This window comes from Sus scrofa, chromosome 1 (genome assembly GCF_054392235.1).
Source record: "Sus scrofa isolate SSC_HxYL_T2T_F1_AM1 chromosome 1, Sscrofa_HxYL_maternal_Yorkshire_Landrace_v2.0, whole genome shotgun sequence".
In the NCBI taxonomy this organism is placed as follows: Eukaryota; Metazoa; Chordata; class Mammalia; order Artiodactyla; family Suidae; genus Sus; species Sus scrofa.
In genome coordinates, this window is record NC_139383.1 from 172,680,111 (window position 1) to 172,824,289 (window position 144,179).

General features: G+C 43.8%; 2 long non-coding RNA genes across 51 annotated transcripts; one reads left to right on the forward strand and one right to left on the reverse strand.

Annotated features, from left to right (window-relative positions):
• Positions 1 to 4,010: 4,010 nt before the first annotated feature.
• LOC102167001 (zinc finger protein 532) lies at positions 4,011 to 111,064 on the reverse strand. 50 transcript variants are annotated; one of them, XR_014816142.1, is made up of 12 exons: positions 110,821 to 111,064; positions 108,411 to 108,491; positions 108,217 to 108,326; positions 85,467 to 85,577; positions 62,780 to 65,142; positions 50,402 to 50,583; positions 46,177 to 46,353; positions 40,072 to 40,234; positions 35,705 to 35,986; positions 10,354 to 10,466; positions 7,984 to 8,131; positions 4,011 to 6,068 (listed from the first exon to the last, which is right to left on the reverse strand). It is a non-coding gene; the product is annotated as a zinc finger protein 532 (long non-coding RNA). The 50 variants fall into 50 exon arrangements; XR_014816216.1 differs by having other exon boundaries at positions 10,368 to 10,466; positions 110,666 to 110,867; XR_014816143.1 differs by lacking the exon at positions 110,821 to 111,064 and adding an exon at positions 110,106 to 110,319.
• On the forward strand, positions 50,582 to 56,255 carry LOC146406849 (uncharacterized). The gene is made up of 2 exons (XR_014816480.1): positions 50,582 to 52,707; positions 55,481 to 56,255. It is a non-coding gene; the product is annotated as an uncharacterized LOC146406849 (long non-coding RNA).
• Positions 111,065 to 144,179: the final 33,115 nt, after the last annotated feature.

A 144,179-nucleotide genomic window follows, 5' to 3' on the forward strand; every position in this document is an offset into this window, starting at 1 on the left:
GGCAGGAAATCATTGCGTGTTAAGCAGCAACTTCCCTGTAATTTCCCTCCCACCCTCTTTGTTTCTATGTGGCTCTGGCTCCCAGCTCTCCCCAGAGGTCCCTGCTTCCCAACTCCAGCCCCACATCTCCAGCCCACCTCTGCTGGGCTCCCTGCCCTTGCTAAGTCCCTTCGACCCTCAACATCTTTTGTTCCAGCCCACAGCTGGGTTCATAGCCTCTTCCTTAATGTTTTGTTTTGTTTTGTTTTAGGGCCACATCCATGGCATGTGGAGGTTCCCAGGCTAGGGGTCCAATCCGAGCTACAGCTTGCAGCAACACTGTATTTTTTAACCCACTGAGTGAGGCTAGGGATGGAACCCGCAGCCTCACGGTTACTAGTCAGGATTCGTTTCCGCTGCACCACGATGAACTCCAAGATTGCACTGTTTTATAGGGAAGACCAGTAGGAGCCATGTATCAAATTCAGCCTTACACCCAAACCATGTACACAGAGACTGGGCTGTTGAGAATCAGTGGTTTGGGAGCAATGGTGAAAACAGAACTACAACTGTTTAGTCCAGAAGTTTCTAGCAGCAGGGAAGAGAGGCTCTTTGCAGAGACATAAGTTCACATTGTCATATCCCAAAGGTTTATGATGAACTCTGTAGGGATGTGAGGTTCCTCACTGCAAAAAGAAACTCAAACAGGAAGATTCAAGGATCCATTTAAGCAAAGACTAAATTGTGCACAAGTAGAAGCCAGGTTTTGTAGGTAACTAACTCTAGGTTTCTTACCTAGAAGATGTATGCTTGAAAGTAGGAGCTACCATCTGGGATCCTCACAGCATCTGATTTGCAGTGTGTGTGTGAGAGATTAAATGGCATGAATAGCCTCCGGCATACCACTTTTAATTTTCAGACCATTCTTTGGTTTAGATGAATGGTTCCTTTAAGTCATATTTTATTTTATGAAATTCTTTAAATATATATTTCTTTCTCCCCTTCCAGATAGGCATTAAAAACATTAAATAGCAGTGCTCACAGCATGATGAATATATTGTGAAATAATATATTAACCTTGGCAAAAGTTTTCACCAGGAAATTTCCATTGGTCAAAGATTCTGGGTTGGGAGTTCTCTTCATGGCTCAGCAGTTAACAAATCTGACTAGGATCCATGAGGATGTGGGTTTGATCCCTGGCCTTGCTCAGTGGGTTAAGGATCTGGCGCTGCTATGAGCTGTGGTGTAGGTTGCAGACATGGCTTGTTGGATCCTGCATTGCTGTGGCTACAGCTGTGGATGGCAGCTGTAGCTTCAATTTGACGCCTAGCCTGGGAACTTCCATATGCTGTGGGTAGGGCCCTAAAAAGCAAAAAAAAAAAAAGGATTCTGGGTTGGAACTCATTTACTCACTGACCCTGAGGAGAAGCATCCATAGGAGCTTTGGGGTGGAACAGTTGTTCTTTGGAATATATACTGGATTAGGAGTCAGGAATTTGCAGAAAATGTGTTTGGGTGGGAGCAGTGGTCTATGCTATAGATTCTAAGCTTACATTTCCCTTTTCCTCATTTTACATTCTACCCCCTAGTTGGGATTCTTCTTTATGCATTACTGTCACTCAGTTATTGGTAAAATTAAATCACCCAACTATGCACATTCTAAAACTAATCTTGAAGTTATAGCTAAAGTTCAAGTTCCTCTTTCCCATTAACAGCTCTTATTTTGACTGTCATATTTCTATTTAAGGAACCTAAACTTTAAAAAAAAAAAAAAATCTGTTCAAGAGATTGTCTAGGATTGAACTTTCAGACCAGACTTCTCTGTATCCCACAGTACACAATTTCCCTTGATACTCCTTTTGAAGCACCACCTACAACTGCAGCCTCTAAGTCTTCTTCCTCTACTCTAAGCAGAGTCTTCATGCCATAGGTGCAGGCACCATAGCTACATAGATTTAAACTTTATTCCTGTGATGGCCATTTATGTTGTTAAAATATACTCAGCCTTCTGCCTTATGGGCACATGGTAGGATCACGTTTCCCAGGCTCTTTGTGATTAGGTGGGTCCATGTGACTGGTTTTGGCCTGTGAGTTGTGAAAAGTGACATCTGTCATTTCTGGGCCAAAGCATTTAATTGCACTTTCTCTCTGCCACAATAACCGGCAACTTTTGTTGACACTGGGGTAAGGGGACAAGAAGATTTGGAGCATTGTTCCCAGTTCAAACAAGAAAGAAGTCTTATTCTTATAGGCCATTAACATGTAGGGTTATGTTACTATACAGCTGAAACTAACACAACATTGTAAGTCACCTATACTCCAGGAAAATTTATTAAAAAAAAAAAAATTTAGGGTTGTAACCATAGCATAACCTTACGCTGATTGATATTCTCTTCCACCATCCACCCTAAGCACAGTCACCTATTAATCTAGTTGTTACTGCCCTGTCCAAATAACTCATCTCTACCAGAGTACAAATCCCTTAGATGTCTTTCAAAGCTTTTGTAAAAAGTTGTAAACTTGGGGCATTCCTGCTGTGCTGCAGCGAGTTAAGATCTGGCATTGCCATGGCAGTGGCTCGCATTGACTCCCTGACCCATGAAGCACCATATACCTCAGGAGCGGCAAAAAAAAAAAAAAAAAAAAAAAAATGTGTGAACTTGGACCCAGCCTACTCTGGCAGCTTTAGCATATCCTTCCCCACTAATAGAAAAAATGGGATTCCTAGGAATCCATGGAACATGCTCCAGTTTTCTGCCTTTGGTTGATGTCTCATATGCCCACATTGACAACCACACTGAGCATCTACAACCAATGAAAAGTGGGTAGAATTCATGAGTCCTAATGTGGATTTTTGCTCAGCATTCATGTTAACTCAAGTGTTCATGTCTTCTGCTAATAGCTGAGAATTTTCCACACTGGCTCTTCTCAATTTTATCTTTTCCCTCTGTGGAACTCCTATTAAACTTGTTAGAGCTGTTTATTTTGTCCTTCTGGCCTCCTAACCTTGTTCATGTATTATTTCATCTCCTTATCTCAGTGCTGCATTCTAGGGAATTTCTTCACAATCCATCTTCCAGTTGATCAATTCTCTCTTCAGCTGAACCATTCATGTTTCCCCCCAGGAAGACAGCATCAGGTGCTGTTTTACTACACTGGGTTTCAGTTTCTTCCTCATTTTGGACCTCTGGGCATTTTAAAAAACTTTCCTGGATACTCAACTAGGCATTTAAAAGATGTTAATTTCAGGGGTTCTCCTGTCAGACAGTGGGTTAAGGATCTGGTATTGTCACTGTAGCGGCTTGGGTTACTGCCATGGCTCAGATTTGATCCTTGGCTTGGGAACAACTTGCATATGCTGAGGGCGTGTCCTCCCCCCTCCCACCACACAAGAAATGAAAGATGCCAATTTCATATTACCAAGCATGTCTAGGTATTTATGAATAGAGAGACTCCTAGGTTATCTTATAAAAGCCATAGTGCCACAAACAAAAATTCTAGTATTGTGTTTTGCACATACTTTTTATTTGTTGAGTGAGTATTTGTCAATATGTACATAAACACAGAGAGCGAGCACTAGATTGAGAGCAAGAATATCTGGATTCTAATACGCGAAGCCACTTACCAGCTATGAGGGCTTAGGCCAAGAACTTAATCTGAGTTCAGCTTCCTCAACTGTAAAACTAGGCTATTAGGACCTGTGTGGCCCACCACACAGGTTTATTGCAAGGTTCAAATGCAAAAACACAAAAAAAGTGCTATGAATACAACTTAAGAGCAATACAAATATAAATATAACAAGTAACAGCAATTGAATTTCAAGTTGAGGAGTATTTAATCACGCCCTTGGGTTATACCAATGGAGTCAACACAAAAGTGACAAAGTAGCTGATTTGCTAACGAGAGTGAATATATGGCTCTTCTGAGTGAGAAGAAATCTGCAATATCCCATAGCCCATCCCTGCAATGAATCACTCCCTAAACTTCACGAAGATGTCAGAGACCCACCATCAATAACTCTCTCACAGAAGCACGAGGGCCAAATGTCCCACTTTTATTTACATATGAAATGTGTTTAATACAGTTATGATGGATGTGGTTAGTGCATGACACCTGACAGCAGCAAGACCTTTGGAGGAACCGAACATCGACTACAGTATATCATGCAAGTATATCTATATATACACAAAAGGATTTCTTTTCTTTAAAAAAAAAAAAAAAAGTACAAAACATGTTTAGGGATAAATACAAGATATAAAATGCAAAAGAAAACACGAAACAAAAACCAAAAAATAGAACTCTCCCGGACAACTATAAACGTTTGGAAGGGACAGAAGAAGTACCTTGGCTGCACTAAGAAAGCGGAACTACCGGTATTACAGATACTTATTGAAATGACTGAACTAAACCCAGGTGGCTCAGTGTGGAATCGAACAGCCAATTGTGCCACACCAGTGCTGCATTGATAAGTGGGTGGCAGAAGTTGTGCATCCCAACTCTAAGTACCAGGATGTTTGGCAGTAGCACCCAGAACAGGAAACGCCAACTCTTTATAGACAGCAAAGGGTTAAGTCAACTGTGATTTTTTTTTTTTTTTCTGTCAAGAGCCAGAGAAATACTTCATACTTTTAGTTGTGTTTTTGTAATAGTTAATAAATTACATGACAAAAACGTGACTATATAAATCTATTGGTCTAACTATGTATTTGTAACTTTTACAGTAGTCCAGCCCTTTCTTCACTTTATCTCCTTGTGCTCTTTTAGAAGCCAGCCTTGCAAATCTGCCCAGAAAACCACTGGTCCCTGCTTTTTTCCCTTTAAGATACCCTTCTTCCCCGGTCTGAGATGGAATGAAGGAAATCCGTGTGCCTTACTGGATTTCTGACCCAAGTTTTCATCCCCCACTGGGAAAGAAGCGATCTGCAAGGCTGCTGTCAACACCGTTTGGCATGGCCTGGAGAAAACGCCACACGCCGGGAATGCGTTCCTGGCGGGGCCGGGCATCCCTGGCGGAGCAGGCACATTGAGGATAGTGCTAAGACACTTAAAAGTCCCTAGTGTTTTTGAGACCTACAGTCACCTACAGTTTATGTAGTGAACTCTAAAAATTAAAAACACTAAAAAAGGCATTATTGTAGCCTGTAATTAGTTAACCCATTCAAATCTGTGACATACAAAATGGTTTATTTGATTCAGTAACTGCCCCTGTTACTAAGAACTCTGATTTAAAGAAACAGTACAAAAAGAAAAAAACCTAACCCAAATTAAAAAAAAAAAAAAAAAAAAAACTAAAAAGAAAAAAAAAACAGAAACACTTCAAAACATTTTCCACTAAATACTGATACAAACATGTAACAAAGAGTATAAAAAGTTATTCATTTAAATATATACAAACTCTTTTAAACTCAAATACTGTTTTAATACTTATCGAGGAGGAGGATATACAGGCGGAGGTGGAGAAGGGACTTGGAGAGAGGATATATTGCAACAGCCTAGACAGTACTGTTAACTCTATGATACTGCAAACTTTCTGTAACAAAAATGTCTTTTTTCTTCCAATGTGGAGAGGGATTCTCCTTGTGGAGGGTGCCTGGCTATTTCTCAGCCGAGCTCACTCTTTTGGATTTGATGAAGGCCATGCCGTGAGTCCGCATGTGAGCGTTTAAGGCAGCGTCCGTCTCGAACGTCTTTGCACACACTTTGCATGTTCGGTCTGACGCAGGGCCGTCGGCTGGCTCATCCTCGGGGCCCGGTTTGTTCTCCTGCTGGTTCTCCTCGCCGGCCCCGTTCTGCTTGGCCGCCGGCTGCGGCTCCTTCAGTTTGTGGACGATGAAGAGGTGCCGGGACAGGGAGACGTGCGACGTGTAGCAGAGGCCACACTCTCGGCACTGGTGGGACGAGCCGTCCGACTTGTGCTGCGGGATGTGCTCGTGGAACTGCAGCAGGTTCTCGGTGGTGAAGCCGCACACGGCGCATTTGTGCACCTTGAAGACATTGATCTTGAGCTTCTTCAGGGGCTGAGTGATGGCTCCTCGGGGAGGCCTGAACTCTAAAACAGGCTCTTCCAACTTCCGCTTGGGGCTGGGAACCTTGGAGAGGAAAACAGAACAAATGATGCACTGAAAACCACTCTCTGCAGGTGACAAATGGTCAGTTCTCTCAGTCTCCAGGGCTACGGGGAGTGCGGCCCAGGGGGCTGCAGGACCTGGGTTTTCTTACAGCTGCGTGATTCTGTCCTCCTTAGGGGGTCACTCCTTCCACATGGACTCAGCTGGGCAGCCCTTGTCAGTGGGCTCGGCGGCGGGGCGGGGGGGCAAACAGCAATGAAGGAACCAACATGCAGTGTCACAGGAACGGCCTGGGCCTCAAGGCCGCACAGGGAAACAGCCCAGCTGGGAGCTGGCTTGGGTGCTTAGGGGACAGGATGAAGGCCAGGGGGGCTACAGCAGCATAACCTGGTGAGTGTAAAGCTGGGACCAGGGAGAAGCAGGGGGCGGGCAGACTGCAAAGTACCCCGTGGGAGAGACAATGTCGGCACCAGTGCTCTTCCTGAGATGACAGCCACTGAACACTAGTGAGTGCCCTTTCCTGCCCTCACCGCTCCCCGCCATTCTCCTTTCCCCGCTGGCTACATCAAATCCCCTCCCTTCCAGCTCTCCAAAAGTCTAAGCCAAAGAGGCACCCTTTCCTCCCAGCTCCATGGCCATCCAGCTTCTCTGCCCTTAACCTGAGGCTGCCCCATGTACATACATTCTTTTTGTTTTTTGCTTCTTTAGGGCTGCACCTGCGGGATATGGAGGTTCCCAGGCTAGGGGTCTAATTGAAGCTGTAGCTGCCGGCCTATGTCACAGCCGCAGCAATGCCAGAACTGAGCCGCGTCTTTGACCTATACCACAGCTCAGGGCAACACCAGATCCTTAACCCACTGAGCGAGGCCAGGGATTGAACCCGCAACCTCATGGTTCCTAGGTGGATTTGTTTTCACTGTGCCACGATGGGAACTCCCCACATACATCCTTTAATTCCACCCCCACCTCCCCATCACTTGAGGGAAAGAATTACAATTTAATGCGACACTAGTCTGACTTATCTTCTGATTTCAATGATTAACTCCTTGAAAGTACAAACAGGCTTTCACCCAAGAACATTCCAGACACAGCATGGTGCCAAAGATGGCTGGGTCTCTGAAATGTCTGCTGAACTATTTCTTCACTCCAATGGCACTTGGTACCCACACACCTTGTACACAGGTTAATATATGTGTGTGTGCGTCCAATTCAAGTTCACTATCCACTGATAAGGCATGATTTTTGATCTTAATCTTTTAACATTACAAAGAGAAACTAAACAGAATTAATTTTATTGAGTACCTCTCACAATGAACATACTGCCAATGAAAAAGAGTCTAGGAGTTCCCGTCGTGGCTCAGTGGCTAGCGAATCCGACTAGAAACCATTAGGCTGCGGGTTCGATCCCTGGCCTCACTCAGTGGGTTAAGGATCCAGTGTTGCCCTGAGTGGTGGTGTAGGTTGCAGACACGGCTTGCATCTGGCATTGCTGTGGCTCTGGTGTAGGCCGGCGGCTACAGCTCCGATTCAACCCCTAGCCAGGGAGCCTTCATATGCTGCAAGTGTGGCCGCCAGTGCAGCCAGCCCTGGAAAAGACACACACACACACAAAAAAAGAAAAGGAGTCTACCTTTATACAAATTTCTGGCTAAGAGACAACTTCTTTGAGTAGACATAAAATTTTTAAAATTTTATATGTGAGCATATCACTCCCTAAAGCTGTGTCCGGAAGTATATAACTTCATAAAGGACTTAATAAAGGTTACCTTTTAGGAGCAAGATGAAAGGTCAGAATGAGTACAGTGGGAGAGTCCCTATTATTTTATAGCTTTATGCATAGTCTGAATTTTAAAAACTGTGTTACCACAGAAAAACTTAAGTGCAAAAAGCAAGTCAACACCACTTTACTGTAAAGAGAACACATATAATGTCTGACCTTGGTGTCTTCTTTTATTTCTGCTTCCTCCTCATTGGTGGCTTCTGTCATTTCTTTCAAGTCAGGATCCTTAATTCCGTGCATGAGCTGGATATGTTTCTCCAGCATCAACCGTTTTGTGAAGGTGCGCCTGGAGTCTGGGCAGTGCCTGTGGGGCGAAAGACAAGGAAATAACCTACTTGCTTTAAAGTAACTCACTGAAGAACACACTGCTGAAAGCCCTCAACTGGCTAACAGCTCACCCAGAGGGGCCGGGGGGGTCTGTGTGAACATCAACGGTCCAAAGCAAAAGAGCAATGTTGCTATGAATCGTATTTCCCAATTTGTGAAAAAAACTGTTGCAGCCTTTTTTTTTTTTTTTTTTTTTTAAGATTTACAATGTTGTGCCAATTTCTGCTGTACAGGAAAGTGACCAAGTCATACATATACTACATTCTTTTTCTCATACTATCTTCCATTATGTTCTATCCCAAGAGATTGGATATAGTTCCCAGTGCTATACAGCAGCTTTTGTTAAAAGTTTTCTATCAGTTTTTGTGTCCTTATAGGACAGGCCTAATTTGGTTCACTGGAGTATTTATTTTCTGACTTTGGTTAAAGTATTACTTAATTTCTAATTCTGGACGGCCATAATTTTGACACAGAGGACATTACATTTCGAGAGTTTTCTTTCCAGTGACTCAGAGTGTCCCCTCAAAATTTACATCATGAGATACCTTAATAGAAAGAAAAGTCTCTGCCTGAATCCTTCACATTGGTGTTAAGGATTCCTGTCCACTCTGCCATAACAGTGACAAGACCCAGTGTCCACCCTGTCAAATTCCTCATCGGGGCACCAATGCAACATCATCACGGAGCCCAATACATGTGTTTCGTCAGCTGATTAAAATGTAGAAAACTGTGAACAGACGTCCAAAACACGTCAATTATTTAAGTTTCTGTTTCAGCTTGTGCAACACCCCCACCACTCCCAGAAATTATGATTACAGTTTTTCTTTAGAAGATATGAATTAATCATTTTCTTAATCAAACAAGCCAAAAAGAGGTAAGTAGAAGTTAATGATCCTGGTGATTATGGATGCTCTAAGCCAGATGTCAAGAATACCCCTGCAGGAGTCCCCATGGTGGCACAGTGGAAACGAATCCGCCTAGTATCCATGAGGATGAAGATTTGATCCCTGGCCTTGCTCAGTGGGTTGGGCATCCAGCGTTGCTGTGGCTGTGGTGTATACTGGCAGCAGTAACTCTGATTCAACCCCTAGCCTGGGAACTTCCATACGCCGTGTGTGCAGTCCTAAAAAGCAAAACAAAACAAAACAAAAAACCCTGCAGCCAATGCAGATGGAAAGTTCCTCATGGCTTATACAGCACCAAATTTGCTGTCTTCTGCGAGGCCCCAAACTCTGATGATTTGAGGTCAGAGACCCTCTACAGGTTAGGGTGGAAGCCCACACCAGAAGCCAGCACCCACAGAGAGGAACAAATCAACTGGACGATCCAGGCATTTTACTGCCTTACAGAGACTTCATGTGGAAATGAACAAACCTGTCAGAGGAAAGACTGCGCCATCCCTGCCAGCCCTCCACTTTCTCAGCCCCAGTCTGATTCTTCCAAAGCAGTCTCAACATACAGACTTATTTACAAAATGTTCTCATCTCACCAAAATCCCTCCCAGCTTCATTCCCCAGAAGGAGGGTCTAGGTCCCTGTTTCCCTAGCCTAGGACTGACTCTGGGCCCGCTCTGCACCATGGAGTACATCAACCAGCACAACCCACTTGCCAATACTGGCAACTTAGTGCAGGAAGGAGGCCGAAAAGCTTTTCCTTCAACCATGTGCTCACTTCTCCTCGTAATAAAATACACATCTCTGAACAACAGCTAAGGACACAGGTAATGGATAAGAATATACAAAGGGTGAGCAAGGACTGGTTCTTTTTTTCTTTTTAGGGCCTCACCTGTGGCATGTGGAGGTTCCCAGGCTAAGGGTCTAATACGGAGCTACAGCTGCTGGCCTGTACCACAGCCACAGCAACGCCAGATCCGAGCTATGTCTGTGACCTACACTACAGCTCACGGCAATGCCTGATCCTTAACCCACTGAGCGAGGCCAGGGATCGAACCTGCAACCTCATGGTTCTTAGATTTACTTCCACTGCGCCATGACGGGAACTCCTATTTTAAGATTTTTACGTGTTACAAACCAAGCAAGAATGGTCTGTAAAAACAAAATATAATTAAGAAATGAAATCCATACACTGTGGAGCAGATGGTTGGGGAAATGGAAAGTTAACGGTGAAAAACGAAAAACCTTTGAGCGGCTCCAGCCTAATCCTTTCACTGTGCTTCCTACGTTAGAAATTACGACTTACGAGCAGGTATAAACTTTCCTGATGCCTTTGTGCTTGATCCGGTTGTGACGGCACAGGCTGTGGGATGAGCTGAAAGATTTGTCACACTGGCGGCAGGGGTGTTTTTTCATTTGCTTCATCAGGAGAAAAGAGAAAGACAGTCACTCAAGAGAACAAAAACAGAAACACTTTACACATTAAGAACTCTTTTGTACTAATCTAAAAAATCGCTATTGTTTAGCAATACAGTAACAAAACTAGAAGCTTCTTTCAAAGATGTAACAAGAGGAGCAGCAGGGCTGCAGTAATCATGAAGAGGCTCATTTCTAGAGAATGCGATACTCTTTTGCCTAAGAGTAAAAAGTTGTATATTTTTCTCAAAAACATTTGTTTTTGATTCAACACAAACACCCAGATATCTGAAAAGAAAACATTACATAATTTTTTGTGTAAGAGATGTTATTTTTTAAAACCAGCTAACCTAAAAAAACATAATTCTTCAGTAAATACCAAATAAAGCCATTAGTTATTTTGTAATATCCAGAAAGAACATGTTTCTTTCGCCAATGTGCCATTTTACCTCTCTGGCTAATTTTAATCATTTTAGCTTTTTCCCCCAATAACTAACGATTCCTTACATAAGGAGCTTTCCAAGAAGTCCTTTTGTTTTAAATGATACTATTTAGTCATCTGAAGAACAGAAGTTTGAGAAAACCTACTGTACAGCACAGGAAAATCTACTCAATAGTTTGTAATAACCTACATGGGAAAAAAGAATGGATATATTTATACGTATGGCTGATTCACTTTGCTGTACACCTGAAACTAATACAACATTATAAAAAAGAGAGAGAACACCAAGTTTGAAACCACTCTGCAGAGGTTGCCTGTTGGTATATGCAGAATGGGTGTGTGTGTGTGTGTGTTGAGGGGGGACAGATAAGAGAGCAAAAGAGCTATCAAGAGATATATAAAAATCAAAGTGAAAAGTTTCCCACTCTGGCTAAGACATAATTATGTTAATTCAGATTCCCATGTGGAAGCTTTGAAGTAAAATTAGTGGCTTAACTTGCTTGATATGCACCCATTACAGTCTGGAATTAATGTCATATCGCAAGGAAATGAAATCAAGAAAGAAGGGTCAGCCTCATGAATGAAACAAAATTTGGCTCAGCACTCATTAAAAATAAGGATGAAGTAGGATAAATACCCACGTGGAATGATGTTACTATCTTTGGCAATAAGAAGAGAGAAGCAAACAACTGCAAGCTAAATGGTAAAGAAGTGGTAAGTTCTCTTCTTAAAATTATTTTTACATGAATCACTTGACAAACATGTCCTAGTCAAGCTGTAAAGCTAATCCATTTAGGCAGCTGAGAGGCTGGCTCTGAAGTCCCAGAGATGGACTGGTACCTTTTCTCCAGCACACACCGCGAGGGATGTGATGAGGGAAAGTGTCCCAGCCTCCATGAACTCCCCTTCCCCAGGGTCAGGAGGGAGTCACAGCAGTGCCCTCCTCAGAGAGGGTGTGGGAGGAAGGGTTAACACAGGGCTTGGGAGATGGAAAACTCAATACGTGGTCTTTTATTAGTATAGTTAAGGGACATATTTAAGTGTCATTTTAAAAAGAGTAGAAAATAATATATTTATTTCTTTATTATTAATTTTTTTGTCTTTTTGCCTTTTCTAGGGCCGCTCCCGCAGCATATGGAGGTTCCCAGGCTAGGGGTCCAATCTGTAGCTGCCAGCCTGCACCACAGCCACAGCAACTCAGGATCCGAGCTGCGTCTGCGACCTACACCACAGCTCATGGCAACGCCAGATCCTTAACCCACTGAGCAAAGCCAGGGATCGAACCCGCAACCTCATGGTTCCTAGTTGGATTAGTTAACCACTGCACCATGACGGGAACTCCTAGAAAATACTATCTTTTAAATAAAACAAATCAGTCCGGCAGATGGTGGGAAAAAAAAGAGAACAAAGTAACCAACCAGTGCGGGAGACATCCTGTCCCTTCTCCCCACCGTGCCCCTTCAGAAAAATTTCTGATCACATTTCAGAGAACATACCTAGACCATATGCAGCCAGAGAATGGATAAGAGGTTTCTTTTAGAATAAAACTTTAAGTCAGGAACAGTCAGTCATGAATGGTTCTATGATGTTTTTGTTTTTGTTTTTTTGTCTCTTGTTGTTGTTGTTGCTATTTCTTGGGCCACTCCTGCGGCATATGGAGGTTCCCAGGCTAGGGGTTTAATCGGAGCTGTAGCCACCGGCCTACGCCAGAGCCACAGCAACGCGGGATCCGAGCCACGTCTGCAACCTACACCACAGCTCACGGCAACACCGGATCGTTAACCCACTGAGCAAGGGCAGGGACCGAACCCGCAACCTCACAGTTCCTAGTCGGATTCGTTAACCACTGCGCCACGACGGGAACTCCGGTTCTATGATGTTTTAATACAGGTTTTGAACATCTAATAATATCTAACTCCTGCTGAATCTTGTACATATAAGATGGACAACATTAAGATCACTTGGGAGAGTCAAAACACAAGACATCTTCACTTCTTTTCTTAGGGCTGCATCCACGGCATATGGATGTTCCCAGGCTAGGTGTCCAATTGGAGCTATAGCCGCTGGCCACAGCCACAGCAACGCCAGATCCTTAACCCACTGAGCGAGGCCAGGGATCAAACCTGCGTCCTCTTGATGCTAGTCAGAATCATTTCTGCTAAGCCCAACGGGAACTCCAAGACAGCTTTCTAAAGGCAAGAAAATTATAGCAAATAATCATAAAGGAGGGAGGCATCTCAAGTATATTGTTCCAAACATGCAACAGGGCAGAGGCCTCGGAGAAATGCAAACTGGATATTCTATTATGGTGAAGATTTTAATATTCTACTTCTTGTTATGCTGGAGTTATAGTAACATATCAAATCAAAATTGTAGTAGAGAAAAATATTGATAAAGAGATCCTCAGATGATAATAAATGAAGAGCACCTCAGCTGAATCAATAACTACTATTTTCAAAAAGAGTTGACAGTGTGTGAGATATTCTTCTTTTTCAACACCTTTATGAAAAGAAATACAGAAATGAACAGAGCAATCCCAAAACAAATAGGGTAAGGCTTCAAGAATCACTGGTAACAAAAAATAAATAAATTTTAAAAAAAATCACTGGTGACAAGAAAAATTACAGGTTTGAACTCGTTTTCAGCTCAAACCTGCCATGTGCACATTACCAAACAATACAAATGACTTTCTTCTTTATTAATTTTAAATCCTAACTTATTTAAAGGTGCTTTGCCAAAGTTATTTTCATAACTTGTATCGTCAATACTGTAATTGTTTATACTGCTACTTTATGACACAGAAAGTAATTTTTAAATCAAGGTGGGAAAAAAACACACACTCCAATAAAATGTAAGAGTCTATCATCATTTGGGTTTAAAACTTTTTTTTTTTCTTTTTATGGCCACACCTGTGGCATATGGAAGATCTCAGACTAGGGGTTCAATCAGGGCTACATCTGAAGCCTATAGCCCTGGCAACGCTGGATCCGGATTCAGACACTATGTCATGTTCTTTACCTGCTGATCCACAATAGGAACTCCTGTTTTCAAGACTTTTAAGGTCATTTACTTTTTCCTGCCTCCAGTTTGAATAAGCGGATACTGACAGAACCAGGGCCTGAAATAGGCTTTTTATAGTTAACTAAAATCAGAAAAGAAATTACGAATTATAAAGTATTTTGTTTTCGAATAGAGCTCTTCAAAAAAAAAATAGTGAACTAATAAGCTGGCAGGGTCTGAAAATTTTGGTAAAACTTTATAGAGTAAAACATCAAATAAAACAAATACTTGGGTACACTTCTTAAACTTTCTCGCTAATCTCCAATTTCTGACTCTTTTGTCCTCATGTCCTTTAGGAAAGAAAGCGTTATCATTCTCCCCTCTTACTACATCCCTGTGCTCTGAAAGCCCTGGCCTTGGGCTCAAGGTCTAAGCTCTAGAATTTCAGGTGCCTCTGAAAGCCACTCGTTTCGATTGAGGGCACTCTCGCAATCAGACATTTCCCATCCTGAATAACCAGCCCCTTCTCTCTCTTGGCTTAAAGGCCTCTTTCTCTTTCAGATTACTTTGAAGAAGTCAGGGGGAGAAAAGAAACAACTTCGCACACTCATCTGGCCAGACATCAACTTTTCTCTGCCTCTTCCTGAGATTCCTACCTCCATGAGAAATCTGTCTCACACCAACATGCAAAGAGACCATCACACAGGCACAAACAGCCATAAAATTTTGGTTAAAGGGGAGGAGAATTATTCCCAAAGCATGCTGGTGACATACGCCTTTCAGCTCTATCCTCTTTGTTTTTTTGTTTTTGGCTGCACTGTGGCATATGGGGTTCGCAGGCCAAGGGTCAGATCTGAGCCACAGTTGCAACTTAAACTCACAGTTGTGACAATGCGGGATCCTTAACACACTGTGCCGGGCCAGGGACTGAACCTGCATTCCAGCACTCCAGAGATGCAGCCAATCTTGTTGCACCAGGAAAAGGAAAAACCAAACCAACTGTATAACGTAAGCATATCACAGCAGCAATCCCTCAGAATTTTTAACTCCTAAAACTCTGGATCCTTCTGCTTGGGAATCTATTCTATAAATATATCTGCACACAGGACAGTCAGTCCTATTATTAACACAACATACACATAACACATGTTTTAAATCACTGAATCATGCAAATTAAAAAAAAAATAGGACTCCCAGCAACAATGACATTAGGGGCATAACACTCAAAAACTGCCAGTGACTCATTTAATAAAAACAGTAGCATGGTTTCACACGTTAAATGGTTAAGAAATCTAAGGATACCGCAAAAAAAAAAAAAAAAATATGGCAGTTTACTTAGAAAAAGACAGGCAGTTTGCTTGTGGAAGTGAGCATCAGCGGGCTTGTTAGTTTTTGCGAAGTGAGGGAAGGAGGGTTATCTGAAATCGGAGGGAAGCTGGAACACCAGGTGTGGACCTTTGCGATTCAACCGTCGGGGAGACAAAGTTGCTGGTGGAGGTCTGACTGTGCTCGAGCGTGTCGGGTGCGTTCCTACACAACTCCATCCCAGTTTTCTATGCTCACCTAATGCTTCTCAGGGATGGAATCACACATGAGCAAACTCGGAATTCACCTTATGCTTCAATTATTCCCTGACATCTCAGCTGCACTAGAACAAATGTTTTCAGCACAAGCATTATAGCAGAACTGATTGTATGTGCAAGGTTATTCCCTGCAGCACTGTGTATAACTGGGAAAGATGGGGGAAAAAGCTGGGTCTATCAAAGCAGGACTGGCTAAATGATAGGCACCCATATGACAACATTCTTGTCGTGCAGCTATAGAAATGAACGGAAGATCTCCACGCATGGTTATGAAAAGAACTGTAACATAAGTTATGCGAAGATGGAACTGATGCAGAAAATCCTATTAATAAGCTATTTTCTGTGTTAGAAAGAGGTAAAAATGAGAACACAGATGCATATAGGATGATGTTTGCATAGAGAAACTTCAAGATACATAAGAAACATTATAGAAAGCAAGGGTAGAATGAGGCTTTTAACTGTATTCCTTCATATTTTTGGATTTTTGGACCATGTAAATTATAGCTCATGTACAAGAAAAATTTTTTCCTGTTGTCTTAAAAAAAATTTTTAGGGAGTTCCCGTCGTGGCGCAGTGGTTAACAAATCCGACTAGGAACCATGAGGTTGCAGGTTCGGTCCCTGCCCTTGCTCAGTGGGTTAACGATACGGCGTTGCCGTGAGCTGTGGTGTAGGTTGCAGACGCGGCTTGGATCTGCGTTGCTGTGGCTCTGGCGTAGGCCAGTGGCTGCGGCCCGATTCGATCCCTAGCCTGGGAACCTCCATGTGCCATAGGAGCGGCCCAAAGAAATAGCAAAAAGACCAAAAAAAAAAAAAAAAAAAAAAAAAAATTTAGGTCAGGTTCATTGAGGTATTAATTTACAAAATGTAAAACTCTTTTAAGTGAGTTTTTAAATATGGATTCAGTTAGGGAGTTCCCTGGTGGTCTAGTGGTTAAGATTTGGCCCTCTCACTGCTATAGCCCAGCTTCAATCCTGGTCTGGGAATTGAGATCCCGCATCAAGCCGCTGCACACCACAACCAGAGGGGCGGGGGAGGGAGGGGGGAAGGATTCAGCTGAGTAACTACCACTACAATCAAAATATAGAAGCACTCCATCACCCTCCAAATTCTTCTATGTCCCTTTAGAGTCGACCCCTTCTTCCTACACCCAGATCTTAAAAACCACTGATCTGTTTTCCATCCTATACTTTTGCTTTCTCTGTCACGGAAATGAAACCACATGGTATAACGTGTGGTTTTGCGAAGCTGGCATCATACACCAGCAGTTCTAATAGTATGCCAGGAGTCCGTTCTCACTGTGGAGTGTTCCACGGTACAGATATACCTGTTTGTTTATCCATTTACCAGGCGAAGGACTTCTAGGTTATTTCCAGTTTGGGGAAATTATATTTTTGGCGGGGCTTTTTTTAGGGCCGCACCTGTGGCACACAGAAGTTCCCAGGCCAGGGGTCAAATCGGAGGTACAGCTGCCAGCCTACACCACAGTCACAGCAACACCAGATCCTTAACCCACTGAGTGAGGCCAAGGATCAAATCTGCATCCTCATGGAACCTAGTCAGGTTTGTTAGCCACTGAACTATGAAGGGAACTCCCAAGTTCGGGGAAATACTTACTAATTAAGATATAAAGTATAAATCAAACAATGAACATTCATGGACAGGTTTTGTTGTGATCATATGATCTTACTTCTCTTATGTAGATATCAGGAAGAGGATTATTGGGTCATATGGTAAATTATGTTGAGAAACTATCAAGCTGTTTTCCAGATGGCTGTGCTTTCCCATAAGCAATGGATGAGAGGACTCCAGTGGGTCTGCAGCCTTTCCAGCATTTGATGTTGCCATTTTATTTCACTGCAGCCATTATAAAGAGTGGCTACTAGTATTTCCTTGTGTTGTTTTTTTGGGGGTTTTTTTGTCTTTTGGCCTTTCAGGGCCACACCTGCGGCATATGGAGGTTCGCTAGGGGTCTAATTGGAGCTGTTGCTGCCGGCCTAACACCAGAGCCACAGCAACGTGGGATCCGGATCCGAGCCACGTCTGCGACCTACACCACAGTTCATGGAAATGCCAGATCCTTTAACCCACTAAGTGAGGCCCATGGAAATGCCAGATCCTTTAACCCACTAAGTGAGGCCGGGGATCGAACCCACAACCTCATGGTTCCTAGTCGGATTCGTTTCCGCTGCGCCACTATGGGAATTCCTCCTTGTGGTTTTAATTTGCAGTTCTCTCAGTAATGACTGAGAGTATTAAGGTAAAAATTTTCAATTAACAAATAAAACCATCTACTTATATGGTGCATCTCTTCCTCCCAAGAAAAGCCCCAAACTCTATAAGTTCTTGGCTTTTTCTTTTTATTTCAGGAGGAGTTTCACTCTTCCATAAGCTCCTTGAAAATAGAAACTATGGATCATTCATCTCTATAACTCTGGCATTCAGCATACAGAAAATACTCAGTAAATATTCACTGTGTCAATGAATAAAGGGAAAAATAACTGAATATACAATTATCTCCTAGAAAAATGTGAGCATGTTCTACAAAGTAATCCCAGAGTAACAAATTTAGGATCAAGTACTGGACAGAGAGGAAGCATTGCTTGTTTCTAGAAGAGGACTGAGACACGGGGATGCTTAAATCCTGATGAAAGCCTCTAAAAATAGAGACACTGAGGACCGAGGTGATGGTGGGGAATTTCACAGGGAAGGAAGAACACATCTTCCTGTGTGACTGCTGATAAGGCTCCATCTGTGAACAGGTGCAATGCAGTCACAGTGAGTGGTGGGCGAGTGAGGCAGGGACTGGGGAATCAAGGGAACTCCAGCTTGGCGGCTTCCATATCACAGTGAAGTACATACACCTAGATGCTGCAGATTTCATGTTCTTTCTCTTATTGTTTCTGATTATAAAAATAACAAATACTTGGAGCTCCCGTCGTGGCACAGTGGTTAACAAATCCGACTAGGAACCATGAGCTATGGGTTCAATCCCTGGCCTTGCTCAGTGGGTTAAGGATCCGGCATTGCCATGAGCTGTGGTGTAGGTTGCAGATGCGGCTCAGATCCAGGGTTGCTGTGGCTCTGGCGTAGGCCGGTGGCTACAGCTCCCCGATTCGACCCCTAGCCTGGGAACCTCCATACGCCGCAGGAAGCAGCCCTAGAATAGGAAACAAACAAACAAACAAACAAACAAAACAAATGCTTATTGCAAAATCAAAGAGAAATTGCTTTTAATCTCACCAATCAAGGTAACCATGATCAATTTCTAGCCGTATGTCCTTCCCATTTCTTTTCTGGATGCACTTATTCATGTGTATTTATAAGAATGTGTCTGTGTTATAATACTGATTTGTAACCCATTTTTTTTCACTTGTAAAGCATATACAACTACACACATTTTGATGATTTTACTTTTTTTTTTTCTTTTCTTTTCTAGGGCCGCTTCCGCAGCATATGGAGGTTCCCAGGCTAGAGGTTCAATTGGAGCTGTAGCTGCTGGCCTACGCCAGAGCCACAGCAACCCTGGATCCGAGCCGCATCTGCAACCCACACCACAGCTCACGGCAATGCCGGATCCTTAACCCACTGAGCAAGGTCAGGGATTGAACCCATAGCTCATGGTTCCTAGTCGGATTTGTTAACCACTGTGCCACGACGGGAACTCCAATGATTTTACGTTCTTAATCCAGCATAGTATTCTATTGTATAAATGGACTGTAATTCATTTATCCATCTTCTATTAATGATTTAGGTTGTCTCAATTTTTCAGTAATTACAGATAAAAATTTCTATAGTCAATCAATTACTTCCTTTAGATAATTTTTTTTCTTACTCATTTTAAGGCCACACCTACAGCATAAGGCCACACCTGCCGTGTACGTAAATTACAGAGTAGGGGTCAAATCAGCACTACAGCTGCTGGCCTACACCACAGCCACAGCAACACTGGAACCCAGCTGCATCTGCAACCTACACTGCAGCTTGTGGAAACACTGGATCTCCAACCCACTGACTGAGGCCAGGGACCGAACTTCTGTCCTTATGGGTGCTAGTCAGGTTCATTAACTGCTGAGCCACAACGGGAACCCCTCAAACCCACATCTTCATGGATACTAGCTGGGTTTTTAGCCTGCTGAGCCACAATGGGAACTCTCCTTTAGATAAATTTCTGAAAACAGACTTCCAAGTTTAGAAGATGTAAAAAATGTTACGGCTCTTCTTGCTGAACTGTCCTTGAAAAGGACCCCATCAATGTTAATCAGTGACCATTCATCAAGAGTCTTTAACACCAGGTCACATTCTTCAGCTCTGCCAAAGCAATGGGGAGAAATCTCACTGCACTTTACTTTGTTTCTCCTCAATGCCTGGTGCTGTTGGGTATCTAGGCACACACTCCTGGGCCATTTGAACATTCCTTGGGGTGCTCAGAGCACAGACTGCAGGGCCTTGTGTGCCACGGCGAGGACTCTGGATTGTCCACTAGTGTGATGAGAGGACATGGAAGGGTCTGAGCAGACGACTAACACGATCAACACAATTTAGATGCGTCACTACAGCTGCCACGTGTGGAAGCAGGGAGCTAGAGCAGAGGCTCCAGGGAGAGCTTACCTGGGCTTGGAAAGACAGGTGATGATAAGCAGTTGGATTTGGTATATTCCTCAAGGGTGGATTTGATTTGTGGATAGGCTGAATGTGGGTGACAAAGGAGAGAAAAAGAGGGGTGAAGTATCGCTCCAAATTCTTCGACCGGAGCACAGTGGAACAGAGTTACCAGTTTCTAGTTGAGAAAAGAGGGGTTTAGGGAAGGAGAGAAATTAAAAGTTATGTTTTGGATCCATTAAGTGTGAGAGGCCCACTGGAGAGCTAAGCAGAGATATTAAATGGTGGTTAGAGTCAAGTCTGGAACTTGGGGAAGAGGTCTGGCCAGGGACACAGACCTGTGAGTCATGAGGACATAGATGCCATTCAAGATCATGGGCCTGGATGAGAACTGTTTGAGAGTGAAAGGACACATCAACATTCACAGATGAAAGAGACTGAGAAGAGCTATAAAAAGGCAGGTTGAGAACCTAGAGAAGACAATGTTCTAGAGGCCTGACAAAGAAAGCATCTCAAGGAGGACGGAGCAGATAAGTACCTCAGGCAGGTCAACAGAGATGCCGACAGAGAAAGCCAAGCCCCTGTGCTTGGTGACAAAGAAGCCCTGTAGAGCTCAACAAGAGTGGGTTGGGCAGCGCAGTGGGACAAAAATCTAAATGGAGAAGTGGTGAGCAGAAGGGCAGAAAACAATTTCAGGGAGACCAGCTGTAAAGAAAAGCAGAGAAGAAATGGCAGACAGTAGGGTAGAGGGGTGGGGAAGGCTACTGTGTTGGATTAGGGCTACCAGAGCAGGTTTGATGATGCTCAGAAAGATGCAGGAGAGTGTGGCTGAGATACCCTGGAGTGGTCAACAGGGGTCTGGGCAGATGGATCACCCTTTGTGATGGGAGAGGAGAGAGTATTCATGATCAGATGCAGGAAGGCTTTCGCTATACCACCTTCTCCTTGTGTGTAAGGCCAAATCCAAACTTCTTGGCTTTTGACACGGTCCACAACCTAATCCTCAACCCATCACATCTCCCAGGGCTTGATAAACCTTTCAAAGCCCCTGAGGTTCACATCTTCTGAAGACTGTGACGCATTCCACCCTTGCCCTTCTGTGACAGCCATCCCGCTCCTAATGCCCATTCAAACCCCTCTGCCTCCAGCCAACTCAGCTCTCAGCTCCGTGGTGGGCCTTCCAATCTCTCCAGCCTCCTGCCTCCCCTTCTCTCGCCCACATGCCACACAGCTATGAGCGAACCATTGGAAACACACCACAATATGTCCCTTCTCCCCCTGAAACCCATCTGGTGTTCTCTCCGGGAGTGAGGCGGAGGGACTTGCCTACCTCACCCATCCCAGCCTCCTGTCACCCCTTCCTAGAACATCACGCTCCAAAACTACTTGCTGGCAGTCCCTTAGCATGCCACACTGGTTTATACCACATCCACCCCCTTCCTACTCCTCTGTACACAGGGAAGATTCCTCTTGGGCATCCTCCAAACCCCTCTTTGAATAGTATTTCTTCTGTGAAGCCTCCCCTGGCATTTCCAACCCCTGCTGATTCCCCAGGAAACAGCGATGCTTTTCCTGTACAAATCTGCTTCCTTGTACCTTAGATTTAAGTCCAATTCTTCCCCTCCATGTATCACACCCTGTTTTAATTTTTAGGTTCGCTCTATTCTCCTCTGACTATATTTTATTGCTCACTCTATTCAAAGAGCCTCAATAGGTACTGAGTTGAAATCTGAACTGAAAGAAACTTGCACTTAGCACTTACTTATGTACCACCTTGTGAGGCTTCTAAGACTCTTGTTTTAGACTCAACTCATACTAGCGTTAGCTTTAAAAATATTTATGCTTTTATTTTCTACCCAAATGTAAGCATCTCCAGGGCAAGAATTATATTTCACACTTTGTGCTCCCTCGTAATAAAAGACACCTATGGAAGTACAAACATGGTTTAAAGCTAAACATTCCCAAAATATCAATGAATGGCCTGTTCTAAATAGTTCCAGAATTGTACATTAGTCCTATAATATGCAAGTACTCAGACTTAAGTCTTTAACTACAGACTTAAAAAAAGGAACAGGAGTTCCCGTCGTGGCTCAGTGGTTAATGAATCCGACTAGGAACCATGAGGTTGCAGGTTCAATCCCTGGCCTTGCTCAGTGGGTTAAGGATCTGGCGTTGCCGTGAGCTGTGGTGTGAGTCACAAACGCGTCTCCTAACTGGCGTTGCTGTGGCTGTGGTGTAGGCTGGCAGCTACAGCTCCGATTTGACCCCTGGCCTGGGAACCTCCATATGCCGCGGGTGCAGCCCTAGAAAAACAAAACAAAACAAAAAGGAACAGAATAGACTGATATCCTGAACAAGCTAAAAATCTATAAATGCCTGCTTTAAAATAAATTAGCTTTTCTACAGAGTAGAAATGTATTAAGATTATACATAAATGATAACTCAACAAAGTAGATTATTAGAAAAAAATTCACTAAAGAAATACCTAAGAGTTCCCTTCATGGCTCAGCAGTTAACGGAACCCAACTAGGATCCATGAGGATTTGGGTTTGATTCCTGGCCTCAGTGGGTTAAGGATCCAGAGTTGCCGTGAGCTGTGGTGTAGGTCTCAGATGTGCCTCGGATCCCTTGTTGCTGTGGCTGTGGTGTAGGCTGGGAGCCATAGCTCCAATTCCACCCCTAGTCTGGGAACCTCCATGTGATGCGGATATAGCCCTAAAACAGCTTAAAAAAAAAAAAAGAAAGAAAGAAAGAAAGAAAAGAAAAAAAGAGAAAAAAAGAAAGAAATACATAACATTATTGGCATATGTATTAAATAAATAAGAGGTCTAATTTTCACTGTGAGAATTCTTGAAACTTTTCACCAGGATAAAATAAAAATTAATGGTTCGTAGGTATTTAATCCATTGATTCATATTAGATCCATATATAGTCACTATGTGCCCCTAAAACAGAAAGCTTTCATTCCCTTTATATAAACATTACCTACAGTTATGGACGGTAAAACATGAGGAATAATCCTGCTTCCCCAAATCGCCCTGCTCTCTTAGAAAACATCCTTGCACACAGGCAAGGAGCCTTCCCCTGAAATCTGGAATACTGTGGATCATAAATTCTAAAGTCCTTACTGAGAGAATTTAGTATCTAGGATACTAGTGAGATATCCAAGAATAGACAAATAAATAGGTATTTAGATGAACACAGGACAGGAAACTCACATGTGGGAAAGCATTAAGGAAAGTAATTTTTGAGTATTAAACCATCCAAGTTTCTGCAAATTCTAACTGAGTGACCTAGGGGAAATATTTACATAGAGAGAATAAATTTAGACCAGAAGTTAGCAGACATTTTCTGTAAAGGGCCAGAGGGTAAATATTTTAGGCTTTGCAGGCCATAAAGTCTCTGTGGCAACTACTCAACTCTGCCTTGTCGTTCAAAAGCAGCCACAAACAATGACAAATAAATGACTGGGTGTGGCTGTGTTTCAATAAATTATCTACAAAAACAGATGGCTGGGCTGTGAACTAGAGTTTGCTAATCCCTACTCGTATTCCATAGAAAACAGAGACAAGTCTCAATTGTTCAGAACCAAATCTGTTTAACAAAGTAAGTAGTCAGTCTAGGTTAAAAGAGAAAAAAAGTCACAACCATAAAGTGAGGAGAATGGTTTCCTCCTCACAGGACATGCTTGGGACATGTCCTGAGTACCACCAGGATCTAGATTATTGAGGTGGCAACTCTGAAATGAACAATGTTTATGCTTGCTGTTCCACTTGTTTAAAACAACACACAGGGAGTACCCTTCATGGCTCAGAGGTTAATGAACCCAACTAGGATCCATGAGGACGTGGGTCCAATCCCTGTCCTCACTCAGTGGTTAAGGATCTGGAGTTGCCACGAGTCGAGGTGTAGGTTGCAGATGGGGCTCAGATCCCAAGTTGCTGTGGCTGTAGTGTAGGCCAGGGGCTACAGCTCTGATTCAACCCCTAGCCTGGGAACTTCCACATGCCACAGGTGTGGCCCTAAAAATAAATAAATAAAAACAAAACAACACACAAAATGAGTCTCCTATCTGGTTATAAGACTCTCTGGTTTGCTGATGACACTGAGTAACTGAAAAAGTCAGACAGAGAACTGGACTAGATGGGAATAACGCAAGGCCAAGCCCAGAGCAAATGGGAAAGCAACATGTTCCACCACTGTTTCCGTGCTCAGAACATTAGACACACAGGGGATAGAAAAACAAAAGTGCTGAACGAAAGACAGATGTTCCAACAAAGGTGCCAGAATTATGGCAAGGAAACTCAGAAATGCCTGCCAGGGCATCACAGGGCTCACCCTGTACACAGGTCTTCCTGTGGCCACATGTACCCTGCTGACCAGCAGGGACACACACCACAGCTTCAGGGGTTATAGACCCTAACAGGCCTGGGTCACCATTCTCCTGATCCAGCTTCATCAGGGGCCCTTAACCAGTAAACCTCACTCATCATCATTCTCTCTCCCTTACATTTCACAATGTGAATTAAAGGAACTGACAGGTGCCCTGGGCTGTGTGCTGCTGTTTCACTGACTCTAAGACAATCAGGAATAGAAGACCATAGAAGTATAACAAAAAAAAAAAAAAAGAAGAAGAAATCTGTGCTGCCCACTTCTTCCAGGTCTGGATCAGCTTCACTCCCCTTCTACTTATAAGGGCCTGCCCTATCTTCTGAGCTGCTTTGGTTCCTAAAATGCAGGCCTCTTGATGGGAGACACGTTCTCCCTGGATTACCTCTGTTCTTCAAGAATCTGGTCCTCAAGGAGGGACCACTGGAAGGAACCTACACAGAATGTTCTCCTTCTAATGTAATTTCAATTCAATCTTTTTGCTCTTTTTAATTAAAAGGCAGACTGAACAGAAGAGTTCCCTGGTGGCCTAGCAGCTAAGGATTCATCATTGTCACTGCTGCGGCATGAGTTCGATCCCTGGCCCAGGAACTTTCACATGCCTCAAGCATGGCCAAAACAAAACAAAATAACCCCCCTCAATAGAAAAAGCAATCCAAATAGAAAAAAGGTCATTGTGATTTTTTCCCCCTACAATCACTGTTTTATAAAAGAAACAAATATTACTATAGAATAAAAAACTAAAATGGTCTCTGAAGGCCCAAGTACAATCTAAAACTATTTCTACAAATCAAAAGACAAAAAAAACCTAGTCGTTGGTCGTTTCTTTTAAAGATAATCACTGTTTTTATCAGATGATCTGTAAGAAATGTATAACTTTAAAAAGTAAACAACGGAGTTCCTTGGTGGCGCAGCTTGCTGGGGATCTAACATTGTCACTGCAGTGGCTCAGATTCAATCTCTGGCCTAAGAATCTTTACATGTTCTGGCGCACTCCAAAAAAAAAAAAAAAAAAAAAAAAAAGAAGAAGTAAATAAGCCCAAATATCAAAACCGCTGACATTCAAACTGGCCAATGATGGTGGCTTGCTTCTCATTCCCAGTCCTTCATCTTGAATTAATTTTTCCAGCCATCTTACCAGCCATATTAAGGAAGAACACTGACAGATGCACTCAGCTCTCAAATCTGAAAGTGTGAGAGCACCCATGACCCCTTGGAGAGGCCCCAGGAAGATGCATCGTGTGTGACATTGCATGGTGTGGGGACAAACTGTCAGCTGTCACAAGCCCTCTTGTGTTTGTCTTGTTGGTGTTGGTTCCAGTTTTCCAATTACTCAAGTTTACACGGATATGAAACCATGACTCCTTCCTTCCTCCAACGTCCCTTCCAATTCTACCTACAGCTCGTGGGGAGCTCACACTGGGCTACCCCGGGCTCCAGGTTCCCTCCCTGCCCCAGGAGTGCGTTCTCACTCACAACTTGGGGTGATACCTCAAACCCACACCCTGACCTTGAGGCAAAGGGGAGGACTCCTAGGTTCTGAAGCAGCCCTTGGCACAAAGGTTAAATTCTGAAAAATGTCCTGCATCCTTCTGGGCCTGAAGTTTTCCCATCTTTAAACTAAACAGAGTAGGAATCCGTGACCTCTAAGTCCCCTTCTAGAGCCGTCTATTTTACATTCTTACCAAGTCAACTATGGCCTGGATGGCCTCGTATTTGCTTTGACGCCCCTACCTTGCGGTGTAAAATTATTTTCTGGTTGTTTTGCATTTCAAGGTAGTATCCGCTTACAGAATCAGGTGCTAAATTTTTAAAATGTAAAAATCTGGTCTGCCAGTTGGACTTAAGAGCATATTTTCCTAAAGAAATTACAAACGGATGGTGCATTCCTGGGCAAGCACATAAAAGCCTTGTCACACCACACCACAGTGATGAACCAATACTCTAAGGCCTCACTACCATTTTCAGCTCTGGTTCAGTGAAGACAGCTGATCCCAGAGCCCACCGGGGCACTTGAGGTCATAAAGGAAACCAGTCTCCTCCCTCTCCACCCAGGCCCCCTGGATCCACAGCTACATCTGCCTGCCAGGAATGCCAGAGGCAGGGAGGGAACCTGGGCACAGCGAGGGGCAGAGGTTTGACAGAGAATGGGGAGGGGCTTTGGGGACATCAGTCTGGGGCTTGGCCATGAGGAAGAAGGCTGATCAAGGTGGCAGCGAGGAAAGTCAGTCCCTGGCTACAGGTGCTTTTTCTTTTTAGGGCTACACATGTGGCATATGGAAGTTCCCAGGATAGGGGTCGAATCAGAGCTATAGTCGCTGGCCTATGCCACAGCCACAGCAACGCCAGATCCGAGCCTTGTCTGGAACCTACACCACAGCTCACAGCGACGCTAGGTCCTTAACCCACTGAGGAAGGCCGAGGACCAAACCCAAGTCCTCATGGTACTAGTCAGATTTGTTTCTGCTGAGCCATGACAGGAACTCCCCAAGCAATGTTTTTAATACGAAATGTTCCTAAGCCAGCAAGTCTCAATACATTCCCCAGAGAGAGACAAAGTTGTCCCAGGTCTCAGATCTCTCCTGTCTGGTAATAGCACCAGTCCAGTGTCCAGGGAGCCTCCACCTCCTGAACCTCAAGAGATAAACAGGAATGGCTCTGGAAGGAAGAGTCTTCCTCAGCCTCTAAAATCCCGGCAGCCAGGGCGGGCTGTCCACCGCAGGCACCATCTACCAATGGGCACCTCAGCCCCTCAGGGTGGGAGGCAGCCTGCTCTTGCCAGGTGCCTTGGGCATTTTTGTGGGAAGATAACCACACTCCCTGTACCTTCAGCTGCAAAGATACAGCTTGGTGTCCACAGTACGAATGCTTTAAGTGACTTTCTAACACCTGTTCATGGAGCCCACAAGGACCCACCCCCTTTTGGCCAGTAATTCTGGCCAAAGGCTTGCATCTGCCAGGTACCATCTGTGCTTACAAAAAGGAGTGAAAGTAACCAGCCACAGCCTGAGCCCGGCCACAATGAAGGCCCTGCAGCCTGGCTTCTCAGCACAGCATGGGGGCTCAGGGCACACTGATTTATCCCACAATGTTAACTGAGTCCCACTTTCAATCAGAGAGATCTCTCTGTTCTCCGTGCCCTACAGTGGGACAATGGCAGTTTGCTGAAGAAGATGGAAAAAATAGAGAGGATGCCTGCACGATGGGTGTTATGACTGTGGTGATCACGGGCACATGAAAGAACACAGAAGGCCCAGCAGTGAGAGGGCACTGCTCTGGCCACGACCAGCTGAATCTACATGGGAGTGAACCAGGCAATGAGGCAAAGGAAGGGGTTTCCAGGCAAAGGGAACTCATGTGGCAAAGACAAGGAACAACACGGTGTACGTGAAGGGATGATAGGTAAATCTTTTTGCTGGAATCACAGGAAAAGGCCTGGAGGAGTGGGTGTAGGAAGACCCGGACGAGCCAGCTGAGGGCTCTGGGACTCCACTGTAAACACACCCATGAGGGTCGAGACAGACAGCTTTCCCAAGAGATGCTCTGGCAGCTGCGGGGGGCTCTCCCACAAAGCCGTGTTACCTGCTGCTGGGTCTGATCTTCTGAATTCTGATCACAGGGCTACTGGCTCTGTCAGGGACCCTCTACGGGGACCACCAGCAGCTCTCACTCTGGCCCCACCAGCCCCTAAATCCTACAAGACTTTCCGAGGCAGTCTACCCACCTACGGACTGGGCTGTAACACGTTTGCCTACTACTCTATGTTATTACACACATTGTGCATCCTTCAATTTGGGTTTTATACTTACTATCCAGTGGAATGTGCAGGAACACGCCCTGTCCTACAGTGAATCAGAAAACGTGAACTAAAGGAGCTCACAGAGAAAGTCGTGTCTTTTTCTTTAGACCATATATCTGGGGATATACAAACATATATTTAAAGCTCTTCAACTTTGTTTGCAGAGACCTGTGGTGAGCTTACAGAAAAATGTCTTCTAGAATAGCTGCAATGGACATCTGAGCAGATATAAATATTTTATATCTAAGAACAAATCTTCCAAAGAATCTTTAAAAAAAATCTCTTCTGGCTATAAACAAAATTTGGAATAATATTTTATAGTCTTATTTGAGTCACGTTTTCAAAAGAATCTTATTAATCTTTCTTGAAGGTTTTAGTTTTCTTCATTTTCTGTCCCTCATGAGACAGTCGGTAAATTTCAAGAGTGAAAATAGGTCACTCAACTTGCCCTTTTGTCTTCTTTGAATTCAGTGCCAAATCTCACAGCTCCTTCTCTGCATTTGTAACTGTATTTGGGTTCAGTGAAACAAGGTAGAATTGGCTTATACTGGGAAGGCCAGGGCTTGCCAAGTTCTTGGGTAGGGTTCAAAGAAAAAAAGGTCTGCTAAAATAGTTTAACTGAAATAAATTATAAACCAACATCAAAGAAGTAATTATTAAACTTTTTAAATGGAAGGTGATGCCCAAGATAAAAGACCTGCTTTCTACTATTTACAAAAACGTATTAACTCCTAAACTGAAGTTATTCTCCAGGCTCATCTTTCTGTTAGTCAGCTCTCACAAACTCTCAGCAGTAAGAGCTGAACACCCTAAACAACTCAACTCGCAGCAGTCAACTAATTTAATTCCTTTAGAGCAGAACTTCAAGGGAAAAATCAAGGGGAGGAGCGTGAGCGAGTGCAATGGTGTCAATTATGCTATTTCCCCTTGTCAGTGGTACAGTGTGGCAGGTTTAAACACAGCCTCCATCCCAGCCAGGTCCTACCCACCTCTCCACTCCCCAACCCCCCACAACAATGCTTGTTTGTTTGTTTTGCTTTTTAGGGTCACACTCATGGCATATGGAAGTTCCCAGGCTAGGGGTTGAATCGGAGCTATAGAAACACAGGATCCGAGCCTTATCTTCGACCTACACCACAGCTCATAGCAACGCCAGATCCCTGACTCACTGAGCGAGGTTAGGGAATCGAACCCCACTCCTCAATACTAGTTAGATTCGTTCCTGCTGCGCCGCAATAGGAACTCCCAATCATGCTCATTTAATGACGGCAAAACCAACTTTAACCAAGATTAAACACCTCAATAAAAAGTAATGATGGATGGAAAGTCACATATTTGCTGACTTTTCCATACTGATACTTAAGGATACAATGAAACTAAAATTAAGCACTTCTTGAAATATCAAGGTTTTCTGCTCTGCACAGAGTAGCTGCTTGGTATTACACTGAGGAGTCCAGACTGGAATCCTGCCTCTGCTGCTTCAAAGAAGCTATGATCTTAAAAAAAATACCTAAAGCCTGTCCATCACAAAAAAGCAACACAACTTTAGAAAGTGATCAATTTTTACTGGTTTCTCTGTATGGAATTTCTGCAACAATTGCTAGTTTATAAGTATGGCTACTTTAACTATGTTTCTTTTTTAAATGGCTAAAGTTAGGATTCCACAAATTGTTTTTAAATGATTATAACTTCAATCAATTTTTCTTGACTCTCTGCCCATAATTTTTTTAACTATTTGACTTAGTATCAGATTACAATAAATTACTGAAAAGAATTACAACCACTGAAAGTGAATACTGGAATCATATTACTAAAAAAAAAATATGGGTTAGACAGATATTTACTGAGTAACTTGCATTGCTGGAACAGTTTTTGAATCTTGAAGAATACCAACTGAATACCTCCAACATGGAACACTACACAAAATATTTCTCTTAGTAAAGACTTTTTTTGGATGGGAACTAAGGCAGAATAAGTTCAGAAACAATTATTAAAAGCAAAAAAGGCCACCTAAGAGAAGTAGCAGGAATTATCTTGACATGATGGGGTTTTTTTGGCCACACTCGCAGCATGTAGAAGTTCCTGGGCCAGGGATCCAACTTCAACTATGACAGCAACTCAAGCCGCTGCAGTGACAATGCCAGATCCTTAACCCACTGTACCACAAGAGAACTCCTATCTCGACATAAATTTTTTTTTTTTTTTTTTTGGTCTTTTTGCCTTTTCTAGGGCCACTCCTGCAGCATATGGAGGTTCCCAGGCTAGGGGTCTAATCAGAGCTATAGCCACCAGACCTACACCAGAGCCATAGCAATGCAGGATCTGAGATGCGACTGTGACCTACACCATAGCTCACGGCATCGCCAGATCCTTAACCCACTGAGCAAGGCCAGGGATCAAACCCGCAACCTCATGGTTCCCAGTCAGATTCGTTAACCACTGAGCCATGACGGGAACTCCAGACATAAATTTTTAATTTATGCCAATTGGGTTTACTCCTACCTTAAAATCTTCTCTCCAAAATAATAATCATACTAACAGCAATAACACTAAAGTAATTGCTATAATGCGGTTGGCAGTTCTGCATTAAAATTATTCTAAAATTATTCTATACACGTTTTTATTTCTAAAGGCATGATTATGGCACTGAAATTAAGTATACCTTCACAGTTCAGTGCTTCAGAATATTTACATACATCATAATGCACAGTGATATCTCACTGGGTAATCTAGTAAAATCAGATCTTTCCAATAACTTCTAGCCTGGTGGCAATTTAAAAAAAAAAATTATGCTCTCCTGAAACATTTGGCCAAATAAACTCTTCAAATCCCTTTTATGTATTTAATAAGCACCTTTCGTGTTTATATCTCATCATAAACCCAAAAGGACTGAAGGCTGATCACCATTTCACATACAGGTCACTCCAGGTACTTACAACACAGGACACTAAAGCTATATTATTCCTGTTTAAAGACAGCTGTATATTTATTGAAATTTTTGGTGCACATTTGTATTGCCCCCCCCCCCTTTTTTTGGTCTTTTTTGCTATTTCTTGGGCCACTCCCTCGGCATATGGAGGTTCCCAGGCTAGGGGTCGAATCGGAGCTATAGTCGCTGGCTTACACCAGAGCCACAGCAATGCGGGATCCGAGCCGCGTCTGCGACCTACACCACAGCTCACGGCAATGCCGGATCGTTAATCCACTGAGCAAGGGCAGGGATCGAACCTGCAACCTCATGGTTCCTAGTTGGATTCGTTAACCACTGCCACGACAGGAACTCCTGCCCCCATTTTTAAAGAAGAGGAAGTTAAGTCTAAGAGGGGTTAGACATCTTCCAAACCAGCACTCATTCTTGATCCATTAATTCAAGCAATATTTATGGATTTACTATGAGCTAGAGAGAGAAGCCCCCAAAGACTCTACGGATAAGAATTAAAGACAGGAAGAAGGCATACGGTGTCCAACGGGAGGAAAAAACATAAAAGGTAGGCTTCACGTGGTGTTGAGTTAGGATGAAGGAAAGTACATGCTGTCATGGAAACATGCAGGAAGAGCACCAGAAAGAAGGGCTTTCCGGAGGAGGTGATGTCTAAGCTGAGATGTAAAACACTAGGTGACAGTGGACACCAGAAGGTGTCGCCTCTCAGGTTAATGGAACATCACCTGAAGAGCCGCAGGTGTGATGAGCACTTTGGGTGGCAGAGTTTGTCTGGAGTGCACCAGAGGTGAGCTGGCTAGAGAAAGGGGTAGCTCAGAGGAGACTCACAAGTCGCTGGACCACTGAGGGCAACGGAGCTGTAACACTGGGCACAATCATAGCTGCATTTCAGGAATCTCTCTCTGGCTTCACTGAGAAGAACAATTCAGGCAAGAACTGAAAGTTGCCTGAAGGAAGATAAAGGGTAGATAAAAGCTATTAAGTGGATGCCTGAGGGAAGGGCTGGGCAGAAGGATGGAATCACCAAGTCAAGGTGGACAAGGCTTTTGCATGCAGAGGCTGGAGAGGGGATAGTTTAGGTTGAACAGGCTTACAGCTTCAGGAAATTCTCCCAGAAGCTGAAACACTCGCTAAGTGGCTGGGTTTTGGGGATTGGGATGCAGGTAAGAAACCGCTCAACTGTAGACAGAGAGTTGGAAGTTATCTGAACGTATATATATAGGAGAAGTGATGCTGAGAGAGTAACTGAAATTTCCCAGAGAGAGAGTTCAGTGTTTCCAGGACAGAAACCTGATGGGTGCTCCGGCAACCTTGAGAAAATCCAGGAGGGAGTGTATTGCCTCACACTTAAGAGTAGAAAATGCTCTTACGAAGAACTGCTAATCGGGTGAAAGACTGCAGTGGGGTCAGGGAGGTAAAGATGGAACAAGGAGCGAGGCAGGTCGGCTGTGAAGCAGAGCGGGTGGAAAACTGTGTGGTGGGGGAGCCTGCTGGGCTGTCTGAAGTGGGGAGAGAGGAGAGTCAAGGTTCAAGGACAGGAGGGAAGAAGGAAAGAGTGGGAACATATACAAAGACTCTGTAGGTTGGATGTAGTCCAGTCTGACTCAGCACGAAGGACTCACGCTTTGGTTTCTGACTCAAGTTTTTCCTTTCAGCAGCTTATAAAGACATGTCTCTCCTTCCCTCCCCCATCTCCCTTGAGTTCTTTCAGGAGGCCCGAGTGAACAGAATTGAAACTGTAATCTAATCTGATGTGCCTCATTCCAAAAGGCAGAGTCTCAACTTCTTCAAAGCTAATCCTAAAATCCTGCTAAGCCAAACATCTCCTCTGTGATGAATGGTGGAACCTGAGAGCACATGCTGGGTGCAGCACGCATGCGCCAAGGCCTCACGGACAGAGGGGCTCTGTGGTCCCAAAGCAAATGGTTTAAGTTACATCCCACCAACTCTTCCTCGGAGCCAGCTCTTCATCTTATGTTCTAGATCCAATAATTGTCAGATGTGCACAATAAAAACAATTTTTAAAAATAAGAGTAATTCTGAAATGTTCCCAGTTGGTCTGAGAAATCTCAAATGTCCAAGAAACGAAGTGTTTGGACTACCAGATAATTATTGAGGTCTGCTCTTGTTTTAACATTTGTGAAATCCAGTTTGGGTCCCAGGAAAAGATGACTTTTCCTAGAAACATTACATCGGGCTCTGATGTAGGGTAGTGCAGTGTAGCAGTTATATCAAGTACTGCTCCTTAAGAAACCACCCAGTGTTTACCAGAGATATTCTAAAATGCTGTGGCCCATTAGGGAAGCCTAAGGTTGAGACAATTAAATAGATAATGTGCCACTAAAGCCATTTATATTCTATAAGTTTTTTTTTTTTTGTCTTTTTTTTTGTTGTTGTTGCTATTTCTCGGGCCGCTCCCGTGGCATATGGAGGTTCCCAGGCCAGGGGTTGAATCGGAGCTGTAGCCACCGGCCTACGCCAGAGCCACAGCAACACGGGATCCGAGCCGCGTCTGCAACCTATACCACAGCTCACGGCAACGCCAGATCGTTAACCCACTGAGCAAGGGCAGGGATCGAACCCGCAACCTCATGGTTCCTAGTCGGATTTGTTAACCACTGCGCCACGACGGGAACTCCTATATTCTATAAGTTTTATATGAGGAGATACTGATTGTGTAGTTAGGCCAAATATAATAAGAACATCTTTTTGCCATTGGTGATCACTGTGATCAATACTCAAAGGCAAGTTTACACTGTTGGATGGCAGTAAGGTCAAACAGGCTAGCTTCATGAGTACCTCAAATAAAGAGCATAAATGAGGAGTTCCTGTCGTGGCGCAGGGGTTAACGAATCCAACTAGGAACCATGAGGTTGAGGGTTCGATCCCTGCCCTTGCTCAGTGGGTTAAGGATTCGGTGTTGCCATGGGCTGTGGTATAGGTGGCAGACGTAGCTCGGATCCGCATTGCTATGGCTCTGGTGTAGGCCTGGTGGCTACAGCTCCCGATTAGACCCTTAGCCTGGGAATGTCCATATGCCTCGGGAGCAGCCCTAGGGAAGACAAATAAATAAATAAAGAACATAAATGAGACTACAAGGTAATGCTTTGAATTAATTTGTAAATGCTATAGAAACAAACTTTTCAAGGATCTAGTATACTAATTACAAACCACTTTTTAGGCACTTCCTACACAGGTTCCCAAAGAATAACTATTTGGTTTTATTAGCTTAAATTAAAGCAGTAAGATGTTTCTTTAAAAGCATAGTGTTTGAACTAAAAGTGGGACAAGCTGGTATTAGGTGGCTTGGGATATGAAACAAAAATACAGCACCTGTGATGTAGTTTCATCTAAAAATTCAACCTGAATCCAATCCAATTTCTAGGAATTATGGGATAAGGGAAACAAATTAAACAATGTCAAAAGGAAGCAATTACCCAAATCCAGAAATGCAGGGGACAATCTACAGGATACACAACCCAATTTTTCCAACAAATCAATAGCATATTAAAAAATTAAATAAAATGGAAGGAGGGCTGCTGGAAAATAAGAGATTTAAGTTTTATGACAACCAAATGCAAAGCAGATTTTTTTTTTTAGGGCCACACCTGTGGTGTATGGAAGTCCCCAAGGTAGGGGTCAAATGGGAACTGCAGCTGCCAGCCTATGCCACAGCCACAGCCCGATCTGAGCCACGACTCATCTGTGACCTATACCTCAGCTCACAGTAACCCATTGAGTGGGGTCCTTAACCCACTGAATAGGGTCAGGGATCGAATCCACATCTTCATAGATACTAGTTGGGTTCTTAACCCTCTGAGCCACAATGAAAACTCCCAAAGCAGACTCTTTGGATCCCAAATGGAACAAGTCAACTTTGAGACAACCAGAATAATGTTTAAAAACATTTTTGCTAGTTTTATTAAGTCTAATAATGAGCATTTAAAAATTCCTTATCAGTTAGATATGTACTTATTATTTTAAAAAGATATGCACACTCAGGTTTTTTAGAGATTTTGAGCTATAGAACTTCTCCCGCAGAGTTTGAGGATGAGGTCCCTCTCCCACCAAACTCAGGAAAGAATCACAAAAGTCATGCAATTGTTCCTAATGGTTTTCAAAACACCCACTTTCTTTCTCTCCTCCTCTCTCCTTTATTTGTCATAAAGCTAACTGGTAGATTCGAAGGTTCTTAACTTTGGTCCATCATGGTCCTCTGTTTCTGCAGCTATAAACATGGAGTGGTGGGTAACTCACTGCTGGTCTTGGGGGGCAGAGGTGAAGGTGGTTATGAGCAAAATCAGAGCAAGACTGAAAAGACTTGGAAAGTCCATTTCACAGATCAAGAAACTGAGGCTCAGAGACAACAAGTGATTTTTCTAGGTCACCCTACTCATTACCAGCAGAGCCAAGAACCCACATCTTGGAGGCCTGTCAGTCCAGGGTCCTCCTGGCACTGACAGGCAGTCTTTCCCTTGTCACTTACCTTCCCGTGCTCCTTCCTCACGTGGGAAATGTAAACATCTCTCTGCGTGAACAGGCGGTCACACTCCCAACACGTCCATCCAGGACTGGCCACTTTCTTGGGTTCCACTGACTTTTTCACAGGTGATGGGGATTTCTTTTCCAATTTCTCTTTCCCGTTCATGGATCTGGTGTCCTCTTTGTTTTGATTTGCTGCATTTTGAGTTGTAGGCTTAATGCTCAGAGGCAAGTTTATACCCAAGTTTGGAGGCCCTTCAATACTTTTCAATGTTCCATGCATAGACTATGTTATAAAAAGAAAGAAAAATCTTTCACAAGTCACACCACTAAAAGAATGCACACGTGGACTAGTTTCCTACATTATGTACATTTCAATACAATTTTATATTCATCCAGAAATATTTCTTAATATACCAAGAAGAAAACCTAAGTAAAATACACTTAAAAAGAAACGCAGGGATATTAACTTTTACGGTTGCTATAAGTTATGTGTTTCTAGTTTCAAATAATTTTAAAAGTTTCTTTGGGCCATTTTAAAATTCTGTAAGAAAGACTTCTGTATGGAGTCCAAATCATTCCTGCCATTTTACCCTCCCCCTGTGTACCACTAAGTTCTCTGCACAACGGGCCATTTCTGGGGAAGAACATCTTCCTTTCACATTTACCCAGAAATGTTTAAACAGGCTAGAATACAATAAGGGTAGGTGTTCAAGACCCTTAGTTAAGCCACTTTCACAAATACCTGAAACCCATCTGACAATAGCAAACCTTTCCCCCTCCCCAAATGCCTTCCACATTCTTGGAATATTTCTAACAGTTTGCAGTTTTGCTGAGGGGAATTTTGGTACTTTAAATCTCTCCACACCCTATCCCAATCCATCCCTTCTTACCCTTCTTACGATAGCACCCAGACGGGTGGACTATACATAGTAGCTGCTCAAAAAGCCTTCTTAGATTGCCTGTGTATGATCATAGCAGCCTCAGAGTTCCCCATGGGGCTCATCAGTTGACGAACCCAACTAGCATCCATGAGGACGAGGGTTCAATCCCTGGCCTTGCTCAGTGGGTTAAGGATACGGCATTGCTGTGAGCTGTGGTGTAGGCCGGTGGCTACAGCTCCAATTGGGCCCCTACCCTGGGACCTCCATATGCCATGGGTTCGGCCCTAAAAAGACAAATAAACAAAAAAAAAATAGTAGCCTCAAGAGCCTCAACTTAAACTCACAGGAGTTCAAATTCTACTGGGGTAAAACCAGTGTAATTTGATTCTGAAAACCAGCTAACTTTGGTTTTTATTTTGTTTGCGTTCTAGAAGCCCAGAGTCCAAAAAAAGAAAAGGAGCAAAAAAAAACGTCTGTGCTTAAATGTACAGTTTATCTTTAGGTAGGGCCTTCTCTTATCAGTAGCCTCTGAGCTCCTCAATTTCCTAACTTGTGTTAGTTCAGCTAGTCCCCTGGGTCACAAAGCCTCATGCTGCACTGACTTCAGCTCCCTACTCCTCTGAGTGTTCAGGTAAGAAGCCTTCCTTCAGCAAACTCACCAGCAACCTTCTCCCAAGGCAGGCTCTCCTCTAAACAGTACCAAGAATTAGTCAATCTTCTTCAACGCTGTCTTACCCCAGAGGGCATAAAGGGGGTTCTATAATTTCCTCCTGAGCAGAGGTTACAGTTCTCCTCAGATAATCATTTAACTGGCCTATAAAAAGGGTTTGAGTGGAATGTCTAATGTGCCTTTGCAAAGAGAAAATCTGGCCTAAGATGTGACCTCTCGATGGCCAAAAACTGTCCATGTGCTTCTTTTCCACCATGCAGGGTAAAGGCCTCTCTGTTTACATGGCCTTTTTCCAAACAGAAGCCAAGTTTCTACATTCTTAACCATTTAAAGCCCAAAGAAAATAAACTCTCCAAAGTTTCTAGGCAAATGCATTTTTTCTAACTACAAAGTTGAAAAGAGAGTAAAGTATCAAAGTATCCTAAGATGACCTTACTGTGCTACAGAAACTCCAAAAAACCAGCAAAAAGTTCTGCTGTGACAACAGAGCAATGAAACGTGTGTGCAAAAACGACAATTTCTAATTTACTCATTGTGTTTTTACACTGTAAGTAAAAATAAGATCATTTATCACAGATGAATGTCTTTTTTTAATAAGAGAAATACAACTTAATTCTTCTGGAATAGGTGTTTCCTTAGCTTCTGTAACACTAAATAATCTGAATGACTGCAACCTGAAAGTTTACTTTAAATACAGATGACAACATGGAGCCCAGGGGTCCTACATAGTGAATAAACCTACCTTTTGGTGGAACAATGATACAGATTGTATTAAACTGGGCAAATAAAAATCTACCTCTAAATAAATACACATGTGGAGACACACTGTTTCTGGACTCCCTTCTCTTAATTTTTTCCTCATGAAAAGGTGACTAGCACAGGTATTAGTCAATGTAAATAAATGCACAAGTTGGATACATAACTTAGAAAGTAAAAACAAAACCACAGTGCCCCTAAAACTGTCATTATTCTTACCCATTCCCAAACACAAAAAGGCAGGATAATATTTTAGAACATATAGAACATACTTGAAATAAGAACACAAGTGAGCATTGCCACTGTTTTCGTATCATGTAGTCTCTTAAAGGTTCAGATGAATAAAAACAATTCTTTCCTCGCGACCACAGGATTTTATCATTCCTCTTCAGTCTCTATTTCTTGGAACCTTGTATTCCTCCAAATTCACTATTAACACAAGAAGACCCTAACTACAAAGTCGGATGACCCCACTTCCGGAGGTAAAGATGAGTTCCAGACAGCAAATACCTTAAAAGCCTCTTAAGAAGCAACTTTTCTTTCTTTTCCTTGTACCCCACCAGCCGCACACAGAGTACACTTACAATATTTGGGTCTGATACCAATGTCTTTATGGTTTTATTAGCAATTTTCAGTTTTTCCGGGTCATTTATTAAATATTTGTCATGACAGTTTTATAATTTTAGTAAAAACCTTTAAAACATCTTAAGAGGATTTTACTGTACTTGAAGTGAGAAGGATGAAGCATTTCTCCCATGCATTTTATTCAGCCCAGTAATGCTGCACTGTCACTGCCTTCACCTGGCTTCTGATGTGCAGCCTCTCCCAGAGGTTTCAAGTCCTTTCCGGTTATGCTTCATGTTCGACAGAGGGAATTTCAAGGAATTTCAAGGATTAACAGTCCATTCATTTAACTAACATGAGATCAGAATAATCTAGAGACTTGATCTGCTCTTTAAACTGACCTTTTCTGTAGAGTATATTTAAAAAAAGAAAAACTAAGAGAAAGAAAGGCTGAGATGGTGGTAATAATGGGTCTGCTGTTTCTCTTTTTTAAAAAGCAAGTCACTTTAATCTCTGAGAGCTGATGGATATTATCTAATGACACAGCAATGAAATTGCTTAACCTCTCATAGTGGACAGTTAAGAGGCTAGGACTAAGCCCTGCCCTTACTGAGCTCAAAAGGCTGTAAAGAGATTTGGGGTGGGGGTTGGAGAGTGGGTCCTTCAAATTGGGTATTTACTCATTTCATTAACTGAACACCCAACAGGTGCCAGATACAGTGCTAGACATTCTGGATATATAACTGACTGACGATTTACGTGCAACATTGATAGCAAAGAAAAAAAAAGGGTAAAAGATCCAGGGGCACCTATTTTGGGTTTTTTTTTTTTTTTTTCGTCCTTTTAGGGCCGCACCCGAGGCATATGGAGGTTCCCAGGCCAGAGCCATAGCAACACCAGATCCCATCCTCGTCTTCAACCTACACCACAGCTCACGGCAACGCCGGATCCTTAACCCATTGAGCGAGCCAGGGATCAAACCTGCAACCTCATGGTTTCTAGTCGGATTCGTGAACTCCAGGGGCATCAATTATAATGCAAACTTAACTGCTTAAGCAATTTCAAAGGAACACCTTCATTTGTCTAAACATTTAATTCATATTTATATGAATTAACATAACTCATGAGAGTACCTGTCTATTTCTAAATCCTAGAAACATAACACCAAATTCTTAAAAAAGTAAACTTCACAGTCATCATTTCACTTATGGGGGGACCCCTAAAACTTTATTATCCTTTTACAGTCAGGGCATGCATTTTTTAGTTTGCACTGATTTTTCACACAGTATGCAGATCAGACTCAGGAATAAAAAGCATCCCTCAGTCAAGTGAACTTATGATGACGGCACATTATAAACTGCTCGTTACCAACAACCAGCATCCATCCCTTCCCTCAACAGCGCAAATGCTTTATCACCATCTGCAGCTCAGCCTTGATTTAATGAACAATGAATGGATCTGCAATCAATTTAAAGGACATGAGAGATGCGCACACACCTTGATATGGTCCATCATGAGTTGCTTCTGTGCATATAAAAGAGAGCAGTCTGGACACTTGAAAACAGACACCTTCTGGTTTTCGATGTGTTGATCAAAGTGGCGATACAGCAGAGTTTGCAGGGTAAATACAGTGTCGCACATGGAACACTTATATATTATTCTAAAACAGAAGAGGTGTAGGGAAATGTCAATCAGGCCTCATCTCTCAAGCCCATGGAACGACTACTTCACATCCAAGGATTCAGAAGGCAGAAGCACAGCAAGAACACACAAAGGCAATAAAAAGAACAAAACGGTTTAGCTTTGAAACAAACTTTCTTTCTTTTTTTTTAAGACCGCACTCGTGGCATATGGAAGTTCCCAGGCTAAGGGCTGAAGTGGAGCTGTAGCTGCTGGCCTACACCACAGCCACAGCCACGCAAGATCCAGGCCGCATCTTCGACTACACCGCGGCAAAGCTGGATCCTTAGCCCACTGAGCTAGGCCAGGGATAAAACCTGTGTCCTCATGGATACTAGCCAAGTTTGTTAGCACTGAGCCAGGACGGGAACTCCCTGAAACAAACTTTCAAGGGTAGTTGGCATCAAGTAGCTCAATCTTCACATTTTGGGCCAAGGTGCACTCAACCACATTTGTTTAGAAGTCATCTTACTACTGGTACAGCTGTAACATCTTTACAAGGTCTTTGCTTTTGGGTTACTTTAACACAGAGCAAAAGCATCCTTGATTTTGGGGGGAGGGGGCAGCATAGTCTTAAAGATCAGACAAGGAACACAGCCCGATGGTGGCACCCTGACTTGAAAGAGAATTTGATTGATGAACCAAGCAGGCCCACACGACTCTACTGCCTGAGCACGCTATTACCTGTTGCTGAGTTTTCTTTCAGAGGCAGTAGCAGTTTTACACTTGAATGTCAACATCTCTGTACCTGTTCTTAACACTGAAAGCCCTGGTGCCAGGAAGCGATTATATATGAAAATAAAGAAGCATAAAAGAAATTCCACAAATCAAATGTTGCTTCAACACTTGAATGTCTATTGTGCTCTAAATGGTTTCAATGCTGTCCGCTGCAAACCATTTCCGTACCTAATATGTTATTACCAAGCAGCCTCCTTCAGTGCATTCGGCAGCTCTGAACCTTCTGGGCATAGTTCCTTTACCATCAACACTTCCCGCTGGCCGCCAGGTGGGAGCTGCCTGGGAGAGTGAAAGGACCTGGCCTCCCGGCTCCCGACCTCTGCCTCTGGGAATTCGATGGGTCACTGCCCCAGGGACCCCTGTGTCTCCTCTGAAGAACCAGGCGCACAGGCACAAAGAATCCTAAAGAGCAATTTAGGAAAATGGTACAGAAACACAGACGGAAGGTATGAGCCAGATGAGAAAGGAAAAGCTGAGTTTCCGTTTGATGTTTCGGCAGCAAAGCTAAATAGGAAAGTGGCCTTTCCTCTTGAAGCCGCTTATCCTTCCTCACATGGTCTTAAAAGCACATACCGCCTTCAGACCTCACTATGAACTTCTCTGTCAGAAAGTTACACATTTAACTCTGCTCTCTTTTTCCACATGAGATTTATAAATTTAATGGGCATGAGTGACACATGTTTTTAGAAGGTCTTGACATGCCAGTTACCCTGACACAGGGGACAAGCAGACTTGATTGGGGAATAGGGTATTTTTTAAGATCAGACAAGGCTTTGCCTGACTTCCTCATTCAGCCTAAAAGTGGTGCTTTAACAACCTGTCCTTGGTAACGATACCAGGTGTGACAAAGGCATGCATTTCCTCACTGCCTGAAATAGCTTAGGGCTGGAGACAGCCCAAACGTCCAGGAATAGACGTAGTTAAATAAGAGCAATACTGTATGAATTTTTTAAAGTTATGGTGCAGACATACACTAATGACATAAAATGATCTTCATGCAAATTAAAAAAACAGGTAATAAGTACGTAGGATAGGATCACATTTTTTACAAGCACAGAAAAGAAACAGAAGACATAAATCTCTGCTGAATGGTAATACCCTTATTCTTTTTTATTGTTTTTGCTCGCTTATATTTCCTGATTTTTCTGTAATTAGCACATAGCAATAAGAGAAAAAAAATAACAGCCTCAAGAAAAGAACTAAGATTTACTAGCTGGGCTAAGAATTTTCTCAGGACTCTATGCTTACATTTTCATAAATAACTATTTCAAGACAAACGGCTTGTTTCATTCATGCTACATTCCTTCCAGGCTTTGTTTTGCTCTGTTGCCTTCTACCAAACAGCAAAGAAAATCTAAAACAGGGTAATCCATGTACTCCAGCATTTTCCTGGGAAAACCTGAGGAACAGGTTGTTGGTATAATGCTGAAATATGCCCCACAAACCACTAACAAACACCCAGGGGTAAATGCTGACCTCACAGTGCAGAAATCTGGCAGATACCGCTTGACTAGATGATGGGGGGGATAACCTCCCTCAAAGGACAAGTAGGCACAAGTTGTTTCCCCTGGGATCTGAGGAGAAGATTCATGCCCTAAGTTGAGCTATGAGAAATCAGGGACCAAGAAGGAGGCCTATTCTCAGAATGCAGGGCCAATATCCTCTGGTGGATGCGGGGTGGGGTAAGGGTGGAGTGGGGGTACTGAGGGGCTCTTCCAGATGGAAGCACACTGATGAAGCAGGACAATTAAATGCAAAATGTGCTCCTGGACTGGATTTTGTACCAGAAAAGAAAAAAAGAAAGGAAGGAAGGAAGGAAGGAAGGAAGAAAAGAAAGAAAGAAAGAAAGAAAGAAAGAAAGAAAGAAAGAAAGAAAGAAAGAAAGAAAGAAAGAAAAAGAAAGAAAGAAAGAAAAGACAACGCCTCAACAATTTGTGAAACATTAACAGGATCTACAAATTGGAGTAATATTAATAATCCACACTGGCTCCTGGCTGGGAGGCTAGATGGAGATAATAACATACATGTGTCCTTTTGGGGAGGAGAGGAGAACACACTCAAATATTTGTCATGATGCCCCATTATCCCTAAATAGGAGAACGAGAGAGCAATACATGGAGAGAAAATAAAAGGATGAAGCAATTCTCAGAAATGTTAACAATTGGGGGATTCAGGTGAAGGGGATGCAAAGGTGCCATGAACCTCAGAGACAGTGAGAGACCATGAACACAGAGCAGACTCTCCAACTTCACTGCAGCAAAGAACCACAGGAGACTGGCAGGCGGAGAGGAGGGAAGGCATTCAACACAGTGAGAACAGTTCGGACAAAGGCAGAGTTCACGTGGGCATAGCACGACGGGGACAAGAGAGGTTCAATGTGGCCAGATGCCTGGGGGATGGGACTGGCCCAGGAGTCACTGTGAAAACTGAACCTAAGAATATGACTTGATCCCAACATGAGACTGAGTGACTGGCCGGTTAATGGGACTATAACAAAGGAGGGGGCGATGCCTAGAAAGGAAAGGGGTGGGGAGATGGAGGGAGGGGAGGGAAAATGGAAGGTGGGTGGGAAAAAAGAATTTAAAAGCTAAACCCAAATACTCAGTCGGTTGGGACAGGGTGCTACACTTGAAATGAATATAAAAACCAATGAATAAAGGATTCTAAGCTTGAAACCACTGCCAACCACCCCCATCACCACTGAGTCCAGCCAGGTACAAAGCACCATCAGGGCACACTCCCACACCTCGTGAGGTGGGTCTGCACCATGGCCCCTTGCAGATGGGACAGACTCAGAGATCAGAGAATCCGCTTGATGCCCTGTGTATCCCAGGGCCGTGCTTCAAGCTCAGCTTCATCTGAATCAGAGTCCTCTGCCATGCTGCTCTTACAGCTCTGAACTCTTTTATTTCTTAGGGACTTGTTCCAAATCTCCATCTCTGACACCACTCTTTACTTCGAAATCCTCATTTCTCTACTTATATACATTCAGAAGAGGCAAAGAGAAGGAAGGACAAAGCAGCCAAAGAAATTGCAGGTTCATCAGAAATCAAGGAAGGTACAGGAAACACTACATACATAAACGTTTGGGAAATGAAAATCTTAGGTTGCGCTTTACAGGTTGAGGTACTGAGACTGCAGGTCTTCAGGGGTAGATTTTTCAGACTTGCATATATTCTCTAAGAAGATGGGGGTGAGGGTATTTTTATACTGATCTTTAAAAATTCATATAAATCATTTGAATAATTTTAAGTCATTTGCATAACCCCCCACCTGTTAACCAAATGCTGCCAGGAGATTTTGAGCCTGAGGTTCTACTGGAATAGGGACTACTTTATTTTGGGGGCTATCTTCAATAGAATGGAGATTTGATGTCAAAAGAAGCTTCTGGGTTGAATGCAGGCCAACTGGCCTCTGGCACCGCACAAGGCTTTAGAGGAATCTGCATAAGGAAAGGCAGCAGGGGAAGCATGACCCCAAGGCAGCTGCAGAACTGGGTGACAGACCACCAGGCCCAAGGAGCGGCACCTGCTGCTGCTGCTGCAGTGCGGACTTGACTCATCTAAGCACTGGCCCTCACCCTGAATTAGTGCTATTAACTCAGTTCACTGGTCTGGTAGTTTTGCTGTATTTCACAGGTAAATCGGTTTTGGTTTCATAGTTTAAAACACAGTTGTTAATGCCTATCTTTGGGCTTGCACTTGTTAAAGAACCATCATAGTAGAAAAAAAATTTTAAGAAAATACTGGGATAATTTTTTCCTATCCATTACTCAAATTTGAGGAATATTGTTTTAGTTTACTTTAGTCACTTGCTGCACTGTATTCCCAAATAACAGCTACTGTTCCGGATTTCATACACAATCCAGGGAATAAAGTTTTATTTATTTGAATAAAAAAACAAGTCAAAAACTATAATCACGGGGTGGGGAGTGGAGACTATGCTAGTGTCCAGAAGCCTCACGACCAGGAACACTGAAGGCTGTTTAACTAAAATTCACTGATGTCTGCCTTCAGCATCAAGACACCAGGGTGCATGTGGACCCCTAATTTAATGTGTTTCATTCTGAAGATCTACAAAGATGAGAGTGAAGGGCCTATTAGAGTAACATTTCACTGAGATTTTTTAGTAAACGGTCACTTCTACCATGTTTAACCAATAGCATTTCCCTCAAACTAAATATTACATTAAAGCCAGACATACCTAACATGGCATACCTGCCTGTTTTCCCCCTCATACTCCCCTATTTATACAGTTAGACAAAAACACACCAAGAGGTTTCAGGCAGCAAGTCGAGCCTCACATAATCATCAAATTCCACATTGCCGTAAATAACACAGAAGAAAATGGACATCAGCCTGGGCATCTAATCCGGGGCTCGGTGCACAAGGAGCCAAGGAAGCAGGGAGAAGGCCAAGGCCACGGGCCCTCCAGATGTCACAGGTCCTCCAGGGGGTCAGGTGCTACGCATTTTAATGTAATCCCACTCTGTCCCCACACAAACCCTGGGACGTAAGCAAGATCCTCATTTTACAGGGGCTGGTGTGGCCTAAGGTCACGCAGCTGGGCGGGTGGGAGGGGTGGCAGGATTCTGCTTTCAGTGCCCTCTCCCTTCCCCTTGGCTAGGCTCTTCCACTCAAGGTGGGGAACCCACAACTGTCTGTTGAAACACCACATTAGGACTGAAGACTCAACAAGGCAAACACTGACAAAATTAAGAGCGAGATTAAGACAAACATGAAATTTATGTTTACTAATCAAGGACTCAGATTGGCTATGAAGTTAAATTCAGAAATCGTGTCTTAAGTTGACTTCTTATAAACGTTACTATGAAAAACGTATCCTTATAGAAAGAAACTATGGAAAAACTGAAAGGTGACAGTTTTTTAGTCTTCCAAGAACCTATTAAAATCATCTTAAGAACAAAATTGATAAAGATTCACTTGTTTAGCAAAAAGTGACAATAAATGCATAAAAAGTAAGTGACATTTTTGGACAAAGACTTCACCTAGATGGAACTGAAAAGTGTAGGGAGTTAGGAGATATGAGCTGTACTTCACAGAGCATTAGAATCTGCACAGTGGCATAATTCCTCATATTTGAAACTTTATCCCGCAGAACTATCACTTCCTCTACATCACTAATAAAGGAGCAGAGTAAAAGTTGAAAGGCGGCATGACTTACTTTGGTTCTCCTATCTTGATGCCAGGATGCTGTGTGTAGGCATGAGAATGTGTACTTGGGGCAGACTTAAATGCCATTGGACAAATAGGACACTTGTAGAAGACTTCACAGTGAGAACCTTGAATGTGAGACTTCAGTGCGGCCACATCAGAGTACACAACATTGCAATGTACACATCTGTTAGAAAATAAACACACGGTCGTTAGCACGAGACCATTAGACATGTGCAACTTAACTGTGTACAACTGGGTAAAATGAACATGTTTTAAAAAGCCTTTCTAGATTTTTTTTATGGTTTTTTGAAAGTGTTTGGCTTTTTTCTATTTATAACAGATCAAATTATTTTTATACATTTGAGAAGGAATATCATGAAGAAGAAAAATGAAACTCCAATGGACTATTTTTGAGCATCTTTCTAATTTCGAGGAATGAATGTCCAGACCCCAGACTGTGGTGAGACCAGTGGACGGTGAGGCCATGGCGAGGCTGGAGCACAGAAGACCCTGTGACTCCTGGCTCTGAGAAGACTCCCACATGGACTCTGAGGCTCCTTCCTCTTCCCAGCACCCAATGGCATTCCAGCAGAAGAAATCTATGCTGTCTAATCCTATAGGCCATTGACCAAGGGGCACAAAGCAACCTATGAGTACTGGCTCCAAAGCCATGGCCACTGTGCCCTGTACACACTGAGGCTATGAAGGTGCCTGGAGGCTTCAGAGAAGGTCAAGCACCTAGTGGGTGTGTTGCCTGGAAATTCAATTCAAGTACACTTGTATTTAAGAAATGACATGAATGATAAACTTCTGAAAAACCAAGCTTTCTGGCGAACCTCTCCTCGAATTTCTAATAATGCAATGATGAACTCACCCCTCACTCAACTAGTCTTCCAGAAGCAAACCTGAAAACTTAAGAGACATTTCTCCCCAACCTCATCGTTTTCACACAGGGACCCCCACCACCTTTACATTCCATCCATTTAGTCGCCTTGTCATCCTTCTGTGCTCACACCTGAAAATTATTTGAGAGTGGTCTCTCTTGACCTTTGCACACACCTGGCAGACAACACATGTTCCTGCATGTGACTGTGAGAACTGACCTGGGGAAGAAGAACGCAGACAGGGCTGCCTTCCAGGGCAGCGCTCAAGGTCGTCTAGTCAACCTAAGCTACCTCTGTTCTTAGAATCTCCCCCAGAATGCATGGAGCTGTTTCCAAAGTTGCACAGGAGTAGCACGCTCTGAATTGCACGTGTTCTATAAAGCATGTTGTGTTAAGCTTTGAAAGCATTTTATAAAAATCATGATTAACACCTCAGCATTTTAAATGACTTACGGCATAATGTTCGATAGCATATACCTTAAAAGAACTAAATCACAATAGAGGATAAATAAGGAAAGCTCCTCTGTCCTATCTACTTGACCTACTATTTTAGGCAATAAAACCACCCAAGCACACAAACTATTTTGAGTTAACTTGAACCTGGGTTGTCTTGAATAGGGTACTGATCCTCTCTGAGAAAAGTTGGACTACGTGACTTGTTAGCCCTTCCCAACCCCAGAAGCCAATGATTACTATGAAGGAGGAAGCTACATAAAACAAAACTAGATGGGTTAATAACTATTAGTCAAAGGAAAGGATCTGCTACATCATGAATCATAAACAAAATATTTTTCCAATCAAAAGTAGAAAGGTGCTAAAAAAAAAAAAAGTAGAAAGGTGGAACTCAAAGGGCAAAACATCAAAGAAGGGCTAATTCTCTGAAGTTGCCTGGAATGAAGAGAAGATTTAATCCTTAAGAAAATAAACATGAGGCTAGAGAATCAATAGCTGATTAAGGAGGTGGCTAAGGCTTGGTCCAAAGAGCAGCATGGAGGCCAAAGGAAAGCCCTCTTTAATGTGAGGGAGGAAGGCAGAAAATTTCAAAAGACCTTAATGAGAAAGACTGCCTACAAGTGGAAGAAAAGCCTCATGGGTAACCAACACCAATACAGAATGTAAGTAAGAAAGACAAATAGACGCAGAATTTGAAGGGTTCATACAGCATCCTAATGCTATTAAAAATCCAGTCTATGAATAAATATTTAATATAGCTGAAGTCCTTGGTGTTCTGGGAACCAATTAGGTTTCTCTTCATTTTTTTTTTATTAAAAAAAAAAAAAAAAAACTTCATAGGTGTTCTCACTGTGGCGCAATGTTATCTGCAGCAGTTCGGATCCAATCCCTAGCCCAGGAGCTCCACATGCCATGGGGGAGCCAAAAATGAAAGAAAAAAATATTTACAGTATACAATCCTATAATTCCCCCTTCCAGATACAGATCCAGTGGGTCAAGAAGCAGGAAAATTCAGAGAAAAACTTGACTTTCGCCTAATTGACCAACCAGAAGCTAAAAGTGATCGATCCCCTCAATCCTTGGGAGATGCAATATGATCAAGAAGACAGTGAACAAGGCAGAGGCACACTGAACCAGGAGACGACCGTGTCAGCACGGGAGCTTGGTCAGAGACACTCCTATGGTTTTTTTTTTAAAAAAAAGGGGGGGGGGGGGGCTAAAAAGCCAAAAAGGAGGATCTAGGGGCTGCTAAACCCCAGCTGCTGGAGATGGAGGCAAACATCACACCAGTTTTATGGGCAGGGCACCATGCCACAGACAACACATGAGTTACCACACAATGAGTGGTAGAACTGGTACAAAAAACCCTGGTTCCAGGAGTTCCCGTCGTGGCACAGCGGCAACGAATCCAACTAGGAACCATGAAGTTGCAGGTTTGATCCCTGGCCTTGCTCAGTGGGTTAAGGATCTGGCGTTACTGTGAACTGTGGTGTCAGTTGCAGATATGGCTCCAATCTGGCATTGCTGTGGCTGTGGCACAGGCTGGCAGCAACAGCTCCAATTAGACCCCTAGCCTGGGAACCTCCATATGCCTTGGGTGTGGCCCTAAAAGGACAAAAGACCAAAAAAAAAAAAAAAAAGCCCTGGTTCCTAAATCTCATAACCAAAAGTTCTCTACTAGGGTAGATCCCAATCCATTAAACACCTGTTAAATCATACCATATGGACTTCATTTTTGTAAAATATTTTAACTGTATTAGAACAAAAAAAAAAATACACTGTATATTAACAGTCTCACATTAATAATACCAGGCAACCAAACACTGAAGTTTAACATAAACACACAATACAGTAATACCTCTATTAACAAAGACAATGTGTATCAATGATGTGTTTTCTTGGTAGGACCTGCATCAGGTCAAAAATATAAAAGGTACAGGAGAGCACTTCAGAAGGTCACCAAGTGGAGGTTCAAGTTCAAATACAAATCACTCAATACTAAACTAACATTAGGTTTGTAGAGGTTGTAAAAGACACATCTGAGGGAGTTCCCGCTGTGACTCAGCAGTTAACGAACCCAATTAGTATCCATGAGGATGCAGGTTCGATCCCTAGCCTCAGTGCGTTAAGAATGTGGTGTTACTATGAGCTGTGGTGTAGGTCACGGTAATCAGATCCAGTATTGCTGTGGCTGTGGTGGTGTAGGCCAGCAGCTCTAGCTCCGATTCAACCCCTAGCCTGGGAACCTCCATATGCCATAGGTGTGGCCCTTAAAAAAAAAAAAAAAAAAAAAAGACACATCTGAGAATCTTAAGAGAGGCAGTGAAAGGGGTCACAGATGTGCATAGATGAGGGGAGAAGCTTGGACTCAGGAAACACAGAAGAAGAAGTAAAGGAAGGTGATCTGGAGTAGCAGGCTCTCCCACAACGAGCGAGGGTAGGAAAGGACATACACCTGATCCTTCAACATGCTAAAATAAGAGACCATCGGTCCCTTTCCATTTTGATGAGAAGAGAGTAAGTATTCAGAGGTATAGAAATACATGGTATTCTTGCAGGGGTTAATGCGTAGAGAGCATGATAACAAAGTATGCTAGAAAGGGTGCAGAAAGTAAAGGCTCTGACAGGCAATCAGAGCCAAGCCTTGCCACATGCACACTTCTGCCTGGAAGGACAGGCCCCATTTACCCTCAGCTTTGTGTGGACCAGAGGGTCAATACCACCTTAAAGGATTCAAACGGATCGACTCTACTACGGGTGAGCTAGGCTCCCAAAGGATCTGTTAATCGAGGTATCACTGTATGACCCTGAAAACGATGTGCAAAGACCACTCATAATGCTGTGCCCTTAGACTCAAATGAGCTTTACTTGCACGGAAGTGAATGATATACTGACCGAAAACCAACTCTCCGCGTGTAGTGCAGACAGTTCTTGGTGACGTGGGTCTGGAAATGCACCGACCTGCAGATGGCCCCACACTCGGGGCAGGTGTAGGGAGATTTGTGCTGATGGATTCTCTGGTGAGATGCGTAACTGCACTGGTTAGGAAGCAGCATCTGGCAGACAGTGCAAGTCTTCTAAATAAACCAGAGGGGGAAACAGGGTTGGTCCTACGAAGTATTTTCTAATATGCAAAGAAGCTTGGTTAAACCTCAAAATAAGTATACATCCGTCATCTCGAATACTATGATAACTGACTCTAAACCCAAGGAAAAAGCAAACCTGAAAGTTAAATGATCACTGTAAAATGCTTTACCCTGCAAAATAAAAATAATATGTACTTTGTAGTCAGGCTCATCCTAAAGTATGATGTAAAGAGAATGTTAGCTTTAGGTAGAGCTCCAATTTCGTTACTTTTACATTTTTTTAGTGGGAGGGAGAGGTATTCTTAAATTATGTTAGCAAATCTACTTTAAAATACATTTATCCTTAACGTACAAGTTTATGGGCATCTATCTTGACAATAGTCAGAGTTCCAACAACTCAAAAATATTTCTTCAAAATAAGAAAAATTAATTAGCAGCTAATCCTGTTTCTTTCTTTCCTTCTTTTTTTCTTTTTTGTCACTTCAGTTATTTGAGATGTGAAGTACAGGAATGCAAAAAAAATGGCCACAGCAATTAATTGTTCTTTTTGGCACATGACTTGATCTTTAAATGGATGAACTGGCCATTGTATGATTAATGATTAAAACCAAAGAACCAAGTTCAGATACATAAATTTAAATATTAAATTGAAGCTTCATAGAGCTTAAAATCTAATAGCATATAAAATAAAACGGAGACTGAAATCCTCTTTGGCAAAGGCTCTACATCATTAACCAACCAGGAAAATCTGAAATACATATTTTTTATCCCCTGAGATAGTAAGCACTAAACAGGGCATATTTTTAAAACACAAAAAACTCAAAGTAAATAAAAATGGAGGACTTAATTACTTCTCTTCCAAAAATAAACTTAACATAGCACAAGGTAAAATGTGTCTGAATACTATTTGGACATTCATGCAACAAGCATTTACTATCTTCTAAAATGAATAACTTTTACTAAAGTCATTAAAAGACAGCCTCGAAATACAGACTCCAACTAAAATTGAAATATTCTTTTATACTGACAACAGAGTTATGACATTTCAAAAAGACCTTTTCTTCTTCTATCTTTTGAATCAAGCAAGTAGGTTTAAATTTCTCAGGCACTTAAAACTAAGAAAATCAGAAACTCACTTGAAAATTCTTTCTTGGTTCTCTCCTGAAAGGACTAAAATACAAATTTTATCCCATAAAATGTTTATTGCAGTCACAAAACAGAACATTACAGGCACCTTTGATGGTGTTAAGCATCATTGAAAAATGGCATTCCTTTTCTGATAATACATTTTCCAGAGGTTAAAACAAGCCACAGCAAGGAAAACCAATCAGAGGATGCATTAATTATAAGATCCTGGTGACATCTACATTATCAGAGATAATCATCTGTTTCTTTGAACTAAGGTCGTCTACTCACTTTTACTACACAGTCATTAATCCCAGGCAGTGAATTATAATGTCTGAATTTCCACAGGCATCTTGGAATATCTTGCACTTATTAAGGAATAAAACCAATGTTTTCTACACTAAAGTCAAAACATTTTATTTATTTATATCAAATGCACTGAGCCCATTCCACTATGAACCAAGTGGGGAACTAGGTCCTTTAAATAGATAAATTTAGATACATCATCTCATAAAATTCTCATAATAATCTATAAAGTAGACAATATTATCTCCATTTTACAGATGAGGAAATGAGATTTTGAGATTTGAACAGGGCTCTGAATAATTCCAAGGCCTGTGATGGAGAGAGCGAGGGAGGGGTGGGATAGAGGTTACAGGAATAAACAAAAACACGGGCCGGGGAGTATTGGCAAATGCACCTGAATGCCACAGGTGACCACTGTTAGGATTACAGGTGATTCCCTCTACCTCTTTCATGGAGAGGAATGTGGTTATACCACTTCTATCATAGGGAAACACAGTAACAAAAAGAAAAAAGGAAACCTAAAAACAAAGTATGTGTTCCCTAAAAGCTGAAAAAAAAAATTCACAATATCCCTCATCAAGATATGTTAACAAAACCCTTCACAATACATACAAAATTCTCAACAAATTTCTTTTTTTTTTTTTTTTTTTTTTTTTTTTTTTTGGTCTTTTTGTTGTTGTTGTTGTTGCTATTTCTTGGGCCGCTCCTGCGGCATATGGAGGTTCCCAGGCTAGGGGTTGAATCGGAGCTGGAGCCACCGGCCTACGCCAGAGCCACAGCAACGCCAGATCCGAGCCGCGTCTGCAACCTACACCAGAGCTCACGGCAACGCCGGATCGTTAACCCACTGAGCAAGGGCAGGGACCGAACCCGCAACCTCACAGTTCCTAGTCGGATTCGTTAACCACTGCGCCACGACAGGAACTCCCCTCAACAAATTTCTTAAACACACTTCCCTATTGGATGCTCGTATGCTTATAGTACACATAACTACATAAACAGTTGATGGGTGAAAGGGCTTTCTTATTAGCAATCTTGTTTTTTTTTTTCTTTTTTTGACTGCACCTGCCAACACATGGAAGTTCTTGGGCCAGAGATTGAATCCAAGCGGCAGCTGTGACCTACATCACAGCTGTGGCAATGCAGGATCCCTAATGCATAGTGGGAAACTCCAGGCTTTCTTACTAACTGGTTAACTAAAATAAGTATTAAAATTATTCAATTAGGAGTTCCCATTGTGGTGCAGTGGAAAGGATCTGGCATTGTCTCTGTGGGAGGGCCTGTTGGATCCCTGGCCCCACGCAGCAGGTTAAGGAACCAGCACTGCTGCAGTTGCAACATAGGTTGCAGCTGCAGCTTGGATTCAATCCCAGGCCTGGGAACTTCCATATGCGGCGGGTGTGGCCAAAAAAGAAAAAATTATTCAATTAATTTAAGAAGAGGTTTTATTAATTAAAGCGTTCTTTACAATAGATATCGCTGACTGCAAAGACTATGAAAAACACAGGAGAGTCACAGGGTCACATAAGTACCAACATTTCAACATCAACAGCGGTTCTTGGAAAAGGCACACGTTCCCTTCACACTGCACTGCAGTAGGGTGGTTCTCTGTGGCCCCAGGGCTCTGTGAGAGCATCTAGCAGTCCTTCCCCTCCTCTCCCATTTCAACAACCACTGACTGGCTATAGGAATTTGCACCCGTCCATTTCCATTGGCTGAGGCTCCTTACCCACCTTAGGTCCAGAAGTACAAAGACAAATTGGGAGCCGGTAGGGATATAGCCCCAAATCAAAATGCTTTCATATTGTGCAATTACTAAAATGGGATAATTCAATCACTGGGAAATCATATTAGATAAAGTTCTTATCTTCAGTTTGTACAGAGATGCATATATATTTGTGCATATAGTCTATGCAGACACTCACATTTTTTGTTTACCTGCTCCCTCTCCACTACACTTTGAGAACAAGCATTCTCTTCCATGATACTTGTGTGACAGCAACAGTTTAAACTCATGTGACACCCTTTACCTAACTGTACTTCCTCCACTTTAATCCACTGCACCTGTTTCAGACACTGTGTTCTCTCTGTGATGAATTTTCAGAAAGGAGCAGATCACATTAGCTTCTCTGGGATGCTGTGAATTTACAGCAATGACACAAGTTCTCTGGATTTGGGGGATGTGTTTGAACACAGGGATAGGCCGGGATTCTTTGTGGTCTGAAAGAACCTGTCTTTCTTTTTTTGTTTTAAATCAAAGAAACAAAAATGTATTTTTTTCTTTTTTGGCCACACCCACGACATGCAGAAATTCCCAGGCCAGGAGTTCCTGTTGTGGCTCAGCGGTAATGAACCCAACTAGTACGTGGATTCAATCCCTGACCTCATTCAGTGGGTCACAGATCTAGTGCTGCCATGAGCTGTGGTGTAGGTCACAGACCCAGCTCAGATCCCAAGTTGTTGTCGCTGTGGTGTAGGCCGGCAGCTACAGCTACGACTGGACCCCTAGCCTGGAAACTTCCATGTGCTGTGGGTGCAGTCCTAAAAAGACAAAAAAAAAAAAAAAAGTTCTCAGGCCAGGGAACCAACCCATCCCATAGCACAAGGAGCCAGTGCAGTGACAATGCCAGATCCTTAACTGGCTGGGCCACTAGGAACTCCAAAGAAACAAAAATCTATCTTAAAATTCTATTACACAAGTTGAGGCTACTTTCTAGAAGATAAAGCAGTGTGATGGGGTAGCACCTGCCTTTTGAATAGAAAAAAGTATAATAAATGCACTTTTGACAGTTTACTTCTGTGGAAAATGTGTTCAGTGCTTAGGTAACAAGCAGCTAATTTCTAGTCTGGAACAGACTCATTCGCTCAGAGAACTGCTACTTTTTAAAGGAAAATATTACTTTGCAATAGTCAGGTAACAATAGAAAGCTGAAAACAAACCTGAAAAGATAATCACATTCATACTGGACAACTACCTATACTGTGTCTTTTCCCCCAACCCTAGTACTGAAATTGATGGCTGGGCTTTGAGGAGAGTAGGGGACACACATGGACCCAGGAAAGGATTCAGAAAGCCTTAGGACCCGGCATCCTCTCTGCGTGCATGAGGAATTATCTGAGTAACAAGGAAAGCAATTCTTTGTGTTACAACTCATATTTTACGGAGAAAAATAGCCTGGGGAGTTCCCGTCGTGGCGCAGTGGTTAACGAATTTGACTAGGAACCATGAGGTTGCAGGTTCGGTCCCTGCCCTTGCTCAGTGGGTTAAGGATCCGGCGTTGCCATGAGCTGTGGTGTAGGTCGCAGACTCGGCTCGGATCCTGTGTTGCTGTGGCTCTGGCGTAGGCCGGTGGCTACAGCTCCGATTGGACCCCTAGCCTGGGAACCTCCATGTGCCGCAGGAGCGGCCCAAGAAATAGCAAAAAGACAAAAAAAAAGAAAAGAAAAAGAAAAATAGCCTGGGAAATGTACACGGGAAATGTGAGTAAATACAGCGTCTACTTATGCTTAAATTTCAAACAGACCAAAAGCCTGCAACAACATCAAACACACTCATCCAGAGGTCAAAACACTTGTCAACTTAACAGTCAGCTCAGATGCTAAGTAAATTGTTTCTGCCTCATTAACAGCAGTTTCATAATCTTCTGTCTACAGTATAATCTCCAAAAAAAAAAAAAAAAAAAAGATAATAATAATAAAGTATACCAGTTTGTTTTCTGGCTCTCACTCTCACCCAATTTCACAATGAGAACACAGACAAAGCATTTCATTTCAGCTCTTGCCTAAATGGAAGTAACACAAAGCAAGCATTATGGCAGAAATGACTGCATACACCATTGTTTCCAGCGCTAGCTGGCTTTGATGGTTTTGTCCTCAAATCATTCTGCCACACTAAAAATCCCTAATAAGAGTTGACAGGGAAGTGAGCAAATCTGCTGAAAGCAGTATGGTCAACACTTATCATCTACTCAGATAATAATCGCTCAGTGGTAACAAATCTGACTAGTATCCATTAGGAGGCAGGTTCAAACACTGGCCTCGCTCAGTGGGTTAAGGATCCGGTGTTGCTGTGAGCTGTGGTGTAGGTCACAGACCCGGCTCGGATCCAGCAGTGATGTGGCTGTGGTGTAGGCGGCTACAGCTCCGATTCAACCCCTAGCTTGGGAACTTCCATATGCCGCAGGTGTGGCTCAAAAAGAATTAAAACACACACACACACACACACACACACACAATTAAACAAGAACAGGACCAAAAACCAAGTTAATGATGGTATTTTGGTGGTAGAGGGAATGGAGATGGGCTCCATGGTTTCCAGAAGCAGCAGCTTGAGCAGAGTATGTCTAGAAATGAGACCTGGCTGAGGCTGCTTAAGATAATTTAATATACTTGGTATGCTGTGTTAACAATGCCCATTAAATCCCTAAAACTAAACTGAATCAGTAACCCCTAGAAATAAGGACCTCAACAGGTAAGTCACCTTTATCTGCACCCCTGAAGCTAATCTGGTTCATTCTCATGACTCTCTGGTCTCTACCACTGTCAAGTACTATGCTTCTGTATCAGCATGAAAAACTGGAAAGAATAATACGCAATAAAGAAATCTTGCCTTGAGTTCTGAGTCGGCCACTAATTAATTGGGCATTTGTTTCTTCAACTGTAAAATAAAAGGGTTGAGCAGAGGACTGTAACATTCTGATTCAATAGCTGATGTAGTCCCTGCAGGAAAAAAACAGATTCTACCAATTCAGAGATTACAGCAGGCACTGCCAGTCTGTACTTGGCCAGAAGTAGTTGTGGTTTTCCTGAGAGGTGAAGCAGTGACATTCCCGTACATTTAATTATCAATTATTAAAATCACAGTTGTCAGCTCTTAACCATTTCATGCAGAGGAGGGAAGCTTCTCTAGCCCCTCCACCCACTCCTTTTCTCAGTGCCCCCAACGCAGGGATCACCAATTAGAGGGGGGGCAGTACAAGCCACAAACCAGGGCAGGTGCACTGGTATTTGAAGCCAATGCCGTGAGCTCCATTTTAACTACACCTCGGGGTTCCATGAGGCTGGAAAGGGAAGGATCCACCCAGGATGCTCCATTGACGCACCATCTCAATCCCTCTCCTCAGCAGCTTGCCCCTGCACAGAGTAAGCAGACTAACCTGGACCTGAGTGTGCCCGGGGTCCTGTTCCATCTCATAGACTGGACTGTGACAGAATTCCACAGCTCAGATTCAGGCTCAGGGGATGCAGGGCAAAGCCTCGAGCTAAACCACAGATGCCAGCAGCTCTTATCAGAGCCTTGCAAGGGTTTTTGCTGAGTACTTGCCGGTGAACAACAAGGGGCCCTCTGAGTCTCTAAGGCAGTCATTATTTTGTATAAACTGTTCACAGAACGTTCACAAGAGAGGGAGTTCACAAGAGCAGGGCAGAATTCAGCAAATGCCACAAAACCGTACTTTATCTCCTTACATGCTGGCAAAGTCTTCAAAGCCGGAACATGTATGTACAGGGAGATGGAGAGAGATGTCACATGACAGCCACGGCCAGTGCCACAGAAAAGAGATCCTTTCCTGGGTTCAACAAGCACCCTTGGAACAACCAGGAAAAGGATCCATTCAAACAATAAACAGCTCAGAACATAAGAGGGGAGAAGGTAAGAGAGAAAAAGAAAAGGGCAATGGTAACTGCACTGAAAACGAGAAAGGCTGAGGTCTTACAGATCCAGACTCAATACCCATGAAAGGGAGAAGAGCTGCTGGCCCCTGACAGCTGGCACACACGGGCCCAGAGAGAGATGCCTGCTCTGTGCTAGGGACATCCCAGGAATCCAAGAGAAGAGGAATCCAGGGTCTAGTAGAATGCTGTCCTCCCAGGAAGCCTGGCTCCAGAAAGCAGAGGAGAACCACAGGCTGGGGGCCTAAGGCAGAGCCCAATCACATAACTAAAGAATCCCTCCTGAAGACAGAACAGACGTTTAAACAAATGGAGGAAAGCGGAATGGAAGCACTTCTCTCTCTATTCCTTCCCCTAAGTACAACTACCCCTCCTGGGCAATACATATACAACAAATGTAAAGAAACTCTGGAAGGCACAGAGAAGGCAGGCTGGCCAGGGACCTTGGGACCCAAGCAATGACAGTGATGAGTTCTCTGAGGTTCTTTTTGCCTCACAGATCCCAGGTTGTTGTTGTGGTTGTTGTTTTTCCTTTTCTTTTCTTATTTCTAGGGCTGCACCTGTGGCACATGGAAGTTCCTGGGCTAGGGGTCAAATTGGAGCTGCAGCTGCCAGCATGTACCACAGCCACAGCAACATGGGATCTGAGCCACATCTGTGACCTACGTAGCAGCTTGTAGCAACACCAGATCCTTAACCCACGAAACAAAGCCAGGGATGGAATCTGCATCCTCACGGACACACTGTCAGGTTCTTAAAATGTGAAGCCACAACGGGAATTCCTGATTCCAGGTTTAGAGCTGAAAAAACTGGGAACCCAGAAACACCAATGGGTACTGACAAAACATCTCCAGTGAAAGCCTGCCATCTCCAACCAAAGGACTAGGAAAAGGGCAGCCTAACAAAGGAGAAAATGTAGACAATTACTTCTCTGCTCCAGCCAAACAACACAGGAAACACTGTGGCCCCACCTGCAACACGTCAAGTCCGGGTGGAGCCCAGACTTCCGCTCTTGAGACTGTAGGAAGGTGCCCTAATACCCTAGCCCAGAAGGGTCAAAGAGGGCCAGCAGGGAGGTGGTATTTGCATCCCTCCACCAGCCCAGTGGGTGTTTAAAAAGATCCCAAAAAAGAAATCTCCAGGCTCAGGTGGTTTCACTGGGGAATTCTATCAAATATTTAAAATCTAACACCAATTATACAGTTCCTTCCTATATGAATACAGACACAAAATATTAACAATACTGGCAAATATAATTCACAATATATTAAAAAATACCATGCACACTGATCAAGTGAGATTCATTCCAGAGATGCAAGGCTGGTTCAACATCTGAAAAAAACCAATGTAACTACCCCCCACCACATAAATACCCTAAATCTAATAAATTAGTTTAACATCTAATACTAATATTGTATTTCCATATATTAGCAATAAACATATGAATACTGAAAAACACAATACCATTTACAACTGAGAGGGAAAGAAAAAAAGCCAACAAAACATGTAAAGAAAGAAGGAAAGGAAGTTCCTGTCGTGGCTCAGCAGTTAGTGAACCTGACTAGCATCCATGAGGATGCAGGTTCGATTACTGGCCTCGCTCAGTGAGTTAGGGATATGGCATCACCATGAGCTATGGTGTAGGTCGCAGACGCAGCTCAGACCCTAAGCTGCTGTGGCTTTGGTGTAGGCCGACGGCTGCAGCTCCGACTAGACAGACCCCTAGCCTGGGAACCTCCGTATGCTACGGGTGCGGCCCTAAAAGACAAAAAGTGGGAGAAAAAGAAGAAAAAGGAAAGGAGTTCCTGTAGTGGCTCAGCAGGTTAAGAACCCAACTAGTAACCTTGAGAATGAGGGTTTGATCCCTGGCCTCACTCAGTGGGTTAAGGATCCGGCATTTCCGTGAGCTGTGGTGCAGGTTGAAGATGTGGCTCAGAATCCCACATTGTTGTGGCTGTGGCATAGGCTGGCAGCTACAGCTCTGATTAGACCCCCAGCCTGGGAACCTCCATATGCTTGGGTGCGGCCCTAAAAAGACAGAAAAGAAGAAGAATGAAGTGGAAGAATTAGAATCCCAGAAATGGCCTCACGCATATGCTCAGCTGACATCTGACTGCAAAGGCAATTCAATGGAGGAAAGACAGTCTTTGGACAAATGGTATTGGAGGAAAGGGACATGTATGGGGGAAAAAAATCTCAAGCATTATACAAAATGTCTCACCGACATAAACATAAATCATAAAACCAAAAACTTTTAGAAGAAACCATAAGAGAAGATTCTCAGGATACAGCAAGAGTTCTTAGATCTAACACCAAAAGTAAGAGAAAACTGATAAACGGGACTTCATCAAAATTAAAAACACTTACTCTGCCAAAGACCTAATAAGAAGATGAAAAGACAAGCCACAGACTGGGAGAAACGACTTGCAACCACATACCAACAAAGGACTAGTATCTAAAAACATATCAAGAACGCTTAACAGTAAAAAATAAACAAAAAAAAAATTAGAAAATGGATGAAAGAAGAGATACTTCACCAAAAGGGATATGAAGATGGCAAATAAACACTTAAAAAGACGTACAACATCATTAGCTATTGAGGAGACAAATTGAAACCACAAGATATCACTACACACCTAGCAGGATGGCTAAAATGAAAAAGGATACCACCACCACATGCTGGTGAGAATGTGGAGAAAATAGATCATCCATACACTGTTCTTGAAATTTTAAATTGCACAGCCACTGTGGAAAGGAATTTAAGTATATAAATATGCAACTACCATATGACTCAGCACACAAAGGGATTTATTCCTAAGAAATGAAAATGTAACGTTCACACAAAAACCTATAAACAAATGAATAAACAGCTTTATTCATAATAGCTCCAAACTGGGAATAATGCAGAAATCCTTCAGTGACTGGATGGGATTAAGCACCCTGTGGTATCAGCACATGATAGGGTAACTCTCAGCAACAAAAAGGAATAAGATATTGATATATCTGACAAACTGAAGGACACAACTGAACAAATCTCCAGGGAATTATCCTTAGTGAAAAAAGCCAACCTCAAAGGTCACATATGGTATGACTCCTAGCACACCGGTAACATTCCTAAAATGATAAATTACAGAACTGAGAAACAGCTTTTTCTTTTCTTCTTTTTACTGCATCCTTTTAAGATGGAAAGAAAGACTACCTGCTCCTGTGATGAAGTGATGATAAGCAGGACCCAGACAGAACCCAAGCCCTGTCACCAAGAGAGGCTGCAAGGGCCGCATCAGGCTGCCTTCTCAAACCAGTTCAGCCACCTGAGTGTTTTACTGTCAGAGCCAGTGAAATATATAACATCCAATGCTTCCAGAATGTTCTTGAAACTCGTTATCATTTCTATTCTCACTCAACTGAAGGTCCAGAGGGACAAAAAAAACATTGAGGTATTCTTGATCTTTTTTTCCCTCAAACTCAAAATCCTACAAAGAACTTAATTCAGCAGCCGCCCTTGGGGTCCTGACCAAGGTGATGGTGGAGGTGACAGTACCAGATGCATAAACCTCAGCATAAACCTCTTAGACAACAAGATATTGGAGGCAAATAAAGGAGAGGCCCGTTTACTACTGGGTCATCATAAGAGAAGTTTGAGGAGCGTATACTAGCTCACAGTAGCACCCCTCCCAATTTCATGAGCTTCCTGGTTTGGGCAATAAATCACATGATCTCTATAGCTCAAATTAGTTTCATTCAACATGACTGGTGATTTTCAAATGAGAGGGATCATATATTGTAAAACACATTTATTTACTGCCCAGAAGTTGCCTCATGGAGAGAAGCAAATGCGAGGGAGAAAACTGCTGACGCCCACTGTGAAATGCATCTCACCCACACCAACCTACACTTCACCACAAAAAACAAATGTTACCAACAAATGCAAAAGTATTCTATTTAAACGAAGATGGGTTTTCCATTAGCAGCTTAAATTCACTGCACTGAAGACTGCAACTGAATGTACTTCTAGACCAACATCTTAAGCAGGCACGCCTCACAAGTAGATACTGATTGGGTGTGCTCAACTATAAAAGATGGTAATTACAATAAACAACAACAGGAATTTTTTTTTTTTTTTTTGGTCTTTTGCCATTTCTAGGACCACTCCCTCGGCATATGGAGGTTCCCAGGATAGGAGCTGTAACCACTGGCCTACGCCACAGCCACAGCAATGCGGGATGTTAGCCACATCTGCGACCTACACCACAGCTCACGGCAATGCCGGATCCTTAACCCACTGAGCAAGGCCAGGGATCAAACCCGCAGCCTCAGAGTTCCCAGTCAGATTCATTAACCACTGAGCCACAACAGGAACTTCCAACAACAGGAATTTTTAAAATTCCAAAATAGTCACTAATAAATGACTCAGGAACACTGGTGATGTAGCCCGACTTCAACACTCAATGCAATGGGGTGATACTATCAACTGCTAAATCTCAGACTCAGACATTAAATTTCAATGATCCAACAATCCCAAGCTCTTTTACTTACCCTAAATCTAAGGTGCCGTAACCCACCTGGTACAGAGCTCCTGTTTGTCTAAAAGTATCATCTTCCCCAAAAAACTGGTTTTTTTTTTCTTTTTATGGCCACACCTGTGGCACATAGAAGTTCCTGGGCTAGGGGTCAAATCAGAGCTGCAGCTGCCAGCCTACACTACAGCCACAGTAACACCAGAGCAGAGCTTCATCTGTGACGTACACTGCAGCCTGCAGCAACACCAGATCCTTAACCCACTGAGCAAGGCCAAGGATCTAACCTGCATCCTCACAGAGACTACGTCGGGTCCTTAACCCTCTGGGCCACAATGGGAACTTCCAAAATTGATTTTTAAATAAGATTCACATCTCAACATTGTTCTAAGTCTATGAAAACAATCCTCTCTCATATGCTTGAGTACAGATTCATACACATACAGACACACGCACACACACGTCCCCCTCTTTAACTGAGCTCCCACCCCTAAAATCAATGGCATCGTATAAAGCACTTGTGTCTACAGATTCAGCACTGAAACACCAAAATGTAAATGATACTCTACTTGTCCACTGGTATCTGCGGCCTGCTGGAAATGGGTAGCCAGTGACGTCTCATCCTGGAAAACTTCATTACACTCCAAACATTTCAGACTATGCCTACAGAGCTTGGATGGATCTTCATCCAGAGGCATAGCTGGAATGATGGGTGTGCTTGAAGGGGCTGATATGACTGTCCCAGTTATGCCAGACTGAATTTTTGTTACAGTGTGCGTGCCAGCGCCCCCGGAGCTTGGCAGAGTGGAAGATGAAGCAGGAGTATTGCTTGACGGAGAAACGATCATCTGGTCTGCCGGGACTGGCTTCAAAATCAAGTGGGAGCACTGCATCACCACCCCCTTCTCCTTGTGCCCACGGGCATGGGACAGGAGACTGCACTTGTTGTAAAACACCAGGTTCTTGGTACAGTGGTTGCAGGTCACTTCGATGCGCACGCTGCGTCTGTCGTAGTGCTGGGTCAGGCTCTTTTCAAGGGCGAAGGAGTCCCCACACTCCAAGCACTTGTAGCCGCGGGTCGGGAGCGTGATGCCCGCGTTGGCAGGGGGACTGAGGTTGGGGATGTAAACTGGGACTGGGTTGACGCTGCTCAGCACCTTGTTGAAAGCTTCCACCACAGAACTCTGCAGGGAGGACACCACCTGGACCCGCGACACCTTTTTGGGTGGCTGCGAGGCCGCGGCATTGATTATTGCCTGCTTTATTTGCTGCTGAGGTTTGGTGAGCACTTGGCGGAGCTCGGAAGTGGCCTGGGCGCCCTGAGGCAGAAGGTTGAGGTTGGCGAGGTGCACAGTCTTTGGCACGAGTTTGGCGTTGGCCAGGCTGGAGGCCGGCACCACGACAGTCTGCTGCTGGATGGCGTTGGCAGCTTTAATGATGGCACTGCTGGCACTCTGAACCGAGGCAGCAGATATGACCGTGGCTTTGACCGTCGTGTTGTTGGCGAGCTTCAAATTGATGACTTGAGATCCGGCTGTCTTCACAGCTGACACCGGGAGGAAGGCGGTTGCCACAGGCTTGATGGTAACCTGTTTGGGGGTCAGCTCAGCAGGGGCCACTGCGTTGGTGACGACCGCTGACTGCAGAGGTGCCCTGGGTGGGGAGGAAAGAACGGCGGCCGAGGTCGGAGACGACAGAAGTGATGTCACGGATGCCACCATGGACCCCGTCTGCTCAGAAGGCTTTTTACCGGCATCGAGATCGACTTCAGGCAACACCCTCGTCACGGTTCTCTTGATTTCCCCAGAAGACGTTTTGATGGTTTTGATGCGGACTTTGGGAATTGCTGGTGTTGACCCTGCAGGAGAGGAGGGCGATCCCTTGCTACTGTTTTCACTGGAAATGCTCCTGGGACTATCCGGCTGCTTGAGGGACACTTTTTTCGTCCCATCAATGAGACTCTGGGATTCAGGAGACTTTTCGATGGCTCTTGGGCTGTCATTTACTTCTTTTGGTAATGGTGAGGACTCCCGGGAATTGGTCACTGGTTCTTTAGAGGAGTCAGAAGCAGCCTTTTTAGCGCTAAGCGCTGCAATTGCAGCAATGCAGGAAGAAAGCTTGGAGGATGGCTTGGTCCTTGACGGCGCCACACCGCCCAAGGAGGCATCATTCTTCTCAGAGCTCAGCTTCCCCTCGTGGACCCTGTTTTCAAGCACCTTTTCCGAGTTTTCCTTCAACTTATCCTCCACTTTTCTGACTTTAAAAGATTCATAAACACTCAGATTTATAGAATTTGTTTCCGTTTCTCTCTTAACAACTTTGTTTTTATCTAGATTGCCTGACGTAGAGATTCCAGTTTTGCTTAGGCCTTCTCCCCCAAGTGCCTTTAGTTTATCATAGTCCTGCTGGGGAACCGATCCAGCCAACACATTCGATCGAAAGCCTGAACGCATGTCCTCTTTGTCAGGGGGGTCATCCACCTCTATCTTCTCATCGTCGTCAAACTCTTCAGCACTTGAGATGGGACTAAACTGGCTGAAAGTGGAGTCTTTCAAAGTCACCTCTGAGGTAGGCACGTCTCCTTTCAAGGACTTCGACCCATCTTTACTGTAAGTGTCAAGAGAGGACGCCGTGAGAAACCCGTTGTGCAAGCCGTTGCCGGTGGCACTGTGGCCATCCTTCTCGGCACCCTCTGAGGAGTCAATGTTCCGAACGTTCTTAACAATAACGCTGACACCGACGTCGGAGGAGGACGGCGTGTGGGAGTCATCATCCACGTGGGCGTTCTGCTTGATGTGGCTTTCCTGGTCGTCGTGTCCAGACTCTATAGCTGCTTTGGGATCGACCATATCTGGGATGTCAAATGCTGCCAAGAGGTCATCAAAGTCTGGGGTCTTCATATCCCCCATGGTCATGAATTTGATCAGATGTTCTGTTAAGCAAACAAAAAATAACTCCATCAGCAACTAACACTCTGATAAACATCCCTACAGGATTTACCCAGACATAGTGATGGTTACCATGAAAGAGCAAGTCGATAACCAAACTTATTATAATGTTGGGACTCTTGAGTTGAAGTGAACAAACATCCAGAGAACAGGTACAAAGCCTTGAGGATTACGGCTCTGAAGTGCTTCCTCCGAAACACTGTGAGCACAACCAGCATGGAGCCTCCCCAATAAGCTGATCAAAACTGTGACAGCAATAAGAGCGGGTTCTGGTGTAATGTCTAGAAGACGAAGTTTATCACTGCATTCATCTCACTGTTTTCACAAAAAGCTATTTCCAGACATATTTTGATCTTGACAGCATTTAATTCAACTGGTAAAATGATTATTAATACAGTCACTATCAGATTTGCAATATCACATTAAAAGAAATATACTGCAGTCAAAAAACCAATTGGAGATTTCAATTCATCCACAAAGAAGTGAGCATCCCAACCCATTACAGACTGTCTACTACTAATAAAGTTTCACCTGAGATTTTTAAAAATCCCCAAGGAGCTCATCCCATCAGGTTTTATTTAATCCTAATTTGCTCCATTATGTTAGGGGAAAAAAATACTCTCTTGGCAGAAAAGTATAGCATGCCCTCCTCTCCCTCCCAAGCTCAATTGCTTCACTGGTTAAGGTTAAGCTGTTTCCTACCACTCGGCCAACAAAGCTATGCAAGTGGTCGTGGCAGCTGAGAAAAGTCCTTCCTTGAAGTTACACCGAGCACGTGACAACGTGGACCCAAGGATGCACAGAGTCCAAGCAGAAGGAAGGCCCTCTGCTCTGTACCCGGGCTAGATCAGTGTGGACAACTATCTATGCAGAAGCCCCTCCATTCAGGTCCACAAAGCCTTGGATAGCAGGAGGAGGGAGAGTGTTAGGACATGGACCAACGTATTACTAAAGATAAATGGTATATAAATACATGAAATACTCGAGGTCTTTACAAAGGGCCCTTCACCCCACCTGAAGAGGACAGGAGACTAGGGATCATATAAACCCTCCGCTGGAGGGGAGCTCTACCCCCGAACCCCTGGAGCTCTTCATCTTACGATTCCAGTATTGCCTGGCTGTGCTAGTATGTACTTGTCTCTTCTTGCCTACTGGCTGAAGACAAGCAACATCTCACTTGCCTTTGCACCATAAATGCCAAATAACTAACATGACACAAGTCAGGGATTTAGAGCAAAACACAGGATTTCTAACAAAAACAGACCTAGACCCGGCTCTCCTGATAACTCGCTCATTCTCAGACCCTCAGGAAGTCAGTGCATCTCTCTGGGCCTGTTCCTTCCTCCTGAGGTGGAGGCCAGCAGCCAGGCGGAGAAGGCAAGAAGGAAAGGGAAGAGGAGGATTGAAAAATAGGAAAGGGAAGGAGAGGGCAAGAAAGAAAGGAAAAAAAAAAAAGGGAATAAGAGAGAAGAATCGAGTAACAATGTCTGAGGAAAAGGGGGTCACAGCTGATTGTAGGCAACTTTCAGGGGGAAAATCAGCCTAAATATAGATACCTAGACTCTTTCCTTGTTAATATTTACTATGTTATTCCTCCTCTAAATCTGCTTTAAAACACTTAGAAGTTGGGAGTTCCCGTCGTGGCGCAGTGGTTAACGAATCCGACTAGGAACCATGAGGTTGCGGGTTCGGTCCCTGCCCTTGCTCAGTGGGTTAACGATCCGGCGTTGCCGTGAGCTGTGGTGTAGGTTGCAGACGCGGCTCGGATCCTGCGTTGCTGTGGCTCTGGTGTAGGCCGGCTGCTACAGCTCCAATTCGACCCCTAGCCTGGGAATCTCCATATGCCACGGGAGCAGCCCAAGAAATGGCAAAAAGACAATAAATAAATAAATAAATAAAAAGACAAAAAATAAATAAAAAAAAAATTTTTTTTTAATAAAAAATAAATAAAACACTTAGAAGTTGCCTTTCAGGAGTTCCCATTGTGGCACAGCAGAAATGAATCTGACTAATATCCCATGAGGATGAGGGTTTGATCCCTGGCCTCTCTCAGTGGGTCAGGGATCTTGCATTGCTGTGGCTGTGGCGTAGGCTGGTGGCTACAGCTCCGATTCGACCCCTGGGAACCTCCATATGCCGTGGGAACAGCCCTATATTAAAAAAAAAAAAAAAAAAAAAGTTGCCTTTCATATTTTACTGAAGTATTTTAATGATTTTTTTTCTTGTACGATCTGTAAAAAAAATCACACATTGCTAATAAAAACAACTATCAAGGTCACAGCAGAATTTCTACCCAGGTGACAACAAACATACCCATGAAAACTCACATTAACCACAAATACATCATCAGCTGCTAAGACACCCTCAGCATATTCATTCACTCTGGGACACATCTCAACACTGAAGAATTTTGTTGGGAAAAACAACTATTGAAGATGAAATAAACACTAATGGTTCAATATGAGCTAAGAAGTCACACGTTCTTTGCTCTAGACTGTTTGCTTAGCCCAGGGAGAATATGCTGGGCTACATTTCCTGCACTCACAGTATCAAAGTATAGATGTGACAAAGGTACCAGGAAACAAAACATCAACACTTCTAGGCTGATAATGACATGAAAACATCTATAAGAAGTCCTATCTAGCAAGAAAGTTTGATATGATTTTCCTCTTTCTTTTTTTTTTGTCTTTTTGTCATTTCTTGGGCTCCCATGGCATATGGAGATTCCCAAGCTAGGGATCTAATCAGAGCTGTAGCAGCCGGCCTACACCAGAGCCACAGCAATGCTGAATACGAGCCTCATTTGCAACCTATACCACAGCTCATGACAGTGCCGGATCCTTAACCCACTGAGCAAGGGCAGGGACCAAACCCGCAACCTCATGGTTCCTAGTCAGATTCGTTAACCACTGATCCATGATGGAAACTCCATGATTTTCCTTTTTAAATGAACTTGAACTATAAAACAGGGAATGAAAAATCCATCTGTCAGAACTCTCCATTTGAGAGTCCACCCACTTAGGAATAATCCCTGAATGTCACCAACATTTATTTTTAAGCATCATGTTGCTTTTATACATTGAATACTCACAATAAAACCACCATTAGCAAAACATCACTGAGATCCGTCTTTACCAGCCATGTTGATCTAAGTTTGCAGATCACTGTTTTTAGAAAACTCAAGACACAGACTCATCAACGATCCTCCGACTCTCCACTGGAACTGAATGGGCCTAAGAGGTGGGGTTTTTTTGTTCTGTCTTTTTTTTAGGGCCCCATCTGTGACATACAGAAGTTCCCAGGCTATAGCTGCCAGCCTACACCACAGCCACAGCAATACAGGATCTCTGACCCACTAAGCAAGGTCAGGGATCTGGATACTAGTCAGGTTCATTACCGCTGAGCCACAAGGGCAACTCCAAGGTGGCATTAAGCCACCACTTATCCAAAGCTGGGACCCAGGCTCTGGATGCCCCCAGTGGTAGCTGGGCTCCTCCCAAGTCCCTCCATTCTTTCTTTACAGCTACATGAGATTTATAACATTTGCCCTCACACCATTTTGGTGAGCAAAAGACATCATCCAGTTTCACATCGTTCATCCCAGAAGGCCGTCAGTTCAGGAACAAAAAGAACATAAGAGAAAATTCAAATACTCAGTGGGTGGTAGGTCCAGAACACATAACCACAGGAAATGATAAAAAGGTCACCACATGAAACAAAACTTGCTGAGTGATTGGCAGTTCACATCAGCAGTGGCTTGAAGGTAGAATACCTAGAAGAGTAATACATGATTCACACTATCTCCCTCCTGTTTACACACAGCGGAGACCTGCCAGGTTTATTAACACACAGATGCTCACAACGTGGCAGGAGAGGCAGGCATTAAATCTTACAGTCAGTGGTAGGATGTCACTCACCTCACAGCCCGTATCTTTTCCTATCTGCCCAACTAAAGCAAAGTTAAGGCTTAGAAAACCCCTGAAAGGAGCCACCACGTCTGCAAATCCCCTCAGGGTCCAGAGACATTCCTGACGCAGGAGCAGCTTTCCCCATAGGGATCAAGCCACACCTGCCCTCCATTCCGCTAAACGCCTAAAACACGTAGATTTTCTCTTTACAGAAGAAGATGAACGCAGGGGAGAAGCAATGACACACTGCAGAGAAGAGGGAATTGGTGTCGGTTTAAAAAAACATGAGTCAGCTCTCCTTGTTCACTGAAAGAATCCTGACTGTCAGGTGAAAATGCACAGCAGGCACACCCGCTGCTGAAAGCACGTAGCCTTGCCTGAAATCTGATCCCAGTGGCGGCGAGCTCACCTCTGGGTTTGTATAATCAGGGTAACAAACACCACTCTCTGTAACTTCACACTTCTTTTTTGGTTTATAGAAATGTTTCTCATGCCCACAATCAAACCATCCTATTACCGTCACCCCTGCCATATTCTAGAAGGCAATAGCGAATTTCCCACTTTGGGGAAAGCAATACTTAACTCCCGCTTCATTCTTCAGTTCTATCGAATACAAAAAGAAATATTTATATTTGAAAAATGTTCTTCGTCTTTCACCCCAATTCTTAAGTGCTGTTTTTAAAATAGACCCATTTGCTTAAAAACATTTCCAAAACCAATTTGTCTTGTTTGAAAAGATTAAAATTTTTTAAAAAGACAAAAAAAAGATCTCATTTTAGCTTCCCTTTCCCTCAATAGCTTGATTTTCAAATAGAATTCATTTTAGTTACTATAATAATGTCTTTCATTTCATTTATGCCCTGTAAAATATAGCTTCCTTCAAAGGCACGAACAGGCTTTTAATTTAAAACTAAACCCCATATAAATAAAGTATAATTCACTAACAGCATTTATGCTTAATGTAAAATGTTGTTTCACCTTGAAAATGTCTGAAAGAGGAGTTCCCGTGGTGGCTCAGCAGGTTAGGAACCCGACATAATGTCCATGAGGATGTGGGTTCAATCCCTGGCCTCACTCAGTGGGTTAAAGATCCAGCACTGTCATGAGCTATGGTGTAGTTTAACAGATGTGGCTCGTATCCCGCGTTGCTGTGACTGTGGCATAGACCAGCAGCTGCAGCTTCAATTGGACCCCTAGCCTGGAAACTTCCATATGCTTCAGGTATGGCCGTAAAAAGAAGGAAAAAAAAAAAAAGTCTGAGGGAAAAATGCTAAGCCTGTTTATAAAAAAGGAAACTGAATGAGCTCCAGTCTGTCATGTGGTCACTCTATTCCTTCCTATGACACAGACAAAACACTTCCTTTCTTACTGAAGTCTCTTAAAATTATAGTAAGCTATTTCATCTTTGTTGGCGAAAGTCAAAAGTTATCAAATCAAAGGAAAAATTTAAGGAAAATCAATTCACCCTTTAATCCTACTTCTTATACTTTGCAATAAGAACCTTTCTTCATGGAACTATCTGCCAATCTCCAACTAGAGGAATACGGCAGAGAAGGCTCAGGAGAAGGCTCAGGCACAGCTTAGCTACTGAACCGAACCTCAAATCATCGCCAGAGAGAAAACCGCTTGCTAAGATCAATCTGACCAGTGACAACACATTCTGTTTCCCACATAAATGGAGAAACTAACACTTTCTTGAATGAAAATCAATAAATGCTAACTCATAATAATCCTAAAGAAAAACAAATCAAAGTCTATGGACCGCCTCAACAGTATTACATAAACTTTCCAAAGAACAACTATAATAATACAAGGTTTGTTATCCTCTTGTGGGGATTATGTTTGTCACTATTTTCTAGCACTTATCTGGCCATTAATGCCCTTTTAAAGAAATAATTCAACACACTAATGGATCTAACTCACATTTCTAACCTTCTGTGTGCGTATAGCTTTGAGAGCGGGAAAAGCAATAATAAATGGCGCTATGGAATCTCTTAAGAAAAACATACCATTGGAAGGCCCCACACAAGTGCCAAAATGTCAAAGAAAAGTGTTCATTTTACCTTCATCCTCCACAATAATCAGGCCCTGGGCAGGTGTGGACAATAAGGGTACCGTGTAGGTGTAAGCTCCTCTCCAGCCACTGGGAAGCAGTATGACACAGGACCACTGAGTGCCTGGCCCTCTCACCTTCCAGAGCTGGCACCCACCCCCCACCCTCTACCCAGCAAGACTGCTGAGGCCAGAAGAACTTCATTTTCTAAATAGCCTCCTCCAGGGTAACTTCCCATGTGCAAAAAACCCAGTTCACACATAAGGTGAAAAAACAAAATACAAGGAGTTCTCTGTGGTGCAGTGAGTCAAGGATCTGGTGTTGTCACTGCAGCAGCTCAGGTTGCTGCCATGGCACGGGTCTGATCCCTGGCCTGGAAACTTCCACAGGCCGTGAGCTTGCCAAAAAAAAAAAAAAAAAAAAAAAAAGAAGAAGAAAGAAAGAAGGAAGGAAAGAATATGTTTTAATTCTGTATGACTTAATAAGACATCAGTTAATACAGTCACGATTATCCAAAAATACATATCCTCTTGTTGCACTGAATCCTGAAGGTATCAACATAGACATAGACACTCTGGCCAAGACAGGGTTTTCTTCTTCAGTTAAAACCTAATGGTCCTAATTTGAAATACAAGTGATGTACAAGTTCAAACTGCTTCTGAAAGTATAAACACAGAGTCAATCAGGGCACTGCCTTGGGAAAGAGGAGAATAAACCCTGCCCCGCCCTTCCCTGCAGTCATCCTGTCATCCTTCACTGTCCCCTGCAGGCTATACCAACAAGCGCCTCCCCTGCCCTCCACCCACCCTTCCTCCCCCAGCCCCTCAGGAGAAGCCAAGGAAAAGAAGCAAATGATCCCTATGAGTCTCTGCCTTTTCCAGAAGCTCAGCTCACAATTCATGGCCTACTTCTTGAGTCAGCCCAACTCCAAGCACTCACGGGTCCCACGAAAGGTCTGCAGTAAAGAGCTCCTTTGCGTTTTGCACTCAGGTTCAGCAGCTGACGGCACCTCCGGAGATGGTGGCAAACCCCCAAACCCCAGCTCCTCACCCCCCAGCAGCTCGTCGGGGTCACTCTGCTCCACAACCCTCTCTTCTCCTTAGCAACTGCCCCCGCCCCCCAGAGGACAGGGGCTGATCCTAACCTTCCCGTGGTACTGACTCCATGCGTCCCTTTCCCACAGTCAGCTTCAAAGACCACAGGCAGGATCCCTCCCTCGGCCTGCCTGCCCCTCCACAGCTGGCCTTTCTAAGCTGGTCCTTACCAAGAGTGTGCTCCCTGCTCCTGGGCTTTGCCACATCCCTATTCCCTCTACCTAATGGCTAAAGGGACCTCCTCCACTCGCACCCTGGTGCCCCATTCTTGGGCTCGCGCCTTCACGGTCAGATTCTCCATCATCCCCAGATTCTCCATCATCCCCGGGCAGATCCTGTACCCGCCCCACTCCTTCTGGCCCCTTTGCCACCACTGCCTGAAACTACTGTTAAAACCCAGGCTGTAGGAGGAAATCTGGGTTTGATGGAACTGTTTTGTATCACAACTCTGGGGGTGGATATATACATCTATGCATTTGTCAATACCCAGAGGATTTTACTGCATGTAAATAAAAAATAAAAGCAACCAGGAATGAGGAAAGGCCCAAAATAAGAGACTAAGTATCACGAAGAACCTAACTACATTACAAGCCATAATACCCATGCTGAAGAGGGCAGGGAGGCAAAGAACCCACCCCAGTACCTGGAAAACAAAACCGTGATTGTAAGCTTAAGACCACAGAGAAAGGGAACCGTACACAAATACTGTTTGAAAAACTGCTGAAATCTGCATCAAGTCTGTAGTCTAGTTAGCACTATACCAATGATAATAGTTTAGTTTTGCTTAGTGTGTTATAATTACACAAGGTGGCTAAAGAAAACTAGGTAGAGGGTACTGGAAACGCTTGTTATTATTGCAATTTTTCTAGAAATTAAAATCATTCCAAAATAAAAAGTTAAATGAAGATGAATGCTTTCATTTAATAGTGTATAGCTACTCAATGAAATAAAATGAGTGCCTCACAGCTAGAAAATGCTCCCCAAATAGTCCAGTCCCATTCTTTGTTCCCTTGTGCTTTGTGCTCACTGCCTGTGTCCTTTCCGACTGCCACTGCCTTTCAGCAGAATTTCACTTTCAGCTGTCCTTTCCTCTCGTGGACCCTACAGTAAGCACTTCCCGGGGGCAGGGGCTGACTTTCCCTAACTCCCTGGCTCTTCCCCTCCTTCAGTCTCTGTCATCTCTCTTTGTTCAAAGATAACCTCAGCCACCCTGTGATCACTGCAAACCCACATATTCACAGAACTCACACATTTCTACCTGCAGAGCCACCTTTCCAATGGTCAGTTTTATATACCACTTGACTTGCCCTGAAGGAGGTCAAACTTAGACTAAAGCCCTCTTGTTCCTTTCCTCTAAGTCCTATCTGTGTTGTCCAGGACTCTCCCCTCCTCCAGGATGCCCTTCACACACTGCAATTCACAGGCTATGACACACAGATACCAGTTTGGAAGGATATAAAGCTCTTCACAAACACAACACTGAAATACATATGGTAAATGGCTGGATTTTTCTACGTTGAACAGATTTCTTTCAGCAGGACAGCCTCTGCTACATTTAATAAACATAAATCTCCAAAAAGAGGGATGTGGTAGTTCCCACGTTTTGATCTAACCACAGGTTATTCTTTCTGATTCGTGAACACAAATGCCAAAGTGATTTCCCAAGTGGCTGCACCAATTTTGTTGCTGCCATTATGCATTAGAGTTACTTTAAGTGCACCCTGCCCCCCCACTTTATAAATATTTATTACCTAATGTCTAAGGTGACAAAAAGATGACTTCTTACACAATTTCTAGAAAGTTTAAACTTTTCCTCATATGGTTTGCTCACTCGGTTATAAAAGAATATTTGTTCCGTGAGTGATGACTGAAAGCGTGGAGGGGGATGATGAATTTCCTATTTACTTCTCTCTGCAGCTCCATGAAACCACATATTGACCTATATTCTGGTCATTTAACTTAATAAGCAAGAGCCTACAAAACCCATCCATAGAGTTCCCCCAAATAAATTAGCTTCTATGGACTAACCTTGCTGAAGAGAATGCGCTTTTAACGTCCCAGCCACACAACACGAAGGCATGGCTACGCGGTGCAAGCCCCTCCCCACGCCAGCATTCCCTCTGCCCTCAGACAGCCACCCCCAGAGCTGGTCAGATGTCACGAGGGAGCCTTGTCATGATCAAACACACTGAACAGAAAGCAGAAAACTTGAACAAGGAGGGCAGGTAGACAGAGATTTTCAAGGAATGTTCTTACACTTTCCATCCCACAACCACAGCCAGGAGGCCCGTGTGGCTAAGCAGTTTGTGATTATAACCTTCCTCATCACAGACTGTCTAGATCTGAGCAAAAGAAGAAGGAAGCTGTGTGGGCAGCACTCTTGGGCAGCGGGGCTGGTACAGAAAGTCAGGGACTCACCTTGTCCAGCACAGAACCGTGGGCTGAAGCAAAGATGACTCAGCAGGTCAGAAGCAGGGAGGTGGAGGAGGAGATGCTCAGAGCAGAGGCGCAAGGCATTGTCCGCACCTGAGCTCCACGGCCCCCAAACCACAGCAGACTTATGGACCAACACTTCAGGGCTGGCCAAGCTTCTCGAAAGCACAGCAGCAAGCTGGGCACTGACATATGAAAGGATCCTGCTCTCTCCTCTGCAGGGGGGCAGAAGGTCAGGGTTGACACCCACCTTCGGCAAAGCCCCAGGACCCTCTCAAGTAAGTTTTCCTCAGGGGAGACGCAAGAATTTTATCACACTCTTAAGTTTTGACTCTAGGTTAATAAAATAAAAGATCAATTAACTATGTGGAGTTCCCATCATGGTCAGGCAGAAACGAATCCGACTAGGAACCATGAGATTGCAGGTTTGATCCCTGGTCTCGCTCAGTGGGTTAAGGATCTGGAGTTGCCATGAACTGTGGTGTAGGTCACAGATGTGGCTCGGATCTGGCATTGCTGTAGCTGTGGAGTAGGCTGGCAGCTATAGCTCAGACCGGACCCCTAGCCTGGGAACTTCCATATGCTATGGGTGTGGCCCTAAAAAGACAAAAAAAAAAAAAAAAAGAAGTGATGGTGGGAACAGAAAAAAAATAATGTATATTCCTGTTTTGAAATAATGAGTAAAAAGAAGTATTCATTTCAGTATAGTTCACTCACACTTATTAGGAAGACATGTGTTCAGCTAGCTTCTCAGGGTTTCCCCATAAAAGACAAATTTAGAGAAGAAATTACTTCCTGAAGATGTGAATTTTATATTCCTCCAATTGCCTACACTTTAATTAATCTCCTTCATTTAACCATCCGGCTACCCTTAGCTTTCTCTACGAATCTAAGCTGTACTTTAAATTGGGAAAGATAAAATGTAAACCTCTAACTCCCAGGTCCATTTTCTTTCATCTGCTTATTTTGCCTTGATAAAACCAAATGCTCAAAATTTAATTTTAATAGGTTTTTCACTATCTCCCTAAGGGTCAGGAATCTGTAAAATTCTTATAAAAACTGTAATAAAAGATACAAATCTCAGACCAAAAATATCACTGACCCAAATTTAATCTAAATTTGCAGCCAGATCCCTATATAGTGTCAATACCAGAACTCCAAACACATTAAAAATAAATTAAGTAAAAGCAGCTTAATCACCCATCCAAGGAATAATTTTGTACAGGTCTAGCCTTCTAAAAATCTGACAGCTATAAAAACCTAATCTGGGCAACCTGATGAAAAGACTCGATAGGAAAAAGAAGAAATGAGTCATGTGAGAAGGTGAACCAGCACAGGGGCGGATTCCTGGCACAGACCCAGCATGAGGATAGCCAAGGTCTGGGTTCCAACACCCCTCTCCACTAAAAGGGACCAGTGCTCCTGGGAGAAAAGGCCAATTCCAACATTAGGCAGGAAATGCACAAAATGAGCCTGGAGCATTCTGTCGTGCCAGAAACTAAGGAAGTGCTCCAAAACAAAACAAAAAAAAAGGAAACAAACTGCACTGAGAAGGGCACGTCAAAGGGACAATGAGGTCAGCCCAAAGAGCTCCCAGGGGCCAAAGCTGGTACAATCTGAGCAACAGATGAGGCAATACTGCATTATAACCCAAATTGTAAAATAGATACCCATGAGTCCATACTGACAAAAATGACTGCAATGACTGAATAGATGGGAAACAGCAAAACTCACGTGCACAAAAATTCCAATTAATTTATGCCAATGTCCCACCCTGACAGAGGAATAATCCCACTCTTTAAATGACTTGCTTCCTAAGAAGACAATATGGAAAAGGGAGAGGAAAGAGTACCTCCACAGAGGAAATGCCTCACAAAGACTGAGTGAGGTGACCAAGGTCAACCTCAACAGTGCTGAGTCCCCTTGCTATCACAGGGCAGCAGGTTACCCAGCCTCACCATGGGGAAAAGCCTCAGCCACATCCCAACTGAGGGCATTCTACAACCAACACTTAACCAGTCCTCAAAACTGTCAAGGGCATAAAAAACTAGGGAGGCCTGAGGAACTGTCACAGCCAAGAGGAGCCCAAGAAGACATGATGACCTAATGCAATGTGATCTCCTGGATGGGATCCCGGGACAGAAAAAGGACATTGGGTAAAAACTGAGGAAATCTAAATAAAGCATGAGCCTTAGGTTTTTTTTAAGTAAGGCAGAGATAATGAACAGTTAAGAGAGTGGGGGAATATTAAATGCAAAGAGGGGAGCTGGGATGAGCAAAAGATGAGCATTATAAACAAGAAATAATTCCTAAAATGTTTAAATAACAGCTCTGCATATGTGGAGATTAACTTTCCATTTTATCCTCTTACCCATAAGCTGCCTCAAGGTCAGCCACTGACTAATCAAAATGGCTTAGCAATTTTTAAACCAAAGTTTCCTAGAAATAGAATTTTTCAAAGTTTGTACTCTCCGTGCTTTCTGCACACAAAATGATGGAGGTTACCTTCAGCTACTACAGCCAGATCCAGTCTGTGACCACAGACGATAAATGATTTGTTTCTCTTTACACCCCGTGCTGGGCAGCAAGATTACTGGATCACTCAGAGTTCACATATAAAACAAGTCCCTCCTGGTGATTGGTTGTACGGGTCACATGGAGAGAAATGAAGCATTTACCCACCTTGTCATCCTTCAGAGGTCTTCTAACAAGGCTGCCCTTACCTTTTTTCAATAATAACAATGTTACTGGGGTTTGCCATTCCAAAAGTGAACAGCTAAGATGGGAACTACTATTTTCCTTTTTTTTTTTTGCTTTATACAGCCACACCTGCATATGGAAGTTTCCAGGCTAGGAATAGGAGCTACATCTGCCTATACCAGAGCCACAGCAACATGGGATCCAAGCCACATCTATAACCTACACCACAGCTCATGCCACCACCAGATCCCCAACCAGCTGAGTGAGGCCAGGGATCAAACTCACATTCTCATGGATACTAGTCGGATTCATTTCCACTGCACCACAACAGGAACTCCCAATATTTCCCTTTATATAAATTATATTCAGTATAATTTCCCAAACAAATAATAAAATCCATACCTGTGACAAATCGGTGTAATTAATGGCCCACATACAGGACAACTGAGTAAGGTATACATTTCATTTTTTTAAATTATAATAAAAATACACATATAAAATTTACCTTCTCAGGAGTTCCCATCATGGCTCAGCAGAAACAAATCTGACTAGTATAATGAGGACTCGGGTTTGATCCCTGGCCTCACTTGGTGGGTTAATGATCTGGCATTGCCATGAGCTGTGCTGTAGGTCACAGATGTAGCTCAGACGTAGTCTGGATCCCACGTTGCTGTAGCTGTGGTACAGGCTGTGGTACAGGCTAGCGGCTACAGCTCAGACTCAACCCCTAGCCTGGGACCCTCCACATGCCGAGGGTGCAGCCCTAAAAAGACCAAAAAAAAAAAAATTTACCTTCTCAGAGTTTCCACTGTGGCTCATCCGGTTAAGAACCCGATTAGTAACCATGAGGATGTAGGTTTGATCCCTGGCCTCACTCAGTGGGTTAAGGATCCAATGTTGCTGCAATCTGCAGTGCACGTCACAGAAGGGGCTCGGATCTGGCGTTGTTGTGGCTGTGGTGTAGGCCAGCAGCTACAGTTCTGATTCAACCCCTAGCCTGGAACCTTCCATATGCCACAGGCACAGCCCTAAAAAGCCAAAAAAAGAAAATTTTACCTTCTCAAAGATACACACTTAATTTTTATATGGAATTCTTCTTCCTCACCAATCCTGCCCCTTTTCCTTGGCAATGTTACATCCATGCTCTTTATAATCCCTGGCACTCCTTTTGGACCATCTCATCTTACACCTAGAAAAACACAACACCCTGTTCTCCAACCTCTCCTTCAGAACTGCCAGGTGAATCTTTCTCAAACTCCATTTTAATCATTTCTATCACTCCTCTCTATTAACAATCCTCAAATCACCTTCACATTAAGTCCCATTTCCTTGTTCTGACACCAAAGACCCCAACCAATTGGAGCCCGACCATCGTTCTGCAGGAGTTCTGCAAGTACGTGGGGTGGGGGGGGCCATACACATTGTTTCTCTTGGGCCAGGCTATTTCTTTTTTTTTTTTTTTATAATTTTTTTTATTTTCCCACTGTACAGCAAGGGGGTCAGGTTATCCTTACATGTGTACATTACAATTACATTTTTTCCCCCGGCTATTTCTTAACCTAGAATCTCATACACACACCCCTCCGTTAGCTAGGTACAAAGAACTTATTCCTCAGGTTTTGCTGAAGGAAGAGCCTCAGGTTCCTCATCTTTCAAGTGAGAAATGATAATAGCTGTATCACAGGACTGTAGTATAAATGAGAACAAATTATACAGAAAGCATCAAATAGCATGTTAGTAGGCATTAACATGCTATTTTCTTCCTCTCATTGTCTATTTGTTAGAATAGTAAAACAAAATAGGAAAAATGAAAGATTTGTTTTTGGGGTTTTTTTTTTGTTTGTTTTGTCTTTTTAGGGCCGAGGCATATGGAGGTTCCCAGGCTAGGGATCAAATAGGAGCTATAGCTGCCGGCCTACACCACAGCCACAGCAATGCAGGATTCGAGCCATGTCTGCAACCTACACCACAGCTCACAGCAACACTGGATCCTTAACCCACTGAGTGAGGCCAGGGATCAAACCCACACCCTCATGGATACTAGTCGGGTTCATTGATCACTGAGCCATGACAGAAAACTCCCTGAAGGACTGTTTGTAAGACAAGAAAGTGAAGTAGTTTTGAGGGGATGATGGTTTGACTGGAGGAAAAGGGGGAAGAGGAGCACTCCTAGGTACTTTCAGCACGATGGCCCTGGGTCCTTATTATATCTCATTTCATTTCAAAATGCTGACCTCTTTCCTGGTGCAGATTCACCTCCAGTCCTGCTCTAGGGATCAGCCATTGGTGGGTCACCTGGAGCTCATACAAAGAAAGAATGCACAGTTTCCTCTTAAAGGGCAGCAAAATTTCAACTCATAAAGCAAAATACTTCAGTATGTCTTCTGTTTTATGACCTTTTCTCTTAATTTTGAAACCGTGTCTTCCTAGTCAAGAATAACCAAGGGCCAGCTGCCATCTGACCTGTCCCTGCCTAACCCTGCCTCGACCACACCTCTGAACCATGTTTCCACGTTGACTGGGAGGTCACAGGGCCCCAGCTCAGACCAGACTCCCCAGAGGGCTGAGCACCAGCATGATTCAATCACAACACAACGTGGTGGATGAAAGCCAGGCTGGGAGTCTCCAACATCACCCACCCCAGCCGGGAGTCCTCATCCAGAGGAGCAATGTCTGAGTCCTAAACCAATACCAACAAGCCACTGCACCAAGAGAAGCTAGAGAAAAACAGGAACGGAGACTGAGCTGGGAAAAAGTCAAAGCAATAGTGTGCTGTGTCCCCATCAAACTGTAGAGGCATCTACCTCGTAGCCACCTAGTTCTCTGGAAGCTGACTTTCAGTTCTTCAGGGAAAGAGGAAGGCAGGTAGTCCTGGAAGTGGGAAAGCCTGGCAGGCTGTGAATGCACAAGGGGTGGGTGCAGACCCTTCAGAGAAATCTGAAGACATGGGGACAGGGCTCTCTGGCAGCAGCCCCAAGGAGAGCTTATGTCGACTCAACCCCAAAGGACCTTAGAACTCATGACCTTGTATTTGCCACCATTTATAACAAGTGATGTTGTCTATCTTCTCTAATTATCCAGTTCAGTCAGAGTCCAAAAGTCTATTTTCTAAAACTGCCCAAGAACAGGTGCTGACTATCTGGCAAATGCATGAGAGTATCCTGTTAAGTAACTGAAAGTGATACCCATTGTCACAAGCTCAGAGCCCCCACTTCCTCAACCTAGAAGACACTTGGGGGCCTGGATTCAAAGGATGACCTTCCAGCTCCAAGTCAACTACCCCATATGACCACTCTTCAGACATGTGAAAACCGCTAAAAAGTCAAGGACATAAAGGCCATTCATCTGAGCCTGGCAACTCTCAGCTCCAAAGATCAATGTTCAGGTCAAGCAAGGGCACTAAACAAGGGATTTTTTTTTTAAGGGTAGGAAAGTGGGGAGAGAGAAATAGAGAACAAAGGAAAATTCACATGTCTGTCAAAGGGTACTTGAGTCAATCCTCAGAATGCAGTAGAAAAACAGAATGTTTTTAATATTTTAGTATTTTACACATGGCAAGGACTTCCCATAAAAGAATGTTGACTGAACTCATGAGTTTCTTTCCCTTCCCTCCTGAAATTCTACAAAAATGACATTAAAAGTGTTTTTTTTGTTTTGTGTTTTTGTTTTAATTTTAGGGCTGTACCTGCAACATATGGAAGTTCCCGGACTAGGGGTCGGATCAGAGCTACAGCTGCCAGCCTATGCTACAGCCACAGCAACACAGGATCCAAGCTGCGTCTGTAACCTACATAACATCACGAAAACGTGGGATCCTTAACCCACTGAGCGAAGCCAGGTATCGAACCTGCATCCTCATGGATAGTAGTTGGGTTTATTACCGCTGAGCCACAATGAGAACTCCTAAAAGTATTTTTTAAAAGATTAAAAAAAGCAGAGTTCCCGTCATGGCGCAGTGGTTAAGGAATCCAACTAGGAACCATGAGGTTGCGGGTTCGGTCCCTGCCCTTGCTCAGTGGGTTAACGATCCGGCGTTGCCGTGAGCTGTGGTGTAGGTTGCAGACGCGGCTCGGATCCCACGTTGCTGTGGCTCTGGCGTAGGCCAAGAGCTACAGCTCCAATTCGACCCCTAGCCTGGGAACCTCCATATGCCGTGGGAGCGGCCCAAAGAAATAGCAAAAAGACAAAAATAAATAAATAAATAAATAAATAAAAGATAAAAAAAGCAATTATATAGAGACAGAAAGTAGATCTGTGGTTCCTTATGGCTGGGAAGTTGGGAGAACTGGAGTAATAGCTAAAAAGCACAGGGGCTTTTTTTTCCACTCCATTTTATTCTATTTATTTTTAATTAGAGTTGATTTACAAGGTTGTGTTAAGTTTCTGGTATAGAGCAAAGTGATGCAGTTTTATGTATATACAAAACTGTGCTATACATTAGGTCCTGTGCTATACATTAGGACCTTATTTTTTTATTGTTTATCTAGTTTATATATAGTAGTTTGTATCTTCTAATCCCAAACTCCTAATTTATCCCTCCCTCACCCCCCTTTCCCCTTTGGTGACCATAAGTTTGTTTTCTACATCTGTGAATCTGTTCCTGTTTTGTAAATAAGTTCACTTGTATCACATTTTAGATTCCACATATAAGTGATATCATGTATTTGTCTTTCTCTGATTTACTTCACTTAGTATGATAATCTCTAGTTCCACCCATGCTGCTGCAAATGGCATTTCATTCTTTTTGTGGCCGAGTAATATTCCATTGTATATATGTACATCTTATCAATTCTTCTGTCGATGGACATTTAGGTTCCTTCTGTGTCTTGGCTACTGTGAATAGTACTGCAACCAACACTGGGGTGCATTTATCTTTCTGAATTAAGAGTTTTTGCCTTTTCCAGATATATGCCCAGGAGTGGGACTGCTGGATCATACGATAACTCTATTTTCAGTTTTAGGAACCTCCATAATGTCTTCCATAGTGACTGCATCAATGTACATTCCCACCAATAGTCAAGGTTTCTTTTTGAGGTGATGGAAAGGTCCTACAACTGACTGTGGAGATGGTTACATAACACTGTGAAGAGACCAAAAACCACTGAACTGTATGTTATAAATGTGTGAACTGCATAGTATGAGAACTGTAACTCAATAAAATTATTACCAAAAATATATATCATATACCCACAGGATAGGGCCATGAGAATGGAACCAAAGCCAATAAAGTTCTGGGGAAAGGAAGAAGACAGAGGGCAAGATGTTACAGCCCAAGGTCTTGCAGGAGGGAGATTAGGAGATGCAGGACAGACCTAGGCAACTTCAAAGACACTCGGGCCTGGGAATCAGCAACAGAGACACCAGATATGGAAAGAGTGGGGCTGAAAACAGGGAGTGGGTGAAGTCTCAACACAGAGCCCTTTTATGATGCCCTGACCCTCTGCCACCTGAGGCAGCTGGAGAAGGGCAAGAGACAAATTCTCTGGGTTATCCAAAGCCATGGAGGCTCAAGGTGCAGAGCTCCCATGGTGAGATAGGAGATGGAAAAGCCTGGCCTTCCCTTTCCTCCATGTCTAAGGCCAAGAGCCAAGTTTATTCCCCAGGCAGGAGAACAGACCCTAAGAAACGAAAGCTCCAGTGAGATGGTTCCTGGTGCTGCTGCTGGGGGTTTTTCAGGGGAGAGGCTCCACAAATGACCCTAGAGAGGCCCCCAGAGAATGGGTCTGTGAGGGCAGACCGTCCATCAGCCTGTCACAGTCTCGTCCTTAAAGATCACCAGACCTGTGGGAAAGCCTCCCACTCGAAAGAGACCAAAGTAAACAAATAAGAGAGCAAGATGAGGACAGAAATGCCTCAGAGTAAAAGAACATATCTATGTACACAAATAATATCCTCGGAGGAAAAAAGACAGGAAGTCACGGAAAAGCAGCAGCCAAAGAACAAGAAAGAACATTTAGAAAGAATATTCATCACTGAAATAAAAGATAAAACAGGTGACCAAAAAAAAAAAGTCAAGGAAATCAGGAAATCTCCCAGAAAGTGGAACTCGAAAAGAAATCTGGACAACAGGAGGGAAAAGGTTTGAAAATTGTAAGTTAAATCCAGTTGATTCAACATCTGACTAATAAGAGTGTTTCACAAAGAGAAAACAAAGAGACGATATTATCAAAGAAAAACTACGGGAATACCTCCCAAGACTAAAGGAGCCAAGTCTCAGACTGAAAGGGTTCTTCAAGGCTGCCAGCTACATTTGAATTTCACAGAAATGACCATTAATCTTTTCCTAGAAATACGGTCCATTGTTTATCTGGGCATCTTCTGTTTTGGCTAAGTTCGGCAAGCCTCTACCTCTGATGGTTTAGCTAGCATCTCAAAGGAAAAATGTCCCCACCATAGCCAAATTATAGAACACCAAAAATTTAAGAAACACAACAAACGACAGAACAGGACTTACTGTGCCCCAGGCACTGTTGGGAGAGTTTTGTGTGAATCCCCCCACAGCCAATGGGGCACTCAGTACCTTTGCTTCCAGACAAAAGGAGCCTCTGCCCTGGGCCTGTGCTTTACACAAGCCATTTATCTAAATGTAGAGATTTTTTTTTTTCTTCTCATTCTCATAGGAAAGTTTTGTTTCTGTTTTTTTTAGATTTGGAAACTGGCTGAGTGATGGGAATTATGGGAGAGAGACAGATGGGGTGGGGGAGGGGCATGATCCCAGCCTCAGCCCTGGGTGGCAGAGCCCCCACTGCTTTCCTACAGAGAAGGGGCAGGTCTGGGGAGCGCTTACAGCTGCCTGGAGAGCCTCAGTCAGAAAAGGCTCAAGACAATTATCCCGTTAGGAGAATCCACCCACGGCCAGGCTCCCTGGGAGCTTGAGCTGCTCAGTCTACAACTAGTTCATCAGGTCCAGGGCCAGTGTCCGGCAGAGCTGCCGGTGCAGATTCCTGCTGTCACCCGAGGCCGGTCCAAAGATCAGGGCGTCTTCAGACTTTGGGTCTTGGGGGACACACCAGAGGAGTAGGCTTCCAGGCCCTGGGTGAAAACAGGTGCCAGGCCATAGCTACAGCTTGATTTAAACCTTTTAAATATTTAGGCATATGGTATATATCTTTTAAATATTTAAATATATCTCTTCAATATTTCATGATGCCTTTTAAATATTTAGCTATCTGGCCTCCATTTGGGCTCTTACCCCAGGCCCTGCATCCTTAAGGGCAGGCCTGGAGACCATTATTATTATTACTATTCCTCATTCTATATTAGCAGAGAAAGTTTAAGTATGCTGCTCAAGGACAAAATGGCCAGGAAAGGGTAGGGGATGGACGCACACCCAGACCTTCTGCCTCCACAGCCCAGGCTCATAACCCCACGAGAAGAGAAGAGAAAGCCAGGAGGTAATTTCTAAAATGAAGAAGTCTAAACTTAGCAGTGTAAGTATATTATTTAGCAGTAAGAGAAGAACAGACCAAGGAGTTAGAATTAACTGCCTATAGGGATGAGAACTGGAAAATATTGTTTGACCTTTTTTTTAAAAATCTATGTGTCCCAAGTATTACTTCAACAAAAAATTTAAATTGTTAAACATTGTTAACCACCTGAACATCTCAACTCCTTCCTCCATGTAAACTCAAAAATTACTCTGCTCCTCAAGCCTCTTTTCTCCAAAAATGCGTCAGATACGCCCAAGGCTTTTCCTAAACAGAAATGCAAATCTGTCACAATATGAAAACAGTTTACTGACTATACCCCTTAGGATGTTACTGCATTCAGTGTGGTCTCAAAATTGTTTATAATACAGCAAATTCTGTTTTGTCCCAAAACGCTATATAACTGTAAACCCCAAAACAATCCCACTTGGTTGCAAAATCAGGTGTCGTGACTACTCAGAAAGAATTTTTTAAATGTATTTTCCTTTTTTAGGTCTCTTTCCCCAAGCTCAATGCATTTAAAAGACCCTTACTCAATGAGAGTTAAAAATAAAGGGAAGGGAAAAAGGGGAGAAAAGAAAAGCCTTTGACATTTAGCTACTTTTAGATGATCTATATTCTGAAAAAAAAAAAAAAAACCTACTTATAAAGTTGCTTAATTCAGAAACAGCTGAACTTTTCCAGCGAACTTACCAAATCTAAGAGCACACATAATGAAATGTGAGTAACAACTCCCCCTTAGACCAGGACCAATATCAAAGAGAAATTCCAACCCAGAGAATTTTTTGGGTTTCTGTCCAAGTCCTGGGGGGAGAAACAGAAAGAAAAAAAAAAGGCTTACAACCTGAAACTTGACCCCAGAACAAAACTGTGGCCCTTTGAAGAATATAATCTGTGTCGCCTTTAATGTCTCTAGCTAACCACGCTGCCCATTTTAAAATGGGAGGTCCCACCAGGCTGAGATGGGCTCTCCCAACCTGGTCTTCTGGTCTTCACAGGCGCTAGTCTTCAGCAGACACCATCTTCTCCCCATTCAAAAATAGCCCTCTGAAGACACCTCTCTCTAACTGATTACTCCAAGCTGCTCCAACTGTCCAACATATTGGTCTTTTCAACATTTATGCACATCCTATCTTGTTTATATAATAGCTCTAAAGAAGAATCTGAGGTGTGGTTTACAGTTAGAGATTCACCAAAAACTGTGCAGGGGGAGGAATATAAAGATGCGTATCGGAGCTCCCATTGTCACTTAGTGGTTAGCGAATCTGACTAGCAACCATGAGGACGCAGGTTCCATCTCTGGCCTCTCTTAGTGGGTTAAGGATCCCAAGTTGCTGTGGCTGTGGTGTAGGCCAGCAGCTACAGCTCTGACTGGATCCCTAGCCTGGGACCTCCCTATGCTGCAGGTGCGGCCCTAAAAAGCAAAAAAAAAAAAAAAAAAAAAAAAAAAGAAAGAAAGAAATGTATTCTAATGTCTAGGTCCCTTTGTAACATCTCTGGGGAAATGGGCTGATGTCAGCAGGGTGCTTGTAAGCTCTAAGGTCCAGAAGTCTGAGGGGTGGAAGCCTGATTTTTAGCATTTATTCATTTCTGTGATTTAAATATTGCCACCGTGATACATTTCTAGCAGCTGATACGATGTCCCTGGAAGGCTGAGAAGGGGCTCACACAACAGGCCGGTGAGCCCGTGAGAGGCAGCCCCACACGTTCACAATCTCTACATCATTGTTTCCCAAATTGTATTTATAGATACTTGGAGGGAAGAAAGATTCTAGGGTCCAATGGTGAAACAAAATTTAAACTGGCTTCTTTACCACAAAAGATCCCCAAATCCTTATTCTCACCGCCCTTTTGAGATCTTTAATATAGCAACATGCATTTTGAATCACAAAGCAGGGTTGGCATGTGACAAGTTTACCAAATCTATTTGACCTCTGCACCCTTCTGTCCTTGAAGAGTATCTCAGAGGTGATCCACGCCCTTTGGGAAACACAGCCTTAAAGAAATGAGTCTATTAGCTTGCAGCCAACAAGCAGACACTCCACACAAAGCAGAGACAGCCAGGCACCCAGATGTCCAATACTCTACTGAGCGCCACCAATACTGGCTGTGGTTGGCGCACCCTGTCAGACAATGCTAGTGCGTCTAAACTTAGTGACAATTTACACAGAACAGCCCAATTACAGCCTCTGCTCATTGGCTCAGTGCCTCAGGGATACTGGATAAAGGGAAAGCTCAGGAACAGTTTCTTCTGGCCTTTTCTGTGGGATATGAACTTTTCTCCAGGTCCCACAATGCACCTCTTACAACTCCAACAGCCACCCCCCACCCAAATCTTAAAGTACATTAAGGTCTAAAACAGCCCAGGTAGGGCACAATATTAACCTATGTAAAACTGCAAAAACATTTAGAAAAAACGGATAGGCTAGTTGCTGTTGTTGTTGTTTTGTTTGTTTTTGGGGGGGTCTTTTTAGGGCCACACCCACAGCCTAAGGAAGTTCCCAGGCTAGGAGTCAAATCAGAGCTGCAACTGCCGGCCTACACCAGAGCCAAGTCTGCAACCTACACCACAGCTCATGGCAACAGCGGATTCTAACCCACTGAGAGAGGCCAGGGATCGGACCTGCATCCTCATGGGTACTAGTTGGGTTCATTACCACTGACTCACAAGGGGAACTCCTTGATAGGTTGGTTCTGATCATAAACTGCCAAGCAGTGCTGACAATGAAGTGAGTAATAGGAGGCTCAAAACTGAAGAAAAGGCAAATGATTAATTAATTCCTTTGGGAAGAGTAAGGAGGTCTATAGTCTTAAAAACCTTGTAAATTAGTAACAGAGCAAGTCATGGTTTATTGGGTTTGATTAATGAGAATATTATTTTATTTTATTATTTAAACCCTTCCTAAACAGATGAAAGGCTTTCTCTGATGAAAACCACATATTTATTGATTTTTTGGCTGCACCCATGGCACATGGAAGTTCCCTGCCCAGGGACTGAATCTGAGCCACAGCTGCAGCAATGCCAGATCCTTCACCTGCTATGCCACAGTGGGAACTCCAAAAACCACATCTTTATGCTCTTTTGCAAAAGTGCTGATAATCAGAAGACAAATGATGGACTAAGAACAAGAGGTCAACAGGGATCTGTTACACAGGTACCGGGAGGTCAGAGATGGGCCATGGAGCCTCCCTCCCTCCTCTAAGCGGTCTCGGTTTAGAACCAGGGGAAATGATTCTTCCATCTCACTACCAAAGGCGGTAAATACAGGACAAGGAAAAAGCCACAATAAACCCAGTGAGCATTCTGAGGGCTTTTCTGAAAGATTAGGATATTCTGGAGCTGATCCATACTTACATTAAAATGTGCCACCATTCTATCCCACGCAATCACTGCCCTCTCTGGCTCCCACACATGAGATGCAAGGGCCAAAGGTTTTAAAGAAAAACGAAACAGTAAAGCCAGCCATTTCACAGGTCGGTCTTGTCTTCAAGCAGTTCTGATATATTAAGTAATAAGGACCTAGGTCCAAAAATGTATACAGCTTCCCAATTCCCTCATATCTGAAAGTTAACCATTAATTTACTCCACAATGGGAAAAGTCATCAATGTCCAAAGTAATGAGAAACTTCTAATTATTCTTTTTTTTTTCTTTAGAGTACAAATTAGAAATTGCTGATCTGATAGCCTGGAATAACCAACTTGCTCTCAGTTTACTGACAAGCATTCCTTAAGACTGCCTGTGTAATGGACACTACAGAAATGATAGGTCAAGGACCCCATCATTTCATCCATCAGCAGCGAACCCTGAGGACCTTTGTATGTGCTTTGCTGCAATAACAGCATCCCACCTCCTCCGTCTCTTTCATATCCCACTCAGGGATCTTCTAGCCAATCTCTAGTAAGCATTGCTACATCATCAGAATCACTGTTTTTTGTTTTTTGTCTTTTTGCCTTTTCTAGGGCTGCTCCCACGGTATATGGAGGTTCTCAGGCTAGGAGTCTAATAGGAGCTGTAGCTGTCAGCCTATGCCACAGCCACAGCAATGCAGGATCCAAGCCATGTCTGCGACCTACACCACAGCTCATGGCAATGCCAGATCCTTAACCCACTGAGCAAGGCCAGGGATCAAACCCGAAACCTCATGGTTCCTAGTCAGATTCGTTAACCACTGAGCCACGACGGGAACTCCCTAGAATCACTCTTAACTCAAGTGCCCAGGTAGTATCTTTTTATTTACAGGCTACCATTTATTCAAAAATACCTCTTTTTCATTCCTGGATTTTAAAAAAACATTTTTATTATGTAAGAGTAGTGTATGTTCTTTGCCAGTACTCTAAATCCCAGATGTACAAGCAACAGAAAGTAAAAGGCCCACTCAAATCATTGAAAACACCTGGGATACAGACTTCTAAATGCATATATAAGCATAAATATAAATACACCTATATGATTTTAACATTTTTTTTACATTCAGCAACACATCAGACATCTTTCCATGTCTACGCATGTTTCCATCACATCACAGACCTATGCCCATGTTAATTCAATACATACATCTGTTCAGGAATACCCTTTTAAATTTAGGCTTTGATATTTTCCAAAATGATTTTGCCAAAGCAAGGAACTGCAGAAGAAACCTTTCTTCAAGAAGTCTTGCCAAAATCAGAACACTTCAGAAAATAACCTTTAAAATATACAGTGCTGAGCTTCACCCGTTTGCTTTAAAATTCTGAAAATACATTTTTAACTCATGTGATAAAGTGAAAGATGAGGGAAACAGAGGCATTAAAACCATTTACTCATGCTCTTAAATCACCACTCTTACGTTAACCATGTCTCAAAGCATATATTGTGTCATTTGTGTCATCCTATCCATTAAGAAACTTTACAGTAAACTACATTTGCCTATGGATAAATCTCTATCCATATGCCTGGTATTTCAGTACTTTTAGTTTCATTTTCCTAAAGGATCTTAATCTGAAGGAAATCTAAGCAATAAATTCCTCTTCAAACTCAAGGAGAGTCTGAACCCAGGACTTCATCAAAACTCAGGAGAGAGAGCCAGCTGCTTCAGGCCGATACCTGATATCCTGTTAAGCCAGGGTAAGACACAAAATGGTGGTCAACAGTACAAAGGGTTGGTCAGAAAGGACGAGATAGCTAGTCAACTTTCAAAGGTACCTTTAGTCAGACTTGATAAATTCTTATTTTAAGTAAACAGTCTGAACACATATGCAAAACATAGACCAAAGCCGAGTATAAGAAAGCTTCTAGACCCCATTTACAAAACACAATCTCTTTTACCTGGTCATCGTCTAAATATCCGTAAGTCTAAATATCCATAAGTACGAGGGTCCCAGGTCCCTCTAAAAGGAAGGAAGGAGCCATTCACCTACTAGGAGGGGCAGGTCCCAGGAAAGAGGAGGAGGAGGGAAGGAAAAAAGAGGGATGAGCAGAGACAGGGAGGGAGAACAGAACACATGAACAAAGAAATTCACACAACAGTGGCTGGTAGGGATATAGGGGATACTTGATATATAACTCATACTTTTTTTAATTTTCAATTGAAGCACATTTTAATCTAATTTTAAATTTAGAATTTTTTTTTTTTTTTTTTTGGCTTTTCAGGGCCACACCTGCAGCATACAGAGGTTCCCAGGCTAGGGGTCGAATCGGAGCTATAGCTGCTGGTCTACACTACAGCCACATCTGTGCCCTACACCACAGCTCATGACAACACCAGATCCTTAACCCACTAGGTGAGGCCAGGGATCGAACACACATCCTCATGGACAGCAGTTAGGTTTGTTACCCACTGAGTCATGACAGGAACTCCCAATTTTAAATTTAAAGTACAAAGTATGTTTTAAACTTCTCAAAAAAGAGAGAAAGGGAGAGAGAAAAGAATGCCTTTAATGGAGCAATTCAAAGTCATGGAGATATCCAGTACAGTTAAAAGTCAAAAAAACAACTAGAAGTCATTCAAGAGGTAATAGCTAACCTTCTGGTGAAAAAGAGCAAGGAAGAATCTGGAAGCCCGAGGCACAGTAACAGCCCTCTGGGTGGAAGGAAAGCAAACGAGTAGATAAGCCCAGGTTATAACAGTGAAGTACTGACAAAGGTACTTAATTTTACTTAGGAGTTTCTATTTTTTAAGCACCTGCTCCAGTCTGGGGAAAATGTCCTTTAAATGTTCTTTAATGTGATACTGTTTTCTCAATAACTCCAATTTATACAAAAAGCCAAAAATATATATGGAGAGGCAAGTAAAAGTAATATTTAGAAAAAGTAAAAGAAAGACACTGGATGTAAGGTACACCCTGGAAAGGTATTTAAATCAAATATGCCACAAATATTGTGTTTATTATTCGTGACTAAATGCACTGAGTTTTCATAACTTAGATCAGAACATAATCCCAGAAAACCCTTTACGGAAGACAAGTCCTACTTTTTCCATGTTCTGGTTTACCCGAGGAAAGACAACTAGAATAGGAAATCAGTAACAAATCATTTCTGAAAGCAAAGCACAGAAAGATCAAACAAAACTAACAAAAAGATCGACTGTGGAGGGCTCCTTTAATTTCAAAGCCCCTGCTCAAAGGACAATCGATTTGCATGTGATATCTGCTCCCCAGGGCCCTATGGGAACCCTGGATAAAGCGGCTTTCACAAAGCTCACCCTCGGTCACTTCTTCAGGAAGTGGGACTAACCACTGCTCACCCTGGCTCAGCGCAGTCCTAGGATTTGGAAAAGGACTAGCAATCTTGGTGCTCTCAGGCCTGGGGTTCTGCTTGGCTTTGCAGTTTTTGTTGAGGCCCTGGTGGGAGACAAAAGGCCCTGCACTGCTGCCGTTGGAGCAAACGGTTTCTTTATGTCCCTCTTCTGCCACCAGACCACCTCCCCGACACAAAGCACGGGAGACACGGGGTGCTGGATCACCCTGAGACTGAACCTGCATCCAACATACCCAAATTAAGCAACTCCAGTCAATCCACATGACCGACGTTTTCTTTTTCTTGCTCAAGAGTCAAAAATAGAATTGTGCTGACTTGCCGTGAGTGCTAAAGTTCTTCAACAGTGGAATATCTACTTACTGAATACACAAAGCCTCCAAAAAGGCCTGTCCTGTGTTTCTCTTTAGAAAGCAGAATGTAATTTAAAGGGCAGAGCTGCCCTCCGGTTAGCATTTCAAAATGACAATGAAGGCTCTGCTTAGAAACACTTGGAGGCAGAAGTCAGAGTTGACCAGATACCAAACCACTGCACATGAAGAGCTGGCTCACTTCTGCCCAGGCAGCCGTGTGAAAGAGTAAGCCGCCTACCGGGTTATCAGAACTAGCTAGCCGAACCGGGTTATCAGAACTCAGTCATCGGGCTGTGAGTTCTCCCGAGGGCTCCTTCATTTCACCTCCAGGAATGCCTCTGGGAACCAGGTAATCTACCTGGGCTGACCATCTCTGCAGATCTGGTGTGAGTTAGTAAACAGGTGTTCAGGGCAAGGGCTTATCCAAACCCCACCCCCCAACCCCCTGTTTTTTTTGTTTGTTTGTTTTGGGTTTGGTTTTTTTTTTTTTTTTTGTCTTTTCAGGGCGCACCTGCGACATATGGAGGTTCCCAGGCTAGGGGTCTAATTGGAGCTGTAGCCACCGGCCTACGCCAGAGCCACAGTAACGTGGGATCCGGACCGCATCTGCGACCTACACCACAGCTCACATCAACACCAGATCCTTAACCCACTGAGGGAGGCCAGGGATCAAACCCGAAACCTCATGGTTCCTACTGGGATTCGTTTCTGCTGAGCCACGGTGGGAATTCCACCCCCCCTAACCAGCCCCCCCATTTTAATGAAAGAAAACCTTCAGCTGAGAAAACTAGCAACTAGTGGGATTTTTCTCTCCAACAGCACACTCACAACCAGGAAATTCCTAAAGTCCGGAAGGGAAAACCTGCTCTTTCCTTAGTTTATTTCCAAAGGAAAAAGGAGCAAGGATCCTAGCTGCTGTCTCTGGAAGACATGTCACTGATCTTAGGGCATAGGGGCAATGTTTTAAACCAAAGAAATAAAATTTTCCAACATGAAGGGCATCTGTATAAAAATGGTGCAGAATTATCTGTGATACAGCAGGACACTGGAAAACGTGTAAATGTCCATCAGCAGGGAAATAATTTTATCAATTATGGTACATCTTTTTTTCTTTCATCTTTGGCCGCACCTGCAGCATGCAGAAGTTCCCAGGCCAGCGATTAAACCTGCACCACAGCAGTGACCAGAGCCATTACATTAACAATGCCGGATCCCTAAGTTGCTGTACCACAAGAACTCCTGGTGTGTCTTTTTTTTTTTTTTAATTGTGGTAAAATACACATAAAACTTACTACCTTAAACATTTTTAAGTGTACAGTTCAATATTGTTAAGTACATTCACACTGTTTATGGTACATCCTTTTTAATAGAGTATTATGCACTTATTAAAAGCAAGGTACAGGGGAGTTCCCATGGTGGCTCGGCAGAAATGAATCTGACTAGGAACCATGAGGACGCAAGTTTGATCCCTGGCCTCGATCGGTGGGTTAAGGATCCGGCGTTGCCATGAGCTGTGTTGCAGGTCGAAGACGTGGCTTGGATCTGGTGTTGCTGTTGTTTTGTATAGGCCTGCAGCTACAGCTCTGATTTGACCTCCATATGCCCTGGGCAGGGCCCTAAAAAATTAAATACTGACTGACATGAAAAAGATACACCATTTAGTGGGGGTGAGGGGAGACATCCTAAAACAATACATAAGCTACACATACCTCCATATGTCGCAGGTGCGCCCTGAAGCTACACTAAAATTTAGAATAAAAAATAAGCATATTGAATTTCACATGTTTATGCAGGTAGATAAGTAAAATAAGTAAACTGCATTTTTATACATTTATACACACAGATATGTAAAATTTGTAGATATGTGAAATTCAGAGAAAGCCTTAGGAGGTATACTAAACATCTGACACTTGAATCCAAGAAGGGCAGGTGATGGAATGTAGGGGCAGAATGTTTTTCAAAGTTCATCCACCTAAGCATTTTCAAAATCTCACATCTACAGGCAAGTAGATGAAAGTTTAACCTCCCTATGAACTCAGGGACAGTTAAAATCATCAACCTAGGCAATTCTGTCAAAGGTACTTTTGCAAAAGCTTTTTCCCCACTGGATAGAGTACATCCTTTTAACTAAAAGACCCCCTGTGATGGCAATTCACTAATTTGTCAATGAATTTATAGAAATACTGAAAGAGTCTGGGCTAAATCTGTCACCATTAATACACTTCAGGAAAATTCATTACAGCCTCTTCTTCAAGTGGGTTAGTCAAATAGTTTCAAGGATGAGAAAGCAAGAAAAAAAAATTCTAAATTTCTTCACTATGAGTTGGATAGAAAATGCTTCATTTTTGGTGAATTCCAATATTTCAAAACTAAGAAATCACTTACACATCCATTTAAGTATTAAAAACAAAGGATCCCGGGTTAAGAGAAAAACCCATAAAGGCTTTAGAAGCATTCCTCTCACATTCTGTAAATGCCACACTTTTTAGTAGCATCTCTACAATTCTAGCTTGAAGCAAAAATACAGATTTTCTAAATTAGAGGTGATATTTTGAGAACAGAAAGGGGAACTTCAAAATAATTTCCCTTTGTCACCTGAATAAGCCTTCGAGATTTTTGCAAAAAGTCCTGAATCCTGCACAGATGCCTTTGTCCTTGAAATGCTCCAATCAAACCAGTGGCTGAGTTTTTGCTGTTTCATATTCGTTTTACCAGCAATTTTGTAACTTTAAATATTAAACTATTTGCAAGCATTTTTGAGACTCCCAGCCCTAGAAAACACAGAGGAGAGCACACATAGCTGAAGGTATCCTACTCTCCTCCTCCACACGCTTGCTGGCTTCCCTCAGAGGGCTTTCTCTTGGAATTTTTACCATCCAAGGGTTTTTTTTCCCTCTCTTTTTTTGGGTCCACCCAGGGCATGTGGAACTTCCTGAGCAGGGATGGTTATAGCAGTGACAGTGTTGGATCTTTTACCTGCTGCACCACAGGAGACCTCCTACCACCCAAGTTTTGAATACTATCCTCACTAGGCTCTGAGTCAGTCCTCAAGCGGGGTGATTCTGCCCCTCCTCTGGCATCACCACAGACATTCTGCAACATCCAGAGACATCTTTGGGTGGCACAACTCGGAGGGAGGCAAGGGTGCTACTGGCACCCAGGAGGGTACTGAGGAGAGGCCAGGGAGGCTGACACCCTGCACTACACAGGACAGCCCCCACCAAGACTAGCCAGCGTCACCAGTTCTCAGGTTGAAAAACCCTGCGCTATAAGACCGGACGTCCCCCTGACCTCCTATTCTCCTCCTAACATCACTACAAACCTGCTCCCCTTGGACATCCACTCCAGAGCCTCCTCCCAGCCTGGAGAGGGTGGCATCACTGCCACCAACCGAGGACATGTGTAGACAGAGGGGCTCCCCACAGGGTTATCAGTTATTCCAAAATGAAGCCATTGTCTAGCCTTTCTAGACACCAAATTCACTGAAGCCTTTTGGATGTATGAAATGTAGTACTTTCATCTGTAAGATGTGGCTGAGAGCACCCCCCATAGAGTTGGCATTCACGGCATGCCTACTGGCTGTTGACTTCAAATACACTCAACGTTCTCTTCCTGTGGCAGATGGAAAACAGAGCCCGAGAAATAATTATATCACACTGTCCAATGCTATCTTACAAGGAGAAGGAGGGAAACTCTGTATTTCTCTTATTTTTCATGAATTTCATCAAAGACAACCAATAGCTTGGAACAATGGTCACATAGGAATACTCATGTTACTCAATTTTCCACCAAAAAGGGGAAAGAAGGGAATCTGGGAATTCTAGGAATTTGGCAAATGCTGCGTTAAACACACACACAACACACACACACAGCTTTCTCTTCTCAAGGCTTCTTTGAACCTGCAAGTGCCGATGTGAACTTGCATGAAATTTCATCATGGGGCTCCAATACCCAGGCTGGGAACATGGCCCAAGCGTCTTTGCAGCTGGAACCTTTCAGGGTGAGACATCTTTGGGATATACTTTTTTTTTTTTTTCTTTTTGTCTTTTTAGGGCCGCACCCTCAGCATATGGAAGTTCCCAGGCTACGGGTCTAATCAGAGCTGTAGTCGCCCGCCTACACCACAGCTGTGTCTGCGACCTACAACCACAGCTCATGGCAACACCGGTTCCTTAACCCATTGAGCAAGGCCAGGGATCGAACCCGCAACCTCATGGTTCCTAGTCGGATTCGTTAACCACTGAGCCATGACGGGAACTCCGACATATTTGAAAAGAGGTTTAATCCATTCTTCTCCTTGGGAGATGGCACTAGGAAGCAGGAGTGCATTCTGGAGCTGAGTCTGAGGGGAATGCTTCCTGCTTATTTTTCTCATCAACTCTAACACCATGTTTTTCTTGGTAGTTTCTCTCCAGGGGCACCTCTACGTTAACCCAAGACAACTTAAGAACAAGAGAACAAATCTCCAAATATGGAGGAAGAACAAGAAGGTGTTTTTAAGGGACTCTGGCTTACCGTTAATGCCAGAGAAATGATCATGGAAACTAGCCGGTTCTCTAAGTACTGCCAGGAGGAGGCTATTTGTGTTGCCAAATGCACATGCACACAGGCAGGCACACATACTTACAGTAAAGGCAGAAAAACCAGGGGGACCAAGATATCTCTTCATGTTTACCTACTCTCAGTAGCCACAGCCATATCAGAGTCAGGCAGCAAACAACACATACCTCCTGGATCTCCAGGAGAAATACTGGTTGACCCAGAAGCCATGGCTTTGAACCTCAAAGATATTTGAGCCTTACCACTGATCAGCTGGAGAAACAACACCTATAAACCACAGTGCATTGTAGTGGTTAAAAGCACAGTCTGTGGAATAAGACAACTTGGCGTGAGTCCTGGCTCTGCTCTTTAATAAAAGTTGCAAGACTCTGAGCAAGTTACTTCTTTAAGCTTCTATTTTCTAGGGTAGAAAATGGAGACAGAAGTTCCCGTCGTGGCTCAGTGGTTAGTGAACCCAACTAGTATCCACGAGGACGTGGGTTCTATCCCTGGCCTCGATCAGTGGGTTGGGGATCCAGCACTGCTTTGAGCTGTGCTACAGGTCACAGACGTGGCTTGGATCCAGCATTACTGGCTGTGGTGTAAGCTGGTGGCTACAGCTCCAAATTGACCCTGGGCCTGGGAACGAAACTCCGTATGCCACGGGTATGGCCCTAAAAAAAAAAAAAAGAAGAAGAAAAGAAGACAGTAAGGTCTACTTAATAGCGTTATTATGAGAATTAAATAAAATAATCCAGGTAGGTGCAATCTACAGTACCTGGAATATATTGAGTAGCTATTAATGTGAGCAATTAAAACATCAAAACAAGGTCAGTGATAGTATTCCAGGACAGAGAAAGCCCTAAAAAGAATTCAGTCTCAACTCTGAGGCCTCAAATGAAGGGAGGATAAGAACACAGATGGCACCAGAATTTCCAACAACTACATGGACTTAATGATGACCATCCTTCACTTAAATACCTCTTGCAGAGAGGCAGGCCAGTAAGGTCTTCTAAGAAGCACAAGAGATGCAGAACAAAATTTTCCTATCCTCAACAACCTGAATCCAAAGAAGTAATAGCTAAATTTGAAACTCCAACAGAGGTCAAGACTAAAGGAACAGAAAATTTTTCAAAATCTGAGTCACCCAAATCAAACCCAGCAAAGCCTAATTATTACTACTCAAGTGCTAAGATTATGTTTAATCTTTCCCAAAATAGGCACTGGGCAGATAAACCAGACTTGAATTTTTCCAAATGACCTATACCTATGAGGGGCCCCAAACATACATACACTCACATCACACACACACAGAGACAGAGACACACACACACTCCTATGAGAGGCCTCCTACACATCTATGCACCCATGAGAGACCCTGACCATTAGACTAAACAATTCCCCCAGCATCTGGCCTGTTTTCCTATCATCCAGTGTATTAATCAGACAGGAGCACATGCTATACATTTATGGAGCACATACTAAAAGCAAAACATACTGTTCTTGTGATTTTGAGTAAACAGAAAATGCTTCCTTTCTATATTCAAAAGAGCTCACATACCTTGGCTACAATTCTAAAGAACGTAAAGGGTAGAGACTTCAGGTCTGAAAGACCCAGGTACAAACACTGAATGGCCACTCAGCTTTGCATGTCTATTCATCCTCGGAGTTAAGCCCACCCACTTGTCAGGGTTGCTGTGAGGCCTAAGCACTCAGAAATCGGAAGTGGCTCCAAATAGACACAGCTTCCTTTGCTGCACTTTCCCAAAGCAACCAAGTCACCCTTTAGCTATTTTCCTGGCAACTCTCATTTTTTCATCATTTCCTGTCTCAAAATCTCTGTCTCATTCTGAAAACCCTGCTCTGTGTCCTCTGCACACGTTTTTGTCTCATACCCAAGTGCTAAGCATTCCCGTAACTTGCCTCCTTTGGTCTTCTTTCCCTTTCTGTAAGACTCAATCCCTCTGCTTTTTCATAACTGCACCCAAAATTTATCTCTACTGGAACCTCTACTTTGATCCAAGGTCTCCTTCTTTGTATATCTCCTCCCGCCTCTACCCTTAGAAGCCAAGTAAGCATGTCAGAAAACAGTGTTAAAACACAAATTCAGGAGTTCCCGTTGTGGCACAGCAGAAACGAATGCAACTAGTGTCCATGAGGCTGTGGGGTTCGATCCCTGGCCTAACTCAGTGGGTCAGGAATCTGGCATTGCCAGAGCTGTGGTGTGGGTCGCAGACGCAGCTCAGATCTGGCATTGCTGTGGCTGTGGTATAGGCTGGCAACGACAGCTCCGATTAGACCCCTAGCCTTGGAACCTCCATTTGCTGCGGCGCTTTAAAAAAAAAGAATACAAATTCAATTCACTTATGGGCAAGTTATTTTCTGACAATAATTAATTAAGGCCAAGCTACAGACCGCCCTCCTGAAACAATACTGTCACAAAGCACCCCCATGCTCTAGGCTACTAGTAAGGAGGACAGGTGAAAGATGGGATGAATCCAGGAAAATCCATTCCAACTGGAAAAACCAATAGGTGATCCACAGAGTCCTCTTCGTATACAAACAAGAGCACATTCTATAAACGGCAGCCCCTTTTCATTGCCTCCTTTTTGCCTATGGCTTGTTGAACTTTCCTAATAACCATGAGTGGCTGGTATTCTCATTGTCTTTACTCATTCACTTAATGGTTTGCCAATGTGCAAACAAAGGCAGCCACCAGATTCTGCTCTTATGACAGCACCGTCTAGAAAGCACAGCGTTGTAAAATGGGCACTGCCTGGACTAGACACGCTAAAGATAGCTGACGCTGTACCCATCTGCCTTTATGATCCCTTCTGCAGGTGTGTCACGAGCCCACTGGCCACCTCCTCTGAAACTACTGTCCCTCGTTTAGGGTCAGTAGTACCCAATCCTGCCCTCCAAGCCACAGCTCATTAGACCAGGACCAGTTAGGTTTCAAGTCATGAGAACTAGAAGTGATCCTGAGGAATACAGGTGATGGTCACAGTGGCTTTGATGAGGACGTACAGGGAAATACAGGGGCAGTGGGACAGCCACTTGCTCAGGAAGGAGAATGCAGCTGTGCCAAGGGGGAGGCACAAAGAGACGACAGGACACATGGCTCAAAAAGAGCACAGAACAAGCTTGGAGCAAGAGGACCTCCGTGATCATGATGTCCGGTTCTCCTAGAACCTAGGAAGAATAGCTCCCTTCTTAGGTGTTAGTGTGAAGAGCCATGTCCTGATTGTGGGTCCCATAAAGTCATGCAAACTCCAAACAATCTGGTAGTGTGACACCTTCCCCCTTTCCTGAATCTTGCCTGCAGGAAACTACTCTTCTCCCAATTCATCTCCTTGCCTTGGCCACCCAAGTTGTCCTTGGCCATCACATCCCATGTGAAGGACACCTCATAAGTGGCCTATGGATTCATGTATCTGGTGATCACTGGCACTGCCCTCACTCATCCACCTGTTCACTCTCCCACTCAACAATCATCCCGTGGGGCTCCCGCATGAGCACAGAGAGCGCGCACATCTCCTGACTCCTGTACTTAGAAACCCATGGTTCTGCACACCGTGCTTTTCTGGTTCCCACCTAGCTCATTGGACAGGTGACCATCCATCTTTGCTTTGCCTTCTGACATTCTCTGTGTGTCTATCCAACTCTGGGCATGCTTCTGACTCACTTCTCCACTATGATCTGAACTCATCCTCAATTCAGATTAACATCCACGATCCCACCTTTTTTCTCCAGGGCGGTCCCTACAGTCTCAGCCCTCCTCCCCCCACAGCAGGCACACTCACAGGCCCAGGACAATACTCCCACCACCCCAGATGTGGGATCCTACACGAAACAGGGGGCTGATGGATTTAGCCAACAATTAATGCATCGTATTCAACATACCACATTCATAGGTAATAGAACTCTCAGTGTCCAAATGTCCAATAACATCTAAAACTCAATTGGGATTTCTGGGAAATGGGAGGCTTTCCCAGAGAGAGATGGGGTGGCAGATGATCTCATGTAACAGACACCATTTTCTCCTTACAAGTAATCAATGTCCATCCCCCAAATTAAAAACACACCAACTAAAGTTTCATAGTCTCTAACAGTTCAAACACATCAATACACTGAACTCCTCCCTGGAACTTGACATCTCCTTTGGCCCAAGCCCCAGAGTGCCCCTCCCCAAGACACCTGGATCCAAGGACCCCAGGGCGGTTGCCTTCATCATGTACTGCACAAGTGGGTGGGACTGATGAGCCATGCTTCAACACTGCTCCATGAGGAGGCTTGTTCTGACTCCCAGTCTAAGGAAAAGTCACAAGTCACTTGATCCCTTGCCAGGCATGGAGGCAGAAATAGTGGCCAGAAATAGTTGCCAGAAATAGAAGAGCTCTGAGCCCTCACCTCCCATCAGACTGAGTCCCTGAACCACATATGGTGTAGTCACTTCTATGTGTTGTGTTGACTTAAGGCCTGACAGTCTTCATTACCACGATTTAACAAGGTACCCCTGCTACGTAGTCTGGATCTCATCTTGGTATTAAAATTATCTTCTGTCTTATCAGACTACAGGTGCCAAGGGGCTAAGGTAATAAAGCTGGAGTAATGCAGAAATGTAGGAACAAGAATAAACTGAGCATCCAGTCAGATCCTGCATACCCGGAAATCAGTGTTCGTGCCAGGGTGGGTGTCCACAGCCAAAAACCAGGGCTGACCCCCATGAGCACTCTCTGGCCTCACATGCAAAGTGAGGGGAGTTCCCACAGTCAAGCAAGGCTGGAGAATCAGATCACTCTGGAAGCAGAGGCAGCAGGTCTGAAACCAAGGGAGAGTGGAGGCCCTTGCTACTCCGTGTGGTCCGTGGACCAGCAGATCACCATCACCTCTGAGACTTGTCAGAAATGCAGAATCTAGGAGTTCCCTTCGTGGCTCGGCGGTTATCGAACCTGACTAGGATCCATGAGGATTTGGGTTTGATCCTTGGCCTCACTCAGTGGGTTAAGGATCTGGCGTTGCCATGAGCTGTGGTGTAGGTCACAAGTGCAACTTGGATCCTGAGCTGCTGTGGCTGTGGTGTAGACTGGCAGCTGTAGCTCCAACTGGACCCTTAGCCTGGGAACCTCCATATGCCTCGAGTGTGGCCCTAAAAATAAAAATTAAAAAAAAAAATTCTTACTGTTCAAATACCTAGAAAGAATTTGTTCCTCACAGAAAAAAATCATCAAAATCAATACCCATTATGTGACCCATGAGTCAGCAGGAGTTGTGTCCCTGAAAGAAAAGGCTGACTCGGGATGACGTCAAGAACTACATACACTACCCTGACTTTACCTTTAGGTCTCTATGAATTCTCCAAGACGCTTGGAGTCTCTAATTATGTGAAGTTGTAGTAATATCTGACTAAAAACTTGCATTTTGGGGCCCCAACGACCATCGCCTTACTTAGTAGGGAATACTTGGGACAGCCAAGAAAGCCACTCTGAGTTCATCTAAAAATTACTTATTTCAGTCTCCGGATTTAGATTCAGCGGAATTTGCTCTCCACCCTCATTCTAAAACAAGCAGACTTTAGAACTTCCTGTCTGTAGAAGATGATTCAAAGAATTCTTTAAATTGTGTTTATTTGTTAGAACGAAAGACTTCTCTTAACACCGCTTTCAGTTTACTTTGATTTTCTTATCCTTTTCAAAGAATAAATAAAACAAAAACATCTCTTTGTTCCTTCTCCCAATTTGTACCTCACCCCAGCACCCAGTAAAATATGTTTAAATTTTCCCGACACCCTATTTCTGGCACCATCTCTGGTGCAGGTTATAGATTCTTCTCTCTCCATGATGACTGAGGTCAAGCAAACCTGGCTAATTATGACGGTCCTTGACCGTGTCTCAAATGTCCCCATTACACCTGCTCACCTCAGGGGCCACGTCCAACCTGCGCATCCTCAGTGCCTTTGCTGTTTAGTCCCTACTTGAGCCTCTCCAGGCTCCTCCCCCGAAAGCACTTTCCGTGGTTTCCCCTTGTTCACTGTGTGTGCCTCCTCCGGCCCCCAAGGCAGAACAGCCTGGTAATGAGGAGCAGCCTTCCATTCTGCCTCTACTACTGCTTCTGAGTCGGCAAACCTTGGCCAGAATCTTTCCCTCAGTTTCCTGACCTGCACCAGGGGGATAAGAGTATGCAGCTCACCTCATGGTTTCAGAATCAAATTACATGAAGGCCACAAGGGACTGTGCTATGTGCAGGTGTTAGCTACCAACATCATGCTCTGTCTTTCTGGAAATGCTGTGCCCTCCAACTTTCTGAAGCATGCACCTGATGTTCCTCAGCTCCACCTCCCCTTATTTATGCTTTTAACCACATAAACCTCTGTCTCAGGAGACTCCAAACCTAACCCTTTTTACACTGTCATCTGTTCTATGCTAATTGCTCCCAGTGCAGACCTCCAGTTCGAACAAACATGGGAGGCAAAGGATACCCCTTGGACAATAGAACCAGAACTTGAACTGACTGTATCAACACCTCCACATCCACCATCCACATTTATCCTGCCTCCTGAATCCAGTACCTCAGAGACAGAAGCAACCAGAGGCAAGTAACCCTGGAGAGCAAGCAGAGGCATCCTCTGCTCCTCGCCCTCCACCATGCCCCCTCATCTAGTCGGGAACCACCACACACACACCTGCCCCCAGACACAGTCACCACCAACCCCTCCATTCCCTGGGACCCCCTTTACCCTCCTGCCTCAGGCCTGAAGAGCCCCCACTCCATCCTTACCAGGACCTCTGCCACTAAAAGCCTTTCTGCCTCTGCTGCCTACACAGGGAAGTCCACACCACAATGGACCGTATCAGATGACCTTCAGAAGTCTGGTTCTCGTCTGCCTCAGTCTCAGCTCCTGCTCTCTCACGCCTGCTCCACTCTCCCATCCCCACCTGTGGCACCAAGCCCTCCCTGCCTTTCCACTCACTGCCCCAGTGGGCTCTCATGCTCTCCCCGCCCCCAAGTCTGTGCTGCCCTATATATTCTTACTGGTTTTCCTTTTTTTTTTTTTTTTTTTTGTCTTTTTGCTATTTCTTAGGCCACTCCTGCGGCATATGGAGGTTCCCAGGCTAGGGGTCGAATCGGAGCTGTAGCCACCGGCCTACGCCAGAGCCACAGCAATGCGGGATCCGAGCCGCATCGGCAACCTATACCACAGCTCACGGCAATGCCGGATCATTAACCCACTGAGCAAGGGCAGGGACCGAACCCGCAACGTCATGGTTCCTAGTCGGATTCGTTAACCACTGCGCGGGTTTTTCACAGTTAGACTCAGAAGCCACCTCTTCCAGGGCTCCTCCCTCCACATTTGGCACGAGGTGGCCCATTCACATTCCTATCATAGCATCTGCAGGCTACTTCCCACTAGATTTTTCTCTCCGGATTCCTTTTCCCTTGGAACTCCCAGTGCCTAGCACAATGTCCGATCCTTAGTAAACACTCAATATCTGCTAAATAGATGAAATAATCCCCCAAATAACACCAATTCCCCACATCCTGGGCTCTCCTCCTTCTCTTTACAAAATCATAACCTTGGTCTATATGTCCCTCCTGATCCTGAACACTGCTCTATCCTCCAAGAAAAAAAATAATCTGCTTCCAAAATCTCCCCACTTCATTGCTTTGAGACTGCTTAAATGTTTTCACTTCTTTAAAAGACGCAAAAGCTGAGTAATAACTTCAAATATTAAAATAACACCAATATTCTGACAATCAATACATCAGACAAATTATAATTAATGATAAGTTCTTTACACAGTTAAGATTTCAACAGAGATCTCTGGGACCCCCTTTCCGAAATTTCACGTCTACTATTATTTGGTGTTTTATGGAACATGAAGACAAATGTACAAGTTAAACTGCCAAATGCTTCCGAAGAGATTAGGAATAACTGCTGAAGGAAATAAAGGATATTTTACCACTTACAGGTTCTTGTTTCCACTTTTGGCTAATTCCAATTAGTTCTGGGTTATAAAGCCTGTCATCCTGTTAGTGAGCGGTCTATTATCATGAACACCTCTCATGTGTCTTCAGATAACGTCTGCCACCAAAAATTTACTTAGGAAGTCTTAACTGCAGCTGACAAGCCTAGATCGTTTTGTGCCCCGCTGAATTTACTTTCATTCTAACTTCTAATTCTTATCTACTTAACCGTATGACCCAGCCATCCCACTCCTAAGTCCTTACAAAGACACATTAAAAACTTACGTTCAGACAAAAACCCACAGGCAAATGTTCATAGCAGCTTTATTCACAATCACCAAAACCTGAAACAAGCCTAAAGTCTTTCAACCAGAGAACAGAGAGACAAGCCATGGTACTACAGCTGGGCAAGAATGGATACACACAACAATATTGATACCCGTCTCAAATGCACTTTCTTAAGTGAAAGAAGCCATTTGCGTGGCATTCTTAAAAAGACCAAACATAGGAACAGAACAAATCCGTGGCTGCTACCGAGGGAAGGGAGGTGGGGTTTTGGAGCAAAGAGTCTGACTACAAAGGGACAGCAGGAGGAAACTTTTTCAAGTGACAGACCTAGACTCTATCGATAGTGGCAGCACATACACACTTGTCAAAACCCATAGAACTACACACCATAGAGTAAATTTTACTGTATGTAAATTTAAAAGTTTTCAAAAAGTTATTTTGCCATGACATAGTTAAAGATCACACCCCAAATACAGGCATATGTCCTCTTATTGCACTTTGCTTTATTGTGCTTCTCAAGATACTGTGCTTTTTCACAAAGGGAAGGTTTGTGGCAGCTGTGCATGGTCAGATGGTTAGCATTTTTTTTAAAACAACAAAGTACTTTTTAATCTTTATTAAAAAATTTTAAAAAGTACATTGTTTTTCTAGACATAGTGCTATTATTGCACACTTAACAGACAACGGTGTAAACTTTCACATGTACTAAGAAAAAAAAATTCGAGTGATTTGCTTTAATGGGAAAACCATATTGAGGGCGTCTAGAACCCGGACTGAGGTATGCCTTTATAATTAACCAAAGGTGTGAATTTCTTAATGTTCACTGTGGCTGTTGTTATTATCTTGTTGCTATTGTATTGCACTGATTAGGAAGAGATGTTAGAGTAATGGCGGGGGACAAACCCAAACCCAAATCCTTTCCAGACCCTTCCTGGTGGCCCTGTGGGGCCACCTTTGTGAGGTTCCACAGGAAGGCAACCTCTGCTCCAGCTGTGAAGAGCTAAGTGGAGTTCCACCAAGGATGTGGGAAAGGTTATTCAAAAGCAATGGGAGACAGGCAGTTCTCCAGAGCAAAGTCCAAGAAAGCATTTCCAGGGAAAAAGTAAAAGGGGAAGGGAGACTACAAATCCTAAAGTTCTAGCTCATCCTCGTCAAAAGTATTAGAGAAAACTCCACCCAAGTGGTGGGCTGCAGCCTTCCCAGACCTTCCCTTTAAAAAGGAGTCAAGGTGGGTGGGGGTGGGGAACCTCCCTGTGAGAAAAGAGTGTCCGTCTGAACCAAGAGGCTAAGAGTTCTAAAAACCCTGCATCCAATGTTCTTCAACATGGAAAAAGTGATCCTAAGTAGGCAAATGATAAAAACAAGCAAAGGTTCACCACCTAGTGACACTCTCTTTCCAGTGGCCCCTCCTCAGCCAAACACCCACATTCTTCCTCCAGAGGGGAAGGTTGTCCTCTGAGACCACTGCAGGCAAGCCCCACCCGCAGGCGCTGGGCTCCGGGCTCCAGGTGTGGCTGCCCTCAAGGCAACAGTGACAGCGACAGCAAACGCAGGCCCCGGGCCCAAGTATGGGTGGCACGCTGCTCCCGCCTGGCTCATCTGCAAAAGAGAAGGCTGTGGCTTCTCCACATTCACATTCCCGAGCCCAGAAAACTCTGTTCCTCTGGCAGGAGACCTGGGCCTGCTACCTCCTTAAACCTCAGCGAGAGCCGTCTGAGACAAACCTCAGGCCAAGATGAGCTCCTGATTGTGGCCCTGGAGAACCAGCTCTCCAACCTGAAACAACCCCTTATAGCTGGAAAGACTGGCCTGCCTGCAAAACAAATACTATTTTCCAGGAGCCTTGGGGTGGGGGGGGAAAGACAAAGCTAAAAACCACAGAGAGTAAACCAGAACATTCTGGGACACACAACACCTTACAAGAAAGGGCTTTTTAAACATACTCTCAAGACATATTCACTGCAAGGGGTTAGCTGTCAAAGTTAAATAAAAAAATCACTGACTTGCTGAAGGCAGGAACGAAGGACTAAATTATACAACAGCTTAGTGTATTAAGCTAATTAAGGTTTATCATATTAGCCATCTGAGTTTTGAGTCGGCACCAGAAAAGCAGGAACGGCATATCTCGCAACATGGATTGGGATCTGCTCTGCAAGCAGATTTCTGCCACATTCACAGAACCTCTGGCCGTCAAAAACATTGTCGAACTGAAAGCCAATTTTAGCACGGTGACTGAAAAGAATTTTGTTGCATCACATAAGCTATTTACTGGTGTATCAGTCCAAGATTACATTTATCTCTACTACACAAAGTATTCTGAGCTAACCATGCACTGTTGTTTCTCTTTTGCCAGTTTTATCCCACAGTGGATGCTCTGAAGTCATATGAAAAAAAAATTAACGACAAAAAGCCTTGCATACTTGACACCCTTCGCTGCAGATATCCTGCCTACCAACTGCTAGCCCGCAACCAATCCTAAGACCCTCGGCATTTCTGAAAAGACTTTCCTGCTGAATGCAAAGAGGAACAAAATACCCTCTTCAAAGTACGGGGAGAAATTTATTTTCCATCATGTCTCCTACAGGCTCCTCTTGATTGCACTTTTCCCAAACCAGAAGACAGACCTAGCTCTAGCTGCTGTTGAGATCATCTTGGATTTGATTCTGGAGCTGCTGGTTTCCTGTTTGGGGAAGTTGCAGTTCTTTTCCCAAGGAACCCCAAGGCGAAATGTTTCATGTTCCCCTGTAAGTTCTCTCTGCCTTTGTTCTTCACTTTTGCTACCACTCATTACTGCTGTTCCTCTCTTCTCCTCTAAAACCTCTTTTGGTTTTGGAGGATGCATAAAAACGCCAGCTCAAATCGAGCTGTAATCCTTTAAGGCACTGGACCTTTATTCTACCATCCACTGCTCTAAAGCTTTGAGTGAACAGGCATCTTTTGCACAGAGGAAGCCAGACTACCCGGGCTCCTCCTGGCATTGCGTTAAGTATTCCACATTAAAATGTATGCCACAAATAATTCAATGGCAAACTCACCATCAACAGCCCCCAAAATCAATAAAAGCCACTCCACCACTTGACTTGAAGTGAAAAACCTCTCAAGTTAACACAGCAAGGTAAAAGAAAGGTGATGAATGAACAAAAGGCAAATCTACCGTCAGGCACCTCAAATTCCAGAAAGGTGACTAGGCTGTCTGGAGTTGGCAAAGCCCCTTCCTTTTTTTGTAATCACCAGGAAAATGCTACATACGTACTGCTTTAGTCTTATGCAAAGCAGTGCATTCTCCACAAGGCCCTGACGCCTACCATTCTCTTAAACTTGCTTCTTTTCAGGCCTGCCTCTTCAAAATGACCAGCCACATGCGATTTAATGAAGTCATTTGAATTCGCCTTGATAGCAATACCATCATAAAGTCACTCTAATTCCATTAAACTTGAATAACAGTAAGAGTATTTCTTTTCCACTTTCAACCCAGTATTATCTCCAGGGTACCAATCCACTGACAGTCTGTGAATGGATCTTCAAATAAATACTTAAATTCATGCTCAAAATATCATATCTCACCTTGTGAACCTTGACCCTTTGGAAAGACTTTGGACCAATGTTCAGTTACTGTCACACGGTTGCATTCTCTGCAAATATGAAAGGGTTAAAAGCAGCCCCAGTCAACAGGCCTACAAGGAAAAAAAAGACAGCATGTATGCCTTACAGCATCACTGGAATGCATTTATGCTCATTTCCTAGAACAATATTGTTACCTTTTGGCCTTCATAATAGTCAGAAGTATCCCCAACACCCTTTAGTAGCTTCTAAAAGGAAAAGCACAAACAGAACATACCCTGCAAGAGAAAAAAAAAGCATGCAAAGTAGCATTCTCCAGCAACAAACAAACTACCATTACAAATCCATCACTTCATTTTGGTTTGGTTTTGTTAAAAACGCAGAGAAAGAGAGAGACTGCAGAAACCAAGTGTCCCCACCCTACCAAGGCACATTTTTTTCTTTAATAAGGGTCATAAATCTCAGCTCCTTGTCCATCCCTTAAGCAAAAGAAAAAGGCAGGAAAAGCCCAAGTAATCTCAGACCTTGCAAACCTGCACATTTTCCCCCATCTTCTCTACACAGGATCTTTTAGGGCTCCATCAGTCACGTACCAGTGCTGTGTGGTGTCTAAGTGTGCATTCACATACTGTGTTGGGATGGTCCCTTCCTGCAAGCTCCTCTGCTTTTGGCTGCCATGAAGGGAGGAAGCTGCTATCCCACTGTAGTAGCTCAGTGACTGCATTGTGTTCAGGAGCTGATCTGCCTCAAACCAGTTTCAGCCGGTTCTGGTCACCCTACATAAAAAAGCTATGGCAACCCTCGCTGAGTTGCCAACAAGTCCCTGAAAATCATCAGCACAGGGGGGATCTCGCTGGGGGTGGCTTCTCCCTTTTAGGTCTGGGTGAGGAGGGGAAGGTCACCGTGTGTCCCCCACCACCGCCACACAAGCACACAGCCCTGGGAAGGCTCACCTCACCAGCACCCCAGAGGCCCATCCCCCCTCCCCTCCACCCCAAAAGCCCACCGCAGACACTGTTGCCCCCTCCTTTTCCTTCCCCCACTTACCTCCCACAACCTGGCTCAGATCTTTGTGTACGTGTGTGTCAGTGTGTGTTCCCTGGGTTGGTGGCTGACAAAGAGCCCCAAGAAAGCAATCTACGTGTGTCTCCTCACCCTGGATGCGTCGGCGGCAGGAGCCGGCCTCGGCCTCCTAGCAGAGTGGTGCTGGCTTGTTGACCAGGCTCCTCTCTGCCTGTCACCCCCACCCCACCCAGCCCCCTCCTCCCGTCCCTCTCCTCTCTCTCCCAGCCCTGTCACCACCACCACCACCAGCAGCCCCCCCAGTCTCCTCCTCCTCCTCCGACCTTCTCTTCTTTCAAGCACCTGGGGGGAGTAGTCCAAATCCCTTCACCTCGGGCAAGAAAACTAGGGCTGTCTGGGGTGGGGGTGGGGGGGCAGATTCAGGGCCAGTGGGACAGAGGGGCACAGAGGCCTTTTAAAAAATCCGCTGTGCACCGCCAGCGCTGGAGGGGAGGAGGCGAGCCGCGGCGCTCACGTGGCCCCCCTCTCGGAACCTGCGGGGCCTAGCAAAACCAGCTGGTCCTCGGCCCCCCCCAAGGAGGCCGGCGGGGCGCGAAGGCCGGCTGTCCCCAAGGCCAGGGTGGGACAGACCACGGCGCTCAGGCCCAGGGGCCTGAGCCTCACGCACCGGCCCCGACCGTAGGGCCGGGCACGAGGGGCCGGGGCGCCCGCCTCTCCCCGGAGCCCACCCGCGCCCCTTACCCTGCGCCCCTCGCTCGGCCCGGCCGCCCCCTCGCCGCCCCCCGCGCCCCGGGCGCACACCCACCCCCTGCCCGGGGTTGGCCTTCGCAGCGGTCAAGCCCGGGCGTCTGGGCCGCAGCTCGGATGACCTTTGTTCAGCGCGGCGCCGCCGGCGGCTGCTGCTGCTGTAGCTGCTGCTGCTGTCGTCGTAGCGGCGGCGGCGGCAGCGGCGGCTTCCATGTTACGGGCGTGTCATCTGCATTCCCGCGGCCGGGGTCGGGGTGTGCGTGAGCGGTGGAGCGGCCTCGCCGCCGGTGCCGCCGCCGGTGCCGCGGGTGCCGCCGCCGCCGCCGCCGCTGCCCCAGCCGCCCAGCCGCCGCTGCCGCCGCCGCCGCCGCCGCGGCCTCGCCGTGCGCCCGGCCCGGGCCCCGCGCCTCCCCGGGCGCCGCGCTCTAGGCCGCGCGGCGGCGGCGGCGGCGGCGGCGGCCCGCCACGCCGGGGCCTACGATGGGGGTGCGGGCCCGGGCGGCGGCGGCGGCTCGGCCCGAGCGGCGAGCGAACAAAAGGGAGCGCGGGAGAGGGGGAGGGGGCGGCCGGTGGGGGAAGGGAGGATCGGGGAGAAGGAGGCGAGAGCGCGAAGCCCCGCAGCCAGCGGGCGCGGACGCCCGGTCGGTGCCGACTCGGTGGAGGGGAGCCGAGCCCCGCGGACCTGCCAAGTCTCGCCCATCTGGGGCCGCTGCGTCGCGGCTTCGCCCGGGAGAGCGGGCTGGTGGTGGTGAGGGGCTGCAGGGAGGGCTGCTGTTCTTTCCAACGACATTACAGGCTGTCACCCAGTCCTTTCCATGGCCCCAAGCCGCAACTTACTCGAGTGGAAGGAAGCAAGGCCTCGCCAAAGATGGTTGCAAAAGACCGTGAGCCTCTACCCAGGATCTTGAAGTCAAGGTGGTGTTTTGTTATCCTCGTTATGGTGGCAAATAAGTCAGAAGAGAGCACGCTATCTTCAGATGCATTAAATCTGAAATTCTCCCTGGAGGTGGAAGAAGGGGCTCTCTTCTGGGTAGTTAGTGGTTTGGAGCCCTTTTCGCCTTAAACTGAGCCACAAAAGAATGGAAGACACCCCCTGGGGTGGGGAGAAAGCCCTGGTGTAAAAGACACACGTTTTGCTTTCAGAGAAAAAGCCACTGGGGCCAGATTGAAACATGGCATGTTCAGTTCATGTAGGTTTTTTTTTTTTTTTTAATGGGGGAATGATACTGAGTAAACAAGATGTAATAGCTAGGTCTTTAAATTCAAGAAAGGAGATGTGTACAAATGTAACCAGCATATTGTACATACAGCAGGTGGTCACAGCCTCCAGAACACAAAAAAAGATACATACCTAAGCCCCTTAAAGACCACAAAGGTGTATAATCATTAACACGTCCGAGAGGGAGACGGTATATTACCACCAGATCAGGTATGCTGTTTATCCAGTGCTGGGTCATGGTTCCTACATGGTTCACAGACGTGCACTCATTTGCAATGTTTTTTAAAACGCGAGAACAACCCCCCCATCAAGCTAATTGTGCTTACCCTGGAAATAGGACAAAATGGAAGGATCTGAAAACAGTGTCACCATAACCTCTTCAAGAGGCTCATTCCTGTTTGATTGGACTCTGAAGATACTGATATTACCTGAGGAGACCCGTGAAGACTCCCAGCCCAGGAAGCATTTCCGGGTTTTACTTTAAATTAGATTAATTGGTTAATATTTGCAAAGTGTGCTGAAAAGTTTTTTTGTTGTTGTTTTTTTAATATCAGTGTGCCTCTCCTTTGCATTAACTTCCATTGAGGAAGCCATTGTTCTCTGTTGTGGGGACACTGTATGATGTAAATTGGAAGCAACATTTTTGCTATTTAAGACTTTTCATGTAAATGAACCAAATGATTGTCTCACAGAAGAGTTGTTGGTCTTTAATTTCACACGGCAAATTGTTTTAAGTTGCACATAAATTGGGAGACATATTTGCACGTGTTTAGGAGGACCTACGTATGTGTAATCTGCAAATTTTGCCAGCCACCTTATCATATTTATCAATGTTACAGGATGGTAAAATTGAAACTCCTCTTTTATACTGAAAACAGTGCCAGGATTCTGTGAGTTGAGTTTCAACTTTACCTCGGCTTGATTTCATTTGAAAGGAGGCCTTTTTTCTTCTCCCAAAGGTGGGCCTTTATTAATATGCATGTAAAAACATTACGTGCATTGGAAAGTGTACAAGGCCCTGCTTATCTGAAATCTCAACACGCTACACATATTACAATGTATGGAATTTCATAATGTCCAGACCAAGGTAAATCCTAGCTTTCCTAGATTTAAAAATCTTTATTTAAAATCTCTCTTGTCCCTCCCCCAATACCCTTCTGAGAGTTGAAAGCACAGCATAAAGTGTTTGAATGTTTTCAAGAATTGTACCACCAAAACTAAAGCCTAGATTGCTTATCGTAAAGAGCCTTCGGTTGTAGAACCGCCTCACATGGCTTCATCATGTCAAATACTTTTTGAGCAGAGCGTTTTGCAAAGCCCAGTGTTTTGGTCAAGCCTCGGGTGGAGGAAATTAGTTTGAAAGCACAATTCATCATTTGCACAACGGCAACAGACAACATTGCATCTGCTTTTTAAAAAAAGCATAATAATTTCTTGCAAATTATCTCAGTTCCATTTTTAGAAAGAGGATTTCAGAGAAATCCCTTCCAGGTAGACTAATAGTGAAAAGCAGAGCACCCATCTTTAGTCTATGAAATCATTGAATTTCACAGCAGAAAAAAAACTGTTTTTAGTGGAAGTTTAAAAAAAAAATAACACTACCCCTCTTCTGGAAAATTAATACAAAGGTTCATTCTACTATTGTGCCTATGTAAGGCTATCTTGGGCACCACTCTGCTTCAGGCAACAATGGAAGTAAAGAATGAAATAAAACTATTATTTGACTGCTGTAGATAAGAAAGAGCAGAACAAAGAAATCATACTATTCTTCTGCCAAATAGAAACTAAAGGAATTCCAAATCCTTTGGGATTTTGTTGTTGCTGTTTTTATTGCTAACTCTTAATGTCTTAGTTTTTCCTCCAATCAGTATATTGCAAAATCTCACTTTTTTTTTTTTAAACATTTTGCGGTTTGAAGCTGCCTTTACAGGAAGGCACATAAAGATATCAGTCTACACAATCATACTTTCCCTCCAAATTCCACTATGAAATTGGGAAATTCCTTTGTTAGGCAGAGCATACAAAAGGTGTGTTCCTTGAGGGAAAGAAGAAAAGGAAAGAAAGAAAAGCCTTTTCTTCATCTCACCATCAAAAGATCTGACAAACCACTCCTTAAACGGACAGCCCTGGACCTGAGTTACACAGTTTTTAGCTCAAAACTAAGCTAGGCCTAGGCATTTGTAGAGTTTCATATGTTAAATTTGTTGTCTTTTTGTAAAGAAATTATTACACTATTTGACACTAGTGTTAAAATTTAAAAATCTATAGCTAAGTGGCTAGGAAAGAAAAGGGAAGAAAATCCGTCTTTTATTTTCAATACAATATCGACAGAATCAGATTTTTTTTTTTTGTATTTTCTTAACATATGCCCTTGAAAGAAATTATAACCGGATTTGTATTATAATTAACCTGCCAGAAATAGACTGAGGAGAGGTCTAGGAAAGGATTCCCCTTATTATTTGCTAGTGACTTCATAAACTGATTTTTTGAGCAAAGCCACTTCCCCTTTCTCAAACCTCAGAAGTGCCTACCAAGGCTTTCACCAGAGTCCTGAAGGGGGTGGGAGATGTGTCCTATTAAAAGATAAACTGGGAGTTCCCGCTGTGCCTGAGCAGGTTAAAACCTGACATCATCTCAGTGAGGATGTGGTTTGGATCCCTGGCCTCGATCAGTGGGTTAAGGATCCGGCATTGCCATGAGCTGTGGTGTAGGTTACAGATGCAGCTCGGATCTGGCATTGCTGTGGCTCTGGTGTAGGCCAGCAGCTGTTGCTCCAAATAGATCCCTAGCCTGGGAACTTCCATATGCCAAGGGTACAGCCCTAAAAAGAAAAAACAGGAGTTCCCGTCGTGGCGCAGTGGTTAACGAATCCGACTAGGAACTGTGAGGTTGCGGGTTCGGTCCCTGCCCTTGCTCAGTGGGTTAACGATCCGGCATTGCCGTGAGCTGTGGTGTAGGTTGCAGACGCGGCTCGGATCCCGCGTTGCTGTGGCTCTGGCGTAGGCCGGTTCCTACAGCTCCGATTCAACCCCTAGCCTGGGAACCTCCATATGCCGCGGAGCGGCCCAAGAAATAGCAAAAACAAAAACAAACAAACAAACAAACAAACAAAAAACTAAAAAGAAAAAACAAATCAAAAAAATTTTTTGAGATTGAGATACCGGCAAATAGTCATCTTCGGGAACTATGGGCCAATGGACAAGGCCTGTCGAGAACTTTTCTAACCTTTTGTAACATTTTAATTATATCTGGACTTCTCTGAAAGCAACCCGTGGAGTTCTCTTGTGGCTCAGCCAGTAGAGAATACTGCATTGTCGCTGCTCAGGTTCAATCCCTGGCCTGGGAACTTCTGCATGCCACAGATGCAGTCAAAAAAGAAAAGAAAACAAAACAAAACAGAACAGAAAGCAACTGTTGTTTGGGCTTGTTTCCTACTAAGTAATGTGACATTTGTAGTTATTGGCTCTCTTCCTGTGAGACAAGAAACCTGGGAGGTCAGGGACAATGATACTTTGGCTCCCTGAGGTTTCCCCAGTGCCATCATTACATACAGAAAGACATTTAAAAAATGTGTTCAGGGAGTTCCTGTTATGGCTCAGTGGGTTAAGAACCCAACTGGTATCCATAAGGATGAGGGTTCAATCCCTAGCCTCCCTCAGTGAGTTAAGGATCCTGCATTGCTGTGGCTGTGGTGTAGGCCGGCAGCTGCAGCTCTGATTCAACCCCTAGCCTGGGAACTTCCATATGCTGAGGGTGTGGCCAAAAAAGCAAGAAAAAAAAAAAAAGTGTTCAGAACATCAAGATTGATTAAACACCAGTAGGGATGTTTTTCTGATGATGTGTAGAAATAAGACATGATCAGAGTTCCCTTGTGGTGCAGCAGGTCAAGGATCCAGCATTGTCACTGCAGTGGAATCAGGTCGCTGCTGAGGCACAGATTGGATCCCTGGCCTGGGATTTTCAATCTTTGACCCTGGAACTATGGTGTGGCCAAAATAATAATAATAATGATAGGAAATGATCAAATGTTTTACAGGAGTTCCCATCGTGGCTCAGAGGTAATGAACCCAACTGGTATCCATGAGGACAAGGGATCAATCCCTGGCCTCGCTCAGTGAGTTAGGGATCCAGGGTTGCCTTGAGCTATGGTGTAGGTCACAGACACAGTTCGGATCTGGTGTTTGTGTGACTGTGGTGTAGGCCAGCAGCTACAGCTCTGATTTGACCCCTAGCTTGGGAACTTCTACATGCTGCAGGTGTTGCCCTAAAATGATGAAAAAAATATATATATATTTTACAATTTTTGCTAAACTTGATAAATTTATTTAACACCCAAACGCCCAAAGCCAAATATCACTGGGAAAATATTAGGTACTTCTGGAAAGGTAGAAAACACAAATATAAACAAATGCTAAAATACAAAAACTATAACCAGAAAATATGACTGCGAAATAAAATACACTCATTTGTCAGCAAACAGTTGGAAGATGCTTTAAAAATATTGCTGTGTAGATTTGAACAAACATGTATTAGAATAAATTACACGGTGTGGGAAGATTGTTCTACTGCTGAAAGAGAAGTACAGCTATTTCTAACATGTCCCTGCTAAGGGTATATGCCTGATCCTGTTCCAATGATGCCATAGCTATAAAAAGTGATTTTTGTATGAACCACTAACTAACCTCTTCTTTAGCAGAGAAGGTATAGTCAATAATAAACAATTGCTTTAATCAAAACAATACATGATTTAAAAAAAAAACTGTGTGAAGAAACAGCCTCTATCCAGGAATTTTTAATTCTGGGATTAAGTTACAAAAATTCCAACAAACATAATTCATCACTGAATCCTTCACAGATAAGCTACTGCAGCCAAGAAACTGAAGCCAAAAGTTCAGAGATTGCTACAGGATATCATCAGTGAGGTGTTTTTTGTTTCCTTTTTTTGGCTGCACCCAAAAAAGACCAGGGATCCAGACCACGGATCCAACTCACACCACAGCAGTGACAACACTTGATCCTTAACTGATCGGCCACCAGGGAACTCCCAAGGTTAATGTTATTTTTAAATTGGAGATAGGTATAAGAAGGACTTTCCTGCAAGAGGGACTCAGTACTGCCCTTTGAAAAATGAGGCTTGACTATTGAAATCTTTCTACTCCACAGTGGTTTGCTGGATACTTTACAGCAAAGAACTTAAAGATAAGATATTCACTGTCCTCTTAAAATGAGTAGTTTCAGGGAGTTCCCATCGTGGCTCAGCGGAAACAAATCTGATTAGTATCCATGAGGATCCGGGTTTGATCCCTGGAGTCACTCAGTGGGTTGGGGACCCAGCATTTCCATGAGCTGTGGTATAGGTCAAAGATGTGGCTCAGATCCCAAGTTGCTGTGGCTGTGGTGTAGGCTGACAGCTGTAGCTCTGATTCGACCCCTAGCCTGAGAACTTCCACATGCCGCACGTGTGGCCCTAAAAAGCAAAAAAATAAAAATAAAAAATTTTTTTTAAAATGAGTAGTTTCAAATCTGCTGACTTCTTTGATAAATGCTGTCCATAACATGCTACCTGGCAGATATTTTCTTAGAACAAAAACTGTTTAATTTCTCCCTTTAAAATAAACACAATATATATTTTAACCACAAAAAAGAAAGTTCGCTTTTAAAAAAGAAGCTCATGTTCTGGAGAGGGTATTTTAGAAATTAATGTTTGTCAATCGCTTGTGATTTGGTGCTAAAAATTTTGAATGAATATTACCTTTTGATAACTATCAGATATGTACACTGGTCCCATTGTGGCTCAGTGGTACCAAACCCCACTAGTATCCGTAAGGACAGGGGTTCAATACCTAGCCTCACTCAGTGAGTTCAAGATCCAGCGTTGCTGTGAGCTGTGGTGTAGGTCACAGACTTGGCTCGGATCCTGAATTGCTGTGGTTGTGGCTTAGGCCTTTGGCTGCAGACCTGATTCGACCCCTAGCCTGGGATATATGCAGCGGGTGTGGACCTAAAACAAATAAAATAAAATATTGGAGTTCCCATCGTGGCTTAGTGGTTAATGAATCTGACTAGGAACCATGAGGTTGCGGATTCGATCCGTGGCCTCACTCAGTGGGTTAAGGACCCACGTTGCTGTGAGCTGTTGTGTAGGTCGCAGACACAGCTGGGATCCCATGTTGCTGTGGCTCTGGCATCTGCCGGTGGCTACAGCTCTGATTAGACCCCTAGCCTGGGAACCTCCATATGCCGCAGGTGAGGCCCTAAAAAAGACAAAAAAAAAAAAAAAAAAAAGGAGTAAAAGCGACTGGATTTGAAATTTTCCTTAAGTGGAGAAGCTCACCTTTGGCTGGATACAGTGAAAGCCTCTATTCCTTAATGTCACTACATTGACATTCTGGATTGGGGGAAATAAATCATCATTGTTATCTCACCCCTTCTTGAGTTTCCACCTCAGCCTCCTACCAAATATAAAAGCAGTCTACCACATCACTTCCAGAGAGCTCCTGGATCCTCCCTTTCTATCAGTGCCTCTCTACATTTCTCTCATCTTGTCCATTCCAGTTCATCACACAGTGTCAAGTCAGCTCAGCTGTAGCACAAGGAAAACTCAGAGCATAAACCACAACCGGTTAAACTACTTCAGCATGAAGCATCACAAACACTACTCAGCAAAGTAATCAGGAAGTTCCCAGGCTAGGGGTTGAATGGGGGCTGCAGCTGCCGGCCTACACCACAGCCACAGCAACACCAGATCCGAGCAGCATCTGTGGCCTACACCACAGCTCACGGCAACGCCAGATCCTTAACCCACTGAACGAGGTCAGGGATTGAACCCATGTCCTCATAGATCCTAGTCGGGTTCGTTACTGCTGAACCACAACAGGAACTCTGGGCCATCCTACACTTACCCTCTAAGCACAAATTAAATCAAGAGGAATAAAGACCCTTTTCTCTTGGGGCAGAAAATAAAACCACTACCCCCTTCCTGGCTGCCTCCCCTAATGAAACTATAGTCTGAAAGATTTTCCCTACTTTGAGAATTCTGAATGAAACTCCTCACACTAGCTCCTTCTTGAAATTCTTTCCTTTAACTTCCATGGCACCTTCCCCTTTCTGTAAATACCATGCTTTCTCAGGCTTTCTTCTTAGCTGAGTAGGTGTGGCCAAAAAAATGTTAATTAAGACAACAGAACAGCAAAGTCAGGTTAACTTGTTAGAGTCCAGACTGGGGTGGGAAGAGCCAGTTTTGATTCTTGCTGATTTTGCCCCTTCCTGATTTGACTCCAGCCTCAACCTCCGTCTCATCAATCTTGCCTGAGGTTGTACTGCCAGGTGACCAGAGGAAAGAGAAAGCATGCACAGAAATCTCCCCAAACCCTTTTTTCTGGAACCTACCAGATAATAAAACATTTGGGTAAGCAGAAATTGACACAACACTGTAAATCAACTATATTCGAATTTTTTAAAAGGGAAAAAAAAACATTTGGGTAAATAAGGACAATCTCAATTAAAAAAAAAAAAAAAAAAAAGGTCTGACTCATTTATCCTTAGCAAATACAAAGAATCTTGCCACAAAAGAGGGGGAAATTCTTGCCACTTGTAAAACCAAGACCACAGCATGGCTCCTGGGTGATCAGGTGAGTAGGTCTAAGGGACACATAGGGCGGATCTCGGAAAAGAATTGTGTTTTGATTTTCCTTCTTTTAACCTTGTTTTGTGTTAAAATATTTATATTGTTTCTGCCAGGAAGCTTGTCACAGAGAAACAAATTTCTTTTTTTTTTTTTTTTTTTTTGCTTTTTTTTAGGGCTGCACCCATGGCATGTGGAGGTTCCCAGGCTATGGGTCGAATCGGGGCTGTAGCTGCCAGCCTACACCACAGCCACAGCAATGCCACATCCAAGCTGAATCTTCGATCTACACCACAGTTCACGGCAACACCGGGTCCTTAACCCACTGAGCAAGGCCAGGCATCAAACCCATGTCCTCATGGATGCTAGTCAGATTCGTTAACCACTGAGCAGCAATGGGAACTCCCACAACTTTCCTTTTTTGTTATTGTTCTAGCTAAGATGTGAACAAGCACTTAGTAAAGAGAAAGACAAGGAAGGCTTCCCTTTGCCTTATAAGCTCTGGATCTTTAGGTAGCATTTGGAAAACCATTCTTTATCTGTTATCCTGGGCACTCTCTGATAGCAGATGCTGCAGTTGTGAAGTATACATGCGAGCATAGTAATGATAGGGTTGCTGGCAGTCATTGCAAACTATTCTGCCTGCAGGATGGGATTTAAAGCAGCCTTTCCTTCCAACAGACTCGCCTGCCTTTAGAGACAGCAGTAGTGCTCTCTAGCACAGAGCAATGTTAGTAGCTTAAGGTCCCAAAGATGTGGAACTTTGAGGCTGAATTCCATTCCCAGTGCTAGACACAACTATTCCCCATACTACCCTGCTTCCTTCCCATTCTTTGTCCTTTTCCACCTTCCCCCCACCCTGCAACAACTTAGACTTTAATTAAGAAGCATATTGTAGAATTAGCACATGATATGAGTGGCTAATAGAATCGTCGACTGACTCAGAGTGAGTTCAGTTATTAAATGCTTGCTGGTGCACTGCTCAATCCATGACCCTGGCATTGGTTCTCAGGCTCTGCAGTGCTGTTCCTGCTCTCTTGGATAGCTTTCCACAGATATTTACCAACCTGGCTCCCTCCCTTACTTCATTCATATGTCTGCTCCATTGTTGTCACCTTGTTAGAGGGAGCTTTCCTAACCACACTAAAATTGTGTGGTTCTATCTCTAGCTAGCCCTTCACTCTGCTGTATTTGTCTCATAGCACTTACCACTACCCAGCATTAAAATATAATAGATAGTATATAAGGTTGCCAGACAAAATACATGCCATCTTTGGAACCGACTTGCACTAAAAAATTATTCATTGTTTATCTGAAATTCAAATGTAACTGGATGTCTTGTATTTTTATTTGCTAAATCTGGCAACTGTAATTATATTGCATCTTTCATTCCTTTCCCTCCCAGTTGAGCAAACTCCAGGAAGCAAAGATGTGATCTGCTGGATTCACTGCTCTAAATCCCCAACATTTAGTGTTTTGGCATCTCATTGGGCTGAGCACACAGTAGGCGCTCATAAGTGTTCAGGAATGAAAGAAGAAAGCACAAAGTAATACAGCACCAACTGAAGACTTAGCGCTAACAGGGCAATGCATGCTGCATTCCCATCTGGCTTCCACTGTCTCCTTGGAAAAATTTCAATTGTAACGGGGATTCCAAAGATGAAAAAGGTTGCTTTCTGGTCCAGATATTGGATTAAGACCACCAGTACATACCAAACTGCCGAACCCCAGTCAAAAGACAGCTTACAAATCCTACTGATACGAATCAAAATTAAGCCATAAATTTGGCAGTAAAAACAAAATCCTTTTTTTTTTTTTTTTTTTTTAACAACCCCTATCCATTCCTTGCCTGGGCAAGTGTTCCCCATCTACAATCACAGGATTTCCTTCCCCAACTGCATTCACTCTGTTATTCCTCCATGGCGTTCTTGTTCCCATAAGCTACAAAACAAAACTACACGTATCAAATATTGTCTTCATCAGCCAGTCTTTAAAATACTTGGCCATGTCTAGGGTGACGGTTTGGGCAGCTTCATTTGGTGTTCTGACAACGGAGTATTGTTAGTTTTGACTCGGTTACTTAGAGAAGACTTTGTAATGCTCCCCCAATCACTCATGTGTATTTACTCAGCTAAGTAATTCTTGTGACCCATGGCATTCCTCTTTTCCAGAGGCAGGAAGCCAGAAAGGTGGTTAAAGCTCAGAAACTACACCTTTTCCACCCAGCAGCAGAAAAGCAGTGTTTCTTGCCATGGGTTGAATTTTAAAAGTGTTTTCACCCAGAAGGAAACCAAGTTTTCTATTTCTTCTGTCTTTCCCACATCTGACCCATTTGGAAGAGAAAAAGAAAAAAAGGAAAACATCTACCTTTATACAAATAAATTGCCATGTATTTTTTTTCTCTCGCCAATTCCTTTAAGCTTTGCTCTACCTTTACCATACAGCATAATTATAAGCAATGCGCATTTCAGGATATCTAGAAGTAAATGGTCAAATACCAACAATACAGTGGTGGGATATAGGAAGAAAGTGAGGTTAACTGGGACAGATTGCTTCTGAAATCCTGCCAGGAAAATATCGAAGAGCCAAGAAACAACCCCATTAAAAAAAAGTCGAAACAGGTGCAAGACCTAGATGGCCAGGCAGCTTGGAGCTGAGGTTTAAAGAAAGAGATACTGTACTCTGGGCTGTTTAGCACTGGATCTCTTGTAAATCTACTATATTCTGTCCAAAATAATGTTATTTCTAAAGTTCATAAAACATAAACCAACTATAATGGAAAAAATAAAAATCATTAAAAAAAATAAAAAGTAAAATATACCCCCGCCTTCATAGGCGAACCATATTCCTTTTTTTTTTTTTTGTCTTTTTAGGGATGCACCCACAGCATATGAAAGTTCCCAGGCTAGGGGCTGAATTGGAGCTGTAGCTGCTGGCCTATATCACAGCCACAGCAATGCCAGATCCGAGCCACATCTGCAAACTACACCACAGCTCAGGGCATCACAAGATCCCTGACCCATTGATCGAGGCCAGGGATCTAAGCCGCATCCTCATGGATACTAGTTGGATTTGTTTCTGCTGCGCCACAACAGGAACTCCCCATATTCTGAACAGAGACTTTATGTGTTCAACAATTGCACTAGAACACAGTGAAGATGTTTATGGGCTTTGAGTACATAGGACTTTCATCCTCTGCCCTATATGACCACAGTTTACCGGTCTGCTTTAATTCTTGTGGTTCTTTTGTTGTTGTTGTTTTGCTTTGTTTTTTTGCTTTTTAGGGCATATGGAGGTTCCCAGGCTAGGGGTCCAATTGGAGCTACAGCTGCTGGCGCATGCCACAGCCACAGCACCAAAGGATCCTGGCCTCCTCCACAGCTCATGGCTCCTCCTTTTCTAATCAGCTCTTGAAACCAAGTAACTAAGTTTGTAAGAACCATGACTAAGAGGAGGTGCTCCAAGTTCCTATAGTTTCCATCATCTGGAGCTCCCCCCACCCCCACTGCATTCCTCAGATCCGGGCTTCTTGGGATGTGAGTTGTAGTAGCAAGGATAATACCCAGCACTTAACACAGCCCTGACTCTACGCCAGGTATTGTTCTGAGTATTTTGCTCTGTACCTATGATCTTATTTAACCCACACTCTTACACACACACCTATGAGTTGAACCCAGTGGTCATCTCAGTTTATACATGAGGCTGGGTAACTTTCTCCAACTTGCAGCTTTTCACAACGGAATCAGTATTCAATCCCAGGCACCATATTCCATTTGAAACTGCACCTCAAATGGGACCCACAATCTTCCAACTGCAACCACACAACTCGTCTCAGTGTTGCAGGTAAAATGAGGCGTGAGAGTATGGCCACGGGAATGAATCCCTGGGACAGGCTGCCAAGTGAGTGTCCTTGGGTTCAAGTAGGAGAGAATTCAAGAGCGAGCCACAGTAAAGTGAATGCAGGGTTACTGAGAGGTAGACTCTCCATGGACAGAATGAGATCCGTCTCAGAAAGTGAGAGTGCTCCGAAATATGGGATGATGAGTTTTTATGGGCTGGGTAATTTCATAGGCTACGGAATGGGAAGATTTTTGCAACTATTTTGGGGAAGGAATGGGGATTTCCAGGAATTGGGCCACTGACCACTTTTTGGCTTTTTATTGTTGGCCTCAGAACTGTCATGGTGCCTGTGGGTGTGTCATTTAGATGTTAACGTATTACAAAGAGTGTATAATGAGGCTCAAGAGCTCCTAGAAGTCAGACCTTCCACGATCTTGGTCCTAATCGGTTCTAACCAGCTTTTGGTGTATCCAGTTTTTCTCAATGGCTACATCTCAATGGCTGTGTCTTTCTCAACAATTCTGCCTTGCCCCCTTCCCTCCTGTCTCAAATGGACCACTATTCCACACACAGTCCAAGTTTGGAAGACCCGAGTCATTTTTATAGGGTCTGTGGACCCCTGTCTCCTAAAACACCCATGGCACTTAGGATAAAATCTAACTCCATTATGTGGTTTACATAGCCCTCCAAAATCTACGTGCTTGCTTATCTCTCCTGCCTTTTCTTTTTTGTCTTTTTGTCTTTTCCAGGGCAGCACCCACGGCACATGGAGGTTTCCAGGCTAGGGATCTAATTTAATTGGAGCTGTAGCGGACGGCCTACGCCACAGCCACAGCCACAGCAACGCCAGATCCGAGCCTCGTCTGCAACCTACACCATAGCTCACGGCAACGCCTAATCCTTAGCCCACTGAGCAAGGCCAGGGATCGAACCCACAACTTCATGGTTCCTAGTTGGTTTCATTAACCACGGAGCCACGACAGGAACTCCCCTCCTGCCTTTTCTTAAAGCAGGAGATAGACGGGTCACAGGCTGAGCAACTGTAATCCATTCCCCGTGGACAGATCATTTCAAGATAAGGATTATGGCAGGAGCAAGGAGGAGCTGCGTCCTGCTTGGATAAAAGGTAGTGACCACCTGTTTCTCATTCTTGAGGTCAAGGAGACCTTGGGAACTAAACACTCACAGAAAGGTTCCTCAGGGGTCAGAGAAAGGAGGGGCACCAGACCATAGTACATCCTGTCAACTTCCCAGAAACCCTGGCGGTAGAATCCATCCTGGTTAAAAGATGCACTCTTACACAGGGGAGGGCCCTGGGTCAGGCTAAATGTGGGCTCAAGGCCAGACGAAGCAAGATGATTGGCCACACGAAATCTGGAAGGATTGCCTCCGTATATACGGCTTCATTTTCAGGCCCAAATCCCAACCATCTCCCCCGACAAGGTACCCTCCCATGGTTATTTGGGGTCTCATTCTTATTCTTTGGGAAATTTTCTTGCATTGAGGACCTTTGCACCAGGGCACTGTCGTTCTCCACCATGGTAAATGGCTGCCTAATTTACCATTCATATCATAGCTCGGAGCCCCCTGCTTTTGGGAAGACTTGGAGACCTGGTCACTGACATTGGTCGAGATTTCTCCAGTGGTTACTTATATTCCACAGCATTGGGGTTGCTTGCCTGTCTATCCCTTTCATACTCTAGGCTCCAAGGGTGTAGGACCCCGAGTCCGGTTCCCTATTGTATCTCTAAATCTAGAGGAGCAAAGTGCCTGGCATATGGCAGGAGTACCCGTAATCAAAGGTAATTAATATTTATTCATTCACTCATTCAACACATTTATTGAGTGCCTGCTACCCATACACTTTAGTACTCAAGGTTTTCTCATATAACCCTTTTCAAGGATGACTTCATTTATTCTTCCTATCAGCACACCGAACAACCTAGTTTATAGATAAGGAAAGTGAGATGTGGTTTCTTCTGTTTACATTAAAAAAAAAAGATAATAAATTTGTTCACTGTCCCAGTAGATACCAGGATGGAAGAATGAATGGGCCCTGGTTGGGGTTGGAGGTAACCAGACTAGGGTACCCTTAAAAGAACTCGGAAATAAGGTTAAAAGTCCTTCTTAGAGGTAAACTATTAAAAAAAATCTAATATGAAAGGCCAGAAATAGGCAAAGTCCTCTTAGGAGACAAAGCCTGCCAAGGCCAGACGAGACTGTAATCTAATTGAAAGTATTAGCATATCTAAAGAAAGAATGTGTCAATCACAGGAGGGGGGTTGGGTTGGTTAACTTAGAACGTGAGGGAAATAAACACCAGTCGGAATCCTGCTTAGACAGCGCCCAAACCAGAACATTCCCCAGCGGGAAATACCAGCGAATGTGGTAGGTGTGACCCGTGGCAGATGTAGCCCCTCGCGAGAGGATGCAAGGGGGCAGCTGAATCAGCCGCTTACCTCCCCCGCGCTTTCCCGGGAGCCCGAGCTCCACCTGCAATTCCGCTTCGCCTGCAAGGAGAAGGCTAATAATAGCCCGCATGTGTGGGTCTGCATCCTGTGCTAGACGCCTTGCTACCCTCCTTGTAGCATTTTGGGCCTCCGAAAGCCCTTTTGCACCCGAGGAGCCCAAGCTAGGGGACAAGCTCGAGGTCAAACTATGATAAAAGAAAAAGGTGGGATTTGAACCCAGGCTCTCCCAGCTCCAGGGCGAGAGATCACCTGCTTCTCCCTTGCACATAACCACCCACACAAGCGTGCCCAGACCCGGGAGAGCTGTTTCTCCTGGTAGCAAATAACTGACCTGGCGTTCCAGTTTATGCCCCTGCCTTAGCCTGTGTGTCATTCCCGAGAAAGAGTCCATCTCAATTTGTTGAGGTGGAACCTTCCACAGTTTGGCAGCCCTCCTCCACTCCCAGCTCCTCCCTGTCCAGGGAACCCTCAGGAGCACACAAACGTGCCCATCCCTCTGTGCCTTTCCTGCCTCCTGCCATCTGCCCTACGATCTCTTTCTTCAAAACAACCACCATCATTTGTAGGCAGCTGGCATCCTCCTAGGGACTGAAGGTAAAAGAAAGAAATGGGTGCTTTCCTCAAATGGGTTAACAAAACAAACCACTTAACATTCCAGCTGTTATGTTTTTGTGAATGAAAAGAACAATCCATTAGCAATTATGGCAGGACAATGGCAATAACCCAGCACCTTCAGGGCAAAGGAGAGCCTTATTCACCCTACCTGCACTTGGGAGTGATTGAGTGGGGGAGGGGGGATCTGAAGCCTTGGTTCAGCCATTTTATTTATTTATTTTTGTCTTTTTAGGGCAGCATATAGAAGTTCCCAGGCTAGGGGTCCAATTGGAGCTGTAGCCGCCGGCCTATGCCATAGGCACCGAAACTCCGGGATTCAAGCCTTGTCTGAGACCTATACCACAGCTCTTGGCAACATCGGATCATTAACCCACTGAGTGAGACCAGGGATCGAACCTGCGTCCTCATGGATGCTAGTTGGGTTGGTTAACAACTGAGCTACCACAGGAACTCCGGTTCAGCCATTTTAAACCTGGGTGACTTGGAGTTCTCATTGTAGCATAGCAGAAACGAATCTAACCGGTATCCATGAGGATGCGGTTCGATCCTTGGCCTTGATCAGTGGGTTAATGATCCGGTGTTGCCATGAGCTGTGGTGTAGGTCTCAGACAAAGCTCGAATCCCGGAGTTGCTGTGGCTGTGGTGTAAGTCAGCAACTGCAGCTTCGATTTGACCCCTAGCCTGGGAACTTACATATGCTGTGGGTGTGGCCCTTAAAAAAAAAAAAAAGCAAAGTTGTGTGACCTTGGAAAAGTCACTTAACCATCTTTTTTTTTTTTTTTTTTTGGTCTTTTGTCTTTTTAGGGCCACACCTGAAGCATGTAGAGGTTACCTAGCTAGGGGTCCAATCAGCTCTGTAGCCACCGGCCTATGCCAGAGCCACAGCAATGCGGGATCTGAGCCGCATCTGCAACCTACACCACAGCTCAGGGCAACGCTGGATCCTTAACCCATTGAGTGAGCCAGGGATCGAACCCTCCACCTCATGGTTCCTGGTCAGATTTATTTCCACTGCACCACGACAGGAACTCTCCTTAACCATCTTAAACTCACTTTCACCATCTTCATCAGACATAGAGTCTACCCCACCTTCAGCACTAAGCTGGTTTAGAAAAAAAAAGAAAAATCATTTTAGCCTCTGCATCGACAGGCACCTGGTGCATGATTTTAGACATTTTCCCCCTGGATCTATGTAGACAGGACTGCAGGGGGAAGAGAGCAGTGCAGTGAGAAAAATATGTACCGAAACCTTGTGACCTGTATCGTTCATTCCCTTTTCTCTGCTTCCACTCCTGTCTTCCAGGCTCTGGCAACACGCGCCAAGGCCTCATTAAAGACTGAAAACCGTCCCATTAGGTCCAAATGCATGGAAACATATTCATGATTATTCAAATGATCTCATAATATAATCAGGGGCGCCTTCATAAATATTCATTTCACTTTGCTAATCACGATGTAATCTCACAAGAGGGTGTGCCTCCATAATCCTCTTCCCTTTTGCCCTCTTCTCCCTTGCCTTTTGTCTGATACTCTTTTCTCTGTGCCTAAACCTCCTAAGGTCTTCCTGGGTCTTCACAATCTCATTCAAGATAAAGATATTTCTAGTTCTGATCTAAAGCGATCTTTATTTATCTCTACTGACAATTATTCTACCAGAAGGTTATCCTTTTTCTGTAAAGTATGTCTGATCAAATCCCAGCAGCTCTAGATTCTCAGGCTTGGATACTTCCCTGAGACTCCCTATAATGGATGAGAGAGGGTCTGGTCACTTTTATAAACACGAGGTTAGCACAGCAGAGTGTGTTGGTGCTGGAAGACCACCCAGAAGAATAATCACTAACAGTCTGGTGCAGGATAAATACAAAGGAAACAATGCTCTATAATAACAGGCGGAATTAAATAGGCACAAGAGAGGTTGTCTTGGGAGCAGCAGGCACCCAGGGAGCCTGGAGATGAGAGGGGCAACGCAGGGCTGAGTGTGACATTCAGAGACAGTATTCCTGCCACGTACCTGGATAGTGATACTCACCAACTTTAATCCTTATCCCAGTTACCTGCCTCTTCCCTAACATGACCATCTGTGATTGACTGCAGATGGCCAAAATTAGGAAATCAGCATGAATTTCAGGAAGGTGAAGCATGAGCAAGATCCCTAGAAGAATGAGGAATTTGTGGAAGTTAATGCTTTAAATGAAGCCCCCGAGGAGCTTGTTTCCAATCACTAGGATTTGGCACAGTGGCAGAGAAGAGCCTTAATTCACGCAAAGAAAGACATATGTGTACATAAGCCCACAGGGAGCAAAACCCAGGGTAAGTCCCATCATAGTCCTTTTTGGGTAGTATCCAGAATAGGGCCCAGTATAGTCTATTTGTGTATTTGATGGTAAGGAAGTGTCTAAGATATTTATATCCTTGGATGGAAAAAGACACAAGATTGTTTTCATAGTTAGGGACTTTGGAAATTCTAAAATGGGAATGAAGTAACAAAATTAAAGGAGGGGGAAAAAAAAGGATAGTACCAGGAGTTCCCTTGTTTCGAGGTGGATTAACAATCTGGCATTGTGACTGCAGTGGCTTGGGCTGCTGCTGTGGCACAGTTTCAATCTCTGGCCCTGGAACTTTCACAAGCCTTGGGTATGGCCAAAAAAAAAGGGTAACACCAGATAGCATAACCACTAGGCCCAGAGGATGTAAAACATGTAAGTATTCTATATTGAATGCTACTCTAAGTTATAGAGAAATCTCTGTTGTCTCTAGTTTTGTTTGTTTGTTTGTTTGTTTTTTGCTTTTTAGGGCCCCACCTTCAGCATATAGAGGTTCCTAGGCTAGGGTTCTAATCAAAGCCACAGCTTCCAGCCTACGCCAGAGCCACAGAAACGCCAGATCCAAGCCGAATCTGTGCCCTACACCATAGCTCACAGCAACGCTGGATCCTTAACCCACTGAGCAAGACCAGGGATCAAACCTGCAGCCTCACGGTTCCTAGTTGGATTCATTTCTGCTGCGCCACGATGGGAACGCCTGTCTCTAGTTTTATATGAGAACCATTTTACATTTCAAACCTTTTAGGGTATAAGGAATACCCACTATTGCTTATGCTTTGAATAAAAAACATTTTCCTTTTCAAATGAGAAGCAAATTGCTCCTAAGTACCAAAAATATATAGGATGAAAATGAATTGAAAATAGTTTCCAAAGCAATACTTTCAGTAATTTCATTTATCTTCTTAAAGACTTGAAAATAAGATAGCTTGTGAAAGAAAGCCTCTTGTTTCTGGAAAGGGAAACACAACAAACACTGCCACAGGAGAAAAAGGATGCCGGGTGACAAAAACCATTATCAATTTTTCATGGTTGTTTGTTAGTGGTTTCAAGCAGATAAATAATATTACTTTGCAATCCAAAGAGGTCTCACACCTGAGATTTGCAACATTATTTCTAAAATCAACATAGCTTTCTCTTCCTAGGATTTGCCGCAAGAAAAAAAAAAGAGAGTCCTTGGTTTGATTTAATGAGATTTACACAAAGGGAGTTGTCAGTAACCACAGAAACAGGGCAGGGTTTTCCTAATGATTGTGCTTGAATTGGATTCCAGTCTGAAAAGAGCCTTTTTAATTATAGGGTTTTGGGGGTGGGGGGAGCAGGGTATGGGAGAATGGGGAGGGAGGAATGGATGTAGTTTTTCATAGTGGCAGATTGAAATGTCTTTTATCTATTTAAAAGGAAAGCAGGTGGGCTCCACTAACAAGTCTTAACCCCAGGACTTGGCTTAACCCTGGAGAAAATGCTTTTCATTTTCAATCTTATGTGTTTACTACCACCCCACTTTACGCTATTTTTTAAAATTGAAGTGTGGTGTGGGTGATTTATAATACTGTGTTTGTTTCAGGTGTACAGCGAAGTGATTCAGATTTGTATTTCTTTTTATTCTTTTCCATTATAGGTTATTACAAGATATTGAATGTAGTTCCCTGTGCTATGTAGTAAATCCTTGTTGTTTATCTGTTTAATACATGGTAGTGTGCATCTGTTAATCCCATACTCCTAATTTATCCCTCCCCACCTCTTCAAATAGAGCTTAGCAGACCTTGGGGAGTGGAGGAAGGTTTGGCCAAGAACAGTTGAGAAGATTTGAGATCGTCTGCATAACAGAGCTCCCAGAGGTCTTGACTTAGTTCTGTAGGTGGCCAGGCCCAGAATCACCAGCTCCCAAGCATTGTGACTTGAGGGGATCTGAAGCCTGAGATCAGGCCCCCTGGTTTAACGCAGGGGAGCTACAATTTTTGACAGTGTTAGGTCATTCATCCCATCCGAATTTCCATCATAGTTCAATTTCAAATCTCAAGCCTGAATTCATTCTAGCAAGTGGCACTCATTCTAGCAAGAAATACCATTTAGTTGGGAGTTCTCTTCATGGTTCAGCGGTTAATGAACCTGACTAGGATCCATGAGGGTGTGGGTTCGATCTCTGGCCTCTCTCAGTGGGTTAAGCATCCGGCTTTGCCATGAGCTGTGGTGTAGGTTGCAGATGCAGCTCGGATCTGGTGTTGCTGTGGCTGTGGTGTAGGCCGGCAGCTGTAGCTCTGATTCGACCCCTAGCCTGAGAACCTCCATGTGCCACGGGTGCAGCCCTGAAATAGCAAAAAAAGAAAAAAAAGAAAAAAAAAAAGGAAATACCATTTAGTTAATAAAAGTGCTGCATAGGATTAAATCCCAACCCGAAAGGTCAGTGCCCAGAAGCCCTCTACACGTGTGAGCCATGCTCAGAGGTCCAGGGTCAGCTTAGCATACGTTTTGGTTCCATCTTGTCAGGATCCACCCCTCCTCCGCCATTCCTTTTATTTCCTTAATAAGGTTTATTGAGGTATGATTTATATACAGTTTAACTCTTAAGGCAAATGGAACAGAATTTCAGTGGATTAGCAAAATAGAATTTCTCTCTCATTCACATTTACAGCCTATGCTGGTCAGATGGTTCTTCAAGCAATGATTGGGATTCTGGCAGTCCCCATCTTCTTGTTCTGCCATTTTGACCAAAAAAGATACTCAAATGTCCAACAAGCAATGAAAAAGTGCTTACCACTATGCGTCATCAGGGAAAATGCAAATTAAAATCATAAGGAGACCTAAAAAAGGAGAAACAAAAAACCAAAACAAAACAACAACAACAACAAAACAGAGGCATTCCCATTGTAGCTCAGTGGAAAAGAAACTGACTAGCATCCATGGGGACACAGGTTTGATTCCTGGCCTCCCTAGTCTGGGAACCTCCATATGCTATGGGCGTGGACCTAAACAGCAAAAAATAAAAAATAAAAATAAAAATAATAAAATAGGAGTTCCCGTCGTGGTGCATAGGAGACAAATCTGACTAGGTACCATGAGGTTGCGGGTTTGATCCCTGGCCTCACTCAGTGGGTTAGGGATCCAGCATTACCGTGAGCTGTGGTGTAGGTCGCAGATGCGGCTCGGATCTGGCGTTGCTGTGGCTCTGGCGTTGGCCAGTAGCTGTAGCTCTGATTAGACCCCTAGCCTGGCAACCTCCATATGCTGCGGGTGCGGCCCTAAAAAAAGGACAAAAGACAAAACACATCAAATCAAATCAAATCAAATCAAATCAAAAGAAGAAGTTCCCACCATGGTGTAGTGGGTTAAGAATTCTCTTCTATCAGCTTGGGTTGCTACCAAGATGCAGGTTCGATTCCCTGCCCAGTGTAGTGGGTTAAAGGATCTGCTGTTGCTGCAATTGCAGCATAGTTTGCAGCTGTGGCTCAGATTCAGTCCCTGGCCTGGGAACTTCCATATGCTTCGGGTATGGCCATAAAATTAAAAAATTTATTTATTTTTAAAAAATCACAAGGAGTTCCCTAGTGGCTCAGTGGATTAAGGATTCACTATTGTCACTGCTGTGGCACATGTTCAGTCCCTGGCCCAGGAACTTCCACATGCTGTGGTTGCAGCCAAAAAAAAAAAAAAAATCATATCAAGATACCACTGCCTTCCAGATAGCTAAACCTCAAAAGGCTTACAACATTAAATATTAGTGAGGATGTGAAGCAACTAGACTGCTCATACATTATTGAGAAACAAATCATATGCTTAATCTATGACCCAGAAATTTTGTTCCTAAGTATCTACCTAAAGAAAAGGAAAACATGTATCTATAAAGATTTGCACAATAATGTTTATAACAGCTTTATAAATAGTCAAAACCTAGACACAGCCCAAATGTGTTTCACAAGGAGAACGGATAAACTATGTGTGTGCGTGTGCGTGCGCGCGCGCGTGTGTGTATGTGTGTGTGTATGTGTATTTTTTTTTAGGGCCGCACCCATGGAATATGGAGGTTCCCAGGCTAGGGGTCCAGTCAGAGCTGCAGCTGCTGGTGTACACCACAGCCACAGCAATGCGGGACTCTTCGACCTATACCACAGCTCAAGGCAATGCTGGATCCTTAACCCACTGAGCAAGACCAGGGATCAAACCTGTGTCCTCATGGATGCTAGTCAGATTCATTTCCGCTGAGTCACTGCGGGAACTCCAACCATGGTATATTTGTAAAATGGAATATTACTGAGCAATAAAAAGGAACATATTACAAGAGGCACATTCAACAGTATGATTGAATCTAAGATGTTTTTGCTGAGTAAAAGAAACTTTACACAAAGGAGTACTTCCAGTTTAAGAACAGGCACGGCTAATCTATGATGGAACAAAAATCAGAACAGTGATTGCCCCTGAGTAGTATAATTGACTGGAAAGTGACATGAGGGGACTTTCCGGGATAATGGCAATATTTTATTTATTTATTTATTTAGTCTTTTTGCCTTTTCTAGGGCTGCTCCCTGCGGCACACGGAGGTTCCCAGGCTAGGGGTCTAATCGGAACTGTAGCCACCAGCCTATGCCAGAGCCACAGCAATGCGGGATCTGAGCCACATCTGCAGCCTACACCACAGCTCACGGCAACACCAAATTCTTAACCTGCTGAGCGAGGCCAGGGATCAAACTCGCAACCTCATGGTTCCTAGTCGGATTTGTTAACCACTGAGCCACGACAGGAACTATTTTATATATTTATTTAAAAAACTTTGGGGGGGGGGGCATGCCCAAGGTATGCAGATGTTCCAGGGCCAGGGATCAAACCTGTGACACAGCAGTGACAACACCAGATCCTTAACTGGCTGAGCCACCAGGCAACTCCAATATTTTATCCTGATGGAGATTTGAGTTACCAAAGTGTGTTCATTTATTAAAAATCAGAATCATACCCTTAAGATTTGTGCACTTCATTGTATGAATTTTTAACATAAATTTGTAAGGTAAGGTAAATTACATCCCAAAACTGATTAGTTTCTTGATTATAGTGGTGGATACATGAACCGACAACTGGTATAAAATTGTACAAAACTTAATACACACACACACACACACACACACACACACACACACGAATGCGTACAGGTTAAATTGGGGAAGCTTGGGTAAAATCAGTGGATTGTCTCAGTGCCCATATCCTGATTGTGATATTATACTATAATTACCCTGAGGAGGAACTGGACAGTGTGTACAAGATCTCTCTGCATTATTTCCTACAACTGTATGTGAAACTATAGTTATCAATACATTTTTCAATTAAAAAAGAGTTATAGGAGTTCCCACGGTGGCACAGTGGGATAAGGATCTGGCTTTGTCTCTGAGGCAGTGTAGGTACCATCCCCAGCCTGGCATAGTGGGTTAAAGGATCTGGCATTGCCACAGCTGAGGCATGGGTTGCAGCTGTGGCTCGGATTCAATTCCTGGCCTAGGAACTTTCATATGCTGCTAGTGTGGCCCTTAAAAGAAAAAAAAAGAAAGAATTATAAACAAATAGCCTACTTAAGGACATACATACTAAAATGTGTAGGTAATGTGTTCTTAGAAATGTGTTTTATTTTATTATTATTTTTTGTTAGGGCTGCATATGCTGCACATGGAAGTTCCCAGGCTAAGGATAGAATTGGAGCTATAGCTGCCAGCCCACGCCAGAGCCAGAGCAATACCAGATCCGAGCCACGTCTGTGACCTACACCACAGCTCATAGCAACACCAGATCCTTAACCCACTGATAGAGTCCAGGGATCAAACCCGAGTTCTCATGGATGTTAGTTCAGTTCACTGACCCCCAAGCTGCAACGGGAATTCTAGAAATACATTTTAAAAAGATGGATTGGGGGATGGTTAGAGGGATGTTTAATAGACAGACATGTGATAAAGTATATTATAACAAAATGAAGATGGGGCAGGTGTTCACGGTACAATTCTTTCAGCTTCTTTGTATATTTAAAATTTTTTCATAATATAACATTTGTGGGGGAAAGTAGACAATAGCCAGCTTTAGTACCACTGCTCATCAGTGTCAGCAGGGTCTCAGGTATTTCTAGTTTTTGCTCCATCAATCCTAGCAAGTTGGGGGTTGTTTTTGTTTGTTCGTTTTTTTTTTTTTTTTAGGGCGGTGCCCCAGGCATATGAAAGTGGCGCCCTAGGTGTATGAAAATTTCCAGGCTAGGCATCAATCTAAGCCTTGTCTGCAACCTACATCCAGCTCGCACCAACACTGTATCCTTAACCCACTGGTCCTGGACAGGGATTAAGCCTGCATTCTCATGGATACTAGTCAGGTTCTTTACTGCTGAGCCCCAATGGGTACTCTGCAAGTTTGTTTTTCACTCTCATACTTATCCATCTCATACTGGTAAGATAGCTGCTGTCAATTGCAGATATTGAATCACCATTGGAGGGAGAAGCCTTGGATTTGCTGCCTCTGTCCCCTTTCATCAGAAAAGGAAAAGCAGAGTCCCCGTCATGGCTCAGCAGTAACAAACTGGACTAGCATCCATGAGGACGAAAGTTCGATCCCTGGCCTCACTCAGTGGGTTAAGGATCTGGTATTGCCATGAGCTGTGATGTAGGTTGCAGATGCAAGTCGGATCCTGCATTGCTATGGCTATGATGTAGGCCAGCAGCTGTAGCTTTGATTCGACCCCAGCCTGGGAACTTCCATATGCTGAAGGTGCAGCCCTGAAAATCGAAGAAAAAAAAAAAAAAAAAAAAGAATGAAAAAGGAAGGAAAAAGGAGAAGCTTTCCAGAAAACCTCCTGGCAGGTTTATCCTCACCATTTACTGTCTTGAACTATGTTAACAAGGCCGACCATAGCTGCAAGAGGGTTGGGAAAGTGATTGATTGGCTGGGTTCATTGTCACCCTATAATTTGGCTTATTAGCAAAGAGGGTGGGATGGACTCTGAGAGGTATGTTAAGATTGTGTGTCGTACCTGTTATTGGCCACACTGCTTGGTGTCAGATGCTTCTGGTATTGTCAGGTATATGTCCATTTCTGTGATTCTGACATTAGGTTGCTTCCTCTGAACTTCCATTTTAGGCGGTAAAAAGACACTCCAAAACATATGTGATTCCATAGTTCATTGATTCATTGAAAAGAAATCACTGTTTCTTGAAACTTTTCAAGAATTTCAAATTCTTGAAAATTTGAAACTATGCACTGAAATTTATAATACCTATTTTCTTATCATTTTTTAACCCTGTTCTTTCATTTAAAAAACGTGATTCCAAAAGTGCATGGTTTAAGACCTTACACAACTATTCCACCCAGTGTGTCATATAACTGGAGGATCCTAGTGGTAACATGAGTCATATAGCTGAAAATGGAATTTAATCAGTCAAGGAATCCAGTAATATCCCAGAAATGAGATGCCTTGAATTTCCTCTATTTTGAGCTGACATTTATGAGCACATTAACAATCAGATCCTCATTCTTTGAAGGTCAGGGCTTGAACCTGCATCCTCATGGATACTAGTCTTGGATTCGTTTCTGCTGCGCCACAATAGGCACTCCAGGACAAATCCTTTTTAGATCCCAGATAAAACACTCACCTTATAACAAGACAAACCTTAGTCAATATTTAACCATCACCGATAGGCACTAACAAAAGATTTTTCTTTTCTTTCTTTCTTTCTTTTTTTCTTTTTTTGCTTTTTAGGGCCTCAACCATGGCATATGGAGCTTCCCAGGGTAAGGGTTGAATCAGAGCTACAGCTGCTGGCCTACACCACAGCAACACAGGATCCGAGCCATGTCTGTGATCTAAACCACAGCTCAGAGTACCTCAGGATCTTTAACCCACTGAGCAATGCCAGGGATCGAACCCGCAACCTCATGGTTACTAGCTGGATTCGTTTCTGCTGTGCCACAATGGGAACTCCCACAAAATATTTTTTTCTTAATGTCCTAGGAAAGGGAAATCACTACTTGGCCATCCTGCTGAAACAATCTCTCTCCTTGGCCTCTGTGGCATCACAGAGTCCTGATCTCTGCTGTAGGAATTTCTGTTTCTCCTCCAAGTTCAAAACTCAAATTCACTTTCCTTCTAAGCCACTTATTGGTAATCTTGGGCAAATATTTGGCTTCTCTGGGCCTCAAGTTACTTATCATATAAGAAAGAAAGTAATGATGTCCATACTGGATGGTTGTGAAAAATCAGTGAAATAGTCTTGGAAAGTAACATGGCTTGATCACACTTCATAGATATTACAACAGACATCACTTTTCTTTTTTTGTCTTTTGTCCTTTTAAGGCTGCACCCATGGTATATGGAGGTTCCTAGGCTAGAGGGTCTAATCAGAGCTATTGCTGCTGGCCTATGCCAGAGCCACAGCAACGCCAGATCCTTAACCCACTGAGCAAGGCCAGTGATTGAACCCAAAACCTCATGGTTCCTGGTTGGATTCGTTACCGCTGCGCCACGATGGGAACTCTCCAGACATTACTTTTCTTTCCACTTAAAATTCAAAGAAAAATCAGTGTTTTCCTATTGTTTTAAAATAATAGTGTATTAATAAAATATTTGAGGTTTAGTAAGGCCAACGGGTCAGAAACCAACTGTCATTGAAAAGATAGGTTTTTACAATTCTCAAGAGGTGGGGGAACGCCATGCCACCGTTAACGCTTTGTAAATCACACTAGCAGTCTCAGATTACCTTACAGACCGCTATGGGATTGACTAGACGTCCTAAATTATTATTATTATTATTTTTTTTTGTCTTTTTGCTATTTCTTTGGGCCGCTCCTGCGGCATATGGAGGTTCCCAGGCTAGGGGTCTAATCGGAGCTGTAGCCACCGGCCTACGCCAGAGCCACAGCAACGTGGGATCTGAGCCGCATCTGCAACCTACACCACAGCTCACAGCAACGCCGGATCGTTAACCCACTGAGCAAGGGCAGGGACCGAACCCGCAACCTCATGGTTCCTAGTCGGATTCGTTAACCACTGAGCCACGACGGGAACTCCCCTAAATTATTTTAATATGTACTTCATTTTAAATCTGCGGTGAGGAATTTCCGTTGTGGCTCTGCGTTAATGAACCCCTGACTAGTATCCATGAGGATGTGGGTTCAATCCCTGGCCTCACTCAGTGTGTTAAGGATCTCGCATTGCTGTGGCTGTGGCTGGCAGCTGTAGCTCCAATTTTTCCCCTAGCCTGGGAACTTCCATGTGTCATGGGTGAGGCTCTAAAAAGAAAAAAAAAAAAAAAAAGTCTGCAATGGAAATCATCCATGGTCACATCTTGGTTTTTACTTTGAATTCGTGGCTCTCAAACATTGGTATGGAGTTTCTGCTGTGTCAGTGGGTTAATGATCTAGCTTGTCTCTGTGACATTGTGATGGTTTAAGGATCTAACATTCCCACAGCTATGGACTAGGTGGCAGATGCAGCCTGGATTCGATCCTTGGCTTGGGAACTTCCATATGTCACAGGTGTGGCCGAAAAAGGAAAAAATGAAAACGAAACAAAGAAAAAAACCATTACTATAAGGGCGTTCCAGTTGTGGTTCAGTGGGTTAAGAACCCAGTGTAGTCTCCGTGAGGATGTCGGTTCTATCCCTGGCCTCACTCAGTGGGTTAAGGATTAGACATTGCTGCTGCAGCCCCAAGTCCACTCCCAGCCTGGGAATTTCCATATGCTGCAAGTGTGGTCATAAAAAAGGGGGAAAAAACCCCACATTCATATAGAAACAAAACAATGCCCTGAGAGAATTAAAAAAAATCACTCATAGACCCCATTCTCAGAGATTCTAATTTAGTAGGTCTCTATGGTGGACCAAATTTTAGTGGGTTTTTGTTTGTTTGTTTTGTTTTTTTGTCTTTTTTCTTTTCTTTCTTCTTTTTTTTTTTCTTTTTTCTTTTTAGGGCATCACCCACGGCATATGGAGATTCTCAGACTAGGGGTCAAATTGGAGCTGTAGATGCTGGACTTACACTACAGCTCATGGCAACACCGGATCTTTAATTCACTGAGCAAGGGCAGGGATTGAACCTGCATCCTCATGAATACTAGTCAGAGTCGTTTCCACTGATCCATGATGGGAACTCCCAAATTTTATTTTTATTTTTTTGTCTTTTTTGCTATTTCTTTGGGCCGCTCCCGTGACATATGGAGGTTCCCAGGCTAGGGGTCGAATCAGAGCTGCAGCCCCCGGACTACGCCAGAGCCACAGCAACTCGGGATCCAAGCCACGTCCGCAACCTATACCACAGCTCATGACAGTGCCGGATCTTTAACCCACTGAGCAAGGGCAGGGATCGAACCCGCAACCTCATGGTTCCTAGTCGGATTCGTTAACCACTGCGCCACGACGGGAACTCCCCAAATTTTAGTTTTAAAGAGGACCCCAGGTAGTTCAAACATGACCAACATTGCTCTGAATCCTATTATGGATAAATAAAATTGTGAGAATTTTTTTCCCTAAAGGAAGCCTGTTTTTTTTTTTTTTTTTTTTTTTTTGTCTTTTTGCTATTTCTTTGGGCCGCTCCCACGGCATATGGAGGTTCCCAGGCTAGGGGTCGAATCAGAGCTGTAGCCACTGGCCTACGCCAAAGCCACAGCAACGTGGGATCCGACCCGCATCTGCAACCTACACCATAGCTCACAGCAACGCCGGATCGTTAACCCACTAAGCAAGGTCAGGGACTGAACCCGCAACCTCATGGTTCCTAGTCGGATTCATTAACCACTGCGCCACGATGGGAACTCTGGAGTCCTGTTTTTAAGATTTTTAAATAAATAAAATTCTTATTTTAATACTAAAGAAAAACAAATGGAGAAACTGGGATGGTTCAGGAGGCAGAGAGAGGGGTGTACGGAGAGCTGGGGACTTTATGGTAGTTTCTGTGGGAAGGAATGAGCAAGACAGAGTCAGCAGGCTTAGGATTGGCTGGTCTGGATTAATGTCAGCAGGTTCAGGGGCATAGAGGGTGTCCTTGGTTGTCTGGTACCTGCACTGGGGTGGGCAGGGCAGGTAAGTAGTGAGCCAGAGCATGAGAGCCCTATAAAGAAGGTAGCTGGGGTGTGGGCTCTGGGATGGTTTACTTATATTTGAAAAGTACACTCACAGATGAGTTATTTGTGCTCTAGAAATTGACTAACCCTGGGAGGGACACTCCCTCGAGGGTCAGCAAGGCTTCACATGTCAAAGCATCAGAAATACAGAAAATGGGAGTTCCCGTCGTGGCGCAGTGGTTAACGAATCCGACTAGGAACCATGAGGTTGCGGGTTCGATCCCTGCCCTTGCTCAGTGGGTTAACGATCCGGCGTTGCCGTGAGCTGTGGTGTAGGTTGCAGACTCGGCTCGGATCCAGTGTTGCTGTGGCTCTGGCGTAGGCTGGTGGCTACAGCTCCGATTCGAACCCTAGCCTGGGAACCTCCATATGCCGCGGGAGCGGCCCAAGAAATAGCAAAAAAAGACAAAAAAAAAAAAAAAAGAAATACAGAAAATGGAAAACAGGATTAATATATCTGTTTTTAGAAATTGAGAATTTCACATAAGAAGTTGGGCTTGTGACTTATCTGTATGTAGTAGTAGGATCTTGGAAAACTGGGTCAGTGTCTGTGCGTGGCCACATTGGGTCACAGCTGAGCTGCTGCCTCCTCAGGTGGGGCCTGAAGGCTCTAAATTGCCACGGTCCTCACCACTCCCTGCTGCCTCAGCCTGCTTCACCCCTTAACATGACTGGCTCCCAGAAGGATTTGGATCTGAAGTGCCTCCCTCCAGAATGTGGATTTAAAGTGACCCTACAAGGGAGTGCCTTTGGGGCTCAGCAGGTTAAGCACATGACTGATATCTATGAGGACATGGGTTTGATCCCTGGCCTTGCTCAGTGGGTTAAGGATCCAGCATTGCTGCAAGTTGCAGTGACATTCGCAGCTGTGGCTTGGACCTGGCGTTGCTGTGGCTGTGGTGTAGGCAGCTCCAATTCTACTCCTAGCCTGGGAACTTCCATATGCCACAGGTGTGGCCCTTAGAAAAAAAAAAGAGTGTTCCTACAGGGAGTTCCCTGGTGGTGCAGTGGATTAAAGATCTGGCATTGTCCCTGCTGTGGCCCAGGTCACTGCTGTGGCATGGGTTCAGTCCCTGGCTTGGGAACTTCTGCATGCTGTGGGTGTGGCTAAATAAATAAATAGAGTGACCCTATGGCATGAGAGTCACTGGAGGGGGTGAGCTACTGCAGAAATCGCTTGTGCTCACAGATAGAAGTTGCACCCTGTGAATTCATGTCTGTCAATTCAGGTTTCCCGCCCTTCTCTGCTGTAGCATCTCTTCTATAGAAATGAAAGATTTTGGGAGCAGGGACAGGTGTGGGCAGGTTTTGCCTTCTGCATTTTGTGGTCCACCAGAGGCCTGGTACTAGGACTAATCAAAGGTTGAAATAAAGAATATCTTTGCCTTTTCTTCAGTGCCCTGCTATCAGTCTTCTCAATACACTCTCTGTACCCTATTTCCTTAATTATGGAAAAGTCTTTGTCCTGGCTAAAGGTGTTATCCCATGAATGGTTCAAATTAAATTTGAGTGCCCAATGGGTACCATGCTAGGTGCTTGAAATACATACAGTTTAGTTATTATGGTAAAATATACATAACAAAATTTACCATTTTAATGATTTTTTGTTGTATAATACAGTGGCATTCAGTATCTTCATAAGTTGTGCAACCTTCACTACTATCTGTTTCCAAAACATTTTCATTGACCCAAATAAAAATCCTGTGCCCACTATATCATAACTCCCATTCCTACTCCTTCCCCAGCCACTGGTACCTTCTATTCTACTTTCTGTCTCTATGAATTTGCCTATTCTAGGTACCTTATATAAATGGAACCATACAATATTTATCCTTTTTGTTTCTGGCTTATTTCAATTGGCATAAGACTTTCTAGGTCCCTCCATACTGTAGCACAGATCAGAATATCATTCCTTTTAAAGTTTGAAAAATATTCCAAAATATGTGTATACCGTATTTTGTTCATCCATTCCTCTGTTGATGGATACTTGTGTTGTTTCTACCTTTTGGCTATTGTTAGTAATACTGCTATGAATATGGGTATGCAATATCAATTTGAGTTCCCGATTTCAATTATTAGCATATATTAGATTCCATATATAAGTGATATCATATATGGCATTTGTCTTTCTCTTTCTAACTTCACTTAGTATGAGAATTTCCAGTTCCATCCATGTTGCTGCAAAAGGCATTATTTTGTTCCTTTTTATGGCTGAATAGTATTCCATTGTGTATATATACCACATCTTCTTAATCCAATCATCTGCTGATGGACATCTGGGTTGTTTCTATGTTTTGGCTATTGTGAATAGTACTGCGATGAACATGCAGGTACATGTGTCTTTTTCAAGGAAAGTTTTGTCCAGGTATATGCCAAAGAGTGGGGTTGCTGTGTCATATGGTAGTTCTAAGTATAGTTTTCTAACTTGATTTCTTTTTAATGAAAGGAAGTGGAATATTAGAATGTCCCAGAAGTCTTCAACAAGACAAAGAATTTTGAAACATTGGTGTTTCCTCCATATTACTGGGTACACAGCTAGTAGCCTCATAGCTAGATTCTGTGGAAGTTTTTGACAAACAAAAAAGTTTCCTTGGGGTAAACACAACAGGCCTTTTTCCTAAGTAGGGAAATAGTCTGTATTCAAAAAGAAAATCTTGGGAGTTCCCTTTGTGGCTCAGTGGTTAACGAACCCGACTAATATCCGTAAGTGTGCAGGTTCAATCACTGGCCTCGCTCAGTGGGTTAAGGATTAGGCATTGCCATGAACTGTAGTATAGGTTGCATATGAGGCTCGGATCTTGTGTTGCTGTGGCTGTAGTATAGGCCAGCAGCTGTAGCTCCAATTTCCCCTGCTAGCCCGGGAACTTCCATATGCTGAAGATGCGGCCAAGAAAGAAAGACAGACAGATAGAGAGAGAGGGAGAGAGAGAGAGAAAGAAAGAAAGAAAGAGAGAGAGAGAGAGAGAGAGAGAGAGAGAGAGAGAGAGAGAGAGAGAGAAAGAAAGAAAGAAAAAGAGAAAGAGAAAGAAAGAAAGAAAAGGAAAGAAAATCTTAGAATGGCTGAAATTCTACAACATTTAAAAATTCTATAGAAGTAGAATGAAACAAATTATTATACAAGTAAAGTGTGCAAATATTATAGAAGGGTACAAATATCCTTCCTACCACCCCAACCCCATTATCCAGAGATACCCACTTTTTTTTGGGTCACCTTTCATATAGTATCTATGCAAATCAAGTTTCTGTGCAAATCACAAATACACACACACTTATAGAACCATATTACACATAATGTTCTACAATTTGCTTTTCTATTTTAATTCAGTGGCATTTTCCATGTTAGTCTATCAAGAGTGCAGAGTATCTATAGCACAAATACAGCATAGTTTATTTAGCCATTCACATGTTTATAGAATTTTAAGTCATCTTTAGCTTTTTCAACCACAAATAACACATACCCTTAAAGATATGTCTATTTATTTGTGCTAATATGTTTCTGTGCTTATCAGAAATATTTTGTTAAACTTTGCTTTCCAGTACATTCCTTTTAAAAATTCTTTCAGCTGGGTAGGTCTTCAAATTCATTCCACGAGTACTGCTGAGTACCTACTACAAGTTAGGTCTGCCCTGAGCTTAGTGTCATGGGTGGGGGCGGGGGGAAACAGAAACAGAAGGACGTTGTGCCATCATGGGGGAAACAAACAATTAACTGCAGAATAAATATGATGGTATGACTGTCATAGGTGCTAACAAGCAGAGTCATGTGGTGCTATGAGAACACATGATAGCGGAGCTGACTGAGGCAGAGTTGAGGGAAAATGTCTCTGAAAAAGTTACAGTGGAGCTGATATATATTCTGTGAGTTAAATAGGTGAGAAAGCTGGGGGCTTAGGAAAAACTTTTCAGAAAGTGGGGAAAGCCTGTGCAAAGGCCCTGTGGCAGGAGGAAACATAGAATACTGAAGGAACAGAGAGCAACATAGCTGAATATAGGAAGCTGTTTTCCTTGCATTTGGTAAAGCTAGAAGGTAGGTTAGGGCCAAACATTGTAGGCTTTTCCAGGTAGATGAAGGATTTGGGTCTTTATCCTAGGAGCAATGAGAAGACCCAAATATCTTAAGCAGGAGGGTGGTACAATTAGATTTGAATTTGGAAATGATCTCCTTGGTTGAGGACTAAGAAGAGATTGGCAGGAAGGAAATATAGATGATGGAGGCCTAACCAAAGGAGAAGAGAGATGATCCAGTGTGGGAGCAGTGAAAAGAAATGAACTGATTCCAGTGGCAACTTCAAATGGGTGTGGGGAGGGAAAGAATTTAGCCACCCCACATCTCCATTTGTCTTCCTGGAGGAGATGCTGTTGATGTCTAACCTATAACCCACAGCACCACAGAGGTCACCTGCAGCTTTTAAAGAGGTTCCCTCTACATACAGATGGCTTCTTGCCTCAAGCACCAGTGTCCTCCTGCCTGAGGGCCTTCATTGCACACTGTTGGATATGCCGGAGAGTTAAAGCCCCAGGAGCAATCTTGAGTCAACACCTACAGGAGTTAGTGGATAAATGACCTGGCTTCATCTCTTTTCAATGGGATCCTCTACCATCGCTCATAGGGTACCCAACAGGATCAAACTCCAGTTGCCTGAAGGGATAACCCATTCCTTAACACACACTGTGTGCTTCATGCCTTTCCTTGTCTCACTCTCCCGTTGGACCACAGCACTTCTTGGAATCACCTTCCAAAGAGATCACCTTCCACTAGCTTTTGGGGGAACTCAAAACTAAGACACCTACCTATAGGGCACCCAAATAAATATAAACGTAAACAACTTTAATGCTTGCCATGAAAGACAGCTCAAAGCTAGCTTTCCCTTCCTGTCCTATACAGAATTTCTGAAGTTGCCAATGTTAAGATCCGGGGAAAGCTTGGAGATAGGAGGTTGAAGGGGAGGGTGGAGGCAAGGATGAAATCTAAGTTTTAGACCTGCAAGTTGAAAGGATAGCGGTACCACCCAATGAGGTGGGGAATACTGAA